At 59.8% G+C, this 137,079-nt stretch overlaps 9 protein-coding genes across 9 annotated transcripts in view; 3 read left to right on the top strand and 6 right to left on the bottom strand.

Annotated features, from left to right (window-relative positions):
• Window positions 1–14,800: 14,800 nt before the first annotated feature.
• ECE1 (endothelin converting enzyme 1) lies at window positions 14,801–23,263 on the bottom strand (the record flags this gene model as incomplete). Its single annotated transcript, XM_084274779.1, has 17 exons — window positions 14,801–15,178; window positions 15,398–15,493; window positions 15,586–15,776; window positions 15,857–15,924; window positions 16,055–16,165; window positions 16,364–16,467; window positions 16,840–16,917; window positions 17,013–17,111; window positions 17,350–17,460; window positions 17,892–18,006; window positions 18,110–18,252; window positions 18,788–18,979; window positions 19,064–19,276; window positions 19,689–19,813; window positions 21,225–21,437; window positions 22,057–22,198; window positions 23,177–23,263. The coding sequence occupies 17 exons, from the start codon at window positions 23,261–23,263 to the stop codon at window positions 15,002–15,004; spliced, it is 2,265 nt and encodes a 754-aa protein (XP_084130905.1). The 3' UTR covers window positions 14,801–15,001.
• Window positions 23,264–29,529: 6,266 nt separating this feature from the next.
• Window positions 29,530–35,416, top strand: ALPL (alkaline phosphatase, biomineralization associated). The gene is made up of 11 exons (XM_084274802.1): window positions 29,530–29,602; window positions 29,687–29,806; window positions 30,262–30,377; window positions 31,068–31,242; window positions 31,339–31,514; window positions 32,806–32,949; window positions 33,261–33,330; window positions 33,959–34,093; window positions 34,656–34,847; window positions 34,925–35,044; window positions 35,159–35,416. The coding sequence occupies exons 1-11, from the start codon at window positions 29,545–29,547 to the stop codon at window positions 35,407–35,409; spliced, it is 1,557 nt and encodes a 518-aa protein (XP_084130928.1). The 5' UTR covers window positions 29,530–29,544; the 3' UTR covers window positions 35,410–35,416.
• A 2,011-nt stretch (window positions 35,417–37,427) lies between these two features.
• RAP1GAP (RAP1 GTPase activating protein) lies at window positions 37,428–44,309 on the bottom strand (the record flags this gene model as incomplete). Its single annotated transcript, XM_084274624.1, has 20 exons — window positions 37,428–37,686; window positions 37,783–37,850; window positions 37,943–38,024; window positions 38,118–38,211; window positions 39,114–39,197; window positions 39,283–39,392; window positions 39,528–39,596; window positions 40,071–40,208; window positions 41,125–41,211; window positions 41,285–41,356; window positions 41,436–41,591; window positions 42,309–42,438; window positions 42,530–42,630; window positions 42,711–42,794; window positions 42,886–42,939; window positions 43,038–43,116; window positions 43,206–43,300; window positions 43,846–44,031; window positions 44,155–44,193; window positions 44,271–44,309. 20 exons carry the CDS (start codon window positions 44,307–44,309, stop codon window positions 37,678–37,680), a joined length of 1,776 nt encoding a protein of 591 aa, XP_084130750.1. The 3' UTR covers window positions 37,428–37,677.
• Window positions 44,310–48,719: 4,410 nt separating this feature from the next.
• USP48 (ubiquitin specific peptidase 48) lies at window positions 48,720–81,199 on the bottom strand. Its single transcript, XM_084274576.1, has 28 exons — window positions 81,052–81,199; window positions 79,819–79,939; window positions 79,462–79,618; window positions 78,268–78,395; window positions 77,193–77,317; window positions 76,249–76,357; window positions 74,761–74,894; window positions 74,416–74,498; window positions 73,928–74,107; window positions 70,805–70,930; window positions 68,903–69,052; window positions 65,904–66,104; window positions 64,138–64,252; window positions 63,838–63,968; window positions 62,382–62,453; window positions 59,245–59,369; window positions 58,958–59,080; window positions 56,957–57,018; window positions 56,294–56,404; window positions 55,540–55,670; window positions 55,228–55,334; window positions 52,775–52,879; window positions 52,167–52,322; window positions 51,222–51,347; window positions 50,704–50,752; window positions 50,488–50,514; window positions 50,138–50,361; window positions 48,720–48,769 (listed from the first exon to the last, which is right to left on the bottom strand). The coding sequence occupies exons 1-27, from the start codon at window positions 81,183–81,185 to the stop codon at window positions 50,339–50,341; spliced, it is 3,111 nt and encodes a 1,036-aa protein (XP_084130702.1). The 5' UTR covers window positions 81,186–81,199; the 3' UTR covers window positions 48,720–48,769; window positions 50,138–50,338.
• Window positions 81,200–82,445: 1,246 nt separating this feature from the next.
• HSPG2 (heparan sulfate proteoglycan 2) lies at window positions 82,446–121,606 on the bottom strand (the record flags this gene model as incomplete). Its single annotated transcript, XM_084274706.1, has 94 exons — window positions 82,446–82,912; window positions 83,660–83,763; window positions 83,843–83,926; window positions 84,014–84,084; window positions 84,203–84,281; window positions 84,404–84,479; window positions 84,608–84,661; window positions 85,389–85,511; window positions 85,751–85,919; window positions 86,046–86,278; window positions 86,971–87,192; window positions 87,856–87,954; window positions 88,039–88,147; window positions 88,242–88,351; window positions 88,512–88,611; window positions 88,701–88,845; window positions 88,945–89,029; window positions 89,245–89,361; window positions 89,458–89,605; window positions 89,706–89,818; window positions 89,906–90,172; window positions 90,675–90,772; window positions 90,861–91,056; window positions 91,152–91,412; window positions 92,652–92,831; window positions 92,924–93,116; window positions 93,197–93,378; window positions 93,947–94,081; window positions 94,158–94,301; window positions 94,392–94,530; window positions 94,636–94,787; window positions 94,867–95,008; window positions 95,097–95,248; window positions 95,350–95,488; window positions 95,576–95,727; window positions 95,818–95,956; window positions 96,055–96,206; window positions 96,292–96,430; window positions 96,607–96,764; window positions 96,958–97,096; window positions 97,254–97,405; window positions 97,520–97,658; window positions 97,801–97,955; window positions 98,043–98,181; window positions 98,266–98,411; window positions 98,510–98,645; window positions 98,740–98,882; window positions 99,435–99,575; window positions 99,682–99,804; window positions 100,028–100,087; window positions 100,654–100,834; window positions 101,192–101,292; window positions 101,384–101,494; window positions 101,608–101,834; window positions 102,576–102,662; window positions 102,733–102,860; window positions 102,951–103,064; window positions 103,200–103,430; window positions 103,517–103,597; window positions 103,687–103,779; window positions 104,144–104,335; window positions 104,415–104,555; window positions 104,630–104,718; window positions 104,812–104,861; window positions 104,954–105,040; window positions 105,127–105,254; window positions 105,337–105,450; window positions 105,535–105,646; window positions 105,733–105,851; window positions 105,945–106,124; window positions 106,218–106,391; window positions 107,187–107,327; window positions 107,870–107,937; window positions 108,024–108,082; window positions 108,170–108,256; window positions 108,336–108,463; window positions 108,573–108,720; window positions 108,792–108,988; window positions 109,093–109,269; window positions 109,344–109,507; window positions 109,586–109,732; window positions 110,039–110,187; window positions 110,934–111,078; window positions 111,200–111,331; window positions 112,162–112,281; window positions 112,369–112,614; window positions 113,433–113,558; window positions 113,755–113,915; window positions 114,374–114,432; window positions 114,524–114,633; window positions 114,874–114,939; window positions 115,071–115,154; window positions 115,888–116,011; window positions 121,547–121,606. 94 exons carry the CDS (start codon window positions 121,604–121,606, stop codon window positions 82,749–82,751), a joined length of 12,636 nt encoding a protein of 4,211 aa, XP_084130832.1. The 3' UTR covers window positions 82,446–82,748.
• A 2,565-nt stretch (window positions 121,607–124,171) lies between these two features.
• LOC311200291 (proproteinase E-like) lies at window positions 124,172–128,222 on the top strand (the record flags this gene model as incomplete). Its single annotated transcript, XM_084274492.1, has 9 exons — window positions 124,172–124,205; window positions 124,298–124,374; window positions 124,462–124,559; window positions 125,339–125,473; window positions 125,575–125,711; window positions 126,297–126,442; window positions 126,524–126,692; window positions 127,492–127,729; window positions 127,943–128,222. The coding sequence occupies 9 exons, from the start codon at window positions 124,172–124,174 to the stop codon at window positions 128,220–128,222; spliced, it is 1,314 nt and encodes a 437-aa protein (XP_084130618.1).
• A 127-nt stretch (window positions 128,223–128,349) lies between these two features.
• On the top strand, window positions 128,350–132,391 carry TMEM269 (transmembrane protein 269; the record flags this gene model as incomplete). Its single annotated transcript, XM_084274493.1, is given in 12 exon segments — window positions 128,350–128,374; window positions 130,110–130,214; window positions 130,217–130,268; window positions 130,790–130,827; window positions 130,830–130,886; window positions 130,977–131,003; window positions 131,006–131,046; window positions 131,048–131,120; window positions 131,214–131,222; window positions 131,225–131,287; window positions 131,290–131,415; window positions 131,521–132,391. Coding segments are annotated over 12 exon segments (726 nt in total). The 3' UTR covers window positions 131,631–132,391.
• A 439-nt stretch (window positions 132,392–132,830) lies between these two features.
• Window positions 132,831–133,965, bottom strand: SVBP (small vasohibin binding protein). The gene is made up of 3 exons (XM_084274572.1): window positions 133,926–133,965; window positions 133,179–133,300; window positions 132,831–133,049 (listed from the first exon to the last, which is right to left on the bottom strand). Exons 2-3 carry the CDS (start codon window positions 133,296–133,298, stop codon window positions 132,963–132,965), a joined length of 207 nt encoding a protein of 68 aa, XP_084130698.1. The 5' UTR covers window positions 133,299–133,300; window positions 133,926–133,965; the 3' UTR covers window positions 132,831–132,962.
• A 1,068-nt stretch (window positions 133,966–135,033) lies between these two features.
• Window positions 135,034–137,079, bottom strand: part of ERMAP (erythroblast membrane associated protein (Scianna blood group)) — a 3,997-nt gene continuing 1,951 nt past the window's right edge. Inside the window, exons 3-6 of the mRNA XM_084274521.1 lie at window positions 136,894–136,989; window positions 136,139–136,395; window positions 135,929–136,044; window positions 135,034–135,792 (exon numbers count right to left, since the gene is read on the bottom strand). Of these exons, the coding sequence (XP_084130647.1) occupies window positions 135,242–135,792; window positions 135,929–136,044; window positions 136,139–136,395; window positions 136,894–136,989 (1,020 nt within the window). The 3' untranslated portion in view covers window positions 135,034–135,241. The remainder of the gene's footprint in view (window positions 135,793–135,928; window positions 136,045–136,138; window positions 136,396–136,893; window positions 136,990–137,079) is intronic.

Below are 137,079 nucleotides of genomic sequence, written 5' to 3' on the forward strand. Positions count from 1 at the left end.
AGAAGATCCCATGGCAGTCCAAGGATGGAAGGACTAGAAGTCATTACTTAGTAGAAATACACTTTTTAAAATCTTTTTTTAACAGTTATGTCCTTCCTTCAGGATGCTGGGACCTTTTCAAAGACATCCCCTTGATGCTTTAGAGGAAGAGTGTCCTGCTTAGTCTGAAAAGACTAAAGACTTCTGTCATTATTGCTTTTCAGCAAAAGAACAAAATTAAACCAGAAAAATGCCAGTTCTGAGGCACAGTAACTTCTACAACTTCTTAATAACACACAAGAGGGAAATTTCTATTTCAGACCACCATTAGGGCAGCCACAGCATTAATTCAAATGGATTTTCAGAAGCCACCAGCAAGGCAGACATGTAAATCAGGCTATGCTTAGTAATCCAGTAACTCACACACAGTCACTCTCACATGTAAATCAAACTGAAACACAAACACACAGTCATCATCTGGAAACCCAAAAAGAGAGAATCGGTGCAGTTTTCATTAGTTCTCACCTCCCAAAGGCTTTCCAAACTCAGAAAAATCTCTGTTATTTCAGATCTTTAAGGGCATTAACTCTTCCTTGCTCAGTGTTTTCAAAACATCATGGGCAAACTCAAAAGATGGGCAGCAACATTGCTTTTCCTACCACGTGAAGTCCACTTCCCCATATAAGAGCAGGGATGATCTTCATGCTTATGACTTGTTCAAAGTTATTTCTGTGCAGATAGTCCAGAGCATGAAGAGTTTCGTTCCTGCCAGGTTCAACCACTTGGAAAGGAGCAGCTGCTCTGTGCATCTCGACAAGTCCTAACCCATTTCAACGCCTCACCGATGGGTTTGGAGAACGCTGCTGGTATCGGTTGAGGACTGGATGCATTTCTCTTACAAGATGCATGTTTTAGAAGCCACTTTGCTTTTGTTCAGGCATATTTAAAGCTCCAGAAATATTTTAACTCTCATCCAGATAAAGGTATTACAACCAAAAGCAGGAACATTATTTCTGGTAGCAGAACTGATTTCAATCTGCTGTCATCCCAGTGTGGGGTAACTCGGGGTTTTTTCTCACCACATCTGGTGACTACAGAGCAAACAAAGGTAAAAACAATTCCTATGGTACAACCAGAATAGGGAGCATGTCATTTTCCTTTCAGGAAAGCAAAAAAATAAAAGAGCTGTCCCATTAACCTAGTTGCATGCCCAGCAGCAATTTGACTCAAGTCCCATCAGCAACAGCACGCCATCACCTACCATGAGAAGGGAGAGCGCATTCTGGGACATCTTCCAAACATATATAATAAAACATAAGAATAACATGTACCAGAAAATTTCACTAGCCTAAAAGCTTCTCCTGCTTCCCCCCACCCGCCCCTTTGATCCTTTTCTTTTTTAAGAACCTATTCTATTTTCTTCTTCCAGCTGTTCCACATCATCGCTTCCCATTCGGGAGGCGAAACGACGTCCACAGTTTGGAAAGAAGAGCTGTACATGGGAGAAGTTCATGGGATTGCCACCAACTGCAGTACTATGAGCAGGCACATCGACCACATTCCCTCAAATAAAGAAAAAATTAGTTCCCCCAGTTCCTCCAGAACACACAGCTCCTCCACCCACATCTTCATGGCCTGTAACAAACACCAGTTTTCTCCTCCTTGGCAATTGCTAGGAGACATATTCAAGTCACAGATAAAGTTTCCTACTAAAGAAACACCTGTAAAACAGTGATACTACCCATCTATAATCCCCCAGAGTAAAAATACCAGCAACTCTAATCATATTAGCAGATTTACACACAACTAAACTTGACAGTTGACTGGCCCTGAAATTGCTGGATTAGGAGGAAAAAGAAAATACAGGTTACCTACGACTTCTAAAGGGAGATCTTCACTGCTAAATCTTACTGTGAAACAAAACCAGAGCAAACTCACCAGCTCAACACATCCCAGTATCTGCTAAGGACACGGAAGGGCCTTTCAGCCCTAAACTGGAGGGAAAACTCCTCATATACACAGATGAAAATCCTTCTATGACCCAACATGTATATGGGAAGTTGTTTGTTCCAAGTTTCTTATTACTCTCTCCCCGACTTCTAACCACACCACAGATAAAAACACAACCTCTGTTCCAAAATCCATACTGCACATCAAATACATACATATTGAAATGGATAAATTCACCTCCTCCTGCAGACTTCTGCCAGAGAACAGATACAGTCATATCCTCAGATAGGAGGAGAAAATAAGCTATTTCCAAAAATCCCATTTTTGGAAGACTGGTTTTCTCCCAAGACACTTCACTACAGAAATCTGACGAAGCTGGTAAAGTGACATATCTGTGCTATAACATGATTAGCTTTTGTCATTAAATAAATTAAAGCTATTTCTGCTTGAAAGAACGCAAAGATGTGCCAAGGCTGGGGAACATCAACAGGGGAGATGGCAGAGAGGTCTAGAAGCACTTAATTTTTTGGCAATAGACTCAGAAACCCGTGCCTGTTCCTCCCCTGCAGAAGAACCACCACCTCAAAGCCTGAGCCCTTTCAAAGCGTCTCTCCTGCCACATACCCTCCCAAGGAGTACGATCCCCACCACTTCAGAGGCACCTAACATGGAAACGCTTCTCAGGCTACACTGCTGCCCCTTCATCTGACCACAACTTCAGAGAGCTCACTCCTGAACTCAACCCAAAAAGAAAACCAACCCAAACTCACACCAGAGAGCAAGGAATACCTCTGAGCCTCTGATATCAATCCAGTTCCTCCTCTCACCACTCCTTCCCTTTCATGACCATAACTCTCTGAACACCCTTCGCTCCACTGGCATCTGGAAGAAGCCTTCCAACCACGCTCTGGTTTTACCTCCAGTTCAGTGTCAAAGCTGCCAAGAAGCCAGAGCTGATCCACCCGAGGCACAGGGATGCACAGTGCTTTACCCAAAACCCACCATCATGCTCTTCAAGCTGACTCCTACACCCAAGTAGCCTCCTAATCCCTGGGTCTTCATCGTCAAAGTCATCGATGGATAAAGCCCAGAGAGCACAGAGGATGCTGCATCACATACACTGGGGAAAAAAGCCCCTCAGAATGGAAGTAAGCAGTCAGGAAAGACAGTGTTGGCTCCAAACTCACAAGGGGTATCAGAGCAACCCAGAGACCCTGATCCTTCAGCTGCATGCTGAAGATGCTCTTCTCAGACACATTCTTAGGCACTTTCCCCTCCAGCTCAACTCTTTGCTCACTAAGAGAAGATAGAAACCCCACCACACCCAAATCCTCCTCAACAGTCTTAACTAGATTACCAACACGGGCCCACTCCAACAGCACACCCTGGCCCTCACCCAAACACCAGGGTTAAGTGTTGCTAGAACCTCCCCCTGACTTCATCCAGAGTCTCTTTCATTCCTGAAAGCAATCCTGTGTTTCTTGCCATCCTGGGCTTTTGGGAAGCCACTTGCAGGCAGAAGATGCCACCCCAACAGAGCAGGAAGCAGCACATCTCTTTCTGAAAGGAACTACAGCACAGTTGGCTGAAAACAACTCAGGAAAAACTAAAGGAGATGCTCAATGAGCAAGACAATGTTAGCAAAACCCAAGTGTCTGTGTACAGCAATGATATAGTTCACACAGGAATCCCCCCCAAAAGCTGACCCTTCCTCTCTGCTTCTCAGAAACGGAATTAAAGTGGGGGAAGAAAAGTTGAGGGGTTTTTTTACAGATGACCATTTGTTAGAACCCATCCTGAACCTGCCACGATTGCCCTGCTGCAACAACCTGAAAAACACCCATATCCAGAGATACACAATCCCATACTGAAACAGCCACAGTGATACATTAAGGTCAAGTTCACTGGTGCCTGCACACAGACCATCGACAACCAGGAAGCTGAACTCCCTCCAAATGCAAGGAAGTTCAGAAAAGAAAACAAAAACCTACCGACACCAGCCCAGGGCCCAAGATGGCTCTAATTTGGCTCTGAGAGACGCTGTTACATTAACCCTGAGGAGCCAGCAGACGTGCAACGTTACCAGAGTTCACCACAAATCAATCTGGTTGTCCTTCCCAGCGTAACATCTGGGCTGGGGCTGTGAAGAAACCAGTGACCTAATTATATTGATCCACAAAAAATTTATTCACAGCGTGGGGACTTTTCTAAAGAGCAGCTTATTATAACACACACAGAAAATACTCTCCTCTCCCTCCCAGTCCCACTCAAGAGCAGAGAAACACGGTGTAGCTCAGCACATAGCAGAGGTACCATCACGTTAAGAACACAGAGCTCCACAGTAAGTGAGCGTTACCTTCGTGAATTTACATCTTTTCTGGAAGAAATCTCACTACAGAACAATCAACTTCAGCTGGAATTTACTCCTGAGAAGCAGCCTGAAAGTCAAAGCAAAGGAGGGCCATGAGGATTTCTTTTTTATAACCTTCCTCTGCCTGTTGTTTCACAGTGACAGTTACACTCCGCCTCGTCCGCCTGTCCCCAAATAAAGGTCAGAATCACACTGGAGGATTTGTCCAAACTGACAACTTTTGAACACAATTTCTGCCTGAAGTCAGGTTTGATTGAATACCAGAGCCACAAAGTTATCCCAACTTACTTTTTACACAGAAAGTTTAACTTCTTGAAGCCCCCATGCTAAGGAAATTTCTCAAAGCTCTGTCCTGTCATCCCCTATTCAGCACATTAACAGAAAGAAACTCCCATCAAAACATTTCTATTCTTCATGTCCATCATTCCCCATTTTCCCCCTCAAGAAATTGTTTTTAAACCCCTTCTTCACCCTGTTATTTCTCCTGTCCCTCACTACTGCCTTTCCACAAGCACACATGCTCTTTTTCCCCACACAGTTCTCCCTCACCCACTTCTTCTTTCTTCAATTATACAGATAACCATTTAATTTCATGATGGATTAAGTACTAAAACCACACATATTTCCAAAGACACAAAGTTCACCACACAGAAGCTGTTCTAGTTTAAATAGCCCAAGTCAGAGCCTCAATCTACCTATTAACATCTAATAATCCTTCACATCAACAAATAAACCCTTGCAGTGCTGTAAGACAGAAACCTTGCAGCGCTCTGCTCCCTCCAAGCTGCTGGAAGAAACCTGCAACTCTATTTTATCTGCTGTAGGATAACACTGTCTCAATAGTTGTACCAAAACAGAAAGGAAGGGGGGGAAAAAAAAAAAAAAGAAACCAAACAGAGCTAAAAATAAAGACTGAACTCAGATGACCCTCTGCACTCCAGTAAATCACTGATGAACTCTGCTCCCCAAGCCTCACGTCTGCAGCAGCACGCAGAAAAGGTAACAGCTTTTGTTTACTACCTGGAAACACAGGCAGGTTTCAGCAGAGGGAAAAAGCAGCCAGGACACCTGAATAAAGTTCACCAAAAAAAAAAGGCAGCACCAACACGGTGTTTGCATCTATCACAGGAAGAGACCGTTAGTTTGAAAGTTAAGGAGAGGTATTGCCTCAAACACGATGTGTTTTCAAAACAGGCACAGCTACAAATGGAAAGCAGACTGTAGCATTCTAACCTTCCCACTTTCACAGCATCAGGTTGTCACATCCACTGAACGCGTCTCCCGCTCCTCGGTACCTCCTGCTCTGGGTGTCCGGCTGGGTCCCTGTGATGGGACCTCCCCGCTCCTTTAGGGTCTGGCCCACCCCATCCAAGTCTCTTCACTTTTTGGCTGCACACGGAGGTAAACCCAAACTTCACCCCTCTCCTGCGTGAGGCATTCCATGACAGCACTCACCAAAAGCAACAGTGTCCTCCCGTCTCAGCTACAACGGCTCGCACAGACCACCACCAAGCTCGCCCTCAACAACGCCAGAGGAGCACCCTCCATGGTGCTCCCAATGATTACCTGAAAATAAAGTGTTTTACAAAGCCCAGCACACTCCTCATCCCAAACCAAGGCAAACTTCAGCCCTTCAACCACCAAGCCTCATCGTTTCCTGTTCAAAAGTCCCTTTCCAGACACACCAGCACCTTGCTGGGGAGATCAGCCGAGCCCGGACTCCCTCCACACAGGCTGGCCAAGCATTCCCACACTTGGCACATCACTCAAAACCCAGCAGAATTTCCCCTGAGCAAGAGTTTTACTTACCACCACCCTGCTGACTTTGTAATGACAGCACCTTCACACTCTTCCAGTCCCCCCCCCTCCAAAACAAAGCACATGCTGGAGTTGCAGAACAACACAAGCTGGCCAAAAACACCCAGCAGAGCCAGAGGACCTCCCTCCCCAGAACTCTCTGAAACCTTCAGAGGGCTGGGGTTTTTTTTTCTTTCCCTTCACTTGACCCAAACAAATCCGTAACGTCAACAGTCTCATGATTTAAGCATCGTTATTTGTGGTCACAGCAAGAATGATTCTTGCCGGAAGCTCAAGAAAACAATAGACCTAAACTGATTATAAAAGGGCTCGGTTTTCCCACCTCAAAACAACAACAAAAAAAACAACAACAACAACACAAAAACCCAAGAAAGTGAGAGCAATAAAATGCTTATACAGAGGGAACACATTTCTTGAAGAGCACAGGCATCACCACACAGCTGAAACAAGCCTCAAGCCAAAAAAACCACCTTGCACTTCCCTGTTAAAACCTAAGTCACTGATAAATAGCCAAACACACTCCTGGACCGTCCCCCCTGGCCAGCACAGCACACTGACCCCAGGTAACACAGCCAGGAGATACTTCACCAAGTACATTCTTCACTTCACACTCCCAAAAACAACCCCCCAAGAACAACAACAAAAATAAAACCCCCCCACCAACCAAACCACCACAACTTCAAGGGGGAAGTGGAGATAAAAACCCAGTTGGGCAGGAGATGCTGTCCGAAGCTGGAAACAAAACCTCATCCGGGCAGGCCGGCTGGCCACCCCACTTTCCTGCTGATCCCTGCAGTATTTACCTCCTGACTTGGGGCCTAGTCGCAGGCAAGAGAACCAAAGACCTTTAAAAAACCCCATTTGCAGCAACGGCCCCGGCCTCTCTTTTGTAGCAGGGGGGTTGGTTTTGGGGGGTGGGTTGTATTTCTGGGGAGTGGGAACCTTCTCCGCTTCCCCAGCACGGGTGGTGAGAGGCCTGGCAGGGAGAGAGCTGTTGGGAAGAGAAATTCCACCTGAGATTTTTTTTTCTTCTATATCCACCAGCCAGGAAGGGGAAAACGTAAATAAATAAATAAAGAGGTGGAAATCAATCCCGTGAAAATCGGCCCCAGCTGGGGAAAAAAATAATATAAACCAACAACCTGGGGTTAAATTTCCTTGGGAAAAGAACAAAACCAAAGCACTTACCTGGGCAGGATCGGAGGTAAAACTGTTTGAGGAGGGGGGTTAGTAATTAAAAGTTTACCCTTGGGGGTCACCACTGCTTTAGGGGGTGTGGGAAGGGGGGGTGGGGGGGTAAGGAAAGGGGCTGGGGGACCTGCTGCTTTCCCCAGGCAAAGGGGGTGAACCCCCAAACCAACCCTTGAGTAAAGAGGGGGAGGGGGTGAGGCACCCCCTTTCCCCCCACACCGCCCCGGCAGGTGCAGCCCCCCCTTCGCACAGGGGGGGTTCACAAGCGCACACACACACACACACAAAAAGGAGTGGGGAGCCCCAAACCGCCACTCCCCGCCGGGCGCCCCCTCCCCACAACCCCCCTCCCCGGGACTGAGGGGTCCCCGCGGCCTCTCACACCCGCGCCTCCCCACCACCACCCTTCCCCCGGGCCCCGCTCGCTTTGGGGAAGGGGGGTGTCGCCCCCCCCGCTCCCCCGGGGCAAAGGATACTGCTGGGGCGGCTGGGGCGGCAAGGCCCTGATGTTGGGATGAGGCGCCGGCGCCGCCGCCGGGTGAGGGGGAGCCGGGGGGGGAGGCGGCCCCGCCGCCGCCGCCGCCGCTGCCGCCCCGCTCCCGGGGCCGGTCCCCGCCGCCGCCGCCGCGCCGGGTTTCAAAGCCGCCTTCTGCGGTAAACTCATCGCCAAGCGGAGCCACCACCCCCCGGCGGGGAGCGGGGCCGGGGCCGGGGGGGAGCCGGGGAGCGGGCCGGGGGCCGGTGCGGCGGCCGGGGCAGCGCGGCGGGCCGGCACCGGCGCCGGTCTCCGTGACAACGCGCCTCCCGGAGGGCTCGGCGCGGGGAGGGGACGGGAGAGGGGCCGGCGGGGAGGGGAGGGGGGGAGACGGCTCAGGCCGCGCTGCTCATGAGCCGCCGGCGGCGGGGGGTCTCGGTCCCCCTCCCCGGGGGCAGCGGAGCCCTTCGCGGTGGCGGCTCTCAAGCGATGCCGGCGGATTTTCCTCACTGAAGTAGCGGAGCATCAAACATGGCGCTGGGGCCGCCTCCAGCAGTCCGGCAGGACGGACGCTCGGGCGCCTTCGGGCCGCTCCGGAGCCGCTCGGCCCACCGGCGCTCGGCAACCTTCGGCTCTTTCCGGAGCCGCTCGCTGGCGAGCGGCGTTCGGGAAACCTCGGCTTCTTCCGGAGACCTTCGCGGGCGCACGCGTCCTCCTCGCCGTGTTCCCGCCCCCTTTCCCCTTCCCCTTCTCCCCGCCCTCCTCCCGGCTCGGGCCGGCACCTCCCGTGACCCCCACGCTCGGCAAACTTCGTCTCTTTCCGGAGAGGGGGGCCGTGAGGGAGTTCGGGAAGTTTCGGAAAGGCTCGGAGGAGTGATTCCCGCCCAGGCGGGAGGCGCTCGGGAGCGCCGAGGCCGCAGCTTCGGGCACTTTCGGCTCGGCCCGGAGAAACTTCGGCAGCGATCGACTGCGAGGGGATCGTTCATGTTCTTCCCCCGCCCAAAAAAACCCACCTCACCCCCCCTGGTCCTATCACCAGCCCTACGGCCCCCAGCCCCATCCCCGGGGCTGCAGCCAGGGGTGGCCCTGAGGGTGACATGGTGGCTGCGAAGTTGGCCTGGCAGCCCCCACAAGAGCCCAGCTCAGCCCCTGGCGCCAGGCCTTGGGCCTGCTCACCGCCACGCTGAGGCGAAGTTGGTTCTTGCAGCCTCCAGGAGGTTTAAAAACAGGACTTCCGAGCAGATCCAGCAGCTGCCGGGTTGTCCTGACTTGTCCCGTCCTGCTGCTGGCTCCTGAGGGCTCATTCCAAGCCCGTTAGCACCCAGGGATGTTCCTGCCGTGCTGCACGTCCCGGGGAACGTTACCAGCACCCATCGCAGGTAGTGCTGCCAGTGTCCCCCAGGAGAGTTTACCAGAGGTTATTTGCCTCCTGCCTGCTGCATTTTTCTGGGTAACTGTGAGCTCAGGAGGAAGATAATACTTCAATCACCAAGAAACTCTTAAAAATGGAAAGCTGCTCTTATTAACAGCTCTCTCAGTGGTATATTCAGGCACTGACTAACTAGAAGTTGACAGAAGTTAGGGGTATTACACGCTAAATAAAGGCCTCCCTGAAGGGTCACAGCTATCCCCATCCCTGCAGCAGCCCCGTTTGTAAGCAGAAGAGTAATTTTGAGTTTAAAAGACAAATCCAAAAGGAGAAAAATCTGGACTTGGAGTTGCTTGCCAGAGCACAACTCGGCACCAGTGGCCAAAAAATAGTAGAAGGGTCTTTAGTACATAGAATCATCAAATCACAGAATGGTCTGGGTTGGAAGGGACCCCAAGGATCACAGAGCTCCAACCCCCTGCCACAGGCAGGGCCACCAACCTCCAGGCCTGGAGCTACACAAGGTTGTCCAGGGCCCCATCCAACCTGGCCTTGAACACCCCCAGGGATGGGGCACCCAGCCCCTCTCTGGGCAGCCTGTTCCAGCCCCTCACCACTCTCTCGGTAAAGAATCTCCCCCTAATATCTCATTTAAACCTTCCTTCCTTTAGCTTTGATCCATTCCCTCTTGTCCTGCTATTATCTACCCCTTCGAGTGAGTGAATTATTTGAATTAGTAAACAATTTGGTTTAGGCCTGTCAGGTTCAGGACACATTGCTCACTCGTGCAAACACATGAGGACTGCAGCTTACCCAGGGCTCACCGACCTCCTGCAAGCTTCCACACCACTTAAGATGCAGTGCTAGCCTCCAGTGAGAGTAAGAAAGAAACTATTCCAGTTGCACAGCAACTCAGGTGTTATCTACAGGGTACAGCCACGCCAGACAAGTACCAGAAGTTATTAGTGGAGCTGGTGGCAGAAGGAAGATGACAAGCACGCTATTTAGTTCCCCTTTCTGTGCTGTTCATTGTGCGGTGGGGTGAGGGGATGAGGTGAGCTTGTACCCACCTCAAACTGCTTGTGGGAAATGGGGTGAAACGGAACACGATGAGATTTTTTGGGACGAAAAAACCCTGCTCAAACCTTGCCAGCCTGTACAGAAGTTCTGCATGGAGACTATTTCCAGCTACAGCCAGGAACAAGTAGGAGGGTCCAAGTATTTATTTTTTCCGAGCCAGTTTTCCTCTGCAGGCTACTGCCCACCCAGATACTGCTGATTCCCTACCAGAAGAACTAAGGACTGAAGAGAGAAACAACAGTGACCTCAAAGAAAAGCCAAATAACACCCTGCTCCCCAAAAAAGTGAGAACAAAGGAGGACCTTTTATCAGGGTAGGAGATTTGCCCAAGGACATCTCCAGCCATCCTGGAGAGCTGCTGCACTCACAGCACATCTCTCCTATCTGCAGCCTGCTGGAAAGACAGATCCACCTCCAACAGCTCCTAAAGACTTTGCTGTAATAATTTTGAGGGTGCAAATAATTTTGGGGGGGTGGGGTTGGTGGCAGGCACCGTTCTGCTGACTGCCTCCCAAACGTGGCACTTCTCCTGGTACACCCCCTCACGCGGAAGGAAATTCATACCAAAAGCAAATTGACATCTATGGCTCCCTCTGTTCTACAGAAATAGCTGCCTATAAACACAGCTGCAAAAGAGCCTCCTAGCTCCAGTATCTTTAGCTATATCACTTCTTCCTGCCCATTTAGAAAGAAAAGGGGGGAAAAAAAAGAAGAAAAAAGAAACAAACCGTGGTATTTTTACCACATTGTCTGCTGAAGCGTGCTAGCCATGCGAAGGAGCCAGGCTCCTGGCTCTGCCTTAAAGCTCTTCCAGAATCAATGCCTCCCCTTGCCCATCATTTTATCTTTTATTTTTAATTTCCTAAGAGGGGAAAGCAGACTGCTTTCTCTTCCATACTACTCCACATAGGACAATTTGGCCAATGAAACCTGTGGATTTGGCGAGCCCCGAGCGAGTGCCAGCTGGTTCCTACTGCCTCTGCTGCTTCTCCATTTTATTTTTCCTCCTATATTTTCCTCCTAGCTCTATTAGCACCTGAATACTGATCTACCACTGTGGAAGTCTTGACTTTACAGTGCCGAGCTCTTGTTTCAGAGGATCACCAGCCCTTTTGCCAGTCTCACTGGTCCCTCACGTACCTGGTACATCAGAGATGCTCACAAACCAAGTGGCGAAGAGCACGGGTTGCCTTAGGTAAAGAGGGCAAAGGATTGGGGTATCACAGGAAAAGGGCTGTTTTCCTACAGGAATTGTTTTGAGGAAGCTTTTGGCCTTAAAAAAATCTCACAGTCAAAGGCCAAGTAACACCCTGCTCCCCAAAAGTGACAGAACAAAGGAGAACCTTTTATCAGGGTAGGAGATTTACCCAAGGACATCTCCAGCCATCCTGGAGAGCTGCTGCACTCACAGCACATCTCTCCTGTCTGTAGCCTGTTGGGAAGACAGACCCCCCTCCACAGCTCCTAAAGACCCCAGCAATGCTGTGATGTGTCAGGAGTTAAATCCTGCTTGGAAGGGGCCAACGGGGAAGAGCAGCAGTTCGGAGGGTTGGGTTTAGCCCCTCACACCTGGAACGTGTGAACAACCACCCCTTCCAGCTCAGCACCCCAGCACAGCATGGCATCAGCACCTCCCCCCTCAGCTTCTCCTACTTTTCCCCTCACTGATCCCCTTCCAACACCCTCCAGGCAAAAACAACCGACCCAAAGCATTAAAAAAACCCCAAAACCCAGCCCAGTTTGGAGCTTCCCCAGTCCCTCCTCCTGCCCAAGCTTAGCCCTCAGCAAACGTCTCTGCCCTCCGGGCACACGTCTGAGCACAAAATGAAACGAATACCACCCAGGATCAGGCAAGCCCACACCAGGCACTGGCACAGGAGTGGGATGAGTCACCTCCTGCCTGCCCTGCCTACACCCACCAGCCTCCCCGGCAGGCAAACATCCACCCCTGGCTCTGAACCCGGCACCGGGAGCCTTGACCGTGGCGGCGTTCCCCTTCCACCGACGCAAGCTGCTGCTCGCCCTTGAAACCCTTCCTGTGCTGGGGCTGTCCTCTCCGTGGGGTGGCCTGGGTCCCTTCCCTATGAGTGAAAAAAACAAAAACCTTTTCCTTTTGGATGGTTAAACCACCCCTAACACCATCCCACCTCTCCCGTGCAACGGGCCCTGCTCCCCTCCCCGCTTCTCAGGGCTGGGAAAACATCCTTCCAAGCCCAGCCTTGCTTTCCTCACTTAACTCCTCTTTGCCTCACACCCACACCACTGCTCTCTCTTCCTAGGAACATTGGGATTTCACTGCATTTTAAACACACAGGGGCCAAATCCAAGCCAACAACCCCCATGGTGGCAGCATTGCTGCCTCCTGCCAGCCCGGGAGCGGAGAGCGCAGGCAGTGATTCTCTCGGCTCCACCGCCCTCTGTGGGTTTGCACCACCGTATCCAGCCGGATCCCAGGGAAAAACCAGCTGCCACGGCCGCCTCTCCCAGCTCTGCAGGAAACAGAACACCCTACGCTGCGTCGTGCGAGCAGAAAGCGAGGATGCTCAGGTTTCAACTCAAGCTGAGAGTGAAAAACAACGAAAGAACATCAAAAGAGAAACGTTACCACCTTATTTACATGGCACTTTACATGCCCAGCACAGTCTGTCTCATCCTGGCAGCAAAGGCATTCCTGCTTTCTGAAAGCTTCCTATGGATGGGGCAAACCCCAGCTGCTGGAGCCCAAATCCATCCTCTGCTAACTGGTGCTAAGTAGCAAAATGAGCACCCAAGGTGCTGCTTGTTTTGTGGCCATCGGGCCTCCTGGGTGCTCAGTACAGAGTCCATGGTCCAGATCCTGCACTGGATGCTTGGGCAAGCCCCACAAAGCCACGGAGCATCCGCTCAGAAGCGAAGGCTGGCCGGCATTCCCGAGCTGGCAGCATCCAGCCAGCATCACAGAGCTATAAATAAGGCTGTGTGGAGAGCAACCTGTGTGGGGCCTGCACTGCTGGAGCAGAGCACAGCCTGGCTGGCCAAAAACTCACCCAGAGAGGAAGGAAAAGCATCCGGGAAAGACCTCCCTGCCGAGGAGATGCGTGGGGCCATGCCATAGAAGTGGAAAGCAAACAACTACCCGCAGCAAGTGTGGGATTGGGGTACAAAAGCCTGGCTTTAGCCTCTGAGGGAGGTGGAAGATGCCAAGGGCGGGCTGGGAAAAGCCTCCTCAGCTCTGTTTCATCAGCACAGGATGGGCTCGGCCCCATGGACAGAGAAAAACACACATAAAGGGATGCAAAACTCTCCAGCTTTTAGGAAAAACAAGTCATGAGCAGCTCCAGACCCAGTAAAAAGTATTTATTATTTCAGTTGCGATAAGCCCCGCTTATAGGGTGAAAAAATAGTTACAAAACCCACCCCCCCCAACCCTTCCTTTTACATATAAATATTTCAAATCCCTCTATGTCCTTGCTTTCTGTCTAGAGCAAGAAGGTGCCCCACGAGACAAGACACAGTGCCTGTGCTACTGTCAGTGGTTTCCTCTAAAAAGAAAAAAATGCAAAAGGAATATTAAAAACCCTTAAGAAAGCCCCTCACCCCCATCCTGGTCAAATTGTGCACCGGTGGCCAAACCAGCCACGGAGGGATGAAGGCTCGAGGGCACATGGTGATTTCGGGACTTGCAGTTTTCCCAAGCACAGTGGTGAGTGAAGCAGCAGTAGGAAATGCCCACGCTTGTCTGGGGAAGCTTTTGGGCCAGGAACTCACAGCTGAGCTCCAGAGAGGACAAGGAGGAAGAACCAGGTGCTTCATCCACGCTGTCACCACCTTGGTTACATCTTTGGCACGTCAACGTTTTTTTCCCCTTTGCACTTGGGAAATTAAAGCTAATCCCAGGAGCTGTAGCAGCCTGGCAGAGCCTTTCTGTGACCCTCCAGCCCTGTCCCATGACCTGCTGTCCCCAATTTCCCCATTGGCATCCTCCAAAGACTGTCCCCTTCCAGAGAAACCCGGGATCTGAGGCCGGGTAGTTGCATTTACAGCCCACTGGCTTTGCAGTCCAGCTTCCCCAGCCAAGGGACTGTCACCACAGGGTGCTGCACCGACAGCTGCACCGAGTTTAAAAAAAAATATATATATAAAAAAATTAATAAATATACTAATCTTTTACTAAAAAAAAAAAAAAAGGCTTTTAAATGCATTTTCCCTGAAATTTTCCAGTGTATTCCACAATGCATGAAGTAATAAAAAAAATATATATTCCCCCCTCCCCCCCAAAAAATATATCTTAACCTATTTTCCATCCTCATGTGCGTATCTTTGGAGAGAGGAAGGTATGTCAGGGGTATTTAGACACGCAGCCAAACCCGCTGGCACTGCGGCGTTCCCTTTGTCGCCTCAAAAAAATAGTAATTAGAAATAAAACCCCAAATGATGTTTAAACAGGGGTGGTGGGTCAGAACGGGGCGCTGCGTGTGCTAATACCAGGGTAGCGCCCAGGGACACACGTGCCTCAACACATGGCCTGGTCATAGTGAGAAAGAAATGACACTCCCCACCCCCCCCCTCACAAAATCAAAGTCATTTCACAACCAAGTGAGGGGATGAGGAATGTTCACAGTGGATCGAACCTCAGACAACACCGGGGCCACGAGGCACCGCTCCGGTTGAGAACTGGGCAGTTCGTGACATGGAGAAGTGGTTGGAGCATCTCCAAAGTGCTGGGGAAACTCAGCCGTCGGTGGAGGACAAAGCAACCTGCAAGCTGGTTCCCTCGGCCACTCGCCCATCACCAGACTTCACACTTCTTGGGGGGGTTCATGGGAGAACCCAGGGGGCAGCCGAAATGCTCCGCAAAGTCCCGGGAGTTGGAGACGGTGCCGATGACGCGGAAGCGCGAGGGGCTGTGGGGATCGGTGATGAGCCCCTCGTGCGAGCTCTCCGGCGTGCGAACCGAACACCACACCTGCACGGGGAGCGGGAGCCACGTCAGCACCAGCATTCACCACCACAAGGCCCTGCTTGGTACCCAATCAGACCTGCCCTGCTTGCGTGACGGGCACCCACACAGATTCAGCCTTTTAACCAGAACCCACCTCAATCTGGTTCTCCAAGCAGCATCCCTGCAGACCTCAGTTTTGCCCTCCCAAAAAAATTCCGTGCATCCATCCTGCCTGCCACCTACCTGGGCAAAGCCAACGAAGAAGAGCTGGTGGTTGGTGAGGCCGAGGGTCGGCAGGGTTTCTTCATTCCCATTCTTTTTCAGCCAGTTTTGATATGCCTGGAGGCAACGGAGCACAACAGGCTCAGAGGACAACGCTGACCCCACCACACCGTGCCACCCACCGCATGTCCCCAGCTCCGTGGCCCTACCCGGTAGGCAGCTTTCAGGCCCCCGTTGTCAGCAATGTTCTCCCCAAGCGTGTGCTTGCCGTTGACAGCTTCCCCATTGATGGTGTAGTTGCCATACTGCTCCACCATGCACTCTGTCTGACGCTTGAAAGCCTCCACTGAGGAGTTCTTCCACCAGGGACGCAGGTTACCATCCTTGTCATACTCCCGGCCTGCCAAAAACACAGCGGGTCCTTCAACACCCCCACCACCCACCACTCCAGAAGCCCACCTACCCAAGCCCTGGCCGTACCTTGGTCATCGAAGGCGTGTGTTAACTCATGGCCCACCACCACACCAATCCCACCAAAATTCAGGGACCTGCAGGAGAGTGATGCTGAGAATTAAGAGAGCAGTCACTGCTCCCCACAGCCATCAAATGGAGCCTCAAAAATGTGGGATGGGAGAAGATTTGGGAATCCTACCCTCCCTGTTTTCCCCAGGCTCTTACTTGGGAGACGCACGGGTATAGAAAGGGGCCTGGAGAATGCCGGCAGGGAAGACGATCTCGTTCTTGGTGGGTGAGTAGTAAGCGTTGACTGTTGGGGGAGTCATGCTCCATCTGCAGGGACATGGACACAGCCAACGTGGCAGCTGATGTTTGCTCCAACACCTCTTATCACCCTCTTCTCACAGTGCAAAGCTGTCAGCACAAATTTAACTCCCCAAACCCAGCGTGGTATGGGGGACACCAAACCCCACCCCTCCAAGTACTGAGGTGTTCCCTGCTGAGTGCAACAGGGAGGTGGAAAGGACTTACTGGTCCCGGTTTGGTGGTTTCCGGAGCTGGTCAGCAGTGACCCTGGCTGAGAAGTTGTAGAACTGCATGACGTTCTCAAAGTAGAGGTCAGGCACAGCCTCATACTGCAAAAGAGCAAGGTGGGAGCAGTGTGGTCATCACCTGGCCTCGCTGCTCCCTCCACTGTCACATCCGAGCCCGTGGAGCAGCATGAGTTACAGCCTCTCATCTCTCCTCCTCTCCAACATCTGCTGAGCCTCAGGAGGACAATGAATCACTGTTACAGAAACCGGCTCCTCCTCTTCCAGAGCAGGAATCCCGGGAGCCCCAGCCCGCCCAGAACTGGCCCGGAGAACAGCCAAGGACATCAGTGAGACCCTTCTGGAGGATAACCTGGGGTTCAAGGCTGCCCCAAGGCCATGGCGATGGGCATGTGTCCTGAACACACTAGTGGAAGGGGAAAAAGGAGACCCAGGGGACATATTTGACCAACTCACGTCATTAAAGACTTTATCCAGCTCCTTGGGGTCCATGATGAACTTGGGGTAGCCAATCATGTTGTAGATAGCATCTGCCTGGAGAATGACAAGGACCAAAATGCTTTTGGTGCCAGGGATAGAAGGACAGCTGGGCTGGCCCCACCCCCCCCCACCATCACCCTTCTCCTCACCTTCTCTTTGGCCGATTTCCTCGTCTCTTCATCCATCCACTGCAGGGTCTCCAGGCTTTCCTCAAAGGCTGTTTTAATCTCTGCAATCATTTCCTCTGCCTAGACAAAACAAGGTGGCACAGTGTGAGTCCAGAGAGCTGGATTCTCACCCCGGAGACTTCAAAGACCCTTTGCACCCCAGGGGAGGAAGCGGCTGGGATGCTGAGATGCCACATGGAGCAGTGAAAACCCCATGGAACGGAGATGGACGGTGGAATGAGAGGTGGGCAGAGAAGCACTGGCTGCCCCAGCTGCCCACCATTGTGGTGGCTCACGCTCTGCTCGCTTGGGGACGTACCACCTGCTTGCTGTCCTCTGCAAAGGTGGCCTTGACAAACATGGCCCCCAGGGCAAAGCCCAGGTTGTTGTCTGTATCACTGATGCAAAACTTCCAGCGTGGAAGGCAGGTCTGCATGGAACAAGAGGTGGTCGTCACTGGTGGCATGGCCCAAGAGTCCCCTAACCTTCCTACCCCTTCCTTGCCCTACCAGAACACAGGGTTTGCATCCATCCTGGGCACCAGACCTGCACCCCATCCCTATTTTATGGGTGCAATGTGGTGGGGACACCCCCCCCATCCCTATTTTATGGGTGCAATGTGGTGTGGACACCCCCCCCATCCCTATTTTATGGGTGCAATGTGGTGTGGACACCCCCCCCATCCCTATTTTATGGGTGCAATGTGGTGGGGACAACCCCCCATCCCTATTTTATGGGTGCAATGTGGTGGGGACACCCCCCCCATCCCTATTTTATGGGTGCAATGTGGTGGGTACTTCACCTAAAAACCTCTTCCCATTTTAATGGTGATTTAGGGGCTTCAGGGACACCCCCCCTCACCTTCTTCGTCCCATACATCACTTCCATGAATTTCTCCTCAGCATCCTGGAAGCGCTGGTCGAGGAAGGGGCTGGTTTTCCGCACCAAATTCCAGATCATGTAGTTGTTGAGGAGACTGAAGCGAGAAGTGGTGAGCAAGCAGCAGGATGCACCCACCCACCCACCCCAGGCACCCCTCCACCCCACGCACCCCTCCGTACAGGCTGGGGGGGTCTCACCATTTATCAGTGGCCAGGATGAGGTCAGAGACCTGCTCCAGGTACTCCTTGGCGTAGACCACGACGGGCTCTGACTCGTTGAGCTCCACAGGGTAGAAGACCGTGGAGAGGAAGGGCATCCAGTCCACGGCTGGCGCCAGCTCCTGCAAAAGCCATCACACTGCTATGGACCCAAAAACTATCGGGGCAGGGGGGGACAGTGGGGGAACAGTAGCCCTTTGCAGAGCTGGAAGCCACCGCGTCAGCCCCAGTTTGAGGAGGCCAGTTCCCATAACAGCAGCGTCCTTGAAAGGTCGGAGGGGAGTAAACAACTTCCTCCCACAACGGAAAAGAAAGTGGGACGGGTGTCAAAAATGCTGACACGACCCATTAGAGCCCCTTTGGGGACACAGGGAGGTGACTGGGCTGACGTCTGCAGCCAGACCACAGGCAGCAGCACTGGGAGGGCGGCAGTGCTGTGGCAGGACAGCCGCCGGCCTTGGGGGTGGTCCAGAGGCTGGGAGGAGCAGGCCAGGGTGGGATTTCCCCAAGGATGTGAGCCAGGCTGTTGCACAAGAGCATCCCAGACGGTGTGAGCCAGGATCAGACTTCCTCAGGAGAGCTACGTCACCCTCCAGCCATCCAACCCTGCTTCCCAAACCACAACGGAGCAGAGATCTTCACCACCTCCATCCCTACCTTCAGGTCTCCAGCAGTCATTTTATGGTAGATGACTTCCTCATCCCGGTGCTTCTCCTGTGGGATGGTGATGTTGGCCAAGGCTGTCTCAAAATCCAAGATCTGCTGCATCTGCTGTCGCGTTGACTCCTCATCAGCGCCACCCAGGAACATCCCCAGCTGCACCATGTAGTTCAGGTAGCCGGTGAGAACCTACGCGGCAGAACAAGGAGGAGATGAGCGTGATGGGTACCAGCCACCTCCCCAACAAAGCCCCTTTTCCCACGTGGGCTTCACCTTCTCATTCTCAGTCTTGTTGAGGTAGTAATCCCGTGATGGCAGGCCCAACCCTGACTGATCCACCTGGATCACGTTGCTGTTGGAGTTCTTCGAGTCGGCGCTGACGTAGACGGAGAAGAAGGGCGAGATGCGGTAATGCGCCGTCACCTCCCGCAGCGTCGCGTTGAAGTTGTCACCGGCCCAGGGACCGGTGATGTTCCAGCCACCCAGCTGGGGAGAGACAACACCCAGATTTTGGGTAAGGAATCACAGAATCATAGAGGTTGGAAAGGACTTCAAGAGCTCATTGGGTCCAACCCCCCTGCCAGAGAAAGGTCCCTAGGACAGGTCGCACAGGTCAGCATCCAGAATGGTCTGGAATATCTCCAGAGAAGGAGACTCCACAACCCCCCTAGGCAGCCTGTTCCAGGAATGAGCACCTAGAGTTGCTTAAATATCCCCCCAGTACCCATCCTGAGGGGGAAGCATCTTGTAACAGGACTAAAAACCCCAGATCTGCCTATAAATCCTATAAATCCCTGCCCCAGGGGATGCTCTGCCCCAGAGAGCACTGGGAACGGGGATCTGGAGGGTGCTGGGGCTGCCCAAAAATAGACTTCCCACCCTGTGGACGGGGCCAAACCTTTTGGATGAGCTCCATGAGCGGTGCAGCCCGCAGCTCCTCGATCTTGCTCTCGTTCATGCAGGCCTGGTAATAGCGCTGGGCCTTGCGCTCCGCCTCGCTTGACACGTTGGCCGTGGTGTTTTCTGCAGAAGGTACCCAAGGGGGGCTTACAGGGGGTCCCCATCCCCCTGAGGGGGGAGTGGGAGGTGTGGGGGGGGGGCTGCTGACAGCATGCCAGAGCCCCCATCCTTCCCCCAGAGAAATATTCAGCCCCATTCCAGGCAAAGCCACGCTCCAGGAAGCCACCAAGATTAGCCCTGACAGTGCCCTCAGTGTCCCCAAGAGCATCCCACAGCCCCCAGCCCTTCCCACCCCCATCTCCTCCTCCACCCGCAGCGACTCCTCTACCTCTTTGGAGCAGAAAGATAAAGAAAGAACAAAACAAACCCCACATTTTCCCAGCAGTTCCCACGTTCCCAGCATCACCCAGCCCCCTGCGCTGCCCTTGCCCCCGTGCTGGTGCTCCCCAGCCCTATATTATTTATTCCTCCAAGAAGGAACAATAAACCCATTTTTCTCCTCTGCCTCCAAAAACCATCCTTTTTTTTGTTCTTTCCCTTTTGTTTTCCTTTTCCCTGTAAATTCTCCTTCCCCAGAGGTTTGGGGGGAGGTTTGTTTTGGGGTTTTGGGGGTTTTTTTTCCCCTTTTCCTCACGACACAGCTTGCACCTTTGGCTTCCCAGCTGTGTGGTTTTATTAACTAAAGATCCCTCAGCTCCAAGGAATTCAAGGAAATGCCGAACGCGACCGCTTGGCTGGAGGCCTGAGCCCTTCTCCTGGTTAAAAAAACCAGAGCCAGATTTCTGTGGGAAGAACCAGGGATGAAAGCAGCCTTCATGTGCCATCCCCCACCTCCTCCTTCCTTCTCCCAGTAGACAACCCTCTTCCCAAACCTTCTCCTTTCACATCCCCAGCCCCGGCGCAGTGGAAAGTGCTGATAAGGAGCCAGTTGTTTGCTCAAAGCTCGAACAAACCGTCCCTGCTCGTTGCCTGGATAAGCAGCCCTGATTTGGTGTTTGCTCACAGAGGCTGAGCTTTGGGATCCTCCCTCCGCCGGGGGAGTTCTGACCCCAAAGAAATGGCCAGATTGGCAGTCAGCTCCCCTCTTCTCCACAAAAAAAAGGCTGGGAGCTACAACAGGAGGAGAACCCCATATCCTTAGGGTGATAGTGGGGCGCTACAGCCTCTGGATGGAGTTTGGGGTATGAATCCTGAATGTCAGGGCTCCTGGGAATGCTGCCACAGGGTTTGCACAGCCAAAGCTGGGACCCTTTCCCTGCTTGGCACCAGAGTGCTGCAAAACCACAAGCAAAACTCCCAGGGGCATCCAGGAGAGCGAGCGCTGCCGGGATCCGCTTCCCGCTGTCCACAGGGCACACGTGTCACAGGCGGGTGGGACATTGGGGTTTGAGCCTGACCTGACATCCCTACGGACATGTTTTTGGGATGCCCTGGCCCTAAGGCACCACAGATCCCACCGTTCCCACGTACTCACCCAGCAGATGCTTCATGATGGCCTGGTTGTGCTCCCAGAGGTTGTTGAAGGTGCCCCAGCGTGAGTGGCCATCGGGGAGGGGGTTGGCCTTGATCCAGCCCCCACAAGCATAGCTGAAAAAATCCTCACAGGGATTCACTGCCCGGTCCAGCGAGCTGAGGATGGAGCTGGTGACCGAGATACAGGCTTCTGACAGGCACACAGCAGGTGACCCTGGGGGTGGGAGTGATGGGTTCAGCTCTTCCACCGCGATACGATGAGCTGCATCACCAAACATCCTGCCCCGCCAGGAAGGATGCAGGCACATATCCCACCTGGTACCTGAGCATCCCACCCCATACTCAGTGTTGGGCAACACAGACCAGCATCCCATCCCGTGCCCAAGCATCCTGTCCCGTGCCCAAGCATCCTGTCCCAGGGTGAGGGATGCAGGCCAGCATCTCACCCTACACCTGAGCATCCCACCCTGGGATCCCATCCTGTCCTGCATCTAGCTCCAGGGCAAAGGATGCAGATGAGGATCCCACAGAATCACAGAGCCATAAGAGTTGGAAGGGACCTCCAAAGCTCATCAAGTCCAACTCCCCTGCCAAAGCAGGGTCCCTAGGACAGGTCACACAGTTCGGCGGGTCCAGACAGGTCTGGAATATCTCCAGAGGAGACTCCACACCCCCTGGGCAGCCTGTCCCAGGGCTCATGTAAAAATATCTATTGATAGAGCGAGCTTTCCTTCCCAAACTCACCCCACACCTGAGCATCCCAACCCAGGAACCCTCCCAGCAACCCTCCCTGTTCGAAGGGGTAGGGATCCCCACGCAGCACGAGGACTTACGGGCTCTGTACTCCAAGACGAGCCCCAGCAGACACGCAGCCAGCAGAGCTGCCAGCACCACCACCGCCACCACCAGCTGCTTCTCCACGCGCGTCCGCTCAGCCCAGCACCCGGGGCTGCTCCTGGACCCACGGAAATTCACCTGTGGGAAAAGCAGCACCGTTTCCCCGCTCTTGGAAAAACCCACCCGTGGAAAAACCCACCCACTCACCCCTCATTTTCCTTCCTACCAACCATGGTGCAAACCTGGATCCCCGGCGAGGGATCCGGCACGGTTTGGGCTGGGAGAGGAGGCAGCTGCCTTCCAGAAACTGGCCAGGAAAGGCAGCACAATAGCAGGAAAGGGAGTGTGTGTGTGGGGGGGGGGAGTGTTTCGACAGGCTCACCTGCCACCCTGTGCCTCCCCAAACCCCTCCTCGAGCACAGCTGTAACCCCCCTGGGTGTCCCTGTGCCCAGTGCCGGCACTGGGACAGGGTGGGGACCGCAGCGGCGGGAAGTGCCTTAACAGGATACTCCCGCTCAGCCGAAAAACATCCCCAGGAAACATCCCGATGCGACAGGGGGAAAGCGAAAAACGCAGCGGAGACCCCATTTTTGGGGTCAAAAACACCATTCTGGGGAGAAAGCCACGGGGCTGGGAGCAGGGCCAGCACATAAGAGCATCGCTCAGGCCCAAAACCTTCCCGGGCGAGGCCGGGCGCTGGCAGCCGTGGGGCTTTTCTCTCGCCACCCGCAGCCTTTTTTAAGCTGCTTTCCCTCTGCTCGGGGAGGATTTAACTTAATCCCCTTTTGTACGGGGACGAAGCTCCCACCGCCACGGTAATTGTTTGCCCCACGGTAATTGCTTGTCCCAGCCAGGCTGGGAAGGGGCTCAGCAGGCAGGAAAAGTGGAGCCAGGGCAGGACAAACAGCCAAGCCAGGATCCAGCCTGTAGGATCCCCCACCGCTGGTTCCGGGTGCCAGGAAGGGAGCAAAGGGCACCTGGAGCCAACATGGTTCTGCCCACACTGGACTTTGCCCCATGCTCCAGAGCAGAAAACCCTCCTACAACCCCCCTGCTGCTTGCCAAGACCCTAAAAACCCCCTTTTTTCCCCTCAAAAACCCCACGTGGAGCCTACCTGGAAGCCATTGGGATACCCATCGCCTTCACTGATGGAGTCCAGGGGGTCTTCGTCGTCCAACGTCGCCCGCTTGTAGGTCGACATCTGCACGGGGAGACCGGCAAACAGAGGCGCTCAGCGGCTCGGGGGTGAGGAAGAGGAGGAGGAAAGAAGGCGAGGAAGGAGGAATACGCACCCTCTAAAGCCACCTCCTCCTCCTCCTCCGGGGAGCTAAATCCCGAATGGCTCCCGGGTAGTGAAGCGCTAAACAAGCGCCCGAGGAAGGTTATGGAAAGCCAGGCAGCCGGAGCCAAGCGCTGAGCGAAGCCGAACCCGCCTCGCTTTCCCCCAGGGCCGGGTTGTGCAACCTCCCCTTCAGCCTGGAATAAAGCCGGTTCCTCCTCCCGGTTCAGCTCCAGGCCCCGAATCGAGGTGAGGGAGCCCCCCTCCCCAGCACCCCCCCACCTCCCCGTACTGGGGCCCTGAGAAAGGCTGGTAAGCAGAGAAAATGGCTTTTCACCCCAAAACTACCATCCCGCTCGTGCTCCACGCCTCATCTGGGAACCACACGCAGCTCAAAACAGCTTATGGGGTCCCTCTGAGCACCCAAAGGAGACGGCACCTTGAATTCAGGCTCTCTCCCAGCTCCTGGTCCCCCGGGGCGTTACCGCATGTGCTGGTGCCTGGCTCTTATCTCATCTCCCCCCAGCAGCAAAACAAGGGAAAGCTCCGGGGTTGGCAGCCAGCCCTTATCGTGCCACTGCTTCCTTCCCCCCTGACACAGCCCTGCCAGCCAGCCAGTCAAAACAACCCTCCACCCACCCCTGAGGGGCTTAGCACCCCAAAAATCCCCTCCCCGACCCCCACAACCCACAGGCCGAGCAGCATCGGACACATCCCATCACCCCTTGATGCAGCACAGGGTGGGAGATGTCCCCTCACCCTGCTGCTCTCACCTTCAAAGGATCAAAGCCTGGCACAAAGCGTGCCTCAGTTCCCCCCCCCCCCCCCCCCCCCCCCCCGGTAGGAACGCGCATGCAACGAAAGCACCAGTTCTCAGCCCCGTTCCCAAACTTCCCCTTCCACAATGAGTAACAAATCACATCCTCTCCCCCCAGATCCCGATTCACAGCTTTGATTTTCAACAGCCTCAAAAACCCCACCTGGGGGAGGAAAAAAGGGTTAAAAGAAGAGAGCAGCCTCCCTCCTGGCTTGTGCAAAAAAATCTCCATTTCTAACCCCAAAATAAAACCTCCCCTGGGCCCCTGCAAACCTCTGAGGGAAAAGCTTTCACCACAAGGTTTTTATCGCTGGCAAAACCTGGTTTTCAATTCTATTTTTCAGCATCCTCTTTCACTTTCCCCCCTTTGCTTTTCCCAATTTGCTGCTGGGGGGGGGAACTCTCAGCTCTGGGTACAACTCCCCCCCACACACACACACCAGGGGGGGAGATACATCACAGACCCCCCCAAAAAACTGCTCCTAAGCCCCGAATTCCTGGAGTCCCAGCTTCCAGCCAAGGCTTTCACTCCATTTCCTGAGGAAATGGGGGGGGGGAGGTGGTGATCCCCCACCCCTCCTAGCCTGGAAACACCAAGAAAAAGGGAAAAAAGCCATAGAAAAAGGAAATAACCCCCCCCAAACCCTGACAACATGAGGGATGTGCTGGCTCAACGCTGTGTTAGACATCAGAGAATCCAAGCTCAGCTTACCCCCCCAAAAATAACCCACTCCAGGGGGGTGTGTGTACCTGGACACCCCCCCAGCATCTTTCATTCAGGAGAAATTTGGTCCAGGAATGTATTTTTTAGCACCTGTCCCCCCCCCCCTTTCCCCCACACTAGGGGCACAGGGACAAAGCAGCACCCATGGGTGCTCCCCACCCCTTGATGTTTCCTGCTTTGCAACCCCCCCAACCCATTTTTTTGGGGTTAAACAGGGTGGGGTTTGTTCACCACCCCCCGTTGTTTACTTGAAAATCACATTCCCCCCAGCTCCGGGGGGGGGGGGGGGAGGGGGGCACCCAGGGGTGCTGGGGGGGAGCCACCCACACTTTAACCCCCCCTCACAGCCAAAGGATTTGCACTTTATCACTCCCCAAACTCTCCACGGCCTCAAATCCCAGAGTTTCCCCCCAAAACTCACCCTTAAACAACACAAAAACCACCACCCCCACCCCAAACCCCAACAATGCCCCCGCGTGCTCCGAACCCCCCACCCCAGACACCCCCGAAAAGGCCCTGAGCAATGGCGGGTGGGGGGAAGGAGGAAGGAAGGGGTTAGGAAGGGAGGAAGGCCACACCGTACCCTCTCGGGGAGCCCCTCACCCCGGCATCGGGGCGCCCCCGAAGCCGCTACCGGCCGCTTTCAATTCCCGCCCGGGCGCCATTTCGGAACAGGCACCGCGATGGCGTTCCTCTCTCCTCCCCCCCACCCCCCACTCCATCCGCCTCCCCAGACACCCCCCTACACACTCCCCACCCTCCCCATCCACCCCAAATCGCCCCCCGCCCGCCCAAGCACCCATGGGTGCCCCCCCCCCCCCATGAAGTGAGCAGCCGGCAGGACTCAGCCTCTTAATGAGGATGCTGAGGGGGTAATTAGCAATGCGTGGGGGTAATGAGGGGCTCTGGTGTTAATTAGGGGTGCTGAGGGGGAGGGGGGCACCCAGTTTTGGGGGGGGGGAACCCCGGCTGTGGGTGAATAAAAAGAGGTTTAAATGGTGGAAAAAAGGTTAAAGCTTAAAAAAGGGCCCAGGAAAGGGGTGTGGGGGTGTGTGTGTGTGTGTGTGTGTGTGTCAGTTTGGGGTGTTTGCATACCCCCCCCCCCAAAAAAAGTGGGTGCTGCTCGGAGAGGGGGGCACCCCTGCCCCTCGCTGCTTGCAGAGTGAAACGGGGAGCAACCCCCGCGGCGTTGGGGCGGGGGATGGAGGGGTTTTGGGGGGGGTGGTACCCACCTCGGGGTCCCCACTGGCTGCAAAGCAATCCCGGCTGGGGAAGGGGAAGGGGGGGCACCCGGGGTGCAGGCGGGGTCTCTTGGGGGGTGCAGAGGAGGGTCCTTTGGGGATGTGGGGTGGGGGTCCTTTGGGGGGAGTGCAGGGGAGTCCCGCGGGGCCACACCGGGCACCCCACGGACCACGCACGGCCCGTCCCCGCGTCCCGGTTCGGCCGAGGGACCCGGACCCGCTCGCGTCCCGGCGCGGGGGAAGGAAGGGAGGGGATGGAGGGGGGGACTGGGGGTGGGGGGGGCTCAACTCACCATGACCGGCCACCCCGCTCCCGCCGGCCCCGGCCCCGCTGGGTCCCGGCCGAGCCCCGCGCAGCCCGTCCCGGTGCCGCGGCCTGCGGAGGAGGGTGACGGCGGGTGCCGAGCGAAGGATGTACCTGGGGTGGGAGAACCGATGGGGCCGACGGGAGGGACGGGCTTCCTCGCCCGGCTCCTTTAACTCTTTCGGGAGGGGGATGGGAGGGGGGGAAACCCCGCTGGGGGGGGGTCCCCGTGTCCCATCCCACGCGTGTCCGCGTCACACACACACACTGGGGGGGGGGGGTAAATCACTGCCGCCCACTCACCGGCGAAGGGATGCGTGTGTAAACGCGTGGCCAAGGTCACCCCCGTGTGCGAGGACACGGAGGACACGGGCACACGCAGTCGTGCAAGGGCCACGAGCCCACAGCCGTGCAGGGACGAGCTCATGCAAAGCACATGGGTTCCACCAACAGCCGCCCGTGGGGTTGTGCAAGGGACACACACACACACACACATACACGTGTGAGGCCACGCTCGGGCGAGCGTGCGAGCACAAGGGTGCACCATCGCGTGCAAGCCGCCTCGTGCAAAGCCCAGGAGCGCGTGACTGCACAAGCACCTGGCTGTGCAAGCGTGTGAAGTGTGCAAGCGTGTGAAGTGTGCAAGCGTGCCCAAGCGTGCTCCTCGGGCTGCCACATCACCCCCCCTCACACCTCCCCAGTTCCGTATTTAACAGCCCCCCAAGGGGTTTGGGGTCACAGCCAGACCGGGGTTGTGCATGTGGCCTGACACCAGGAGTTCCCCAGATCACGGCTCTCTGCATGCTAATGAGTTAAAAAGAACCCTAATGAGGTTTTTAATTAGCTTTTCATCGCCAGGAAGCACCCACAGCACATGTTGCATGTGGGGTGATGGGGAGAGGGGGGGACACACACGACACGGTGCCACCACCCAGCCCCCTGTACCGCACAGGCGGGCTGAGCACTGACACACTCATCTCATGCATGGGGCTGCAAAGCGCTTTGCTGGGCTGGGAAAGCACTTGGAGAGGATATGGGGGTGTATGGGTGTATGTGGGGGTGTAAAGGGCTGCGGGAGTTGGGGAAAGGGGGGCCGAGGGGGGATGCCAGAGGGATTTGGGGGTCTGCAGGAGCCGTGTCCATCCCCGTGGTGTCCGGGTGGTGTCGAGGTGCCCTTGGTGGCACCTCACAGCTCTTGGGGTGTGGATTTTTGGGTTGAGACCATGGTTTTTTTGGGAAGTCACCCATGGTCCCCAGGGACAGGGAGCCCCATAGCCCCCCCCTCCCCACCCCGATGGGGAAACTGAGGCAGGGGAGGGCATCACCCACCCGCCCTTGCCATGCAGCCCTGTTTACTGTAGGACCTACAGTAAAGCCGCTTCTCTCAGGGCGCACTGATGGGCTGCAGTGGGAGCCTGAGAGGGGAAAGTGAGGCTGTGAACTGAAACTGAAACCCCTTCCCCATCACACCCCCCACCCCCCGCTCGTGCCTCTGGTCCATTTTGGGTGAAAATAATCCAAGATCCGGCAAAATACCCACCAACCCCCCCCCGGGCATCCCCCACACCTTTCCCTACCCTGCGTGGGGAGGAGGTTGCTCAGCACCCGGATCCGCGCTGGGGTGCACCCCAGTCCTCCCAGTCCTCCCAGTAAAACCCGGCAGAGGGCACCAGTAAGCCCAGTTTGGTGCCTTTTCTATTCCCCCCCTCATCCCACCCCCCCCCCCTTCGCTGGCAGCGGGGGGAGGGTGGAGGAAAGGGAGGAGGAGGAGGAGGCGAAGGCCGGGTGCGGGGGGATTTAAGGGCTCGCTGTCCCCCCGGCCCGGCCTCCTCCCGCCGCCCAGGAGGGACGTGGGTGTCGGCACCCAAGTTTGTGCGGGTACGTGTGGGTGTCCCGGCGGTACGGACCCCCCCGGGGCCACTGCTGCCCCCCCCCCGGGGACAGGAGGGGGGCCCTGGGGTGCGGGGGGTGCGGGGTGGGGATGGGGGTGGGGGGAAACGGGGCTGGGGGGGGCGATGGGGTGTGATGGGGACATGAGATATGATGGGGACACGAGCGTGCAACAGGGACACGGGGGTGTGATGGGGACAGGGGGGTGTGATGGGGACGTGGGCATTTGGGGGTGTGATGGGGACATGGGGGTGCAACAGGGACATGGGGGTGCAATGGGGACACAGACGTGTGGTGGGGACACGGGGGTGTGATGGGGACATGGAGATGTGGTGGGGACACGAGTGTGCAACAGGGAGCAGGGACACGGGTGTGCACCAGGGACCGGGAATGCCACAGGGACACGGATGTGTGATGGGGATGTGGGGGGGACACGGACACGGGGTGGGGACACACACAGAGCAAGGAGAAGGATTTGTGATGGGGACATGGGTGTGCAACACGGAGGGATGGGCAGTGGGGACACGGGTGTGTGGTGGGGACATGTGTGCACTGGGGACATGGAGTGCACTGGGGACACTGGTACACACAGATGTGTGATGGGGACACGGGTGTGCGATGGAGACATGGACACATGATGGGGGCACAGACACAGGATGGGGACATGGGTGTGCGATGGGGATGGGGACACGGGATGGGGACACAGGATGAGGACACGGACATGGGAGAGGGACATGGACACGGGACAGGGACACGGGTGTGCAACAGGGATGGGGACACGGGATGGGGACACGGACATGGGAGAGGGACATGGGACTGGGACACGGGTGTGCAACAGGGATGGGGACACGGGATGGGGACACGGACATGGGAGGGGGACACCCGTGATGGGATACACGTATGTGGAGGGGGACACGGCTGAGTGATAGGGACACGGCTGAGCGATGGGGACCACACTGTGCCATGTGCCATGGGGGCCGTGCCACCATCTCCCAGCCCCGGGTTGGTGCCAGCGCGGTGACGCCCCGCGGGTCGGGGGAAGCTGGCGCATCCCCAGGGGTCACATCGGTGACCACGTGGGGAAAGGACATTTCCCTCCCATCCTCGCTTGGCTAAGCCCCGGGGACAAAGGTCTTGTTGGGGAAACTGAGGCACGGAGTAGGCGCAACCCCTCTCCCCCCGCAGCTCTCTCCTGTCCAGCATCCAACACCTCCTCAGCACCACAGGATGAAGGCTCTCCTCCTCCTCCTCCTCGCTCAGCTCTGTTCAGCATCCTTAGTCCCTGGTAGGTGAAGGTTTGGGGGCAGGGGGAGCCACACCCCTAAAAGTGGGTGCTCTTGGGTGCTATGGAGCCTGGTCCCCCCCCCAGAGAGGGAGAAGGACCCCGAGTACTGGCGCGGGCAGGCACAGGAAACTCTGCGGGACGCGCTGCGGCTCCAGCGCCTCAACCAGAACGTGGCCAAGAACCTCATCCTCTTCCTGGGGGACGGTGAGATGGGGCAAAGGGGTGGGGAGGGTTGAGGAGGGGGTGCTGCTGGGGTTGGGGGACACACACCAGGACGGGTGGGAGCTGCGGTAAAGTGGGTGCAATAAATGGGTGTAACAATATAGTGGGTGCTGAGGGAAATTGGGTTTGTAATGAATGGGGTGCTGGGGTAAGTGGGGCACTGTGAGGAATGGGGGGGGGGTGTGTGTGCAAAAATTGGGGGTGCAAAAAAATTGGGGGCTGAAAAAACTGGGGGTGCAAAAAGTTGGGGGTGCAAAAAAATTGGGGGTGGAATAAACCGGGTGCTGCAACCCCCTCGGACTGTGCTGAGTGGGGTGATACCCTGGGTTTGGGGTAAGTTGGGCACTGGGGTGAACTGGTTACCTGCTGGCGTCACACGGCACCCGTGTGGCGAGTTGGCCCGTCCTCAGCGGGGCTGCTGATGGGTGCCCTGGCAGGGATGGGTGTCTCCACTGTCACGGCCGCCCGCATCCTCAAAGGGCAGCTCCAAAACCGCAAAGGCGAGGAGAGCCTGCTGGAGATGGACAAGTTCCCCTACGTCGCCTTGGCCAAGGTGAGACCCTCCTCCCCCCCCCATACATCCCACATCCCACCCACCCCCCAGGGCAAAGGGGGCCCGATCCTGAACACCCCCAGGGGGCCGTGACACCCACCGCCAGGTCACAGGCGGGCGAGCGGCATCGACTGGGGAGCTGAAATTAGGTCAGGGGCGGGCGAAGGGAGCTGGCTCCGGTGCCCGTTGGCTGTGCCAGGGCCCAGCCCGTGGGAACGGGGAGAAAGGGGGGGGCAGGATGAGGCTGCCCGGCCGTGGGAAGCCACAGGGACCCCCCCCCCAGCTTCTCCCAGAGTCATTTTGCTGAACAAAAGGCTTTTTTTTATCATCATGAAATGAGAAGTCCCAGCGGCTGGGCGCTGCCTCCCTTCGCCCCGTGGGGACGCCTGTGGCTGCTGCTTCTCCCTCTGTGCCCAAAAATGGGTGAAAAAAGGCTGAAAGTGGCAAAATGCAGCCGGGGGGGGGGAAATGTGCGACTGCACTGGGCGGGGGGGGAACAGAGGGAAAGAGGGTGGGGATGGGGGGGCTGGTGTGGCCAAACAGCACGGGGCAGCAAGCTCCAGGGTGGCGGTGATGGGGAGGATGCTCGTGGTGATGAGGATGATGGTGGTGATGGTGAGGAGGATGCTGGTGGTGGTGAGGAGGATGGAGGATGCTGGTGATTGATTTATCCTCCCCCCTGCCCCGCAGACCTACAACACCAACGCGCAGGTGCCCGACAGCGCGGGCACAGCCACCGCGTACCTGTGCGGTGTCAAAGCCAACGAGGGCACGGTGGGCGTCAGCGCCGGCGTCACCCGTGACCGCTGCAACACCACCAAGGGCCAGGAGGTGACCTCCATCCTCCGCTGGGCTAAGGATGGAGGTGAGTGAGGGGCTGGGGGGCTGTGCCTGGGAAAAGAGATGAGAGAGACGGGGTTTTGGGATGATCCCACTCTCATGGCTGGTGCTCGTGGCGCAGGGAAGTCGGTGGGCATCGTCACCACCACGCGGGTGACCCACGCGACGCCCAGCGCTGCCTACGCCCACTCTGCCAACCGGGACTGGTACTCGGATGGGGAGATGCCCGCGGACGCACTGGAGGGCGGCTGCAAGGACATCGCCCGGCAGCTGGTGGAGAACATCCCCGACATCGAGGTAGGGACTGGGGCAACTGGAGAGGCTGGGATGGAGTCAGCAGGGATGTGGGGACATGTGGGGCCAGGACCTCCCATGGGGGCAGAGCTGGGACCTTCAATAGGCGTTGGGCTGGGACCACCGATGGGTGCAGCACTAGGACCCCATTAGATATGGGGACAGGAGCATCAGTGGGTGCAGGGACAGGACCCCTGGCAAATGTTGTGCTGGGAACCCAGTAGATACGGGGACAGGACCACCCATGGGTGCAGAGCCAGGACCCCTGGTAGATGTTGGGCATGGGACCACCCGTGGGGGCAGCACCACAGTAGCTACAGGGACAAAACTACCCATGGGTGGGGAGTCAAGACCCCCACTACACATCATACTGCAACCACACTCACATATAAACCCAACCCCCCCCCCCAAAACCTCACTCAACCCCCTTCCTCCCACACTCCCAGCCACCCTCTCCTCTCCTCTCCCATACATCCCAGACCCAAACCCCTCCATTTCCCCCCCAACTCTTCCCCTGGCTTCAGACTTACACAGAAAATCCAGCCCTGCAAATAAACACCCTCCTGTCCTCCAAAACAGCCCCAAAGCAAAACAGCCCAGGCTGTTATTTAGCTCTTTAATAGCCGCTTCTTCTGGGGCTTTTTTGTCCCTTTAATATAATTTTAACTCCATCCCAGGCTGGAAATAATTATAGAGTGGGGAAAAGCCTTTTTTTTTTTCCCTTAATAATTTTGGTAGCAGTGTTTTTACAGCTTTATAATTCACCTTCTGCACTGAGAAAAGCTGGGGAGGACGGAGGGAAGGGAAGCAAAATTTAAAAAAATATAAATATATATATATAAAAATCACTGTTTGGTTAAAAATAACAGAGGGCAAATAAATCAGGCTCCAAAGCAAACAGGGAGAGCTGCGGGATGGGGCTCCATCCCGGCGGGTTCATGTGGGGACCCCGATGTAGAGCATCCCTCCCAGGGCTGAAGGGGAAAAAAAATAAAGCTCTTTGAAACAAAGAAAAACCCCAAACCAAGCAGCTGAATTTGCTGCTGGAAATGCTTATTTTGGGCTTGGGTTTTAATTAATAGGAAGAGATTCAGGGTTATTTCGAGCGAGGTGAAATTCCTGGGGCGGTTTGTTGCGCAACGCCAGGGTTTTCCTGGACATCCCGCTGCGGCGCAGCCGGGTCTCCCCCCTCCTAAAGCCAAAGGGGGGTGGGTATTAAAATAAAGGGGGGGGGGGGGGGGGGATTAAATTAAAATAAGACTTTAAAATCGTTTTTTAAATGTGTTTTTTGTAGGTGATCTTGGGTGGAGGGAGGAAATACATGTTCCCCAAAAACGCCAGTGATGTGGAGTATCCGCAGGAGGAGAAGCACCGGGGCACCCGCCTGGACCGCAGGGACCTCGTCCAGGCCTGGCATGATGTCAAGCCCCCTGGCAAGGTGAGGGGGAGGGGGTTTTGGGGGTACACAGATGTCACCCCACTGTAACATTGAAGCCACTCTGGGAATATCCACCACCCAGAGAGGGGGTGGGTGCCCCATCCCTGAGGGTGTTCAAGGCCAGGATGGATGGGGCCCAGGGGAACCTTGTGGAGCTCCAGGCTTGGAGGTTGGTGGCCCTGCCTGTGGCCTTCGGGTCCCTTCCAACCCAGACCAGTCTGTGATTGTATGATTTTGGGGAGGGGGGTATGAAGCCATGGGGTTGGCAGAGGTGATGGGAAGGTGACAACCTGCTCATCCCCAACTCCCAGGTCGCCAAGTACGTGTGGCACCGGCGGGACCTGCTGGCGCTCAACCTCAGCCGTGTTGACTTCCTCCTGGGTGAGTCCTGGCACCCAAGGGTGCCCCAGCTTCAGCTGTGTGCTTTGGGGGACCCCTGACCTGCCCTGGGGTGGTAGGGCAGCTGAAGTGGCTGGTTATCCCCTAGGAATGCTGGTACCCCCTGGTGATGCTGCTACTCCTTAAGAATGCTGGCATCCCCCACCCTGGGATGCCACTATCCCCTGGGGATGCTGGTACCCTGAAGAGATGATGTTACCCCCCCCAAGGGATGCTGCTACCTGCCCTGGGGATGGCGGTGTCCCCCTAAGGGATGCTGCTACCTGCTCTGGGGATGCTGGTGTCCTCCCAAGGGGATGCTGGTACCTCCAAGAGATGCTGGGATCCCCCAAAGAGATGCAATTTCCACCCCCTGGGGACAATCTTTTTTCAGCCCATGCTGCAGCTCTCCAGCCCAGCCAGGCTGCAGGATTCAGCAGGGCAGGAGGAAGGAAGGGCTGGGAGCATCCCCATGGCTCCTATCTAATCACCCTGGATCCCGTGAGGGGTGAAATGCTTGAGCCAGCACAAGAAGCAGGCAGCAGTGCTGGATGATTTGGCTTCCCCCGCCTGCCCCTGCCTTTTTTTGTTGGTGGGGGAAGGATGTCCCCACCAGTGTCACTGTCCCCAGGCCTCTTCGAGCCCGGTGACATGGTGTACGAGCTGGATAGGAACAACCAGACGGATCCATCCCTCACCGAGATGGTCACTGTGGCCATCAAGATGCTCCAGAAAAACCCCCGGGGCTTCTTCCTCCTGGTTGAAGGTGGGAGGGGGAAGGAGGGAGGGGGAAGGGAAGGTTTGGGGGGATGCAAGAGGGTGATGTGGGGTGGTTGGGGTGTGTGGGGGGAAAGGAGGATGATGGGGGGTGAAAGAGGGGTGATAAAGAAGGTGATGGGGGGGATAAAGGAGGGCTGCAGAGGGGGAAAGAGCAGGGGGATGATAAAAGGTGGGGGGTAAAGGGTATGATGAGGGACAAAGAGGGTGATGGGGGGGACCAAGGGAAGATGGGGGGGGAGTGTGATGGGGGTGCAAAGCAGAGGAGGGGAAGGAGGGTGGTGGTGGGTTCCTGGGGGAGAAGAGGGGGGTGATGGGGAGCACTGAGCATGGTGGGTACACACAGGGGTGCCATGGGGATAAGGAGGAGCGATACCAAACGCTGTTGTGTACCACAGGGGTGCCATGGGGGTAGGGGGAGCAATGCCAAACGCTGTTGGGTACCACAGGGGTGCCATGGGGGTAGGGGGAGCGATGCCAAACGCTGTTGGGTACCACAGGGGTGCCATGGGGGTAGGGGGAGCGATGCCAAACGCTGTTGGGTACCACAGGGGGCCGCATCGACCACGGTCACCACGAGGGGAAGGCGAAGCAGGCGCTGCACGAGGCGGTGGAGCTGGACCGCGCCATCGGGATGGCCACCCACCTCACCTCCTCCCACGACACCCTCAGCGTCGTCACCGCCGACCACTCGCACGTCTTCACCTTCGGCGGCTACACCCCCCGGGGGAACCCCATTTTCGGTGAGCCCCCGTCACGGGGAAGGGGTGACGAGCCCCCTGGGGATGCCCCATCCCACTGACCGTGCCCCCACCCCCAGGTCTGGCCCCCATGCAGAGCGACGTGGACCGCAAGCCCTTCACCTCCATCCTCTACGGCAACGGCCCCGGCTATAAAATCGTGGCAGGGGAGAGGGAAAACGTCTCCGCTGTGGATTTTGGTGAGCAGGTTTTGGGGTGTAACCCCCCACCCCCACACCCCCCACCATGGCTGGGATCGCTGCTCCTTGAGCATCACTCTCATTCTGGGTGTTTCCTCCCCCGTTTCACCCCAGCACACGCCAACTACCAGGCTCAGTCGGCCGTGCCGCTGCGCCAGGAGACGCACGGCGGGGAGGACGTGGCCGTCTTCGCCCGCGGCCCCATGGCCCACCTCCTGCACGGGGTCCACGAGCAGAACTACATCCCCCACGCCATGGCTTACGCCGCCTGCATCGGCTCCAACCGAGCCCACTGCAGCGCCGCCGGCCGCCCCGGCGCCTCCATCCTCCTGCCCTTCCTCGCCCTCCTCTTCCTCCTCTGCTAAAACTCCTCTTGCCAACCATAGTGGGGGATGGGGGGGGGTGGGGGTGTATTTTTAACTCCTGTGTGTGTCCCCCCCCCTTTTTTTCCCCTTGGTTTGGATCGTGGCACCCGGGAAAGGAGAAGAAAAAGCCTCAGCGGAGCGGCCGCCTCTGTAAACACACGGTTCCTTCCCCTATAATTTAGCAGCGTTCCCAGCCCCATCCCAAACCCACCGCAGGATTTTGGGGTGGGAGCTGGAGCCTCAGTGGATAACACCCACCACCACCCCCCTCTTCTTTTCTGAAACACCATGGGGCTGGGTCCCAAAAATGCCTTCCACCCTGACCAGCTCCCTTGGGCTGAGGACAGACCCCGGCGCCCAACTCACCACACATGTGGGAGCCCAGAAACCACATGAAGATGGGAAGGGGGAGGGGAAAAGGGGGGGGGGGAAGAAAAAAAATTAACTCACCGGGTTAATTTGTGCCCAGAACTTCAGGGTTCAGCCTCCCAGGGCGTTTATTTTGCCTTAAAATCCTTCAGTTTAAGGCAATTTGCTGCCCTGGGGTGGGGGAGAAATGGAGGGGGGGGGAGGGGGGAAGCAGGGAGGGAATAGGGGGAGATGGAGGGAGGGACGTGGACTGGTGTCAGGGTTGGGCTAGAAGAGAGCAAAGGGCTGGCACCCCCTCTTATTAGGGAGGGTAATTAAGGGCTGGGGTAATTAAGGAGGGCAATGAGGGGCTGAGGTAATTAGGGGAGATAATTAGGGGCTGGGGTAATTAGAGGAGGGGGGTTGCAGCTTGTAAGCTGCTGGGGGGGTGGACTGAAGCAAGGCCCTGGGGGTGCAAACAGTGTTTTGGGGGGTGCAGCTGCTGTGTATGCACCAAGTGCTCCCCAAAACCCCCCTCACACGTGCCAACACCACCTCACCCCTGCAAATTCGGACACCCCCCCCCCCCAGCTGCAGTGCGGATTTGTAACAACCCCCCACCCCCCCATCTCTCCCTACCCCCCCCCCCCAAAATCCCCCTATTCCCCCCCATCCCTCCCCCCTTTTTATTTATTTACCAGCTTTATAAATAAATCTCTGCTCCAGTTTCTTATTAACTTCAGAGTGGGCAAAGGCAGCGACCCGAGAGGCACCAGATTTGGGGGGGTGGGGGGGTTGGAGTGGTGGTGGGTGGGCTGTGCCCCCCCCCACACACATCGCTTGGCACCCTTGGCACCCTTGGCACGGCCGGTGTCCCCAACCACAACCCATCCCTGGCGCTTGGGGCTTCCCAGAAACCAGGCAGGACAGAGCTGTGTTTAACCAGCCCCGGGGTGCCTCCTGGGGGGAGGTTTTTGGGGGGGGGGTGCTGGGGGGGGTGGGGAACCACTCTTTCTTGGCCAGGGGTTTGGCCTCAAGCCGGGGGCTGCCGGCCAAACGCCGCTCCCGACGCCGGGTTGGCTGGTGGGGCTGGAAAACAGGGGGGGGTTGCTGTGGTTTTGGGGGGGGAAGAAGCATCACCTGACATTGTGGGGTACCCACAGCACCCCAAAAATAGGGAGAAAAATCAAAGCAGGGCTTTGCTCAGCCTGGCTGCCCTGAAACTGGGGGAAATCACCCCAAAAATGGGGGGGATTTGGGGCGTATTGGAGACCATGGGGAGTGTTAAACTCTGCTGGGGGTTTTGGGGGACCCCCCCCCTCGCTGATGTTGGGGAACCCCCCCCCCACTCCAGCACCCCCCCAGTTGTAGCGATAAATAAACCTTTATTTTATACAGGACTCACAGGAAACACAAACACCATTTTGGGGGGGGGGGGGCTTGAAAAAATAATCTGCCCCCCCCATTTTTGCCCCCCCCCCTCCCTCCCCCAGCATCCAACCCGTTCTGGAGCTTTTTTCCCTTAAAATAAAAGGGGGGCACAGGGGGAACCCCACTTTGGGGAACCCCCACTTTGGGTTTGCCCTGGATTTGAGCCCCCCCCCCCCTCTATTTTTTTTTGGGGGGGGGTGGTGGATATGTTTGGGTTGGATCTGCTCTTCAGTTTGGGGGTGCCCCTCATGTGGTATTGGGGTCACAGTGGGTGGGGGGGAAGGGAGGGGGGGGCTCGTCGTGGTCTGTCACCCACCCCCAAGGGGTATCTGAGGTGACAGAGATTGTCTGGGGGGGACACACCCCCCCCACTTTTGGGGACGTCCCCCCATATCCTGCACAGGGGATGATGGCTTCGGCTCCTGGCACGGGGATGGCACATGGGGTGGGGGGGCGAAGCGGTGGCCCCCCCCGGGGATGTGGGGGTGACTATGAGCCCTGTGAGGAGGGACATCAGTGGGTGCACCCCCAATATTGGGGTATCCCCTTATTGGGGTGCACTGGGAAGCAGGGGTGGGGGGGGCACAGCCTCACCGGGTTATTGGGGGGTCGCTCCAGCTGGATTTTGATCTCGGGGCAGGGGGCGTCGAGGGGGCGGCAGCCTGAGGGGAAAGGGGGGGGGTGGGCTGTGAGCACCCCAAGAGGAGGGGGTCCCCCAGTCCCATGGTGGCCGAACGCCCCGGTGATGGGCTACCTGGGGGGGTACCGGGGGGGTCATCCGGCCAGGGGGTGTCGGTGAAGGTGTCGCGGTGGGTCCCCGAAGGCGAGCGGCTCTCCTATGGGTGCGGGGGGGGGGAGGGGGGGTGTCAAGTGGGTGCTGCTGCGCCCCCCCCCCCGCCCCCCAGCATCCCCCTTGTCCCCCCCAGTACCCTGCCCGGTTCGCTGGGCTCCTCGGCGGCGCTGCCGAAGCTGCTGGCGCTGGAGGAGGAGCGGGAGAAATTGGGGGGCTCCGGCTTCTCGGCCCTGCCAAGGGACAGTCCCCAGAGCCGGGGACAGGCTGGCACCGCGCTGCACCCCCCCGCCCCGGGATGGCCCCAGGGCACCCCGTCCCCACCCCATCCTGCCATGGCCCACCCTGTGCCACCCAGCCCCACGCTGTGCCACCCCCTCCATGTCCCCTGTCACCACACCACCCTGTCCCTGTGCCACCCTACCCAACCCCTGCACCCCCTGTCCCTGTGCTCTCCTGTCCCCACGCTGCCCCGGGCCAACCACCCTGGTGACACTCCATTGCGGTGACACCCTGTCTGCGTACCGCCCCATCCCAGTATCCCAGTGCACTCCAGTCCCCATGGCACCCCATCCCAGTGACTCCCCATCCCAGTGACACCCCCATCCCAGTGACACCCTGGCCTACTGCACTGGGGTGTCACCCTGTCTTGGTGACACCCTGTCCACATACCACCCCATCCCAGTGCCTTCCAGTGCTTGTGTCACCCCATCCCAGTGCCACCCTATCCTGGTGACACCCCATCCCAGTGTCACCCCATCCCAGTGACACCCTGTCCTGGTGACACCCCATCCCAGTGCTACCCCATCCCGGTGACACCTTGGCCCACTGCACTGGGGTGTCACCCTGTCTTGGTGACACCCTGTCCCCACACCACCCCATCCCAGTGCCCTCCAGTGCCCATGTCACCCCCATCCCGGTGTCACCCCATCCCAGTATCACCCCATCCCGTTGTCACCCCATCCCGGTGTCACCCTGCCCTTGTGCTGCCCCATCCCAGTGCCCCCCAGTGCCCATGTCACCCCATCCCAGTGACACCCCATCCCAGTGACACCCCATCCCAGTGACACCCCGCCCACGTACCACCCCCTCCCAGTGCCCCCCAGTCCCCGCGTCGCCCGTCCCGGTGCGGGACCTGTCGGGGTGCCGGCGGCTCTCGGGGGAGCTGTGTGCGGAGCAGGCGCCGTCGGGGGCGGCGGGGGCGGCGGCGGGGCCGTCCCTGGGGGCGGGGAGAGGCGACCGGGCAGTGAGGCGACACGGGGAGGGGACAGCGGGCGGTTCCGCCCCCCGGTACCGGCGCTCACCTGCCGGCCGGCGCCTCCTGGATGCTCTCGATGCCGATGGCGCTGGAGCGGCGGGAGCCCAGGGGGCCGGGCCGCCGCCGCGACGGGCTCTTCCCGGGCACCAGCAGCGCCTGCGGGTCGCCGTTAACCGGGGCCCGGGCGGGGGGCGGGGGTGGGGGGGGGACACACACCGGGGAGGGGGGACACACCGGGGCGGGGAGGGGGGGACACACACCGGGGGGGGTGTCCGTGCCGCGGGTACCCACCTCTTCCACCGAGCCCAGCCCGATGGCGCTGCCGCGGCGTCCCCGCCGGCTCCCGGGCACCAGCAGCGACTGGGGGCGGCACCGCGTCACCGGCCCCGGGGGGCGCCGGGGGCACCGGGAGGGGGGCGGGGCTTACGGGAGGGGCGGGGGGGGGTGTGTCGCTGTCACGTGGTTTTGGGGAGGGGGCGTGGCTCGTGAGGGCGGGGCCCAGCGCGCGGTGTGGCTACAGCGTGGGCGGGGCTTGGGGAGGGGGCGGGGTTAGAAGTTGGGTGGGCGTGGCCTGGTGCGGTGGGCGGGGGCTGTGTCTCCCTGGTGGGCGGGGCCAATGGGCGGGAGGGGCACCGGCGGGGGATGCGCGGGGGTGTCCAGGGGTCCCGGTGGGTCCCGGCCCCACGGGCTGCAAGGAGACCTCCCCCTTCCCCCCCATCGCCGGGCGGCCCCTACCCGGGGGGTGTGTTGGACGGGGGGGGAGTCGGGGGTGCGCGTTGTGCCCGGGCCCCCCCCCCCCGCCCCGGCCCCTCCGCTCCGCGCCCCGGGCCGCACCTTGAAGGACTCGAAGAATCCCGGGGCGGCGGCGCCGTTGTCGGGGCGCTCGTCGTCGGGGCCCAGCCCCAGCATGGCCTGGCTGCGCGCCTGCAGCTCCTCGTGCAGCGTCTCCAGCAGCGCCGCCCGCGTCCGCTCCTGCGCACCCGCAGCGTGCGGACACCCCCCCGCACCCCGCACCCCGCACACCCCCCGCTGCGGGGGGCAGCCGGCCCCGCACGGCGGCACCGCCGTGGGCGCAGCCCCGCGCCCGCAGCACCCGCAGCAGCCTCATCCACAGCACCCGTGATGTGCACAACCCCGCACCCGCAGGATGCGCGGCGCCCGCAGCGCCCACTGCACCCACTGCACCCGCTGCATCCGCACCCGCAGCACCCACAGCACCCGCAGCTCCCACTGCATCCGCATCCGCAGCATCCACAGCACCCACTGCACCCGCACCCATTGCACCCACAGCACCCGCAGCACCCATGACACGCACAACCCCACTGCACCCAAACCTGCAGCACTCACGGCACCCACTGCATCCACACCCACAGCACCCACAGGTCCCACTGCACCCATGACATGCACAAGCCCACTGCACCCAAACCTGCAGTGCCCACTGCACCCGCAGCACCCACACCCACTGCACCCACTGCACCCGCACCCACAGCACCCACACCCACAGCACCCACAGGTCCCACTGCACCCATGACATGCACAACCCCACACCCCCAGGCACAGCACCCAAACCTGCAGCGCCCGCAGCACCCACATGCACCTGCAGCCACTGCACCCATGATGTGCACAGCCCCACTGCACCCCAAACCTGCAGCACCCACTGCACCTGGCCCACCCACACCCCCTGCACCTGCACCCACTGCACCCAAACCCGCAGCACCCACACGCACATCACCCACTGCATCTCCTGCACCCATGATAGGCACAGCCCCACAGCACCCACCCCCCCCAGCACACACCCCTCCACCCCGTGCCCAGCACCCACGTGTCCCCCCCTCGCAGCCGCACCTCCCAGTACCCCCAGCCACCCAGCACCCACATTTGCACCCACCTCCAGCTTGGCGAACTTCTCAGCCTTGTAGCAGGCGTACTCGGCGTTGATGAGCTTCGTCAGCAGGAACTCCTGGAACTCGGGGCCCTGGGGGGGGGTACAAGGTGGGTGCCACCCAGGGACACTCCCCTCCAGCCCAGCAGCACCCATGGGTGCTCACCTTCCTGAAGACAGCCGGGTCAGGCAGCGGTGGGCCGAAGAAGGGCACATCATCGCGGGCGGTGACGGAGACCTGCGGGCAGGCGGGTGGGTGTGAGGGCACCCTGCTGCCCCCAGCGCCCTGTGGGGAAACTGAGGCACGGGGTGGGTACCTTGTAGAGGGTCCCTTGGGTGCCGCCCTGCTCCAGCTGCACCACCACGAAGGCGTGGAGGAAGTTGGAGGCGATCATGTCGGGGACGAAGGGGGTGTTCTCGTCCTGGAACACGATGGCCACGATGTCGTTGCCGATGTGACGCTTCCGCTGCAGCTGGGGGGGGACATGGGGAGGGGACACACAGGGGGGGATGTCACACAGGGGGGCAAAGGGGATGGCAGACACCCATGGGTGCCCCTGGAAGTTTTGTGCCCCATAGACACCCTCACAGGCACCCAGGGATGCTCTGACAGCCCCCCCCCCACCACCACCACCACATCCTATACATGTCCCCCAGCACCCATGGGTGTCCCTGGAGGTTTTGTGTCCCATAGACACCCCCCCAGCACCCAGGGATGCTCTGACAGCCCCCCACATCCTATATATGCCCCTCAGCACCCAAAGGTGCCCCTGGAGGTTTAGCACCCCCCCCAATACCCATAGGGTGTTGTGCCAGCCCTTGTGCCCCAGAGATTCCCACTAGCACCCAGGGGTGTCCCACCAGCCCCTGTGGGCCTTAGGAGCCCCCTCAGCACCCAAGGGTGCCCCTGGAGATTTGACATCCCATAGATATCCCCAGCACCCATGGGTGGTACTCCAGGAGCCCCTACACCCTACAGACACCTCCCACCACCCACGGGTGCCCCAGGAGCTCTTCAGACATCCCCCAGCACCCTGGGGTGCCCTGCTAACCCTCGCCCCCCATAGGGATGCCCCAGGACCCCCAACACCCCTCCCACCCCCAAGCACCCACTCGTTCCTTCCCAACCCTCACCCCTCCTGGTTCCCCCACGCCCCTCCCACCCCCCAGCACCCATGGGTGCCCCAGACCTGCTGGGCATCCCCCTCGGTGTAGGGCAGCTTGGTGGAGACGTGGAACATGATCTCCTTGTCGCGGAAGTGGCAGTAGACGGACTCGCTGCCCGTCTGCCCATGGGTCACGTCCAACCCCCCCCGAAACCTGGGTGGGGGGTAAGGAACAGGCACCCTGAACGTGGGGGGTGTCCATGTACCGCGCACCCCCCCCCCCACCCAGCACCCCCATCACTCACCCCTTGAAATCCCGCAGCTGCACCCGCTGCCCCAGCACGTCGAGGAACTCGGCGAACGCTGGGCTCTCCTCTGTGGTGCCGAAAAGCTCCTCCTCAGAGGTCTGTGGGGAGGGGTTGGGGGGGTGTCAGCACCCACCTGGGTGTCCCTCTCCCCACCCTATCCCTACCCCCCAGCCCATACCTGCCCCAGTTTTTGGTAGATGACCCCAAACTTGAAGTGGTTGCTGAGCACGTGCTCGTCGAAGGCGAGGATGAGGCGGGACGCCTGTGGGGAGGGGATGGGGAGCGGGTTGGGTTGAGGCACCCCCGGGCTGCCCCCCACCCATGGGTGCTCCTCCCCACACCGCCCTGTTCACCTTGGGGTAGAGCACAGGGTAGAAGCGGTCCACGTTGACATCCTCACACACCAGCTGTGGGAAGGATGGGTGATGTGATGGGTGGCCCAGGGTAGTGGTGGGGGAGAGGGTGGGGGAGCACCCATGGGTGCTGCCAAAAGTGTTGCACCCACCTTGGCCATCTGCACCACATTGGGGAACTCAGCCAGGCAGGAGATGGGCACCACGTCGTGCAGGGTGCGGGTGCGGGTGCTGCGGGGTGAGGTGGGGGTCAGGGTTGTCCCCTCCCCACCCCCACCCCCAAAACCAGCACCCATGGGTGTCCCCTGCACCCCGCTCACCGCAGCAGCAGGTGGAGGTGCTCCTGCTCGTCGTACTTGAGGGAGAAGACGAGGTGTCCCAGCGCCGGGTCCAGGGAGTAGTAGTTGAAGTGCTCCTGGGGGGGAGGGCGCCAAGCACCCGTGACGGCCCCAATGGGTGCTCATGGCACCCAAAACACAGGGCACCCATGCCATGGGGCACCCATCTTACCAACACCTGTTGGTTCCACATGCCCAAGGACACCCACATCCACAAGCACCCCTGCTATGGGGAACCCATGGCTCTGAGTACCCATCCCCATGGGGCACCCATGGCTCTGAGCACCCATCCCCATGGGGCACCCACAGACACCACCACCATGGAGCACCTATGCCCAAAGGTCACATACAATGAGACACCCACGTCCACAGGCACCCACACCATGGGTCCCCCAGCACCCATACCCACAGGGATCCCTACCTAAGGAGACCCCCACACCTGTGGGACACCCATATATGCCCATGAGCACCCACAGACACAACCTATGGCGCACCCAAGTCCATGAGCATCCCACCAGTGTCCCACGCCCATGGGTACCCACAGCCGTGCCCACGAGCACCCATGGCTATGGGGTCTCCATGCCCAAGCCCACCCGTGGCTGGAGCACCCATGGGTCCTCACCTTGCCCAGGAAGTGCTTGCGGTAGATCTTGGCCGTGTGGTTGCCCTCGAGCCTCGCCCGGGTGCCGGGGGCCGGGGTGGGGGGTGACTCGGGCGCCCCACTCAGTTGGTGGTTGGTGCCCTCGATCCAGTAACCCCCAAACTGCGGCAGGAGGATGAGGGGGAACGGCCCCTCCCGGCCCAGAACCTGCACCCAGAGCCAAGGTGGGTGCTCCAGCCATGCACCCATCACCTCCCACCCACCCACCCACCCCCCCCCAGCCGCTCGCCTGCCCTTGCACCCCTCTCTGGAGGGCAGTGGGTGCTCTACCTCGTGCACGCTGGGGTAGGGGATGTAGTCCTCCTCCGTCTGCAAGACAAAGGGGTGGGTGAAGGCGGCACCCATGGGTGCTGGTTGGCTGCCCCCAGCCCCAAGGTGGTGCCTACCTTGAGCGGTGGGGGCACAGCATGGTGCTGCTGGGCCATCCTGCTGCCCTGCGGGAGATGGGTGGGTGCTGTGGGTGGGTGCCCGCCGAGGATGGGCACCCTGTGGGTGGGGGGCAGCCCTGGGGGTTTACCGAGGGGTGGGGTGGCCGAGGGGGTGGCGGTGCCGGCTGGGGACACGTCTAGGCGGCTCGTGGGGGTCCGCTGGGGTCCATGGTGTTCCCTGAGGGGGAGGGCAGCTCCCCCACAGCTCTCCACAACACGGGGCCGCGCCGTTAACCCTGGAGCCTACTGACGGCAGGAGCCAAGAGCCACCTCGCTGCCTGCCCGGAGCCGGTGGACCAGGAGCAGGGAATGTCGGTGGGTTCTCGGCTGCTGAGGGGACCCCAAAACCCCCCCCCAGTCCCGTCCCCCCCCAAAAGGGTGCCCTCTGCGGGCGGGAGGCGATGCCGCGCGGGACAGCACCACGGACAGCGCCGGGACGGGGACACGGCGGCACCGGCCTCCTGCAACCGAACCCGGGGTGCAAAGGGAGGGGGGGGTCCCAACACCCCCCCACCCCCTGCAAACACCCCCCGGGAGCGTGCGGACCTCGTGCAAGAATGAACCCGGGTGTGAACAGCCCGGCGTGCAGGAGCATCCCGGGGGCAGGAGGGACTCTTGGGTGAAGCATCCATGGTGCAACCAGCGTGGTGATGGTGCAACACCCCCCCCCCCCCCCCCCCCGCGTGCAGATGGGCCCCATCCCCGTGCAAAAACACACCCCCCCCCCCCGAACCGGAGCACCCCCAAGTGCCAGAGGGACCCTGGTGCAAACACAACCTGTCCCCGTGCCCAGGAGTGTGTGAACGCGCCGGTGTCACGCGACCCCTCGTGTGAACACGGCCCCTCGTGCAAGCACAGCCCCTCCCCGTGCAAACGCGGCCCCAGATGGGGGTGACCCCTCCTCATACACCCCTGGGCCGCAGTGTGACCCTGCTGGGTGCTGGGGCTGTGCAGGGTGAGGGGGGGGTCCTGTCCCCCCTGCTCCCCATCGCCCTCCCTTCCTCTCCTCACCACTGGCACCCAAAGGGAGGGGGGTGCACCGTGGGGGGGGGGGCGTGACCCAGATGTGGGGTAAGGCTGGAGGGGGGTTGGGTTGGGGGTAACATGGGGGGGGGGGGGGGGCAGATTGTGGGCCTGGTCGAGGAGGGGGAATGGGGGGGGAAGAAGATGCTGGGGCCAGGATGGGAGGGGCAATATGGGGGAGCAGGTTTTGGGGGATCCAGAGGGGGATGTGCAGGTCTGGCAGGGCAGGCCGGGGGGGAATTAATTTGGGAGGTGGTGGGGGGGGGGGGGGGGCAGGTGTGGGGGGGGGTTCGAGGGGAGATAGTTGGGGGGGGGGCAGGTTGGGGGGGATACCTGGGGGGGCCGTTCCCTCCCCCACCCCCCCCGGACGCTGGGGTTCCCCCGCCCAGAGCCAGAGCATCCCCCCCTCTCCCCCCCCCCAGACCCGGAGCATCCCCTCCTCTCCCCCCCCCAGACCCGGAGCATCCCCCCCTCCCCCCCCAGCGCTGCCGGTACCGGCTGAAGGTCACCGGGTGACGGGCCCCCCCCCCCGGTGCTGCTCCGAGGAGGATGGGGGTGGGTGGGTGGGGGGTGTCTCCGGAGGGGCCCCGCATCCCGCTCCCCGCGGCGCGGCACTTACCGGAGGGGCGGCGGGGCCGGGGCCGGTACCGGAGCGGGGCCGGTACCGGAGCGGAGCGGAGCGGGGCCCCCGCCGCTCGCAGCCACCGCGCCGCGTCACGTGCGGCGGGGCGGGGCGGCCCCTCCGGGGGCGGCCGGCACCGGGAACCGGCACCGGAACCGGGAACCGGCACCGGGAGGAACCGGCGACCTTAGAAACGGGCACCGGAGCCGGGATCCCGGCGCTGGGAACGGCATCACCTGGGGCTGGGACCTCTCCCCAATCCCTCCTCCTCCCTTCCCCAGGACCACCCGGTGTCTCCACCCACCCGTCTTTTACCCCCTCTCCCAGCACCCAGATCCGCCCCCCCCGCCATCCCGCATCCCCGCGGCCGGGGGGTTACGCCCCCGCATCCCGCCCCGGGCACCGCCCCGCCCGCCCCCGGCGGTACCGGTACCGCTCTGCCCATCACCTGCATCCCCCATCCCCCCCCTTCCACCAGCGGGGAGGGGCCCTGGGTACCCCCCCCATCACCCCCAAACCCTGTCCCCCACCCAGCACCCCCCCAACACCCCCCTTTCCCCACCCCCGGGGCTCGTTTCGGTGGCAGAAGGGACACCCCAACCCTCGAGGAACGGCTGGCACCGGCTCCCCGCTGCCCGGTGCCAGGGCGGAAGGAGCCGGGGGCTGGCACCGAGCCCCGGCCACGCAGCCCGTTCGTGTGTGTCCCCCCCCAACCCCCCGGCGGGGAAGGGGGGGGGGGGAAGCTGCAGCCTGGGCGTCGCGCCAGCTCGGGGACCGGGTAGGGACGTGATGCGCCGGCGCGGGAACGGGGACACCGAAGTGTCCGTCACACAGCGGCCGCTGCGCCAAGTGCCGCACGGCAGCGCCAAGGCCAAGCCCCCGCTCCCGTGGGGGTCCCATCCCAGCCCTGAGGGTGTTTAAATGGGGTAGGGGCTTGAACAGGGGGTTGGTGGCTCCAAGGGCAATTTGCATCCCATAATTCCTGCAGAGGAACTGGGAGAAGGGGAGTGGGGCAGCAGGATGCAGGGATGGAGCTTGTGGGGACTGATGGAGCTTGAGGGGAGCGATGGAGCTCATGGGAAAGGATGGAGCTTGAGGGGAACGATGGAGCTCGTGGGGTACAATGGGGCTCGTGGGGAAGGATGGAGCTCGAGGGGAAGGAGCGCGAGGGGAAGGATGGAGCTCATGGGGAAGGATGGAGCTCATGGGGAAGGATGGAGCTCGTGGGGAAGGATGGAGCTCGAGGGGAAGGATGGAGCTTGAGGGGAAGGATGGAGCTTGAGGGGAAGGATGGAGCTCATGGGGAAGGATGGAGCTCATGGGGAAGGATGGAGCTCGTGGGGAAGGATGGAGCTCGAGGGGAAGGATGGAGCTCGAGGGGAAGGATGGAGCTCGAGGGGAAGGATGGAGCTTGAGGGGAAGGATGGAGCTCGAGGGGAACGTTGGAGCTCATGGGGAACGCTGGAGCTCGTGGGGAACGTCGTGGCTGCGGAGTTGAGGACTCGGCTGGGCAACGCAGTCAGCTCAAGGAGAGGTTTTATTATTGTAACGTTAAACAACAACAAAATGAACAGTAAATTAGAAAAAAAAAACAACAACAAAAAAAGGAAAAACCAAAGAAAAAAAAAAACCACCAGAAAAAGGAATTTCCAGGAACTATGTACACAGGGAGCGCTTGGCTCTGGGCAGAAGCTCCGGGCCGTTCCCGAAGGACGGAGCAGTTTCTGTGGTACCCAATTCCTGCCGCCATCTTTACCTTAGGAAAGAATTTGCGGGTCCAAATCGCTCCCAAACCCACCTTTTCAGGGCACTTTGCCCCAAATTTCCACCCCCCTTCCCCCCCCCCCCCCCCCCATCCACCCCCTGCCCAGGGATGGAGCTGAAATCCCTCGGATAAAATGGAGCTGGGAGGGGATGGGGGTGTGGGGTGTCCATCCACCCCCCCCTCAATAGCTCTTCTTGCAGCCCCAAAATTCTGCAATCTGTTAAAAAGAACTACACCCTAAGCTGGGGGGCAGCAAGGTGCATCTTGCCCCCCCCAAATTTGAAAGGATGAGGAAACATCTTAATGGGGTGATGGAGCCACCTTGGCATCACCCCACTCTGAGGGCTGGAAGGGGGATGCTGGTTCTGGCTACTCACAGGGATGCTCTTGGGGAAGGGGAGGGGGGCTACAGCTGTAAATCCCCCTCCCCTTCCCCCAAATAATTATCAGTGCATCCCTAAAAATGAGAATAGAAGAGAAATTGTCCCAAAGAGACTGGGATATGGGGAATGTGCCACCCATCCACACCCCCCCATCATCTTTGCCGTCTCCCAGCAGTCCCCAAGGAAAAGTTGACTAAAAGCTGTTAAACTATCCCAGGTTTCTTAAAAACAAAGGCAAATCAACCCAAATTTCGCAGCTAATGGGGGGGGGGGGGTGATGACATGACCCACAAACCAACCCCCCCCCACTGAGGATGAAAATAAACCATGGGAGTTTGGGAAGAGAAAGCGAGCGGCCGCGGAGCCGGGGTGGGAAGCTGGAGGTGTGGAGTGGGAAGAGGTTTGTGTTTGGTCCTTCCTCTCCCAACTGCTCCGTTACTCCTGGGCTGTATGGAAAGAGCAGGGGGGGCAGGATGATCCATAAGGGGGGGTAACGGGTTTGGCTTTAAGGGAGGGGAGCACAGGAAGCCATGGGGAGGCCTGGGCATCCCTCACCCCAGAACACCAGGCGCTCCCGCGGCCGCCACACCCTCCTCTGGCTTTATTCAACCTGAGGGTGGGTGTCCTGCAGTGCAAGGTGCTGTGAGTAAGGCATTCCGGGTGACTGGAAGAAGGGAGAAGCAACACCCATGTTTCAGGGAAGGTGGGAAGGAGGAAGGTGGGAATTCCCAGCCCGTCAGCCTCACCGCTGTGCCCGGGAAGATGGTGGGAGAAGATCCTTCTAGAAGCTCTGCTAAGGCACGCGGAGGGCGGGGAGGTGAGTGGAGGCAACGAGCAGGGCTTCACCAAGGGCAAGTCCTGCCTGACCAACTGACCCAGGGGCCTTCTACAAGGGGGGTGGACAAGGGAAGGGTAGTGGCTGTCATCTGGCTGGGCTTCTGCAAGGCTGGGGACACTGTCCCCCCACCCAACATCCTTCTCTCCAAGCTGAAGAAATACGGATCTGATGGGTGGACTGTCCGGTGGAGGGTTGGGAGGATGGTCACCTCCAGAGGGTGGATGTGGGCAACAGCTCTGTGTCCAGATGGAGAGGGCTGACAAGAGGTGTCCCTCAGGGATCCATACTGGGACCAGTCTGGCTTAACATCTTCATCAACAAGAGACAGTGAGATGGAGCACACCCTCAGCAAGTGTGCGGCTGACACCGAGCTGAGAGGTGGGTTGACAACGCCAGAGGGGTGGGATGTCATCCAGAAAGGCAGGGACCAGCTGGAGAGGTGGGTCTCTGCAAACCTCATGAAGTTCAATAAGGCCAAGCACAAGGTGCTGCCCTTGGGTCAGGACAATCCTCTGCCTGGGGATGGTGTGATGGGGAGCAGCCCTGTGGAGAAGGACTTGGGGTACTGATGGGTACAGAGCTGGACAGCAGCCAGTGATGGGCACTCACAGCCCAGAAGGCCAATGGCAGCCTGGGCTCATCACCAGAAGCATGGCCAGCAGATTGAGAGAGGGGATTGTCCCCCTCTGCTCTGCTTTGGGGAGACCCCCCTGCAGTGCTGCATCCAGCTCTGGAGCCCTCAGCACAGGAAGGACACGGACCTCTTGGTCCAGAGGAGACCACGAGGATGCTCCGAGGGCTGGAGCACCTCTGCTACCCTGACAGGCTGAGGGAGCTGGGCTGGTTCAGCCTGCAGAAGAGAAGGCTGTGGGGAGACCTCTGAGCCCCTCCCAGTCCCTGCAGGGACCCACAGGAAAGCTGGGCAGGGCTGTTTGTAAGGGCAGGGAGCCACAGGATGAGGGGTGATGGGTTAAACTAGAGCAGGGCAGGGTGAGATGGGACATGAGGAAGAAGTTCTTCCCTCTGAGGGTGGTGAGACCCTGGCACAGGTTGCCCAGAGATGTGGTGAAGACCCCATCCCTGGAGACCTTCAAGGTCAGGCTTGCTGGAGCTCTGAGCACCCTGCCCTAGTTCAAGGTGTCCCTGCTCACTGCAGAGGGTGGGATTAGAAGGTCTCTGAAGGTCCCTTCCTACCCAACGCATCCTGGGATTCCCTTGTTATCAGAGGGAGGGGGCCAGCCATTTCAGAGTGGGTTTCTGCCTTCTGGAAGAGTCAAAGAGTTCAGTCCTGTATCCACCTCTGGTTGGTTGGTTGGTTGGTTGTCTCTTTTAATGCCCTACCATAGAAAATCCTCTTCCCTTCCACTCGGTCTGTCACCAGCGTTGAGAAGAGCATCAGTGGCCCAGTAACCCAGTCCCTGCAGGGGGAAGACACCACCAAAAAAACAAACCAAAAACCAAAGATGATGACGCTTATGGGATGGAGAGGAAGTCAGAGTGAGCTTAAGTAAAACAGGGGAGGGGATAAACCAACTCAGACTCACCTTTAAAACCTTCTTCACGCATAGAAACTGGATGGGAAGAAAAGAGGGTGGGGTTAGAAGTGTCTGGACAGGATTTGGTTCCCCTCCTGAGTGGCAGGGATGAGGTTTTGTATCTCATCTCTACCCAAACCCAACATAATCCCTGACCACCAGTTAATTCTCCCCAAAACCAGAGCAGTGAAGTGCCTTCCCTGAGCCCCAAACCTTCCCACTCACCGTGCATAATGTTGTCCATCGCTGCGTAATCCGCGATGGGCTCATCAGCCTGGGAAAGAAAGAGGAGCAGGGGATTAACGAGCAACCAACCTCGTTAGGAAGTTCCCAATCTGAGTGGTGCTGCCCAAACACCACCCAGGAGGACTCACTCCCTAACCTGGTTGTGTTTTGGGGTGACAAGGGGACTCACTCCCTAATTTAGTCGTGTTTTGGGGTGACAAGGGGACTCGCTCCCTAATTTAGTCATGTTTTGGGGTGACAAGGGGACTTGCTCCCTAATTTAGTCGTGTTTTGGGGTGGCACACACAGAGTTCAGCTAATGAATGTTCTTTAAAACAAACCAAACCAGAAGAGAGATGTTTTTTAATGAAACAGGGAAAAAAAGTCATCATTAAACAAGGCCATGGAGCAGCTCAGGGTGGACACGTCCAGCTCATCATAACGAGTTTCCCTGCAGGTGGTATTAATTAAATAAACCAGGGAGTTGAGTTAGTTGAGTTCCCCCCACTTCCTGTTACCTTTAATAAAATGACAGACTCAGGGATGACTCCCAGACTGCCCAGTGTCGCCGTGTCGTCGCTCAGGATCTTCCCATTGAGTGACAGAGTCTGGTCGAAGGGAGCAACTGAAAATGCATGCATGATCTGTGCCAACACAATGAGACAGGCTGATTTTGTGTGGAGGGATTAAAAAAAACCCCCACCCCAAATAAACCCCCAAACACCCCCCCAAAAAACCCACCCACCCAACCCCATCCCCACCCCAGTTAGAGGAGCAACATGTGTGTGGGATTTCATCATACTCATTCCCTCCGTCCCCTCACATCTGCAGGCTCTGAATGTTGTGTTTTCTTATTCAAAACGACTCATTCATAGAATCATAGAGTCACAGACTGGTCTGGGTTGGAAGGATTAATCAGTTCCAACCCCCCTGCCACAGGCAGGGACACCAACCTCCAGGCCTGGAGCTACACATGGTTGCCCAGGGCCCCATCCAACCTGGCCTTGAACACCCCCAGGGATGGGGCACCCACCACCTCTCTGGGCAGCCTGTTCCAGTCCCTCACCACTCTGTAAAGAACTTCCCCCTAATATCTAACTTAAACCTTCTTTCCTTTAGCTTTAATCCATCCCCCTTCTGCCATTATCTGCCCTTTTAACAAGCTGATTCCCCTCCTGTTCCTCTGCTCCCTTCAGATACTGGAGGCTGCAGTGAGGTCCCCCCACAGCCTTCTCTTCTCCAGGCTGACCCAGCCCAGCTCCCTCAGCCTCTCTCCATAGGGGAGCTGCTCCAGCCCTCTGAGCATCTCCGTGGCTCCTCTGACCCCTCTCCACCAGCCCCACATCCTTCTTGTATTGGTGGCCCCAGCTCTGGACACAGGACTCCAGCTGGGGCCTCAGAAGGGCAGAGTACAGACCTTTCTTTTAAAGAAAGACCTTCCTCTCCTAGGAGAAAGGTCTCACCTGTATTTTCAGCTCCTTCAGTGTCTGATTAGCAGAGACAAGCAGGGCTTTCTCCCCCCTGACTTTCCGGTGCCGGGTGCTGCGCCTGATGCCTTGTTTTTGGTAAGTGATGTAGCTCTGGTGTGAGATCTTCCGGCGTTTCGTGCCACCACTGGCCTAGAAACAAGAGGGGAGAAAAAAAAAGAGAAGGAAAAAGAGAAGTTGGAAGTTTAAAATTTGAGATTGGTGGAAAAGAGGATCTCCCTGTATGCTGGATGGTGTTCCAGAGGAGTCGGGCATGGGAGGGAAGGTGGGAAGCGCTGAAAAGCTGCTTTGAAAGCCCAATTGCTGCGTGGAAATGGCAGGAGGACTGAAGGATTTGCCTTGGAAGCTCAGTTCCTGCTTCCAAAGTGGATCACCAGCCAAGGGCACGAGTCTCCAGCAATACTGGATCTCTCCAAAAACACAGCAACAGTGCGGTGCTGCCGCTTAAAAACCAGTAAAGGACAATTTTAGACCCTCTTGCTTTCACCTGCCAGGTGTAAAACAGAGAAGGGAGGGCTGTGCTGAAGTGCTGACAAGAGGATGATGCAAAACCCACAGATCCTGGCAGGGTTTTTGATCTCTACCTGGTTAAAATCTGGGTCTTGTTCCCCCTCTGGCTTGTTTTCCTCCCTTTCCTCTTCAGCTTCTGAGCTGCTCACGTTCAGCTCCGGAGCAGCGTCCTTCATTACCTGAAGTCATAAAAAAAATCATTCTCTGTAACTAACCTGACAGCACAGTGTGTGGAAAAACAGCTCACAGAGACCTCCAGGATGCCACCTCGATCCCACAAAGCGAGGCAGAGCAGGAATCACCCAGGGAATCTGCTCTGTGTGCTCAGCAGAGCCTTTTCCACCCCTTCCCAGCTGCATCGAACCATGGGGGGAATTGGCTCAGGAGAAGGAGCTTCTCCATCAAACTGCAGGTGCTTCCTGTGGCTCAGGACCTAAACCTCCTCTCTCTGCAAAGGGAAAGTCTCCCGGGGCCTGAGCTGATTTCTTTCCCATTAGCTGGCTGCTTCTCTGGCTCATCTGAGTGTATTCCAAAAGCCCTAATGCAGAGAAATGAGTATTATCTGTAAATTAGACGCTTCTCCATCCCTGCAGCAGGCTGGCAGAGGCACTCAGCACCATTATTTATGGGTCTGGAGGTTGTAAGTAAAAGAAATGTAAATAATTTACACACACACGTAAATAAAAAGGACTCTCAGCTCTGTGTAAATCCCTCCAGGAGGCAGGGATCTGGATTCACATCTATGCTTCACCTGGAGCTGGGGTTTGCAGGAGCCCTGGAGATTGGCAGGCTCTCCATCAGGAGAGCTCGCTTCTCCATCACTTAAGGATGCAATCCCAGCTCCCCAACACCCAGTGCCAACCGCTGCCTCCCCGGAGCGCTCCGGATTCCAGCGCTGCTGCCCTACATGGATTTAGGCAGGACAAGGGGGATGGATTAAAGCTGAAGGAGGGGAGGTTTAGATGAGATATTGGGGGGATGTTTTTTACAGAGAGAGTGGTGAGGGGCTGGAACAGGCTGCCCAGAGAGGGGGTGGGTGCCCCATCCCTGGGGGTGTCCAAGGCCAGGTTGGATGGGGCCCTGGGCAACCTTGTGTAGCTCCAGGCCTGGAGGTTGGTGTCCCTGCCTGTGGCAGGGGGGTTGGAGCTCTGTGACCCTTGGGGTCCCTTCCAACCCAGACCAGTCTGGGATTCTATGATTTAATATGATTATGGCTTCCCTGTCTTGCAGAGTCGGCCCGAGGAGCTAACAGGGGGTTTGTGGAGGAGCAAGGGGATGGGAAATGCTCCCTGATTTTGTAAATCAAACCCAGGAGGGATGGGAGCAGCAGCTTGGAGTGTCGCTGCTGGCAGGCGTTGCTGCCGCTCCGCATCCCGCCGGGCTGCCCTCTTAATGAGGGATTTGGGAGGCGAGCTCTCGCCCCCTCTCTGCAGCTCCAGCTGCTCGGCAAAGAATAGCTGCCTGTTCCCTGCCAGCCCCACGTGTGAGCACGGCCCTGTCCAGGAAAACAAAAATCCCAATGAAAAATAACACAAGCCCCAAAGCAAGCACCCTCCTCTGCACCAGAGCCAGCACACAGCTCGGGATCCAGCCCCAAGATGGGGTGAAATCCCGGAGCTGATGGCTCAAGGCCGTGCTGCCTGCTCAGCATCTCACAAGCAAGGTGGAAACCCACCCAGCCTCCAGCACCCGGGGCTTCTCCAGGCTCCAGCTCCTCCCCTAAACCAGCAGGGAGCTAGAAATCAAAGAGAGACAAAATCAACCCCTCCCCTAAAACCCGAACCCCACGCTACACAAACACAGGGAGCATCTTTACCTTGCCCACGAGCTTTGGTTCCCCCCTTAACGCATGAAACGAGCCCTGAGGAGGAGGAGGATTTGCTGCAACCAGCCTTTGGTAGCAGGAAAAGCAATTCTAGACCTGACACCGATCCCACTGGACACCAGTAAAGCAGAGACTGAATTCACAGGTCCACAGGGGATCCTGAAAAACCGTCTCCAAGCTCACCGCCCTCATCAGCGTGGAGGTGAGGAGCTTGTTACTACCTGGGAGTAAACGTCACTCGAGCAACCAGGAAAGGAAATGACAAATATCAGAGGGGGAGGAGAAGAGGGAGAGTCTGATAACACCATTAGGATGACAGACATCATGATGTTGCCTCTTATAAATCCCAGCTGGGAAGATCCATGGAGATACCTGATGATGCAAAAGGGTTCAGTTTGGGAAAAGGAAACCTGAAGGAGCCCAAACTTTCTGAGTGGCCCAGCCAGAATTTTCCCATTCTTTGGGATGGGATAGCTCCTACATGCAGCAGAGCAGCTGCCTTCTGCCTGGGGAAATAGGTCCTGCCCACAGCCACGGGCCACCCAGCGTCCCCACCAGCAGGGCCCAACCCTGCTGGGACACAGCAGGCTGCCACAACTGTCTCACTGCCACATTCAGAATGTTATTTGGGTAACTGGTGTTAATCCCACTTGAACGAAGTGGAGCCAGGATGAGGAAGGAGAGAGGGAGAGCGCCCTGTACCTTTTTATTATCCACCACTTTGTGGATGTAGATGGTGGCTTGGCTGTACTCACGCAAGTCCCGCTCCTGCTGGCATAAGAGCCCTTCCCTGCACTCAGTACAGAGCTCTGGGGAGGCAAGAAAAAAAGAGGAGAAATACATGTAATTGGCTTTGGTTCCTCAGAGACACCAACCTGGGGCGAATCACATCACCAGGGGCATCTCCCAAGCTTGGGATCCCCTTAGATCAGAGCCTTTAGCACCCAAAAAAAAGGGTTGTTTCCCAAAGACTCAGCACCAGTTAATGCAGGAGGCAGCAGGAGAGTCACTCACGGGGCTCAGAGGAGTAGAGCATGCTCTCAGGCTCGTCCCCAGCCACTTGTGTCCGGGTGATTTTGATGACGTGATCCACGATGAAGAGATTCTGAATCCTCTCCCACTCGTTGGGCCATATTAGAGCTATACTGTACAAAGGAAGAAGAAGGTGCTTTATGAGGTGGAGAAGCCAAAGCCTGAGCTCTCAGCCTTCCCCCCTTTTTTTTTCTTATTTAATCCATAAATGAAAGAAAAGCTGCAAAAATCAACCCCAAAACTCCAGCTGCACGGCGGGGCCTGTGCACCCGAGATAACAGGGAAACGGTGTGATTAGTGACGCTGCTCTGCTCCAGTCATGCCTGAGGGGTGGAGGAGGAGGAGGAGGAGAAGAAGGAGGAGAAGATCTGCTACTTTTAGTTCTGCATCATTGCAGAAGCAACGCTACAGAGCATGAACTCCAGCCCAGCGTCGAGCGCCCCGGGGCAAGTCTCACGGAAGGCAAATCGTAAGGAAGCCGGATGTTTCTAGGTCCTGGTCAGATTCAGGGTGGTTTATTGTTAGGGACTAGAGGAGCTGAAGCAAGCTGTCTTTATTTTTTCCTTCCTGACCCAGCAGCCTTTGAGAGTTCATTCAGGTCTTTGCCTTGCACAGAGGCTAAGGTGGGCCGAGTTAATTATGTGCCAGGGAAAGCATTAGCTCTCTGCTCCCCTTGAGGCTTGTTAAGAGATGAAAGCACCCAGCAAAGGGAGACACGTGAAGGGAAGAAACTCACAGTTTGGAGTCATCTTTGGTCATGGAAGAGTAGGTGAACATGAGACCCCCGTGGGGGCAGAGCAGAGCGCTGTTTCCTACCGAGGACACGGGGCTGCATCGCGTCGGCCTCCTGCATGGGCAAAGGAAAGAGGTTTTGCAAAGCTTGGTTGGGTTATTTCCCAACTCTTCCCCCCCCAAAAAAAAACCCTCTGTAGGCAGCTGAGAAGAAATTACAGGGTGACTGTTTGCAGAAGGCATTCCAACAGGGAATAGCAAACTACTACCCAGGAGGAAATCAGATCCACGCTCCTGCGCGTTGCAGAATCACTGCCCTGCCTGTCTAGGAGGACTCACTACCTCCTAAGCACCAGCAGCCCGTGGAAACGGGACCGAGCGGTGACCTTTGCCTAGGACACAGCTCCCAGACAGAGGCAAACACTAATCAGGTTACTATCTAATCCCACCATCTGGTAAAGACATGGTAAACAAGGAAATTCGGCTTCTTGCAGCGCGTTACAACTGGTAGGAGTCCCACGAAGCTCAGCTTCCTCGTCTGCACAAAGGCAAAGCCAAGGGGAACTACACACCAGGGGCTTCAGGAGCAAAATCGTTACCTACAGCCACCCCTCATCCCCCCCAAAAACAGGGAATAAACACCACCAGAGCCCTCAAGTCGAGTTACCTGACAAATTTCCTCCATTCTTCTACAAAGAACTGGGAAACGATGTACAGCTCATCTGTCTCCTGGAGGTGAAGAGTGGAAAGGAAGGAGGGGGGGGGGGGGGAAAGGATCTTTTTTAATTAATCCAGCAAGAGAAGCGATGACTGTTCAGCTTTTTCCCTGCAGTGCTCAGTCTCCCTGAGACCTCAGTGTTTTTACCATGACAACTCCATCCAAGCGCGCTGGGGAAGCCAAGTTAAATAATTTGGGATCAAGTACTAAGCACTTCCAGCCCTAATCTTGTGTTTATTACAAAGTTAATTTAGCTTTAGATCCAATTACCTTTAATTCACAGCAGGAAACGGGCATTTACCCTGCAGCAGCTAAGACTCCCCAGTGCTGTGTTTTCCCTTGCTGGGTACTGGGGGTTTGAAGCAGATGCATCTTTGCATCCTCCTTCACTTCACTCATCAAAATCCAGAAGTTTCTCCTTCTGGCAACAGCCTGGATTCCAAACCATGGCTGCACACTCTCACAAGCATGGGGGTTTAGGATAAAAAAGGGTGATTCTCTGTCCTGGTGGGTTCTGCTCCTGGACAAGAAACCAGCTAGATTCTAAGAGCTGGGTGACAAAAAGCATTTCCATGCTCACCTATCCTCCCTGCTTTCCCTAACGTGGATTGAAGGGCTGACTCCAGCTTTCTGTGGGAAAATTCAGGAATAGATTGCTAATTTTCAGGCTCCCTTCACCTCCTCTAGATGAAACCACTCTGCTTCTTTACTTCCCCTCTTTTGGAACAGGAAAACTCAAAAAGCTGGAGGGAAAAGATCTTCATCTCTTTTTTTTTTCTTAAATCAGGCTCCCTTGGGAAATTCAAAGGGAGATGAGGATGGAGCCTCACTGCCTGGAGACATCCTCCTATTTCAAGCTGATCCATGGTGATGGGCTCCAGCTTTCCATCACCCACCCCAGCTACATATCCAACCTGCCCCCAATACTACCCTGAAACACCACCCTTAGGACCTGGTATCTCTCCAGCTCAGCACAGACCCCCCCCTCATTTCCCATTTAAATACTTATTCACCACTGGAGAAGGCACCCAAGGGTGACAGGGTGCCCTCACACGTAGGAGCAACCGAGGCAGACGCCAGCCAAAGCAGCTTGGCATGATCCAAGAGTCAATCATTAATCAGCTCCAGGAGATGTCCAGCAGCCAAGGCATGGAGCCAAGAGCTTGTGCCATTTCTTTTGAGCCTCCTTGAAGCCCCAGAAAGATCCTGGAGAGCCACACGCTTGTATCGCGGAGAAATCACTACGAGGGCTCTCGTACAACCACTGCTGGATTTGGGGGGAGGCTTCAGCCTTTAGGGAAGCTCTCAGGATGTAGGAGGGTGCAAGAGAACATGTATTTTATCTGATAAAGAGCAAAAACTTGGCTGGCATGAGAAGGCAGGCGAAAAAGCCGCCTCTAGCAGCACGGCTGCACCGTTTTGGTCCTTCCAGGGGCGGATATAACCACAGCAACAATATTGTCGCTGCTTATCTGGCTGACTCGGGGCCAACGACAGCTATGTTGGCACATGAGCCCTTCTCATGTGTCTTTAGCAGGGCTTCAGGCCAGCACAGCTAATCAGGGGAAATCACACCTCGGCACAACGCACGTGGAAGCCGCGCTGGCACGGGCTTCCCAGCCCAGGCACCGTCTCGCTCGGGCCAAGTGAGGGATTATCCAGCATGTCTCTCTCTCTCTCTCTCACAAGCACAAGATTTCTTAGGAGAGAGGTGGTGGGTGCCCCATCCCTGGGGGTGTTCAAGGCCAGGTTGGATGGGGCCCTGGGCAACCTTGTGTAGCTCCAGGCCTGGAGGTTGGTGTCCCTGCCTGTGGCAGGGGGGTTGGAGCTCTGTGATCCTTGGGGTCCCTCCCAACTCAGACCAGTCTGGGATTCTATGATTCTATGAGAGGGATTAAAAAACAACACCTTCCCCCTGAGCCCCACCGTGTTTCACCCGCCTTCCCGTACCTCGGGCCAGCTGCCCAGGCAAGGTCTGCATTTATCATGAAAGAGATTCTGGAGAGAAGTCTTCTGTTCGTTGGCCATCATCTTATGGAGAGCTTGGTTCTGCTGCCCTTCCCGTTCCAACACCTGCATCAAACAGTGAATGAGATGACAGAGTCAGTTCTCAGCCACCGCTGAGGGGTGACTCAACTTCCCTCCGCTGCACCGGGTCACGGTGTTCAAAAGAGAGGTGAAACAGGGCTGTGTCTTCACAGTCAACAAGGGGGTCACGTTGTTTGGCATTCCAATACCTTGCACTGGGAACAGCACTCTCTGTTATTTGGGAATTCAGGGGCCTTTGGAAAATATTGCTTGAGTTTCTCCCAGGCTTCCTTGGAAACCACCCTCCGCTCGTTCTTGGATATGCACAGGTCACCTGCAAGGGAGAGAGGCAAGAGAAGGGCTTTGCTCCTGAGTGGCTCAGTGCTGCAGTGCAGCCCTAACCAGATTGAGGAGATTAGGGGGTATCAACGATGGGGATGACATTCACGCGCTGATCGGCCAACGCCGCGTCAGCAAAAACCCCAGCACAAACAAACCAAGTCACCTTCAACTTCTGTACTGCTTCCTTCTTAGGATGGGGGTGGGATATAAACCTCCTGACTTTGAATCCTCTGGATTTCGAAGCTCATGAACCCAAACTGCTGATTGTGGTAAAGAGATGCTTGGAAAACCAAGGAGAAGCCAAAGAGGGCCCAGGGCTACTGTGTTCTGGTCCTGGCTACCCATAGCTACTCGTGTACAGTGATTCCACCTCCCAAACTGCAGCCTAACCCTGTGCCCCATGAAACAGGAGCCAGGTGCTTTCTGCACCTCTGAACAAACAAAACCAGCGCTGTATCATCTCAGGAGGCTTTGTGTGCCCCTATCCAAGCACCTCCAAATCTGGACAGGACAGATTGGTGTACCCTATCACAGAATCCCCAGGTTGGAAAAGACCTTTACGATCATCAAGTGCAACCCTAGATCTGCTCTAGGGAATAACTGGGGTGTGAAGACATGGAACAAGATTGAGCAGCTATCCCCCAGGCAACCTGCCTGCTGTATTCTTCATCCTGATGCTCAAGTGGCTCAGGGTTAAAGAAACCAACCCAAAACAACCCCAAAGAAGGGTTTAGCACGAGTTATTCATCATTTTAGCAACAGCCGTAGCAGAAATGTCCAGCTCAGACATTCAGACACCATGTGTGTGCACAACACCCATTCCAATGGACAAACAGGGCTTGGGAGAACCCAGGGCTGAGGGCTCAGGGATCCAAACTGCTGCCACACAATTGCTGAGGGGAAATCACAACCTGGGAAGTCCAGGCATGAGAAATAAAGAGGATGAGTTGTTGCTGCACTGAGATGCAAAGCAGAGCTGGAGATGGTGTGGGAATATTCATGCCTCAATCAGTCAGCAAGAGGGGTGCAAAAAGGCAACTGCAAAGGACGTGATACCTCGTTGCCTGAAGAGCTACAGAAAGAAGACAGGGAGAAAAGGCTGCCTTTCCCCTCTGCTAGCTCTTTAACATTACAAGCAACTCCTCAAGCTCACGGACCCGTCGGCTTTCCTGGCTCCAGCCAAGGCTGGATTCCTGCCAGCCCCCAAGGGAAAAAAAAGGAAATAAATAAAACAAAAAGAAGCAATGCTCTCCTCCTGTTTTTCCTCTAATAAACAAAGGTCGGGCTGGACCGCTTCGATGCGGCATTTGGCCGCTTGTTCATCATCAAACAGGACCAAGCGGCGCAGCTTTGGCATCTGAGGAGGCAGGACCAGGCTGCTTTCCAAAGCCAGTGAGGATGGGGAAAAGAAAAACCCAAGAACCACAAAACCCCAACAAAGGAGCTTGTATAAATATGTGTCCTGACACCACGGGATTAATGAAAACAGATTAATAAGCTGTTGAGTGAAAAAGGTGGAAAAATCAGGTCGAGGTATGTGGGGAACAAGTGTTTTGCCATCTGGAAGATGAGGATTCCTCACCACTGATGACCCTCCCACAGCCCAGGGACACGTTTTGGGCAGGGACATCTAAAGAAATCTTAACTTGGTGTGTGGAAAAAACGATTCTCTGGGGTCAGGCAGCTAGCAGAGAGCGAGAAACTGCTGTGAAGATGCAAAGAGGCTTCTTCAGAGAAGGGCCGGATGGCATTTCTGGAGGCCAGCCAGACCTCACAGACGAGCGCTGGCTTTTCCAGAGCCTGCCATCGAGGCAGGAGCTTCCTCCCCTGCAAGATTAAGGCTGCAGCTTTCACTGATCTGCTCCAGAGGGAAATTTTAAAGGTGGAAAGGGTGTTTTCCCCAGGAGCAAATCGGAAGTCAGCTCAAGATGCTGAGGTCTGACCCCCACGTTTAATATGATTTATTCTCCATGACCAAAAGTCACAGATCAACCAGCGATTTCCCAGCCTCATATTTTCAAATAAGCCTCTTTGACCTATTTTTATCATGTCTGGCTGCATTAAATGTTTCATCACCACGCTGCATGCTCTTATTTAACAGCAGCAGCCTGGCAGCGATGGGAAATAACAGCATTAAAGGCTCTGAATCGCAGCTAACACCACCACAAAGTGCTTAAACACTCGAGGCTTTAGCAAGCCATTACTCTACATCCTTGATTAGCCTTGACGACACCAGGCGTGAGGCTAATTTATGGCACGGTTCTTTCCTACGAGGAACAAACAGGAGCAGAGTTTGGCCTGGGAATGACACCCAGGCTGGGGGAAAAAAGGTGAGATTTAAACAACAGGGTAGTCAAGGAGGTAGGTAATGAACCATCCCTTCACAAACCAGCTAACATCGGGTCAAAACCTTGTGTAAACAGACACTGAAGCACAGCAGGTGGGTAAATCGATATCCTTAGCGGTCCCAGCCACTGGCAGAGAAACCCAGGTAGCCAGTTAGCTAAGTGCTCCTGTTTTCAGGAAAACAAAGGAAGAATCCCAGCTTCCACTTGGAATATCCCAGCTCCCACCTTGGAGTATCCCAGCTCCCACCCCGGAGTATCCCAGCTCCCACCCTGGAGTATCCCAGCTCCCACCCTGACCAATTTACACTTATTTTTCTCCTACTACTTCCAAGAGCTTCCAAAGAACTGCAGATCCTGGGTGCTGCCCATCACTTGGTAAGCCAAAGGAAGAGATGCTTCCACAGCCCAGTGCTCCCTGCAGCCTTCACAGCCCTCTCACTGCCTTGCAAAATTGGGGATGGCAACGTGACAGCACTCACAAACTCAAAGTCCGAGTGTTGGGGTACACCAGGCAAATGAAAACAAAGAGCATTTTCTCAGTGACCACTGAGAAACCATCTTGTTTTGGCCTTAGATGGAGCAAAGGCTACAAGGTTAATGTCTTGAGCAGTGGGCAACAAGAGAGATATTCAGCTCCATCCCCCGTAGAGACTTACCATGTGGGCAAACGATGTCTTTATTAAAATTTAACTCCTCTTCCTCCTCTCTCTTATCTTCATTTGATTCATCTAATTAAAACAAAACAAAACAAAAACCACAACACAACCCAAACCCCAAGATCTCACAGAGTTCCCCTCCCAAGGAAAGGACAAAAATCTTTTGATGGGGGGTGGGAGGGAAGGAGCACTGCCACCTTTCAAATTGCACTAAAACCCTTAACCCAAGGGAGACTTTGGAAGCAAATTTGTAATTCTGAAAAGCCTTGGGCTCTGGGCAGGCTGCATTACAGCCTACAGGCCTCGTAGGAGTGCTTTGAAGTGCAGGGAGCACAAGCCAGTCCTTTGTGAGATTACAAAGGAGGCATTTGTTCCGGCTAAACCTCCACAGGGGTCTGCTGCTCCCAAAGATCTCGGGATTAAACCCAAACACAAGTCTAGGTATGAGAGCAGGGAGCAGGAAACCTTCCTGGTGAAATATTCCTCAGCTTTTTTTGCCTTGAGGATACTGATCTAAACCAGATGCTGCCTGCCAAACGAAGGGGGAGCCTGCCAGGGGTCTGAGAAGCCCCACCTTAACGTAGAAATTATGGGACAGAAGTGTTGGCCACTGAACTGGAGCAGGATTAACATGGTAATATGTGAGGAAGTGACAGTAATATGTTAGGAAGCATCGCTAACGACCTGCCTAATGAGCAGGCTGGCTTGTGAGTAGTTCTTGTGAGCACTACTGGGAGTTGCAACCTGTTGTGAAACCAAAGGTGGGAAATGGAGGAAGAGGAGCAGTAACTATGGGGAGAAGGAGCCTTTCCTCCCTCCGGGGATGGCTGTCATTAGCTGGTCATCTCTACTTCCAGCCAAAGAAACTTCTCTCCCCTCAGTTCCAAAAGGAAAGAGCTCAACAAAATACCCAGTTTCTAAAGGTTTAAAAGAGCAGAGGGCAAATAAAAACCCACCCATCTATTCCTATGGACTCCTGACGTGGGTGTGGCTGAGCTGAACTCATGATTTATTAGGGTTGGGTTTTTTTTCTCTGTAGGCTGCGTTTTCCCTGTGTCACTTATCATCCATAGACCTTTGCAATAAACATATTCATCCCTTCCCCAAGGTAACTGTCATGGTTTTTCCTCCCCCCCTCCTTCCCCTGCGCTCTCTCATTCAGATAAAAGCAAATGAAAAGATCATGTGGCTGGGGAGGTAATTTTACACAGCTTTGAAAAACTACTTATTACCTCATCATCTTCTCCCAGTACAAAGATCACCCAGTAGTTTTGAAGCTTATCAAATAATAATAATAAAAAAAACCTCCTTAAATGAAGGAGCTTTTTATTTATCATCCTTTCCTCCCTACTCATCCAAGGGATGGAAAACAAGCTACAGGAACACCTGACGCGTGTCTTTTGTTAGGAGGGATCAGTCAGAGCTGGTGGGTCTCTCTCTCTCTCTCTCTCTCTACCTTTGTTTGGTGCATTTCCATTCATTTTTCCATTACTGGGCTCCGTGTCTTCATCTTGCTCATTTAATTGCTCCAGAGCCAACTGACGCCAGCCCCTCAAGGACGCTTTTCCAACCCAAAACCCGTCGTTGCTGCAGAGAGAGAACAGCGTCGGCAACGCGAATCACAACTCTGCTTCTCCTTCCGAGCCCAAGCAGTAACATCTTGAGGGGGAAAAAAATATTGAAGCCCTTCTAAAACAGTAAAATATTAAACCAGGGAAAGCTCTGAGAGTGGCTGAAAGCATCAGGACTTACATACCCCTTGACTGTTATCTTCAGCAAGTCCATAACAGTTTTGTAGTCTTTGTTTAACTGGTTTTTCAGCCTCAGGATTCGACACCTTTCTACCACGCAGTCCTTGCAAAGTGCTTTGACTGGAGGGAGGGGGAAAGAAACACAGTTTATTGCAGCTTCTCACTGGTTTGAACGTGCTCAGGCAGGTACAGACCGGCTCTCCTGCCTCTAGATGGGAGATTTTGCACGGGGAGGAGGAGATCCCTGGGGTTATGGCCAGATCAGGCCATAAAAAGGGTTCAGATGAGGCGTGATCTGTTCAGCCAGCTTCACAACTCAGTGTCAACAGTTTGCCATCCCTACCGCCAAGTTACACTGACACAGCATCACTGGAGTCAAAAGGCAGGATGCTTTAGGCATATACAAGGGGATAAAAAACCCATTTCTATCATATTTTACCAGTTAAACCCTCATAAACAACCCCACACCCTCCTGCAAAGCTCCACTGGACAGGCAGCAGCGGAAACCCTACAGCTTGGGGGGTGGGTGGGGGTCTAACCGCCAAGTTACATGGACACAGTGCCATGGGAGTCAAAAGGCAGGATGCTTTAGGCACATACAAGGGGATAAAACCCCCATTTCTATCATATTTTACCAGTTAAACCCTCATAAACAACCCCACACCCTCCTGCAAAGCTCCACTGGACAGGCAGCAGCGGAAACCCTACAGCTTGGGGGGGGTGTGGGGTGTCTGTTTTCATCATGGTCCCATCCAGGGAAGTGGAGTCGGAGAAAGTAGCACATCCCACCCATCCCTCCCCTCATCCCACCCACCTCTCCCCACAATCCAACCCAGCCCTCAATGAAAAAAACCTGCAGGCAATCTTCCAGTTGACTAATAAACGTTGGCCTGGTTTTTCACCCCCCTCCTTACAAAGGCTGCCTGCGTCACAGCACTTTCTTCCCTATAAGCTCCTAGCAGGAGCTGAGCTAATTTGGTCTTGGTGGGAGTTATCGAGCTCCTTTATAAAAGAAACTTAAGCCTGGGGCTTGACTAAGGGATGCCCAAAGACCACAGAGGCTGGGCTGACCCCAAAAAAGGAAAACACACGACTGATGCCTGCAAGATGAGGGTGTAAGCCCACAGGTACGTGCACCCCTCAGATCCTGCAGCTCAGGACAGGTTGGAGGTGAAAGAAAGGGAATGAATTTCTTAGCCACATTGCTCTGGAGCGCAGGTTGCTGGCAAGAGGCAGCACAGACCCGCCTGGTCCCCAAAATGCTGCCCACACAAGATGTGTAGGTGCTGTGGGCATGGGAAAAAATCATTTTTAAGAGTCTAGGGGGGTAGGTTTTGCATGTGGAATTTTGTTATTTTCTAGAATCAGCTTCAGTTATTACATTTTCTAACCTAAACACACCTTTGCTTTCTCTGAAATACCCCCACGTGCAGCTCTTCCCAGAGTGTAGAGCTCAGGTCTGAACCAGAGCCTGAGCTCAGACTAACTGCATTTTGTGGGATGCTAATATAATTAAGCAGTATTGATAAAAACACAACCAACAAATCACCTGGAAATACCAGCACAGCACAAAAACTGTGTGTAGAAACAGAATCACAGAATTGTAGAGGTTGGAAGGGACCTCAAGAGATCATTGGGTCCAACCCCTCCAAATTGATGATGATAAAGGACAGCTGAAAATGGGGTTGGGACTGGAACAAGGCTCCAAATGCCATTCAGCACACGAGAACATGATTTGAGAGGGTGTTTCTACCCACTGCCATCCCCTTACCGTTCAGCCGGGGCCCTCCTCCGTACGTCCTGTAGAAGAAATCAGCCACGTATTCCGATATCCTCTTCATGAAGGAGATTTTATCAGGGTGGAGTTTGCCATGTGAGCACAGGCAGGCTGTGTTATCAATAGGTTTAGGAGGGGTGGACTCATCCAGCCATTTCTGCAGCCATTCGAGAGAGATGAAGTCGTATGGAGAACCTGGAATGGGGGGGGGAGAGAGAAACAAGCCCAACTGTGTCAGCTAAACCATGGCACAGCAGATGGTACTTTATAATAACTCCATTATTCAATGGTACTTTTAAAATTGAAGAGGTTATCACTGGTGATGACATCCTTGTGGTACATCTGGTACAGCTTCCCTCATGCAATTCTCATCCCCTGGTTTAGAAGAGAGGAGCACGGCGGAACGAAGATAAGAATGGTGAAGGGGCTGGAGGGCAAATCCTCTGAGGAGCAGCTGAGGGAGCTGGGGGTGTTCAGCCTGGAGAAGAGGAGGCTGAGGGGAGACCTTATCACCCTGACAGGAGGGTGCAGAGACGTGGGTGATGGTCTCTTCAGCCAGGGGACAGGAGACGGGACAAGGGGAAATAGCCTCAAGCTGCCCCAGAGCAGGGTCAGAGCAGATGGGAGGGAAAAGTTCTTCACTGAAAATGTTGTGGGGATGTGGAACAGGCTGCCCAGGGAAGGGGTTGAGTCATCATCCCTGGATATGTTTAAAAAAAGTGTAGATGAGGTGCTCAGGGATCTGGTTTAGCACAGGACAGGAACAGTTGGACTCTATGATCTTAAAGGTCTTTTCCAACCTTGTGATTCTGTGAATTCAAGCCCTCGATACGAAAGAGTGGAGAGTTCCAAGTAGGAATCCTTTCGGACCACTAAGCCTTTAGGGGTTTATTGGAGGGCAGCTGAGGGAGGCTGAAAGGATTTCCTATCATCCATCAAGGGAGAAATAGAATATTTAAATTGCAGTCATTTTTGAACAGCTCTTTCCACAACAGAGCAAGTTCATCGGGGTGAAGTGAAGAATAAATGGCAAGAGCAGCAAAGAGACGAGGTCAGCATCCGCCTCATCCCTTCAACGCCAACATTTGGGTGTTATTCTGGGCTGCTCTTCCAACTCTGAGTGAGAAACATTCCCAGAGTTTAAGATTTACAGCACAAACAAAAGCTTGCCCAATATTTTTAGTGTCAGAGTGATTTTTTTTGACACCAAGTAGCGGGCTCGCCCTCGCTTGCTGAAGGGGAAACACCTTGTACAACACCAAGGCTGAGGAAGGGGTCAGGATCTGTCCAAGCAGGGAAATAGCTCTGGGTGAAAGCCTTGTATTTCGATACCCAGAGCCAGGATTGATGGGGAAACCCTTCCACAAGACAACTGGGAAATGAGGAGGAAATTAAACCTGTTTGTTTTGACAATGCAAGGGAGTGCGGCTCTGAAACAGAGCAGAAACTTAACCATGAAAACATATCAAATAAACACAAATCCTTAGAGTTTCATACAAAGAAACATCAGAGATGTTACAGGACAATACTTTGCCTTCCAGCCTGCACTGATCTCAGCCAAGCCAGGCTTCAAACCCTCTCTCCTCCAGCAGCATCTTCCTCTTACGCAACGCCGTCGGCTGTGACTTGCAGAGAATCGCAGCGCTGTCAGAAATGCTTTGCTAGTTTGGGATGAAAGCTGCCTCCCCTGGAACATACAGGGTTGTTTTGGTGGGTGGTTTGGGGTTTTTTATCCCTCCTGGAGCTACACAAAGCTGGCAGAAAAAACAGTGTCTGCACAGCTGCAGAGTCCCCAGCTCCATTGGGATCAGACCCAGAGAGGCTCTGGGATGATGCTGCCTCCAGCTGCGCTAGCTGGGATGCATGTGGTACCCTCAGGGCAGCACTTGAGGTCCTGTCATCTTCAAATGAGGGCAGAGGAGCTTTACCCACATCACTCTGAGAGGAATCTATTCCGTTTCTGCTGAGGGGGGAGAAAAAAACCCCACCCTGGAGTTACGCTTGCTGCTCCTTTCTAACAGTGAGTCACAGCAGATTCATCCCTCCACCCCAACTTTGATTTAATGCTGACATTTAGACACCGCTCAGACTCGTGGGGAACCAGCACGATGAGCTGTGACACCCTCCTGTCACTGCCTGCAAAGCCAGGTCTGTAAACAGAGGAGGCAGATATTTACAGGAGCAGAGGAGCTCACTGTCCAGGCTGCTCACATCTCACTGCTGGTTCTGAGCGTTGAGCAACCAGTATTAAAACATAAGAGGTGAGATTTTCTTGCAGGCCACACGATAAAATGGATTTTCAAGGTTTTAATTACAAACTTCCCAGAGTTTTCAGGAGAGGCAAACAGCAGAGAGAGGCTCCCCAACACTGGATGGGCAGAGCAAGTGCTCCCACGTGTGTTATTGTGGGAAATGGGAGAGGAAAAAACAAGGAGGGGAGGGATAAAAGCTCTCGTAAGGCAACAAGATACAAGGAGGAGTAGGGAAGGATTAACCTGTCACCCATTGGACTACAGAGGTTAGACACGGTGCTTCAAAGTACCATGGGGATGAATCAAACCCTTTTCTGCTGGAGGCCAGGCTCTCTCACACCCCGTTACCCGCTGATTAATTCGGATCAACAGCTCCCCAACTCGCCGCGAGCCGGCGATTTGAGAGCAGCTGGTTATTCTGCCTGGATGCTCCTAACCGCTGCGGAGACAAGCTGCTCACCGGGCAGAAGACAAGAGTCACGACGCATGCAAGAGCCCAGGAGACTGATGGATGGGGAAGGAATGAGAAGGAATTAGCCAGAGGCCATGAGAATGAGAGAAAAAAGGAGAAAAATAGGTTAAGACAGAAAAAAGGGGAGAGGGAAAAAGGCAGCGATCCCCCAGCTAAAGGCTTCCAGCGAAGCGTTTCAGGCCACAGAAGCGAGTTGTGGGTTAATTAATGGAACGTTATGAATCTGAATAGGGGTCTGAGAGAAAACACAGCCAGGATATCTGACATACCAGCTTCAGCAGGTAACCTTTTGTAGAGCTCCTTCACCTCTTCATGTTTGATCTTGCCCCTGGCCACGCTCTGTTTGCGCATCTCGGCCATTTCGTTGCACCACTCCTCAAACTTGCAGTTATCGCGCTCGACCAGCTCCTGCAGGAAAGCTGTGAGGAAAGAGAGAAAGAAAGAAAACCCCAAAAGCCCAGTTATTTCAAGGAAAAACGCCAATTATGTTAAATTATCTCTGCCATGGGTTATCTGGGGATAACACTTAAGGCTCAAAATTCCCCCACGCAGCCTCCGACATGCACGTTCTTTCCCTAAGCCGAGTGCACCGACCTCGTTCCCTCCAATATTTAGGGTTTGGACGTGATTAAATGCCACCACCTGAGCTTTTCACCCTACACAAAGCCTGTCCTGACATGCAGCCCCTACAGCCAAGCGTGACCCCAAGGAGAGGGATCAAGCCACAGTGGAAACCCAAGGGCAAAAAGCCTCCAGGAGATGGGAGATAAGCTGGGGAAGATCCCGGTGTCTTGATGGAAAGATGAGAGAACTGGGAATTTTTGCTGTCGCTGATGGAAAAAAAATCCTAACCCAACCCAACCTAAACAAATCAAACCTCAGCAGGGGAAAAGAAAAAAAAAAAAACCCAAGAAGATAAAAACACTTCCCCCTGCTTATCTGAAGCCTTTTCCTATTTTAAAGTGTTTTGAAGAGCCAAAATATTCCCGAAAGGTTAACGCTTGTGCAGCCAGGGAGCACAAAGATCCAGCTTGGGAGAACACAGTGTATTAAAAACCAACCAGCTTGACCTCCTTCAGGTCAGAGCCAAGTTACTTCTCTCCAGCGTCCCAGAAAAGCCACTTTTAACAGCATCAAAGGGAAAATGCCTCAAATTTACAGTTGCATGAAACCTCCCCGCAACCGCACGGCTCCGACTGCTGCCCTTCGCTCCCTGTTCCCTGGCAGGCTTCCACGGGAAACAAAGGCAACCGCCGGGCTGTGCAGGAATTTGGAGCTGGGTGGAGAGGCTTTCGCTGAGTTATTGTTTTAGGCAGAGGGGTAGGAGGAAAAGGAGCAGGAGAGAACATAGGAAACAGACTGAAAATGGAGATCTGAGGCAGGAATTAACATTAATCCTCCCCGAAAACGGGGGGTTTTAGTGACCGTGGGGCTGGGGAAAGGGTTGGCACTGGTATTGGGGAAGGGGGTTTAACCCCTCTGCTTCTAGATAACCCAAACTAACAGTAGAGGCTCAAAGGGGACATACCACCTCTGCTGTCCCTGCTTCACAGGAGAGGGAAGAAGGTGGAACACAGCACCAGGGGCCTCGTTAATATTTCTAATTGAGTAGCAGGCAAACGTGAAGCATCATTAAATCCACAGGCCAAACCCACAGGGATTTCTGCCACCCCCAGTAATTCTAAAGCAAGACACGAGCAGGCTGGTGCAGAGCTCTGGTTAAGGGCTTCCATCCTCTGGTTTTCACACCGTTTACTCTCAGCACAGCAAAGATTCAGCAGAACCTTGATGCCTGTCAGGATTATTCACCTCCAGCGCAGCACGTGCGCCGCTGGTGACATTTAACCACTGGTGACACTTAACCACCCTGTTCGCCTTCAGGCACCTGAGCAGATCCTGAGGGATCCAGGTTGTGAATCCCAACGTCTGCTGTGGCTCCCAGTGGGATAATCTCCTCCTAACCACATCTTGTCTTGCTGCTTCAGACAGAGAGGTCTGAGCGGGCACAGGGGTGGGATTATCAGGCTAATATTGATGATAAGCGCTGGGAAAGCTCCGGAGGGTGAGGGACAACACTCACAAAAGGGGCTTTGAGGACAAACTTGACCCGTGTCTGGCCTGGAGCATCATGAGATGAGATGAAAAGGCCAAGAGAGCCAAAGCTCACTCACCTGGTACTTCGATTGTCAGGGATTTCTCTTGGGTTTGCAGCCTGTACACCAGCATGTAAGCGCTGCGCGAGCAGTGAGTCCCTTTCCTGCACTTGGGTTTGCGAGTCTGGGATTTAGAGGGTTCAGCTGTGGTACAGAAGGGAAATGAAGACACAATTAACACACAAGCTCGTTTACTGGTTCTCTCTTAACGGGATGAGTTTGCCACCTAGCTGGGCTCCCCGCACCCCGCCGCGCTCTGCCAGGCCTCTGCTTTGCCAAGCGTTGGGTTTGGCACGAGCCAGAAATCGGAGCCCAAAAGGCAACCCCAAATCCCTCTGGCATTTCTGGAGGCAGGGTAATTCAAAGGGACTAAAATTAGGAGCCTGTTCTGAGCCACCCTTCTTGCCAGAGCCTTTCTTCTCTCCCCAGTTCAACCTCACCGAGCCAAAAAGCAGCTCTTACAATAACATCCTTTATCTCCCCTCTGCCTCTTGTCCTGGTGTCCTGACACCAAATCTAGGGGAGGAAAAGTCTCATTTACAGGTTATGGGGTATATGAGGAGAGACCCTGCACCTTTTTGTTGGGTAACAAAGTTTTTAAGGAGCAAAGAGCCACAAAAACCACTTCAGAGCAGCTCCTGGAGTGATGTAAACTCCTGTTCCCAGACAGATTGCCAGGCAAGGAAAAAAAAAAACACTTACTTACAGCTGCAGCTTCAAAAAGGAAAATAAAACTCAACCCAGAAGAACCCTCCATAGCTCCAACGCTACGTGGGACACCGAAATAGCAAGAAAAGCCTCTTGTCTTTGCAGAATTTGGGAAAAATTCACGTGCTTCTCCCAACACACTATCCAGGGGAAGTTCCTCAACCCTCTTTATTTGCATTTTTTCCAAATATTTTCTAAATTGTTCCCATCTGCACAGTCAGGCAGCAGGATTCTCCCCACAGCAGCCCTCTGCTTTACCTAACCGACCTTCTCCTGCTGCCATGTGGCTTTGTAGCCTCAGTTATGCTCAGGGTAGGCAAAAAACCCATCAACACTCAATAAATATACACAACCTCCCAGCCTAGAAAGGCTCCTACAAGCTCTTTACTTATATTCTTAAGGCAGCTTTGTATTTCAGCCCTTGTGGTTAAACAGAAACCTTTACAAGACTGAGGCCACAGCAGTTTATTTTGCTATGCTGGGTAACTCAGGAGGTTAAAAAGAAAAGCTGTGGTGCTTTTTTTTTCCCCCTTTTCTGGGCTTATTTTTCACTCTTACGCCACTAGATGTCTAGCCAGCTCCACAATGGAGCTGGAAACAAGCAGCAGTCAAACATTAACAGGATGAGAAAGCTGCTCCAGTGGCAAGGCAGCGTTTAGGGACCTTGTGATGAAATACAAGGGGTTTACTAGCAAGAGAGCCAAAGAGAAAGCGGCGTCGCGGGCGGATGGAAGCTGGAGAGGCAGGAGAACACCCCATGGCTGCTCCAGGGAGCACTCGGGCTTTAGGACAAGGTGAGGGAGTAAATACACAGGAGGGCACCTTCCAATTAAGTTGTAATTAAAGGTGTTCTAAAGAAAGATGATGTTTTGTAAAATCCAAGTGCAGCCAAGCACGAGTGGCCTGGTGGGGTGGTGTTTTTGGGGATAGGCAGATGAAATCATAGAATCCCAGACTGGTCTGGGTTGGAAGGGACCCCAAGGGTCACAGAGCTCCAACCCCCCTGCCACAGGCAGGGACACCAACCTCCAGGCCTGGAGCTACACAAGGTTGCCCAGGGCCCCATCCAACCTGGCCCTGAACACCCCCAGGGACGGGGCATCCACCACCTCTCTGGGCAGCCTGTTCCAGTCCCTCACCACTCCCTCTGTAACGAACTTCCCCCTAATATCTCATCTAAACCTTCCTTCCTTCAGCTTTAATCCACCCCCCTTGTCCTGCCATTGTCTGCCCTTTTATAAAGTTGATTCCTGAAATCTTTCAGCATTAACTTCCCTGTTTTCCCAATACCACAAAGGTTGGGAACAGCAAGCAACTGCAAATCCCAGCACTCTGAACTGCTGTTTGAATGCTGAACAGGTCCTGCATATCAACTCCAGCCTCAGCCTGAGCTCTCCAAGAAATCAAGAGCCTGTCCCCGCCCAGGGGACGCAGCACAAGACACACCAACACCAGAAGAGCACAAGGGAGGAGAAAGAATCACAAAGTGAAGCCAAAATTTGGGAACTAAAATCATTTGGATGGAGATTTTCTTTTTTTGTCCTTAATGGAGACTGTTTATCACCTCCAAGTGAAACACCTCAGTGGAAATGAAAACACAACACGTTGAGGAAACCGAAAGTCATCTCCTTATCTGCTCCCAGGCCTCCTGCACGCCGGCCAAGGAAGCGGCCACTTGCATGTTTCATCCTGATAGGCAACCTCTGCCCGAGTTATCAAGGCCTTATCTGCCACCCAGCAGGCAAGAGGAACCGCTCATGAGGTGTGTGTAGTGGGGTGAAGTTTAACAAGGTAGAGTGTAGAGTGCTGCACATGGGATATCACAACCCCAGGCAGCTCTACGGGCTGGGGGAGACTGGCTGGAGAGCTGTCAGAAAGAGAAGGATCTGGGGGTGTTGGGTGACTGTAGGCTGAGTATGAGCCAGCAGTGTGCCCAGGTGGCCAGGAAAGCCAATAGCATCCTGGCTTGTGTCAGAAATAGTGTGGCCAGTAGGTCTGGGGAGGGGATTGTGCCCCTGTAGTGGGCATTGGTGAGGCTGCATCTTGAGTGCTGGGTCCAGTTCTGGGCTACCCACCATAAGAAGGACATTGAGGTCCTGGAGTGAGTCCAGAGAAGGGCAACCAGGCTGGGGAAGGGGCTGGAGGGCAAATCCTATGAGGAGCAGCTGGGGGTGTTGAGCCTGGAGAAGAGGAGGCTGAGGGGAGACCTTATCACTACCTACAGCTACCTGAAGGGAGGGTGCAGAGAGGTGGGTGATGGTCTCTTCAGCCAGGGGACAGGAGATGGGACAAGGGGGAATGGGGTCAAGGCGTGATGGCACGCGTAGGAGCGCTTTTGGCACGAGGGCCCCCACGCATTCAGCCTCGTGGTTTTGGTGGGGGGAAAAAAAAAAGAGTTATTTTAAAAGGGCACTCACAACTTAAAGGTTTTACCTAGATCTTCATCAATCCCCAACTGGAGTTTCTTCCCTTCCATCTTCTCTATCTCTTCATCGTTGAACTTGTACCACTCGCCCGTCTGCGGGTCCTTCACCTGGGCGATGTAGTGCCCCGAGTAGGCGCTCATGCCTCGGTGGATGAGGACAGCGCTGAGTTCGTACATGTAGACACCATCTGGAAGGGAAGGAGAGGTTACATGGTGCTGGAGGAAGCAGAGTGGATCTTCCCTGTCCTAGAGCTTGGTGTTTTCACAAGGCAGCCCACTGCACTGGAACTTGGATCTCCCCAAGACCTCGCTAAGTAGGTTCCTTGGAGTTCCTTGGCGTTGCCAAGGTGCTTAGTGAGGCAGTGACTCAAACCAACAGGCTGTGAACAGCTCTTGGCATCATTTTCCATCACAAAATGAGGACTCAGAGGAGATCTCCTCTCATCTGTCGAGGGGCAGTGGGCAAAGTTAACGACACACAGCGTGCCAGACTCACTTTTTTGTTCCATGTAAGGCTCCATGTCGAGCAGCTCGGAGAAGCTGATGTAGGTGTTGAGTTTTTTCTTAAGGCCAGTTTGCCTGTGAGGAGGCAAAGCTTCAGTTCAGGGCACAGCACAAACAGCTCACACCTCAAAATAACCCCCCTACCCTCACTCTGAAACAGCTCACACCTCAAAATAACCCCCCCACCCTCACCCTGAAACCCACCGAGCATCCCTAGGGAAGCTCATGCATATGCTCAATCCCTCAACTCAATGCAAGAGAAGCAGAGAAGATGACTTCCCAAACCACCTCCACACAAACCCCAGGGAGCTCTTGGCTTTTACAGCAAGAGGTTTACCTGTCAAACAAGAAACGCATCAGCTGCAGGTTGAGTGTGCAGGGAAGACTCAACAGCCTGATCTTCCTCGTGGCATTCTGCTTGCTCTGACAAGTTTCACAGAAGTAACGATTGTCCCCTTCTAGTTTTTCTTCCTGAGAAGGGGAAATGGGACAGAAAGAAACACCTGAAGAATGAGTTTATCACTCAGCATCAACCAGCTCGAGTTATTCAGCGGCTGGAGAGCGAAAGGTCGGAAGGACCTGGGCTCCCCACCATGAAAAGGTCCTGGAGTGACTCCAGAGAAGGGCAACCAGGCTGGGGAAGGGGCTGGAGGGCAAATCCTCTGAGGAGCAGCTGAGGGAGCTGGGGGTGTTCAGCCTGGAGAAGAGGAGGCTGAGGGGAGACCTTATCACCACCTACAACTACCTGAAGGGAGGGTGCAGAGAGGTGGGCGATGGTCTCTTCAGCCAGGGGACAGGAGAGGTGACAAGGGGAAATGGCATGAAGCTGTGCCAGGGCAGGGTTAGATTGGATATTAGAAAAAAATTTGTTACTGAAAGAGTTGTCAGGGCCTGGAACAGGCTGCCCAGGGAGGGGGCTGAGTCACCTTCCCTGGATGTGTTTAAAAAAAGGGGTGATGAGGTACTTAGGGATCTGGTTTAGCACAGGATGGGAATGGTTGGGACTTGATGATCTTCAAAGGTCTCTTCCAACCTTGTGATTCTGTGATTGGGCCACACTGCCCTAAATGAGGTCATGGGGTTGTTTGGTTTGAAGGAGGAGTGGATAAACATGAAATTCACCGTTTTGGGGTGTTCCTGTGCGTACACAAACCGGTCTTTTCTCATAGCAGAGCTTCAGCAAGCAGAGAGACCGGTTTGCCAAGCACATCAGCACCAGCAGCTCCAGTGCAGAGTCACAGTTCAGGTTAGTTCTGCCCTGAATGTGTCTCAGTTGCGTCCCCACCTCGAGCCTTTAACGTGCTGGATCTTAATTTAAGCTCTAGGCAAGTCTTCAAGGAGAAGGAAGAAGGAGGAAGGAAGGAGAAGGAAGAGCAGCTGCTGGTATTCCCTGTCCTCTCTAGTATTTTTGAGAGCACATTTTAGAGGGGGGAATGTCTCCTGTCGCCCTGTGTGGATATGGGAAACACAAAAAGCAGCCACTCTCCAGGTTCTGTCCCTGACAAAGCACTCAGGAGGCTCTTCCCAGCTTTGCTGGGAAAGCATTGAGACCAAACATGTGACTTTCAAGTGCCTTCTAAAGCTGTAACACACAGGGTGCTACAGTCCAGAGCTACTCCGTGCTTCCCACCTTCCCACAGGTGTGACTGAAGCTTTATTTCCCTGTGGATCCAGAAAAACCCACCCCAAACCAACATTTCCTTTAGCATGCAGCTCACTGAGGCAGCTTGGCTACTTTGCTCCCACCCCAACCTCAAAGGGAGGAATTAAAACACCACACTGAGAATAGCAGGATTCAAAAAAACCCCAAACCCCAAGCTCATACCTTAAGAAATTCTGTTATACAGTCTGTCAACTGGTTGTGCCCTTGGATGTTTAACTCCAGCTCGTAAAATTTAGACATGAGTTTGGACTCCCTGCCACACTGGTTGCAGCTAGGATTAAAAAAAACATCCAACAAAACAAATGAACAACAGGAAAAAAAGACAAAAAATCATGAGGTCAGTTCACCAATTCATGTGTCTGAGTTCCCCAGCCCCAAGCAAGCTACTCCTTGAGCTACAGAAACCAGGAGGAAACAAATAGTTAAGTCAGAGTTAACTGGGTTTGCACCTCTGCACCCCAAAAGCTCAGCAAAAAGGTGCTGACAGGATAATAATATTTATCAGGAAAACTGAGAGTGCCTGCTTGTCACAGAATCATAGACTGGTCTGGGTTGGGAGGGACCCCAAGGATCACAGAGCTCCAAGCTACACAAGGTTGCCCAGAGCCCCATCCAACCTGGCCTTGAACACCCTCAGGGATGGGGCACCCACCCCCTCTCTGGGCAGCCTGTTCCAGCCCCTCACCACTCTCTCTGGAAAGAACTTCCCCCTAATCTATCTAATTTAACCCTTCCTTATGACTCCATACACCACTCTGTACCAGTTTTGAGGTGAAACCCACTGCTCAGAGAACACAGGGATGAAAACACCACCCCAGAGCGCACTCTTTTTAAGTTTTCCAGCTGCAGGATTTCCTGTCTCATTCACTCCCTCAAGGGTTTAATTGGTAAATTCTCATTAAGGGCTGAAAAGCAGCCAGAGAACTGCAACCCCACCGCGTGCACAGCACCAGGAAACCTAAAAGCTACAAACTTCTCCCCCCCAAAAAAAACCCCCATTTTGGCAGAAGTTCACCCGCCTGGGAGGAGGGATCAGCATTCCCCTCCCCTCCAAGACCTTCTAAAACCTTTAAATATTTACAGAAAGGTTCTTCCCAAATACTTACACTGTGACATAGGCGTATTTTCCACAGAACTGCTTTTGCACTATGTTTTGAACAGCTGGGTTTTTTTCTTTGGATAAAGTATCTTCCAACAGTGACATGAACAACTTGGAAAACTCCTGGGCATCCTAGAAGAGAAAGCCAAGTTTGTTAACAATACACCACAGCATAATGGCAAATCACAAACCTTGCTGTTAATTTACTGCTAATTACCCAGAGCCTTACACACAGGCTGCTCTGGAGTGAACTGAATAGGGAAAGAAAGAAAAAGACCAGTTGGAAAAAGAAGGGGAAAATGAAAAAGAAAGAGGAATTTGTTTAAAAGGAGCGTGAGGCCCCCAGTGTGAGTTGAACTGGCTCCTGGCCAGCCACTCCGGGTGGTTTGACTTCTGTCCTGCTCCTCACAGGGCTCTGGAAGAAGAAGAAGGAAAAAAAAAAAACCCAACCCAGTAAAATAAAATAAAACCTCCCTGTGGAGTTTTCTGTCCTGTTGACTCTCAGCTTTCAAAGCTCAGCACACAATTGAAGCTGTCCCTGCTTGTGTTACAGGTGAGGAGGAAAATAAACACCCCCCCCTCAAAAAAATGCTGCCCTGTGAATTCAGCCCCTCCTGTGAAGCTGGAGTTTCCCCATGCTGGTTTTGGGGTGTTCCTCTCCCAGCCTGGCTCTCCTCTTCCAACACCAAACAGGCTCTGGCCTCTCCCAGCTGTCCTTCAGCGTCACCGGTCAGCAGCCACCGCTTCCTTCCCCTCCCGACAACAGACTCACACTCTTCCTCCAAACAACCTCCCTCTTACTCCTCCAAGAGGATTTCCAAGCTGTGTCCTTCTCCTGAGCTCTCTTCAGCTGCAGCAACAGCCTTACAGGACTCTCCCACAGCCCCTTCCCCCCTCTAACCACCCTTTCTCTGCTCCCATCAAACCTTCGCCCTCCCAAAACACCTTCTCACCCCGTGAGACCCCTTGAAACCCCTCTCAACTACCCACCACCAAGCATTTCCCAGCCCTGGGATGAGCAGCCCAGAAAAACAACCACAAAAGGACCCTAAAATCAAGGGTTTTGACCCCCTCAGACCTACCTGCTGCTGCCCTGTGTCCAAGCCCAGCGCCTTGACGAACCCGGAGGGATCGATGTAGCGCCGTTTGCTGTTCTGCAGCAGGGCAAACAAGTACTGGAGGTGTTCACAGATGGTCCGAGGCTCATAGTCTGTGAAAACAAGATGCCACATGAGTGACAGTGAATCATCTGAGGCAAGGGAGAGAGTTTTTCCAAGCAGTTTCTTTGTTCTGTCTTTGCACAGGTAAATGTAATGACTGGAAACGGCACGGGGGCTTTTTAAAAGCTCCTTTTAAATTATCATGAGAACCAGAGGGGTTCATGTCAGTGAAGTCAAATATCACAGAAGCATTTCAGGCTGGAAAAGACCCTTCAGATCATTGGGCCCAAGCAGAGGTGCCCCACAGTGCCCAGCAGGAGCCATGAGTGACCAGTTTAAGCAACATGTGCCAACTACTCCGTTGTGACAGCTTCATATGCATAGAATCATAGAATCCCAGACTGGTCTGGGTTGGAAGGGACCCCAAGGGTCACAGAGCTCCAACCCCCTGCCACAGGCAGGGACACCAACCTCCAGGCCTGGAGCTACACAAGGTTGCCCAGGGCCCCATCCAACCTGGCCATGAACACCCCCAGGGATGGGGCACCCACCCCCTCTCTGGGCAGCCTGTTCCAGCCCCTCACCACTCTCTGTAAAAAACTTCCACCTAATATCTAATTTAAACCTCCTTCCTTCAGCTTTAATCCATCCCCCTTGTCCTGCCATTGTCTACCCTTTTAAAAAGTTGAACCCCCTCCTGTTTCTCTGCTCCCTTCAGGGACTGGAAGGCTGCAGTGAGGTCCCCCCTAGGGTTTTCACCCTAAACAGCACAACACTGTTGAAAAGGACCCTAAGGACAGGAATGGAAGAGATCAGGTGGCTGCCCTGACTCAGAGAACACCTCTGGGACCACACCCTCAGGAAAGGCACGGCACTTTGAGGCCATTGTGTCCACTCTGTGGGCAAACTGGGAGCCTCAGTCCTACTGGGGAGCTACATTTTCACCCTCCTGTGTCCCTCCAGTAGTGCAGAGATCAGATGAGCAGTTGTAGCATCACCCATCGATTCTCTGGATCAACATTATCCCAAACCCAAGGCCAGGGAGTCAAATTTTAGGAGAAAATGAGCAAAAAACCCACCCCCCCAACCCAACTCCTGTTCACAGCTTTCACCCACCTTTGTCTTTGGGGATGCCCTTTCCAGCTGCGTACTCAGTGCTGGTGCTGGGACACATGTACAGGGCTTGTCTGAGCTCCAAGTTCAGAAACCACATCTGCAGGAAGGTGTTGACATAGCACGTTGCACCAAGGTTTGTTAAGCCCACAAACGTGTCCTGCCAGGAGAGAAAGAAAGCAACATCCATCACTCACCCCTGGAAACCCAGCCACTGGGAAAACACCGCCCCAGCATCACAGAAACAGCCACATCCCAAACCACCCAGCTACAGGGGTCACCTCCCTTGTCCCTCTCTTCCCTCAGGGACTGGGAAGGAGGGGGATAGTTGGTTTTTGGGGTAGGGGGGAAGGGGTCTACCTTCTTGCGGCGCTCGCAGTTGGGGTCGTCGATGTTGTGGAAGCTGTTCTCATCGATCTCGCCCAGCCAGACGTGCTCCCCGATGCCCACCAGGCAGTTGGGGTTACCCCGGCAGTTCCTCCTGCAGAAGCAGCACCCACCCCGACTTGTCACCCTTGGGAAGGGGTGCTGTAGTGTCCCCACCCCACCCCGGGGGTGAGGGCAGCAAGGGAGACCCCCACAGCGCTGCTTAGAGGTGGGAAAAGGGACTCCCCCCTCCCAAATAAATGGTGGTTAAGGAAGGATGAGGAGACATCCCCCCGCCCCAAGGGATTGGGAATTAGAGGTGGGGAAAAGGGGGGACCTGAAGGATGTGTGCCAGACCCATGGAGGTCCCTACATCTGGGGAGACAAGCAGGGAGAGGGGTCTCCCACAACCCCATAGGGTTCCCCTATATCTGGGGAACCAAGGAGGGAGAGACAAACCCCCCAACCCCAGGGAATGAGGGTCACAGAACCATTAAATCGTTAAGGTTGGAGATGACCTCCAAGATCATCCCGTCCCACTGCCTGCCCAACACCACCCTGCCAGGTAACCCCTGTCCCACAGTGCCACAGCTCCAGGTGTCCCCATGGTGAGGAAACGTTTCCCCATCTCCAACCTAAACCTCCCCTGACACAACTTGAGGCCGTTCCCTCTCACCCCATCGCTAATTACTGGGGGGAAAGGGATCAACCCATCGCTATTCCTCCTTGCAGGGAGCCATCAGGTCTCCCCTCAGGCTCTTTGCCGCCAGATCAACCCCAGCTGCTCCCATCACGCTGGTGCTCCAGCCCCTTCCCTCTCCGGACCCACTCCAGCCCCACTATGTGCCCAACCCCGGGCCCAGCACTCGAGGGGTCCAGCAGCGGGGTTGGTCCCTACCCAGATCCCATAGAGGGGGGCTGTTCCCCATCCCGAGGGAGCCAGGAGAGGCGAGGTGCCGCCCAACCTCACCGCAGGGAGGACGAACGGGTCGGGGGGGGGGGATGTTCCCCCAGCCCCAGGGGCGAGAAGGGCCCGGCGGAGCCCCCAGACCCGCCTCACGAGGGGCAGGCGGCGGTTGAGGGGCCCGGCAGCCCCGGGGGACCAGGCCAGGGCGGGAGGGGAGGAAGACAGAGGCCGCCCCGGGAGGGGAGCGGGCTGGGGCCGGGGGTCGGGGGGGAAGGAAACGCGACCCGCGGGGTGATGGGGGGGGGAGGCCCGGTCGGTACCGGCAGGCGCCGTGCTGGCAGGGCTCCAGCCCGACGCGGTAGGCCGCTTCGATGTGCTCCTGCGCCACCGCCTCGGGCGGCACCGTCTCGGTCCAGCGCCACGCCGCCTTCTCCAGCTGCAGCCGCGGCGCCATCGCCGCTCGGCTCCGGTTCCTTTGCCCGGCCCCCGGCCCCCGCTCCACCGCCGCCGCCGCCCGGCTGCCGGTCCCGGTCCCTCCCGCCGTTAGCGCCGCTTACGCCACGCGCGCGCGACACGCTCCGGGGCGCGAAGCGCTGACGGCGACGGGATGCGACGCGCGACGCGCGCGGGAGGGAGGGGGGGAGGGAGGGGGGGGGTAGAGAGAGGGGGCGGGGCCTGCGCGCGCCGAGGGAGGCGCGGGGCCGCCCCCGGCGCGAGACCTGAGGCCGTAACGGCGCAACCCGCAGCCCCCCCCCGAGCCCCCAGTGCCCCCCACACCAACCCGCAGCCCCCAGAGCAGCCACCCAGTGCCCCCCAGTGCCCCCACACCAACCCCTAACCCCCCAGAGCAGCCCCCGAGTGCCCCCCAGGGCCCCCAGACCAACCCATAACCCCCCAGAGCAGCCCCCCAGTGCCCCCACACCAACCCGTAACCCCCCAGACCAACCCCCCAGAGCCCCCACACCAACCCGCAGCCCCCCCCAGAGCCCCCAGTGCCCCCCCACCAGCCCGTAACCCCCAGAGCAGCCACCCAGTGCGCCCCAGAGCCCCCAGACCAACCCGCAGCCCCCCAGAGCAGCCCCCCAGTGCCCCCACACCAACCCGTAACCCCCCAGAGCAACCCCCCAGAGCCCCCACACCAACCCGCAGCCCCCCCCAGAGCCCCCAGTGCCCCCCACACCAGCCCGCAGCCCCCAGAGCAGCCCCCCAGAGCCCCCACACCAGCCCGCAGCCCCCAGAGCAGCCCCCCAGAGCCCCCACACCAGCCCGCAGCTCCCAGAGCAGCCCCCCAATGCCCTCTGTACACCCAGAGCAGCGCCCAATACCCACCGTGCCACCACACCGGACAAGACTCCCCCATACCTCTCCCGCCCCCATACCATGGCCCCCCAATACCATCACCCCCAGACCCCCGTCCCATACCACAATCTCCCCTACACTCCACCCCCAGACCACATACCCCCCCCAGTACCATACCATACCCCCACAGCCCCCCATATCACACCCCCCCAGTACCTCCCCACAACCCTCCATACCAACCCCCCAGTACCCTCACACAATACCCCCAACACCCCCCAACCGCCAGACCACCCCACACCCCCCTATACTCACCCCCCATCACATATTTCCCCCCCCATACCCTCCCATTCCTACCCCTCACCACCACCCCCCACCCCCGGCGCAGCGCCCCCCAAACACAGACCCCACGCTGGTTCTCTCTCCTTTAATAGCTGTCTGCACAGGGGGGGGTCCCCCCAGCACCCCGATTGTCCCTCGCGCCCCCACCCCGCTGCCACTCCGGGGGGCACCCAGGCGGCCCGGCCGCCCCAGCACAGGTTGTTTTTTGGGGGGGAGGGGGGCGGTCCGGTGGGGGAGGGTGTAAACATTTTTGGGGGTCCCGGCCCCCCCCTCCCCGGGTCGCCCCGGGGCAGCGAAGCACCGTGTCCTCCTGGCTTTGTGGTTTTTGGAATAGAATAAAATTGGCCAAATTCCTCCCCCCCCCTACATCCGGGGGGGGTTAGGAGGGGCAGGGGGGCACGGGGGAGCCCCCCACCGCGCCGTGCCGCAGGTCGATGGGGTGCCGGGGGGCCCCGGCGGATGCCAGCACCAGCCCCCGCAGGCACCCGGCGATGCCCGAGGAGAACTTGCCGGCCGTCAGGCTGCGGGGGTCCGGGGCGCCGCCTGCGCGGGGATGGGGGCGATGGGGGACGTGGGTGGGGGGGCAGATGCTGGGCTCGCCCGCTGGCCTGCCCCGTGTGCCCAGCCCGTGTCCATCCGTGTCCCAGCCCGTGTCCATCCGTGTCCCATGGGGTGTCACCACCCTGTGTCCACTCCCTCCCTGTCCACCCCATACCCAGCCGTGTCCCACCTTTGTTCCCATCCCATGGCCATCCATGTCCCATCCCGTGTCCATCCCCTGTCCCATGGGGTGTCACCACCCTGTGTCCACTCCCTCCCTGTCCACCCCATACCCAGCCGTGTCCCACCTTGGGTCCCATCCCATGGCCATCCATGTCAATCCCATATTCCATCCTGCATCCATCCCATGTCCCATGGGGTGTCACCGCCCTGTGTCCACTCCCTGCCCACCCCACACCCAGCCCACATCCCACCCTATGTCCACCCTGTGTTCCACCCCACGTTCTACCTCATGTCCCACCCCATGGCCATCCCATGTCCCACCCCACGTCCATCCCATGTCCTGCCCCATGTCCACCCCGTGCCCTGCCCCACCACATGCCCCTTTCCCGTGTCCCATCCTATGACAGTCCTGTGCCCTTTTCTGTATCCCAGCCTGTGTCCATCCCATGTCCCACCCCATGTCCCTCCCATGCCCCACCCCACAACTGTTCCACATCCATCCCACATCCCCCCTTGCCCGTCCCATGTCCCGTCCCCATCCCATCCCCTCCGGAGGTGCCACCGTACCCACGAAGATGCTGCCCTGGGTGTTGGCCATCACGTTGGTTCCTGGCGACTCCCCGACCACCGGCTCCTCCCCGTCCACCTGCAGCCACCCGCGCCGGCCCTCCCTGCACAGCACTGTCAGCACCTGCACCGGCACACCCCCCTCCAGCCCCCACCCTGACCCCCACCCCGACCCCCACCCACCTCATCACCGTCACCCGGTGCCACTCGCCGTCGTTGACGGGGTCTTCAGAAAGGATGGAGGCCTCGCCGCTGCCCAGCTGGTAGCTGCAGGGGTGGGGTGGGCTCAGCGCTGGGGACACCCCGGGGTGGCATGGGGACACCCTGGGGTGTCACCGCGTCCCCCTCGCTCACCTGAACTCCAGCTGCCCGCCCTTCAAGCCGAGGCTGATGAAGTCTTTGGCTTTGCCACCCTGGCCAGGCTCCTGCAGGCGCAGCAGGGTGGTGAGTGGGGCAGGGAGGGGAGGGGGCCACTCTGCCCCCCACCCAAAGGGTGCTCAGCACCCCAGTCCCCTCCCCAGCAGTGCCCCCTGCCCCGCTCACCGCCCCGTGCCACAGCAGCAGCCCGTCGGCGCTGTCTGTCCGCAGCTCCAGCTCGATGGTCTCTGGCGACTCAGGGGGGCTGCAAGGAGAGGGGGGATGGGTGGGCACAGCACCCAGCAAAGGGAGCTACGGGTCACGGGTGCAAGGCAGGGTGCAGCACCTTGTTTAGGGGGTGCCCCATCCCCAACACCCATCACTCACCCGCGGGGAAAGAGGTGACCAGGCAGGGCCAGGTAGGAGCCGTCCTGGAACGCGGCGCTGAACTGGCCGGGGGCATCTGTGGGGAGAGGAGTTGGGGAGGGGACACATAACACACACCCCCAGTGAGGGGGCTGCACCCGGCTGCCACACCCCACAGCGTGGGTTTTGGGTGCAAAGCGTGGGGAAATGGGTGCAGGGACCTACCACCACCCCCGCTGCCCTCCTGCCAGTCCTGCTCCAGCTCCGCCAGCGCCGAGCCTGCGGGGAGAGGGTGTGGGGATGGGGGGCACGTGTCCCCCCTGTGACCCCCATGTCCCCCGTCTCCCCATGTTCCTGTATCCCCTGTGTCTCCCCGTATCCCCCTATGACCCCTGTGTCCCCCATGACCCCTCTATACCCCCATCTCCCTGTGTTCCCCGTGTCCCTCCATGACCCCCGTATCTCCCTGTCCCCCTGTGTCTTCCCATGTCCCCCATGTCTCTCCATGTCCCCCATCCCCCAAGTCTCCCCCTGACCTGTGTGACACCCGTGTACCCCATGACCCCTGTATCCCGTGTCTCTCATGTCCCCCATGCCCCTGTGTCCCCCCCATGACCCCTATGTCCCCCATAACCCCTGTATCCCATGTCTCTCATGTCGCCCATGCCCCTGTGTCCCCCCCATGACCCCTGTATTCCATGTCTCTCATGTCCCCCATGCTCCTGTGTCCCCCCCATGACCCCTATGTCCCCCATGTCCCCTGTATCCCCTGTGTTTCCCATGCCCCCCATGCCCCTGTGTCCCCCCATGACCCCCATGTCCCACCATGACCCCTGTATCCCCCCATGACCCCCATGTCCCCCCATGTCCCTTGTGTCTCTCCACGTCCCCTGTGTCCCCCATGACCCCCGACACCCCTGTGTCTCTCCATGTCCCCCATGCCCCCCACATCCCCCTGTGTCTCCCACACCCCCCGTGCCCCCCCATGATCCCCCCCCTCTCTCACTGTGCTGGCAGTAGACCCCAGTATAACCCTGCGGGCAGATACAGGCGCTGCCCTTGCAGGTGCCACCATGCAGGCAGGGGTTGTGGTGCAGGCAGCGATCCTCCTCCCGCTCACAGCGTGGCCCTGGTGACACACAAGGGTGACAACACCAGGATGAGGTGGGTGGCCCTTACCCCCACCTACAGCCCTGGGGAGGGGGAGGGTTCCAATGTGCCACGTGTGTCCACGTGCTTTGCACGCGTGTGCCCCTGTCGCGTGGACCACGCGACAGGGGCACACGCGTGCAAAGCACGTGGACACACGTGCAAACCACCCCCCACACACACATCTCATGTCACCCCCACACGTGTGTGTGAGCTCACCACTGAAGCCAGGCGGGCAGAGGCAGCGGTAGGCAGTGGGTAGGGGTACGCAGCGACCCCCGTGTAGGCAAGAAGCCCCCAAGCAGGGTGAGCTCTGCCCACACTGCCCCACGCTCCGGCTGCGGAGGAAGCTGTAGGATAAATCCACCTTCTTCCCATTGATGGACACCTTGGGGAGGGGGGAAAAAAGGGAGTGGGAGATGAGGGTCAACTGCTTGGCACCCTTTCCCCCCGCACTGAGGTGACCCATGGGGATGAGGATGGGATGGGGAGGGGGGTTTGGGGGGGGTCTCACCTCTCCAATGCATCCCCGGAAGGATGCGTTGGTTGGGGGGCGCAGAGGGGGTTCGGTGCCCCCCAAGTACAGGGGGGAGTGGAGGTTGAGTCCTTGGCTTTTGCCAGGTGACGAGCGTTTCACCGGGGCGGCGTCATCCACCACCAGCGTCCCGTCCTTGTTCACCCGCTCGGCTGTCACCCGGTGCCAGTGGCCCAGCGTCACTGGCTCGGCGCTCCGCAGCACCGCCGGACCTGTGGGGATGGGATGATGCTGTCACAGGGTGGGGGGACACCAAGGGGGTGCTTGGGGACCAGGGTGATGCTGCGGTGGCCCAGGGGTGACAGGGGACTGTGGTGACATCAGGGGATCCCAGTGATGCCCCAGGGTCCTGGCAGCATCTGGGGATCATGGTGACACCAGGGGACCCTGGTGCTGTGATGGTGATGCTCAGGGACACCGGTCTGGGGATCTGGGATGTGGCAGGGGGCTGCAGTGACACCAAGAGACCTCAGTGATGTGATGCCTGGGGACCCCAGGGGAAAGGTGGTGATGTCAGACGGGGACCCCAATGATGCCAAGGGACCCCCAGTGATGCTCGGGGAAGCTGCGGACCAGGGGACCCCAGACAGCGATGCCTGGGGACACTGGCAGTGCCTGGGGTTACAGGGGTGGCAGGGGACCCCAGGGATGGGACACCAGTGACACCTCACTGATGCCTGGTGACCCCAGGGGTGCCAGTGGATCCCAGTGACACTCGGGGACCCCAGTGATGCCGGGGGACAAGAATGATGCCAAGGGACCCTGGTAACACTCGGGGACCCCTGTGATGCCAGCAGACCCCAGTAACACCAGGTCACCCCGCTTCTACTCAGGGTCCCTGGTGCCACCAACCCTCCCACCCCCCAGCAAGTGCCACCAGGTCCCCATCACCGTGCCAGCTGACCTGAGCCCAGCTCGTAGCGGAACTCCAGGTGGCCGCCAGCCATGGCCAAGGCGACAAAGTCCTCGACGGGGGCGGCTTTGCCGGCGCTGAAGAGCAGGAGCCCGTCGGGTGCCAGCGGCAGGAACTCGGCCTCCACCCGCAGCTCGTGGTGGACGTTGGTGAGGGGTGGGTAGGAGACGAAGGCGCCCGCCTCGGCGAAGGACGGCACGCTCACCGCCTCCCCTGTGCCACCCCAAATCAGTACCCAGCTGGTGGGAGCCCCCCCTCCCTCCATCCCTCTGGTGTGCATCTCCCTAGGGTTGGACCCAGCCCCGTGCCCACCTCCCCTGGGTGGTCCCCAATCCCCATCCCATGGTTCCTGTCTCCCAGCATGGTTCCTGTGCCACCAATATGGGATGGCACAACCATATCCGTGACGCCCATCACCCCAGATGGTGCCTGATGTACCATTGTGCCAGTGACCTTGGGGTGGTCCCAGCCCCATGCCATCTCCCCAGGGTGGTCCCAGCCCCATATCCATGTCCCTGGGGTGGTCCCAGACCTATATCCACGTCCCAGGGGTGGTCCCAGACCCATATCCACATCCCCAGGGTGGTTCCAGCTACATCCCCATCTCCCCAGGGTGGTCCCTAGCCCCACATCCGTGTCCCCAGGGTGGTCCTAGCTCCATACTCATGTTCCAGGGCTGGTTCACACCCTGTTCCCATGTCCCCAGCGTGGTCCCAGCCCCATGCCCACATCCCCAAGTTGGTCTCCAGCCCCACATGCACATCCCCGGGGTGATCCCAGCCCCACACCCACATCCTCCAGCCGGTCCCCACCCTATACCCATGTCCCCAGGTGGGTGCCAGCCCCATCCCCACCCCGTCCCTTGGCCACGCTCACCCTCAGTGCATCTGTCCCCAGCCTTGCCCAGGTGGCAGCGGCAGGTGTAGCCCTGCCCGTCCGGCCGGTTGACACAGGTGGCATCAGCCCCACACGCCTCTGCCAAGCGACAAGCCGTGATGAGCACCCATCACCCAGGGACACGGGGGTGACAACCCCCTCCCCACGGGGTGAGTGCCTCACCTGGGTGACAGTGCAGAGCCTGTGAGTACTCGCAGTTGCTGCCGGTGAAGCCGTGGGGACAGCGACAGACGTAGGTGCCACTCTCGGCGTCCTGGCACACGCCACCGTTCTGGGGTGGGGGGAGAGGAGGAGGAGGAGGGGGTGTGTGACATGGGTGTCAGTGAGGATGGGTGGGCATCACCTCCCTTTCCTCCCAGCCTCACCTGGCACGGCCGGTCCTGGCAGGTGGGACAATTGGTGACGCCGTGTGCCTGTAGGTCCATGTCCCCAAAAGCCACCTCCTCCCCTTGGATGCGGAGCTGGCGCACGCAGCCTGCGGAGGGATGGAGATGGAGGGGGGGGGGAAGGTGGTGTGAGGGGGATGGTGAGGTGTGGAGAAGGTGTGAGTGGGATGGTGGGAAGGCGTGAAGGGGGGGGGGGTGTGACCCAATTCTCACCCCCACCCAAGTGCCACACAAAACCCCACCACTCACCCACAAACCCATGGCTGAGCCCCGTCTTCTCCACGGCTCCGAAATCGGGGTACCCCCCCAGGTACAGCTCCTCGTTCAGATCCAACCCTTGAAACTTCCCCTGCGGAGCACAACCAGGTGGGCACCACCTCCAGTAATCTGACTCCCCCCCACCCAAAACCACAGCCCACCCCTCCTAAGGAAGGTTACCTGTGAGGTCCCGTTGACAGGGGGGTGCCCATCCAGCGCCAGCGAGCCGCGGGTGAGGTTCCGGAGCAGACGCACGGTGTGGTACTCCCCCAGCCGCAGCGGCGTCGGGTGCCGGATGGTGGCCATGCCCGAACCCGCATCAAACCTTAATTATGGGGAGGGGGGGTTATGATGAGTGTAGGACAGTGCTGGCACCCATTTCCCACCTCATCCCTCTCCATAGCACCCGCTTATAGGGGCTCACCTAAATTCGGGGCGCCCACCCACCAAACCAAAGGAGACGAAGTCGGCGCCGCTGGTTTTCCGCTGCCCGTTGTAGAGGAGAAGCCCTGGTGGGGTTTGAGGGGGGTGTGTGGGGGGGTGTCAGGCAGGATGGCACCCACCCCAGGGTGGGGGGACACATACATCCCCAAGGAACCCAAAAAATCCCCCAGGATGGAGGAGAACACCCCCCTGATGAGGTGTGTAGGGTGAGCAGAGGATGGGAGATAAAGGAGTGGGACATGGGGTGGGGAGGGCACGGGGGGGTCCCCTCTGTGCTCACCATCAGCAGCGTCGGGTCGGAAGGTGATGAGGATCTCAAACCTCTTGTAGGCATCCTTGATGGTGGGCAGGGGCAGGAAGGAGCGGGGGCTCTGCCCGAAGTAGGGGACGAGGCGCTCTGTGGGGACAGGGGGTGGGTCAGGAGAGGTTGGGGGGGTAGGGGGGGGGCACATCACCTCCTGCTCCCCCCGTCCATCCATCTGTCTGTCCTCACCTCGCACCCTGAGGACGTAGTAAGCCGTCTCCTGGCCGCGGGCGTTGGTGGCGGCGCAGGCGTAGACGCCGGCGTCTTCGTGGCGCACGGTTGGCAGCGTCAGGACGTTCCCCTCCACCCTGGCACCCGCTGGCAGCTCCCCTTCCAGCTACAGCAGAGGTTATGCGGGGAGGGGGGCTCAGCACCCATAGGGTGCCCCCCAACTCTGTTCCCCCCCCCCTCGCCATCCCATCATCCCTCCATCTCACCTTGCTCCAGGTGATCTCCGGCACCGGGAAGCCAGATGCCAAACAGGGTAAAACAGCCGCCGAGCCCACCGAGACCTCCTTCACCTCTGGCTGCCCGGCGATGTGGGGGGTGGCTGGAGAGGCACAGAGGTGTCACCACCCCGTGGTGACACCGTATGTGTCCCATCTCCTCCCCCCCAGCCCCACCTCCACATCCTCACCTTGCACGTGGAGGATGACGTGGGACTGGACGGTGCCCACGGCGTTGGTCGCGGTGCAGCGGTACTGCCCAGCGTCCGCCCTCTCCACCCGCTCAATGGTGAGGGTGCCGGCACGCACCAGCACCCCGGGTCGGATACGACCCCCCACTTTGCTCCAGGTGACGTGGGGACGGGGTTCCCCCAAACCCAGGCACTCCAGCTCCACCGTTGTCCCCGCCAGCACCGTCTGCACCGCCGTCCGGATGTTGATCAGGGCCCTGGGGAGAGCTGGGAGGGGATAGGGGGTGGGGGTGGAATTTGGGGGTGTCCCATTTGGGGAGGTGTCAGGCTTCAGGGTGTCAACTGGGGAAGTGAAGGATGGGGAGAAGCAGGGTGCTCAGGGTTGTGGGGAGACTGAGGGTGTCGGGGTGCTCGTGGGTGTGGGAATAAACAGAGGGGAGTTGGGGTACTGGTGGGCATGGGGAGAAATAGGGGGTGCTGGGGAGAATAGGGGGATGTTGGTAGAAATAGGGGTACTGGGGAGAAATAGGGGGTGCTGGGAGAAATAGGGGGTGTTGGGGAGAAATGGGGGATGTTGGGGAGAAATAGGGGGTGCTGGGGTGCTCGTGGGTCCAGGGAGAGATTGGGGGGTCCATGGAGAGATGGGGTGGCCCAGGGGGTCCATGGGCAAGAAGGAAGCAGGGGTACTGGGGTGCCCATGACAGCAGAGGTTGGGTCAGGGGGTGCCCATGCCCCCCCACCCCCACCCCACCGTGGGTGCTGCTCCTACCCTGGATGGTGAGGGTGGCCCTGTCCTCCGCCTGCCTGCCCGGGGCACTGGCCCGGCACACGTACACCCCCTGCGCCCCCCACGTCAGCTCCGGCATCCTGCGGGGACACGGCCACGGTGTGGGACCCCATGGAGGAGCAAGCAGGGGGGTCCCCACCACTCTGTACCCCCCCCCCCAATCCTTACCTCAGCACCCCATCCCGCACGCTGTGGGCGGGGGGCAGCTCCCCACCGTCCTTCAGCCACTCCAGACGCACCCGCGGGTCCCCAGTGACGGCGCAGGCGAATTCGGCGGTGCTGCCCACCCCCTTGGTGAGGCTCCCCGGTGTCACCCGCACGGTCAAGGGACCACCTCCGGCATCCCCACCATCACCAGCATCACCTGGGTGGGATGCAAAGCCCTGATGGTACCCGGTGACGCAGACAGCCCCGGCACACACAGCATCCCCCTGGGGTGGGGTGGGGGGGGTTCCTCACCGTGGACAACCACGCGGGCGAAGGTCTCGGCGGTGCCGACGCGGTTGGTGACGAGGCAGCGGTAGGTGCCGGCGTCAGCGGGCAGCACGGGGCTGATGCGGAGGAGGCCGGCGCGGTGGATGACGCGCGGTGAGAGGCTCCCGTTGACCTTGTCCCAGGCGTAGAGCAGCGGTGGTGTGCCGTGGGCCAGGCACTGCACCTGCAGCGCGTCGCCGGCGCGCACCGCCGTGTCCTCCGGAAGGCTGGTGGCGTATGGTGGCACTGCGGGGACAGTGGGTACCGTCAGCGCCCGGACGCAGCCAGGATGGGGCAATGAAGGGGCAAGGGGGCACCGAGGGTGTTGGTAGGGAGGGTTGGGGTGGAGATGGAGGTGGGAGTGTGCTGGCGTGGACCAGAGATGGGGATCCATGAGGAACCAGAGATGGGGGATCCATGAGGGACCAGAGATGGGGATCCATGAGGGATCAGAGATGGGGGATCCATGAGGGATCAGAGATGGGGGATCCATGAGGGACCAGAGATGGGGGATCCATGAGGGATCAGAGATGGGGGATCCATGAGGGATCAGAGATGGGGATCCATGGGGAAGGGATGGATGGAGAGGTGCAAAGGGAGATGAAAACGAATGTGAAGATGGACAAATGATGGATGGATTCATGAGGAAGTGATGGATGGAGGAGTTAGGAGATGGAGGGATGAGCATGTGCTGGGATGGACCAGAAATGGGATGGAAGGGATGGATGGAGGAGTCTGAGAGGAAGTGAAGAGATGGAGGTGAGCTGGGATGGCTGAGTGATAGATGAATCGAGCCGGCCGGCTGGTGAGTTTGGGAGGAGATGGAGATGAGTGTGCTGGGATGGATGAATCCACAAGGAAAAGCTGGATGGAGGGGTGTGAGCAGAGATGGAGATGGGTGTGAGCTGGCATGGTTAAAAGTCCATGAGTCCACCAGGAAGGGGTGGATAGAGGGGTGTGAGAGATGGGTGTGAGCTGGGATGGACAAGAGATGGATGAATCTACAAAGAAGGGGTGGGTGGAGAAGTCTGAGAAGGGATGGAGAGGTGGGATGGGTGAAGTGGGATGGGTAAGGTGGCTGGATCCATGAGGAAGAGATTGCTGGAGGGGTGTGGGAGGAGGTGGAGAGGTGGGTGTGAGGTGGGATGGGTGTGTGACACACAGATGGGTGAGCAGGGGATGGATGGATGAGAGAGCAGAAGTGGAGATGGACACGCACAGGGTGGGACAAGAGCATCCACAGCAGGGGCTGGGTGACAGCTGGAGGGGAGATGGAGAAGAGGATAAGCACTGTGACAGAGCGAGGATGGATCCATGAGGAATCATGATGGGAGCCTGGGAGTGGCCATGGAGACAGCCACGCGCAGCAGGATGTCGAGGAGGAGCCCATGACGGGTGACGGCAACAGCAGGGGGTGAAGGAGAGGGTAGAGACAGCAGGAGGGACCCAGGGGCACCCCAATTCCCCCCCACCCCACCCTCTTACTCTCCACGTCGAGGGTGATGAAGGCCTCCGCGGAGCCGGCGGGGCTGCTGGCGTTGCAGATGTACTGCCCTGAGTCCTGCTGCGCGGCGCGGGGGATGACCAAGGTGCCGTTCACCACCTGGTGCTGCCAGGGCAGGGGTGCCCGCAGCTTGGACCACTCAATCCGGGGTGCTGGCTCACCTACAGACACCAGCGCCCATCACCGCGGCGTCACCCCGCCTCATCCCTCCTCCAACACCACCCACCCCTTCCATCCTCCCCCCCATCCACACCTCGGGCGGTGCAGTGCAGCGTGGCGGTGTCCCCAGCCACCACGGTGACAGAGGGTGGCGCGGTGACCTCGGGGGCACCGGGGTGACGCTGTCCTGTCTCCACATGGACGTCCACCCGGGCTTGTGCCGAGCCCAGGGCGCTGTGCGCCGTGCAGACGTAGGTCCCCGCGTGCTCTGGCTTGGCTGGTGAGAACTGGTGGAAGGAAGACAAGGGTGAGGGGTGAGCAATGGCACCCACCAGCACCCTGCAGCACCCTGGGGTGCCACGCTCACCTGAAGGATGGCCTGGCTGTCCATGTGCAGCAGCGTCTGGTGCTCCACCTTCTGCAGAGAGCCCGGCCGGCTCCAGCGCACCAGCGGCCGCGGTTCGCCCTGGCCAAGGCACTCCACGCTGAGGGATTTGCCTTCCCTTACTGTCACGGGGCCTGGTGGCATCACTGACACTGTGGGGGCACCTGGAGTAAAGGGGGGAGGACGTCAGCGCTGGGATGGGGACACCACAGCTAAGGGTGTGGGCGTGGGGATGGGGCACCATCAACCCAGGAGCACGGGGAAGACATCGGCATGGGATGGGGACAGGGTCATCACCGCCCCAAGAGCATAAGGATGGGGATACCACCACCCCCAAAGTATCTGGAGCACGTGGAGGATGTGAGGGTGGGGATACCACCACCCCAGGAGCAGGGGGATGGGGACACCGACACTTTGGGAGCACCTGGAGGGGATGTGGATGGGGAGACTGCTACATGGAGGGGACCTGGAGCACGTAGGGGATGTCATGACATGTCCCCACCACCATCCCAGGGACCCTGTAGCACTCAGAGGACATGGTGATGGGGAGACCACAACACGGAGGGGACCTTGAGCGCATGGGGGATGTCAGCATTGGGGTGGTGGTAGTCCCACCACCATCACCGGGGACCCCAGAGGACACATAGGACATAGGGATGGGGACACCCCACTACCCCAAGAGCATCTGGAGCACATGGGGACAGGGACAGGGCAACCCTGGCCACCCTTCACCTTGCACCAGGAGGCTGACGACGCTGCTGGCCACGCCGAAGCGGTTGGATGCCACGCAATGGTAGGCGCCCTGGTTGCCCGCGTGGGCGCCAGTGATGGAGATGACCGAGCCATTGCTGCTGATCTTCACATTGTCTGGGCAAGGAGGAGCCATCAACACCAAATGCCACCCCCGGGGACCGCACCGGGGCCACCCTGGGGACCACCATACCTTGGAGATGTTGGCCAGGTCCCATCCGCCACGTGATGTTGACGGGTCGGGCGCCGTCGTGGACGCGGCACTTGAAGGTGGCATCCTCGCCCGGTGCCACCGCCATGCTGTGTGGGTCAATGGAGATGATGGGGCTCTGCAGGCCTGTGGGGACACAAAGGGACAGGGAAGCCACTGAGGTCACCTGTGTGTCCCCTCCCCCAGCATCCTCCCTCGCCCCGGGGCCGCACTCACGGTAGCTGGAGCTGTCACGGGAGGTGACGGTGACGGTGATGGTGGCCTCGCGGAACACGCTGCCCGTGTCTGCCCGGCACACGTACTCCCCCGAATCGGCCACCGAGAGCTGTGACAGCCGCAGGCGGGACCCCGAAACCTGGGGATCGGGTGTCAGGGCGCGGTGACATCAACCAGCCACCACACACAGCCACACACAGGCACACAGAGCCATCGTCCCCACGCCATCGCTGTCCCCACCTACCTGGTGCTTGGCTGGGAGGGCCCCCCCGCGCTTGTACCAGGTGATGGTGGCTTGTCCCTGCCCAGCCACCACGCAGTCCAGGTCCAGGGTCTGTCCCTCGGTGACAGTGGACGCCGAGGACTCGATGCGGACGGGCGGCGTGACGCCGGACACTGCGTGGGCAGAGCCACCAGTCAATGTCCCACGTCCCTGGGAGCGGTGGGGATCCGTGACCCCAAGGGTGGCACTCACCATGGGATGGGTTGGCTCCATCATCATCAATGGTGACAACAAGGGACGTCTCCCGTGTGATGCCCCCTGATGTCACCCGGCACACGTACTCCCCTGAATCGGCTGCTGTCACCTGAGGGATGCGCAGACGGGTGCCCAACACCTGGAAGGGACAACGTGGGGGGACACATCAGTGCTGGAGAGCAGGGGACAGGGCAGAATTTGGGGTGACACCTCTCCTTACGCCGTACCTGGTGGCCAGCGGGCAGGGAGCCACCGCGCTTGTACCACGTCACCGTGGTGGGGCCAGATCCTGCCACCACGCAGTTGAGGTCCAGGGTCTGTCCCTCAGCGATGGCCGAGGACGAGGACTCGATGCGGAGGGGCTGGGAGACACTGGAGGCTGTGGGAGAAGAGTGGGGGGGGGGACAGGGGAAGGGGTTGTTTGTCCACGAGGTGGCACCCATTTGTCCCCGTGTGTGTCACCCACTTGCTCACACTCACGGTAATGGGTGCCGGCACCACCGGGCACGGTGACGATGACAGATGCCTCCTGGGTGACAGTGCCCAGCGTCACCCGGCACACGTACTCGCCCGAATCGGCCGCCGACACTTGGACGAGGCGCAGGCGGGTGCCCAAGACCTGGGGGAGGTGACAAGTTGGGGACACCTCTGCACCCGCTGCGGGGCTGCGCCCTGGCGCCGTTATGTCACCTCCCCGGCGTCCTACCTGGCTGTTGGGGGGCAGAGCCCCACCACGCCGGTACCAGGTGACATGGGGGTGACCCTGTCCTGCCACCATACAGTTGAGGTCCAGGGTCTGTCCCTCAGTGACAGCGGCAGACGAGGTCTCAATCCTCACTGGTGGTGTGACGCCAACGGCTGGGGGGTGGCAATAGGGTCAGTGTGGGCTGGGGGGCAGCCATTGTGTCACCATCACGTCCCCGTGTCACCCCGACCCATCCCCCGCACCGTAGGAGGAGCCAGCGCCGGTCTGGATGGTGACGATGAGGGACGTCTCGTGCGTGACACCGCCGGATGTCACCCGGCACACGTACTCCCCTGAATCGGCTGACGTCACCTGGGGGATGCGCAGGCGGGTGCCTGACACCTGTGGAGAGGGTGACACAGGTGAGGAGGGGTCACAAACCTCTTGGAACTCCCCAAAGTGCCCTTTTCTGACCCAAAACACCACTCTGCATCCCCTACCTGGTGCTTGGCCGGGAGGGACCCCCCACGCTTGTACCAGGTGACGGTGGCCTGTCCCTGCCCGGTCACCATGCAGTTGAGGTCCAGGCTCTGTCCCTCGGCCACCGAGGAGGACGAGGACTCGATGCGCAGTGGGGGGGTGACACTAATGGCTGGGGACAGACGTGGGGAGGTCACGCCAAGGAGACCACGGTGCCGGGTCCCACAGTCCCCTGTCCTCCCCCTGGCCCCACTCACGATAGCCGCCGGCCCCACGGGGCTGGATTGTCACCATGACAGAGGTTTCCTTGCTGGTGGCACCGCTGGTCACCCGGCACACGTACTCGCCCGAGTCGGCTGCTGTCACCTGCAGCAGCCGCAGCCGGGAGCCAGACACCTGTGGGGAGGGGACACGGGGTCACTGGAGCCACCTGGGCTGGCATGGGGCCACCTGGCTGGGTATGGTGCCACCTGGCTGGGTATGGGGTCACTTGGGTGGGCATGGGGCCACCTGGGCTACTTGGTCTTGCACAACCACCCCCCCTCAGTGACATCCCCCTCCGTGTCCCCTACCTGGTGCTTGGCTGGGAGGGACCCCCCGCGCTTGTACCAGGTGACGGTGGCCTGAGCGGGGCTGGCGATGACACAGTTGAGGTCCAGGGTCTGTCCCTCAGCCACGGGTGATGACAAGGATGAGGACTCGATGCGCAGGGGGGTCGTGCTGCTCGGGGCTGGGGAACAAGACGGGTTAGGGACCATGGTCACCATCAGGTGTGACCCTCCACCCAGGGGACACCGGGAAGCCGGGATGGGCACACACACAGCTTGGCTTCCCCAGGGAGCAATTTGTCCCAGGCCTGGGGACACTGCAGGGCAGTGCCACCTGTTGTGGGTGATAGCCCCTGTCCCCCCATCCCCACTCACAGTGGGCACTGGCACTGCTGGGCTGGATTGTCACCATGACAGAGGTTTCCTTGCTGGTGGCACCGCTGGTCACCCGGCACACGTACTCGCCTGAGTCGGCCGCTGTCACCTGCAGCAGCCGCAGCCGGGAGCCAGACACCTGCAGGGAGGGGACACAGGGGCCATCAGGGCTTCCATGGGGCTGCTGGAGCTTCCATGGGGCCACCAAAACTTCCATGGGGCCACCTGGACTCGCATGGGGACATGGGAGAACCCCAACCACTCCCCTTAGGGACATCCCCCTCCGTGTCCCCTACCTGGTGCTTGGCTGGGAGGGACCCCCCTCGCTTGTACCAGGTGACAGTGGCCTGAGCAGGGCTGGCGATGACACAGTTGAGGTCCAGGGTCTGTCCCTCAGCCACGGCAGAGGATGGGGACTCGATGCGCAGGGGGGTTGTGGTGCCCGGGTCTGGGGACCGAGACAAGTCAGTGACAGCAGTGACCATGGTAGAGCTTTGCTGGCCCACACACATGACCCAGAGCCATGGCACGTGGGCACTGTCACCCCCCTGTCCCCACTCACGATGGCTGCTGGCCCCGCTGGGCTGGATTGTCACCATGACAGCAGTTTCCTTGCTGGTGGCACCGCTGGTCACCCGACACACGTACTCGCCCGAGTCAGCCGCTGTCACCTGCAGCAGCCGCAGCCGGGAGCCAGACATCTGTGGGAGGGGACACGGGTGTCATACGGGCTTGCATGGGGCCACTTGGGCTTGTATGGGGCCACCAAAGCTTGCATGGGGTCACTTGGGTTTGCATGGGTCAGCCAACCCCCTTAGGGATGTCCCCATCCATGTCCCCTACCTGGTGCTTGGCCGGGAGGGACCCCCCACGCTTGTACCAGGTGACAGTGGCCTGTCCCTGCCCAGCCACCACGCAGTTGAGGTCCAGGCTCTGTCCCTCAGCCACGGAGGATGAAGATGCCTCGATCCGGACGGGGACACCTGAGGTTGGTGGCCCTGGGGAGGGGGGATGAGGGAGCTGTGACCACCCACCAGGCACCACTACGTGTGTGTGTCCCCAAGTGCCACCAAGCCCGGTCTCACCATAGGACGAGCCCGACCCCGCCACGACGGTGACAATGACAGATGCCTCCCGGACGCTGCTCCCCCAGTTCGCCCGGCACACGTACTCCCCAGAATCAGCTGCCGTGACGTGGGGCACACGGAGCCGGGATCCCGACACCTGGGGGTTGGGGACACATATCAGTGTCACATAGCAGGGGGCAGGGTGGGATTTGGGGTGCCACCTGCCCTGCCTGTGCCCTACCTGGTGGCCAGCGGGCAGGGAGCCCCCGCGCTTGTACCACGTCACTGTGGCGGGGCTGGACCCTGCCACCACACAGTCGAGGTCCAGGGTCTGTCCCTCGGGGACAGCTGGTGACGAGGACTCGATGCGGACGGGCGGCGCCATCCCTGCAGGGTGGAAAAGGGGACAGGGAACAGGATTTAGGGGGGCTGTACCCCCACCCCCCCCCCAAAACCCCATCCCTGAACCCTGCTGGCATCCTCACCTGGCACCACTGCCACCTCGATGGCGGCGCGGGCCGTGCCAGCGGCGCTGGTGCCCACGCAGAGGTAGACGCCACCATCAGCTGCCGTCACGGAGGGGATGACCAGCGTGGCGATGTCACCGTGCTCGGCGCGGGACTGCGGCACCAAGAGCCAGGGGGTGAGCAGCACCCATGGTGTGCCTGTAACCAGCCCCCCCAGCAGCACCCAAAGGTGCCGGCGCCTGGCTCACCTGTGGTGGCAGGGTGCCCCCCTGCTTCTCCCAGGTGATGGTGGCAGTGGGTGACCCCGAAACACGGCAGTAGAGCCGGACTGTGGAGCCCTCCTGCACCTCTGTCCGCTCCGGGCTCACCTGCACCCGTGGCGCATCCGCATCTGGGGGAAGAAGGGGGGGACACGGGGACAGGTGGGGATGGATGATGGGGACAACAGATGACGGGGACGATGTGGATGACAGCGGCGATGGGGATGATGGCAGCAGTGGGGATGATGGGGATGTGGGGGGCAATAGGGACGGGGGGATGACGGGGCAGTGGGGTGATGGGGATGGGTGGTGGGGGATGCAGGGGATGGTGGAGAGGAGGGGGTGACAGGTATGATGGGGGTGATGGGGACCATGGAGGCAACAGGGGCTCACAGCAGCAATGGGATGATGGGAGCAGTGGGGACCATGGGGATGACAGGGATGAGGGGGGCAACGGGGATGTGGGGGTGACAGGGGCAGTGGGGTGAACAGGATGGGAGGTGGCGGATGCAGGGGATGAAGGAGAGGAGGGGGTGACGGGGATGATGGGGGTGATAGGGACGATGGAGGCGATGAGGATGATGGAAGTGGATGGTGGGGACCATGGGGATGGTGGGGACCATGGGGATGAGGGGGACAATTGGGATGAGGGGGACAATGGGGATGATGAGGATGCCACTCACCTTGCACGTGGAGGAAGGCGCGTGCGGTGTGCTGCCCGGCGCTGCTGCGCGCCCGGCATGCGTAGTGCCCCTCGTCAGCGGGCTCCACAGCGCCGATACGCAGCGTCCCGCCATGGACCACGGCCCGCGGCGGCAGCGCACCTGCAGGGACGTCACCCAGCATCACACCCCAGTCACTGTGTCCCCAAAGCCCCAGTATGCTGGTGTGTGCCCCCCACCCTCACCCCCATCCCCGGTGGGCACCTACCGAGCCACTCGAGAGTGGGTGGGGGGCTGCCGGTGCCCACGCAGCGGAACTCGGCCGGCTGCCCCGGTGCCACGCTCAGCTGCGCTGGCTCCACGGCGGCGGTGGGAGCGGCGGCGGTGCTGGCTGCGGTGAGACCCCAGGTGGGGAGGTGGTGGTGGGAGGGGGCTCAGGGCTGGCTCCCCGTGATGCTGGCCCCAGGCAGTGGGGGCAGTGGGATGCGGGGATGGGCTGGGGGGCAGCGTGGCACAGCCGGTGGCGGGTGCGTGGCAGAGCCCCAGCATGCGGTGGGTGCAGGGAGCACAAGGACCCCCCCCCCCTCCAGGGGTGTTCCCCTGCGGTGACTTACCCGGTCTGTGCCCCTCCATAAACTCGATGGGGCCATAAAACATTTGAGTCTTCGAGGGGGCTGCAAAGAGGCCACGGGGGTCAGGACAGTGTGTCCATCACCCCAGTGTCTGGGCACCAAGTAAGCCCATCACCCAGGCATCTGGGCAGTGAGTGTGCCCATCACATGCCCATCACCCTGGCATCTGGGCACCAAGTAAGCCCATCAGCCCAGTGTCTGAGGAGTGTGCCCATCGCATGCCCATCACCCTGGCATCTGGGCAGTGAGTGTACCCATCGCATGCCCATCACCCTGGCATCTGGGCACCAAGTAAGCCCATCAGCCCAGTGTCTGAGGAGTGTGCCCATCACATGCCCATCACCCTGGCATCTGGGCATCAAGTAAGCCCATCACCCTGGCATCTGAGCAGTGACTGTGACCATCACACGCCCACGTCCCTGCCATCTGGGCAGCAAGCAAGCCCATCAGCCCAGTGTCTGAGGAGTGTGCCCATCACATGCCCATCACCCTGGCATCTGGGTGCCGAGTATATCCATCACCCCAACACCTGAACAGCGTGTGTGCCCATCACCCCAGTGCCTGGGTGCTGAGCGTGCCCGTCATCCTGGCCCCTGGCCATGGCTCACCCTGGACGTAGAGCGTGGCCGTGCCCTCGTCCATGTCCAGCATGTTGGAGCCAGTGCAGACGTAGACGCCGGCGTCCTCGGGCCGCACGCTGCGCAGGGTGAGGATGCCGTTGAAGTCCACGGCGCCAGGCGGCAGCGTGCCGTGGTTCTGCCGCGTCCACACCAGGGTGTAGGCAGGAGACTGGTGGGGAGAGAGGGGCAGGCCTGAGGCCACAGGGATGGGCAGGAGGCATGGGATGGTGCACCCACGGGGGACAGGTGGGCACCCAGGGGTGTTGGTGTATCCTGTAGAGTCGTGGAGGCACCCAAGGGTGTTTTGCGGGGGGGGTCTGTATGGCTTGATGGGCACCCAAGGGTGTTCCTGTGCTCTGCATGACCTCATGGATACCCACACGTCCCAGCTGTCCCCATGGACACCCAGGGGTGTCCCTCTGCCCTGCGTGACCCCGTGGACACCCATGGGTGCCTGCATGCCTTGAGAGGCCATGTGGGCACCTGGGGGGGGTCCCTCTGCCCTGCCCATCCCCCCCCAGCTCACCTTGCTCTTGGCGGTGCAGACGAAGGTGACGTCAGCGCCGGGCTTCACCCGCTGCACCCGCTTCTCCTCCACGGTGACAGTGATGGGTTTGCCAGGGGTCTCTGCACCAAGACAGGAGAAGTGAGACCCACTCCCCCTCCACGTGTGTGACCCCTTTCACCTCCTCCCCCCCCCGAGGTGACAGTGCCATACCAGTGACGATGACCTCAGCACGGCTGGCGTTGCTGTGCCGTAGGTTGCGGCAGGAGCAGACGTAGACGCCGGCTTCCGAGGGCTGGATGCTGGCGAAGTGCAGCTCCTCGCCTTTGGGGGGGACACACACAGGTGACACCCCATGTCCCTCCTCCTTGGGGACACTCCGATATCCATGTCCTGTCCCCCCTCCCCACTCCCCACCTCTCTGAGCCACCCAATACCTTGTCGCCGGCTCTGGGCGCCCTCGGGGAGGGGTCTCCCATCTTCTCGTGACCAGTGGTAATAGAAGGGGGGGTCCCCGCTGGCCTGGCACCGCAGGGTCACCGCGCTGCCCTGCGCCACTGCCGTGCGCGGCGGGTGGACACGGACAGCCAGGGGCAGCGGGGAGCCCACCGGGACACACGCCTGACCGCGGGCCGTGGGGTCACCCACGTAGCCAGGGGCGCAGCTGCGGGGTAAAGAGGGGGTGAGTGTGTATTGGGGAGGGGGTATGGGGGGTATAGTGGGGTGCATGAAGCAAGGTGAGCCCCTTGGGGTGGGACTATTGGGGAGGTAGGGCTCAGGGGTGTGTGGGGGGGGAGCATATTGGGGTGAGCCCCTTGGGTTGGGTGTATTGGGGTGGATATGGTGGGGTGAGCCAGCTGGGGTGGGTGTATTGGGGTGAGCACATTGGGGTGGGTATACTGGGGTGAGCTCATCTGGTGGGTATATTGGGGTAGGTATATCAAGGTGGGTATATGGGTTGAGCCGATCAGGGTGGGTATATTGGGGTGAATATACTGGGTTGAGTACTTCAGGGTGAGTATATTGGGGTGAGCTCAGTGGGGTGGGTATGCTGGGGTGCGTATGTTGGGGTGAGCCTGTCAGGGTGGGTATATTGGGGTGGGTATATTGGGGTGAGCCTGTCAGGGTGGGTATATTGGGGTGAGGTCATGAGGGTGACTGCACTGGGATGGGTATATCAGAGGGAGCATATGGGGGTGAGCACTCTGGGGTGGGTAGATTGGGGTGAGCTCATGGGGGTGGGTGCACTGAGGTGGCATATCGGGGAGGGGGTGAGGATGAACACATCACGGTGGGTATATCGGGGTGAACACACTAAGCTGAGTAATTCAGGGTGGGTATGGGGGGGGGGTGTGCTCATGGGGGTGGGCACATGGGGGTGCTGGCCGCCCCCCCTGACTCTCACCGCTCACAGTACTGCCCAGCATAGCCCGGCTCACAGGCGGTGCAGCGGTACCCGCTGCCTCCCAAACTCTCACAGGTCCTGGAGAACCTGTGGGCACAGGGTGAGGTGGGGACACGTCTCTTCCCACAGCATCCCCCAGCCCAGCCCCAGCACTCACTGGTTCTCGGGGTACGGGAGGGGGCAGGCGCAGGGCTGGCAGTCCTCAGGGGTACCAGCAGTAGCATCCCCGTAGAAACCAGGGGCACATTGGTCACAAAAATCCCCTGCTGTGTTGTGCAGGCAGCCCTGGGAGGAAGGGGGGGCACAAGTGTTTGGGGGTACACAGCTGGGATGAGCCCCCAGACCCCCCGAAACCCATCAGGGACCCCAACTTACGGAGCAGACGCCGCTCTCAGGGTGGCAGGTATCCGAATGCCCGTTGCACTCGCAGAGCTCGCAGTGCCCCAGGTACAACCCCCCCCCAGTACGGGTGTAACCAGGGGCACAATCCTGCAGGGAAGTTGGGAAGTGGGGGGAAAGGTGGGGAGGGTCAGTGCTGTCACCACACCTCCCCCAAAACACCCCTGGGAATGGGGGTGGGGGATGATGATGGGGGGGCTGATGGGAGGGATGCTGAGGGCTCACCTGGCAGGACAGCCCGTGGTACCCAGGGGGGCAGCGACACTCCTCCACCTCGGGGGCTGGGGGGAGGCCAGGCTGGGGGGGCACGATGGTGTCCATGGTGATGTCAGCGATGCTGGATGCAGCTGTGCTCGTGGAGTAGGTGGCACGGATGAGGATCTCATCCAGGTCAGCCAAAGCCATCAGGAGATGCTCCCGCGTCGCTGGCTGCCCATCCGGCCGCTGCCAGTATTGCTGGGAGGGGGGGAGCGGGGGGGTGTCAAGGGTGGGGGGCCATCCACTTGGCACGTCCTGGGGATGGGGTGAAAGTCCCCTCCTACCTCCCGAAAAATGATCTCGAAGGTCTGAGTGGTCCTTGGGGGTAGGTCGGGCTGGTACGCCACCAGCGTGATGTCATTGCCCTGCAGATATAGGGTGGGGGGGGGGATCAGGGGGGTCCTGGGTGCCACCCTCTGTGTGCTCCCCCCTTTCCTGCCAAGCACCCCCATACCGTGATCTGGATGTCGGCGTCAGGCAGGGGGGCTCCCTGCCCCCCCGGGGTGTAGGTCAGGGTGTAGCGGAGACGCCCGCCGTAGGAGCCCACCTGCATGGGGAGATGGGGAGGGGGATTGGGGGGGCAGGGAGGGAGAGGGTGGGGATGGGGAAGTGAAAGGGAAGGGGGGGGAGAATGGGATAGGGATTGGGATGGGGAAAGTGGGAAGGGGATGGGGAAGGGGAGGGGGATGGGGAAGGGGATGGGGATGGAAAAGGGGATGGGAAGGGGGAGAGGGAAGAGGATGAAGGAAAAGGGGGAAATAGAGGAAAAAGGAGAAGGCAGGAGCCAGGGGTCTGCCCCCCAAGCCCTGGGGCAAGCACCCAGGGGTGCCCACAGGGAGCAGGTGCAGGTTCCAGCAGGCTGGGTGCTCCCTCGGGCACCCCTGTCCCCAGGGCAGGAGTCACCCCATTACCTTGTCCCCCTGGTAGGGTGGTGGCAGCTGCCAGTAGTAGGAGTCGGGGGGCAGCTCCCCAAAACGGCTGTAGGTCAGGCGGGGCTGGGGGGTGCCCGGCTCCACCGTGAAGCCGCTGCCCACCCTGGTGCTGCGCTGCCGGTTCACCAGGGCGAATCCCTGGGCATCACCGGGACCGAAAGGCGTCCGGACCTGTAGGGTGGGTGGGGGGGGGAGTTAGGGGCTGAGCAGGGACAGGGACACCCTGGGGACACCCTGGGGACACACTCACGGTGCCGCGGGCGGCGGCGGTGCTGGCGCAGTGCTGGACGATGCCCATGCAGAAGCAGGGCAGGCAGCCGGCCGGCTCGCTGGCACTCAGGTGGAAGTGGTGGGGACGGCAGGTGGCACAGTGGGGACCCTCCACGTTGGCCTGGAGCGAGGGGACAGGGGTGGGTGATGTCCTGTCAGCCCCCCACACTCCGGTTTGGGGACACAGGGACTCACCTTGCAGCGGCACTGCCCGTTGGCGTCGCAGCCCTCGCCGAGGCTGCCGCGCGGGTCGCATTGGCACTGCCCACCTGAGATGCCCGGCTCTGGAAGGAGGGATGGAGGGAGAGCGGTGTGGCACAGCCCCCCCAGTGCCCCCCCTGGGGGATACCCCCTTGCCCCCTCCCCACGGAGCTCACCTCGGCACGGTTCTCCCCGCAGCGGGTCTCCCACATACCCGGGCGAGCACCTATGGGTGGGGGTGAGGGGGGGTTACCAAAACATGCCGAGGAAAAGGAGGGTAGGGTGCACCCCTAAGCCCACCCCAAGTTCCCTTGGCACCTCTCACAGAGGCGCCCGCTGTGTCCTGGGGCGCAGGCGCTGCAGGTGGGCTGCCCGTCCGTGTCCTCAAAGCAGCTCTTAGTCACCCTGTGGAGGGGACACAGGGCTGGGTGAGTCCCCCAAAGGCATCCACTGGGACATGGAGGTCCTGGGGGAATGGCGGTAGCACCTACTGGGTGTCACCATGGGGTCCATGGCAGGGACAGGGCTGGCAATCACCCGGGGTGCCACGGGTGGCATCACCGTAGTAGCCAGGTTGGCACTTGTCACACTGGGGACCCTCGGTGTGATCCCGGCAGCCCTGCGAAGGAGGAAGGGGGTGATGGCGGCAGTGGCAGCACCACAGGGGTCCTTAGGGTGTCCCCTCACTGTCCCCAGCTCACCTGGCAGACGCCGGTCTCGGGGTGGCACTGCCCAGCGTGGCCATGGCACTGGCACGGCTCACAGGTGCCCAGGTAGAGCCCGGCGGTGCTGCGCGTGTAGCCAACGTCGCAGTCCTACGGCGGGGACACGGGGACGGTGGGGTGAGCCAGCGCTTGGGGACCCCAGCACCGTGGTGAGGGGACACCCCAGGGCCTCACCTGGCAGGAGGGGCCACGGTAACCGGCCGGGCAGGCGCAATCCTCGACCTCCAGTGCCGGTGGGCGGCCAGTGGCGTGTGGCACTGCCACGTCCAGGCTGACATCAGCCAGCCTGCGGGGGAGAGGGGATGTCACTATCACCCACCACCCTGCCACACGTGTCCCCACGTCCCTGGGGTGACGTGTGACCCCTGGTACCTGCTCTCCTCTGGGTGATCTGAGTAGGACGCCCGGATCATGAAGAGATCCACATCAGCCAAAGCCATCAGGAGATGCTCGCGGGTGGCATCGCGCCCGTCCGCCCGGCGCCAGGCACGCTGCAGGCACAGCCGGGGGGTGACCGCCACGTCCCCAACCCCATCCCACTATAGGGGGCTAAGGGGGGGACACAGCCACCCGCCAGTGCTCACCTCACGGAAGGGCACGGTGATGGTGGTGGGGATGCCAGCAGCAGGGGTGGCATCGGAGAAGTGTTCCAGCAGGATGCCGTTACCCTGCAGCAGGACGTCGGGCTGGCGCAGCAATGGTTGGGCACCCACCGCCGCTCGGTGCGTCACCGTGTACCGCAGCTCACCACCATACGAGGTCACCTGAGGGGAGGGACACAGTGAGGCTCAGCTCAGAGACACATGCTTCTCATGTGTGTGTGCGTTCCCCCTCCAGCTGGCCCCCGGCGCTGGCACCTTGTCCCCAGTGAAGGGCGCGGGCAGCACCCAGTAGTAGACGTCGGGGGTCAGGTCGCGGAAGGTGTCGAAGAGCAGCTCCCGTGGGGAGGAGAACCGGGCGCCGTCGCGCGTCTCCGTGCCAGCCAGGTTGGACAGGGGCAGAGGTGGCGTGTCCTCGGAGCTGAGGGTGACCTGGAGGGAGCACAAAGGGGCACTGGGGGTGGCACGGCCTGGCATGGTATGGCACAGCACAGTGCAGCTTAGCAGGGCATGACATGGCACCACGCAGCACGGAATGGTGCCACACGGCACAGCCTGCCACGATGCAGCACGCGACGGCACGGTGGCAGCTGGTATGACATGGCACAGCTCACTGTGCCGTGTGATGTTATAGCATGACATGACATGGCACAGCATGGGATGGCCTGGTGCCACATGGCACAGCATGGGAAGACACAGCACGGCATCATGTGGCAAGACATGGCATGGCATAGCACTACAGGGCATGGTAAAGCACGGTATGGCAGTGCGTGGCATGACTCATCACTACAGGCAGTGGCATGTCACAGCATGGCACAACACAGCGTGACACAGCATGACGCAGCACAACACGGTGCAATGTGGCACAGCATGGCACAATGTGGCACAACACGGCACGACACAGCAGGACATGGCACAACACGGCACGATGTGGCACTGCATGGCATGACACAGCAGGACATGGCACAACACGGCATGACATGGCACAGCCTGGCATGACACAGCATGACATGACACAGCATGACATGGCACAACACGGCATGATGTGGCACTGCATGGCATGACACAGCAGGACATGGCACAACACAGCACAACATGGCACAGCATGGCACGGCACAGCATGACATGGCACAACACGGCACGACGTGGCACAACACAGCATGGCAGTACTTGGGACGACACGGCATGACAGGTCTGGCTGGGCATGACACCGCGTGCCACGGGTACCTGGTGGCGGCTCCAGGCGGAGCTGGCGCACTGCCGCGAGACGCCCATGCAGAAGCACTGCAGGCAGCCCTCGGGGTTGGCCGCGCTCAGGTGGAAGGTGCCGGCGGCGCAGGCGTCACACAGCCGGCCCCGCACGTTGGGCTGCGGGACAGGGGTGCCGTGGGTGGGGGTGCCGGGGAGGAGGGGGTCAGACCAACTGGGTGCTTGGGGACTGGGAAGTGGGGTGCTGGGGTGGTGAGTGGGATGGGGATGGGGCATGGAAATGGGAGGTGTGATGCCATGGGGGTGTGGAACAGGCGCTATGGGGGATCCCACTGGGTGCCATGGAGGGGGGATCACACTGCATGTCTTGGGGGAGGGAAGCATAGGTGCCATGGTGGGGGAGCATGGTGGGTGTTGGGGGTGGGGGGGTGGTGAGAATAGGTGTCATGGGGGGAGTCAGGCTGGGTATTATGAGGGGGGAGGGGGGGGGGTCCAGAACAGGTGCTATGGGGGTCAGGTTGGGTGTCCTGGAGGGTCAGAAAGGCACCATGGGGGAGTCACGCTGGGTACCGTGGGCGGGGGGGTCCAAGAACAGGTACCATTGGGGTCAGACTGGGTGCCCCAGGGATCCCACTAGGTGCCCCAGGGGTTCAGACTGGGCACAGTGGGGGATGTGAACCCCCCCCACGCCCTGCCCACACCTTGCAGTGACACGTGCCGCCAGCCACGTCCTTGCCCCCGCGCACGTCGCACTTGACAAGCTCCTGGCCTGCAGACAGCGAGGGTGAGGGGGGGGACAACACCCCCAGGGAGGGGCTTGAGTGGGCCACCCACCCACCAGCACCCCCCACTCACCGACTGGGGTGCACTTGCCGCCTGGCTGGATGGGGTCTCCCTCGTAGCCCGGGGCACACCTATGGGGATGGGTGGGTGATGGGTGGGGTTCTCAGGTGGAAGTGGGGGGGTCACAGGGACCTTTCTGCCCCCCCTGCCCTCCTCACCTCTCGCAGCGGCGGCCGGCGTAACCAGGGGCACAGGCATCACAGGTGGCTTGTCCATCCGTGTCCAAAAAGCAGGACTCTGAAAACCTGCAGGTGACAGTGACGGTGACGCTGGGGTGGTGACACTTTGGGGTGTTGAAGGGGGTCTCCTGGGGTCGGCACCCACCTGCGAGCTGTCTCGGTGTAGGGACAGGGACAAGGGTGACAGGCGGTGGCTGTGCCCTTGGTGGCATCGCCGAAGAAGCCGGGTTTGCACTTCTCACACTGGGGACCCTCCGTGTTGTGCTGACAGTTCTGGGGGGGCACAGGACATGTGGGACACGTGGGACACGTGGGACATGGGGAGGGCGGTGGCACTGTGCCACGTCCCCATCCTGTCACCACAGCCACCCCCCCTCCTTACCAGGCAGTGCCCAAAAACGGGGTCACAGGTGCTGGAGTGGCCATGGCAGCCGCAACCGGAGCAGGTCCCCAAGTAGGGTCCCCTCGTCACCCGCTCGAAGCGGGTGGCACATCGCTGGCACGACAACCCGGTGTAGCCCACGGGACACCTGGGGACACAGTGGTGTGACGGTGCCATCACGGTGGCACCGAGCCCGTGATCCTGCTACCCAACACTCACCTGCACTCCTCCACGTCCCCAGCTGGTCCCAAGCCAGTGTCACCAGGGCTGGTGACATCCATGGCCACGTCGCTGAGCCCCACGCTGGCCATGCGCCCGTCATAGACCGCCCGGATGAAGATGCCCTCCAGCCCCTGCAGCACCAGCAGCAGCAGCTCCCGGCTCACGGGGGCACCCTCCTCATCCTCCCAGTGCTCCTGCCAGGACAGTGACATGGAAAGTCACACCAGGGTACCACCGACATTGGTGTCACCTACCCCTTGGTGCCACCATCCCCGGGACAGCCACCAGCATCACCCACCTCTGTGAAGGGCACGTGCCGCCGGTTGAGGACGTCAGGTCGGGTGGCCCCAGCCCGTGCCCGCAGCTGCCGCCCGTGGCCCCGCAGCACCACGTCGGGGTGGGTGGTGGGCTCAGCAGGACCCCGGCCCAGCCGGTACCGCACCCCATAACTCAGCGCTCCCCCGTAGGCATCCACCTGGCAACGCAGGCAGGGTGTCACAGCAGCTGTACTACCGGTGTCCCCAACCCTCTACCCACCCCTGCTGTCACCTTGTCCCCAAGGAAAGCATCTGGCAGCGCCCAGAAGGCATCGAGGGCCAAGAACCGTCGGGACAGATCCAGGAGCTGGAATTCCTCAGCACCCACATCCACGTGGAGCTGAGTGGCCGAGAGCACCGGCGAGGATGGTGCCGCCGGCACCGTCACGTTGACGCCTGCGGGGAGATGCTCAGCCCCTGGCGAGTCCCTGGTCCCCCCCTCCCCAACCCTGTCCCCTTGTACCCATCACTCACCCTTGAAGTCGTCGGGGCGGTCGAAGCGCAGGCGGAGGCGGTGCCGGTGCCGGGCGGTGGCGCGGCAGGAGGTGGTGATGCCGAAGCAAAAGCAGGGGCGGCAGCGGGATGTCCCTGTCACCTGGAAGTGGCCCTCAGGGCATGGCCCTGCAAGGGTGATGGGTGATGGTGACAGTGCCATGGTGGGGAGGATATATGGGGGAACAAGGGGGGATATGGGGGGGATATGAGGAGAGGAGGGGGGATGTGGGGGGATACAGGGGGAGGAGGGGGGATGTGGGGGGATACAGGGGGAGGAAGGGGGAATGTGGGGGGATACAGGGGGAGGAAGGGGGAATGTGGGGGGATACAGGGGGAGGAAGGGGGAATGTGGGGGGATACAGGGGGAGGAAGGGGGAATGTGGGGGATACAAGGGGAGGAGGGGGGATGTGGGAGGAGTGCAGGGCACTCACCGGGGCGGGTGACAGTGAGGATGCTGTCCGGGATGCCGAAGACCATGCCCAGGGTGTTGATGGCCTCGCAGGTGTAGGCGCCCTGGTCAGCCTCCTTCACGTCGCGGATGGTCAGCGTGCCCTGTCCCGCCTCGCTCGTGATCGACACCCTGCGGGGCTCGTTGGCACCGGGACATGTGTGGCCCCCCACGCCCACAGGCCCCGCCCCACACAACAAGACCCGCCCCCCTTCAAAGCCCCTCCCCAATTTGAGCCCAGCCCCATGCAAACCCCTCCCCAATTCAAGCCCTTTCCCATGCCTCTCCCGCTCAAGCCACGCCCCCATTCAAACCACGCACCCCCATCCAAGCCCCTCCCCATCCAGGCCCCCCACCTCCATTTAACCCCCACCGAAGCCCCTCCCCATTCAAGCCCCTCCCCTGCTCAACCCCCATTCAAGCCCCTCCTTATTCAAGCCACGCCCCATTCAAGCCCCTCCCCACTCAAGCCACGCCGATTCAAGCCCCTCCCCATTCACACCCCGTCCCCATTCAAACCCTTCACATCCCCCGCCCCAGCACAAGCCCCTCCCCATTCACACCCCGTCCCCATTCACACCCCATCCCCATTCAAACCCTTCACATCTCCCTCCCCAGCACAAGCCCCTCCCCATTCACACCCCGTCCCCATTCACACCCCGTCCCCATTCACACCCCGTCCCCATTCACATCCCCCGCCCCCGCACAAGCCCCTCCCCATTCACACCCCATCCCCATTCACCACCACGCCAGCACAAGCCCCGCCCCTTCGCGCCCCGCCCCAATCACGCCCCCGCCCCAGCACAAGCCCCGCCCCCCTCTCTCCATCACAGCCAATCCCTTGGTCTCCCCCGCGCCACGCCCTCGGCCCCGCCCACCTGTGGCTGCTGGGCGTGTGCCCCCAGTTGAGGCGCCAGGTGATGATGGGGGTGGGGACACCGGTGGCCACGCAGGTGAAGGTGACGGTCTGTCCGGGCACCGCACGCACCGACTCCCGCGGCAGCGTCACCACCTGCGGGGGCACTGCCCAATACCCCCCCCCGGCCTGTCACCTCCTGTGGGTCACTGCCCGACTCCCCCTGGCCCGTCGCCGCCCGCTCCTGGCACGCGGTGTCTCCCCACCGCCCGCCGTGACGTCACTCACCGCAGCCGACCTCATCGGAGCGGTCGGGGCAGTCGGGCTCGCGGTCGCACTGGTAGCTGGCGCGGATGCAGCTCCCGCTCGTCACACACCGGAACTCCGCCGGGCCGCAGGCAGCACCGGGGGCCTTGGTGGCTGTAAGCGGGGATGGGGACGGGCATCAAGCGTCAGCGCATCACCACGTCACTGTGTGACCACGTCACCGCGTCACCACATCAGCACGTCACTGCGTCACCACGTCACCGCGTCACCACATCACCACGTCACTGTGTCACCACATCACCACGTGACTGCATCACTGCGTCACCACATCACCACGTGACTGCATCACTGCGTCACCACATCGCCACGTCACTGTGTCACCGCATCACCATGTCACTGTGTCACCGCATCACCGCGTCACCACATCACCACGTCACTGCACCACCACATCATCACATTGCCATGTCGTGTCACCACATCACTGCATCACAACATCACCACGTCACTGTCACCACATCACCATGTCACCACGTGACTGCATCACCGTGTCACCATATCGCCACATCACTGCATCACCACATCACTGTGTCGCATCACCGCATCACTGCATCACCACCTCACTGCGTCACTGCGTCACCACTTCACCGCATCACCACATCACCATGTCACCACCTCACCGCGTCACCGCGTCACCACCTCACCGCGTCACCACATCACTGCATCACATCACCACCGCACCGCGTCACCATGTCACCACATCACCACACCACTGTGCTACTGCATCACCATGCCACCATGTCACTGTGTCACCGCATCACCGCGTCACCGCATCACCACGTCACCGCGTCACCACATCACCATATCACCACGTCACCACATCACCACTTCACCACATCACCACATCACCACGTCACCACGTCACCACATCACCGTGTCACATCACTGTGTCACAAGCCACCACTTCACGGTGTCACCGCACTCACGACAATCGTCCTCATCCGACCCGTCTCCGCAGTCGTTCTCGCCGTCGCAGCGCCAGAGCTTCAGGGCGCAGTGCCCGTTGCGGCACTTGAACTCGTTGGGTTCACACGGCGACGGGGTGCCTGTGGTGAGGATGAGGGGGGTGGGTGTCAGCACCCACCAGGTCCCCCCCCAACCCGTGTGTGTGTGTCCCCTCGCCACCAGCTCACCGCAAGCCTCCTCGTCGCTGCCGTCGGCGCAGTCGCGCTCGCCGTCGCAGAGGTAGTCGCGGGGGACGCAGCGCCCGTCGGCGCAGGCGGCTTCGCCCGCTTGGCACCCGCCCGCCCCCGGCTTGTGGGGCCGTGGGGTGAGCGGGCGGCGCAGCGGCGGCGTGGCGGTGACGGTGGCGGCCGTGGTCAGCGGGCGGGTGGTGGCCGGGCGGGGGGTGGTGGGAGGAGGAGGCGGCGGCGGGAGGTCTGTGGGGATGGGGTATGAGGGCGATGGGGGGGAATGGGGGGTCGTGGGGGGGAGTAGGGGGGCAATGGGGGTTATGGGGGAGAAATGGGGGAGCAATGGGAGTTTGGGGGCCAATGGAGGGGAATGGGGGGCAATGAGGGGGAATGGGGGGCAATGGGGGGGAATGGGGGGCAATGGGGGAAATGGGGGGCAATGAGGGGGAATGAGGGGGCAATGGGGGTTATGAGGGTCATGGGGTAATGGGGGGAATGGGGGGAAATAGGAGGAATGGGGGAAATGGGGGGGCAGTGAGGGGGCAATTGGGGGGAATGGGAATGGGAGAGAACAGGGTGTCATGGGGGGAATAGGGGGGCAATGAGGGTTATAGGGGAGCAATGGGGGTTTGGGGGCCAATGGAGGGGAATGGGGGGCAATGAGGGGAAATGGGGGGTAATGAGGGGCAATGGGGGGGCAATGGGGGTTATGAGGGTCATGGGGGTAATGGGGGGAAATAGGAGGAATGGGGGAAATGGGGGGGCAGTGAGGAGGCAAAGGGGGAAATGGGGGTTTTTTGGGGGAAATGGGGGTTATGGGGGAAATGGGATGGAATGTGGGAATGGGGGGACAACGGGGGGAATGGGGGGGTCAATGAGGGGAATGGGGGTATGGGGTTATGGGGGGGAAATAGGTGCACAGGGGGGTTATGGGGGTTAATGGGGGAAATGGGGTGAAGTGGTGGGGATTACAAGGAGATTATGGGGGGGAAATGGGGGTACTGGGGGTGGCTTATGTGGGAAATCTGGGGGGGGGGGGGCAGTGTTTTCTGGGGGTGCCTCACCACAGCCGTCCTCATCGGAGGCGTCGCGGCAGTCGGGCCGGCGGTCGCAGCGGTACTCGCCCGCGACGCATTCGCCGCTGCCACAGGCGAACTCCAGGGGGGTGCAGGTGCGTGGGTGGGGGGTCACTGGGCGGGGGTAGAGATTTGGGGTGAGGGTGGGTCAAGACACACCATGAAACCACAGGATGTGATGGCCTGTGGGTTAATATGGGGTGGTCTGAGCCCCCCCCAAACTGTAACTCCCCCAGGCTCCTTCACAGCCCCCCCAGACCCTCCCGGACCCCCCACCCCCCCTGCCCTGAGACCCCTCCCAGGTGCTCACCGGCCCCCAGGCGCCGGAACTGGAAGCCGTGGGGGGAGGTGTGGTAGGAGGCGATGGAGCCGGCGGCCAGCAGGTCCCGCAGGACCCCCCCCAGCTGCTCCTCATCCCCGTTCCCCTCCGAGCCCACGTCCAGCTCCACGAAGACGTCACCTTCCAGCTCCCTGTGGGCGCAAGTCAGCACCCCAAAACCCACCCCGCACCCCAAAACCTCCCCTGCGCCCCCCCCAAACCCTCCCCATCACCCCTAACCTCCCTAAAGACCCCCCACCAAACCTCCCCATCCCCTCCCAGACACCCTGCAACCCCAAAACCTCCCCCCATCACCCCTAACCCCTCCCACAGACCCCCCAAAACCTCCCCATCATCCTTAAACCCCCCAACCCTTCCAGTGACCCCCAAACCTCCCCCACACCCCAAACCCCTAACCTCCACCACCCCTCTGCACCCCAACACCTTCCCATCATTTCAACCTCCCCAATACCCCCACAAACCTCCTCACCCCCCAATTCCTCTTGCCCTCCCAAGCACCCCAAGCCCCCCCCCAACCCCCCAAGCCCCCTGAGCCCCCCCCCAACCCCCCGAATTCCCCCTGAGCCCCCCCCAAACTCCCCCTGCTCACTTGATGAAGACCACGCTGACGACCTGCTCCCCGGGCACCTTGTAATACTCTGACTCCAGCTGATATTTGGGGGAGGGGGACAGAGAAACAGGGGGGTCAGGGCGCTCCATGGGGTGCCCCCCAAGCACCCCCCCGTGCCCCCATCCTCACCGTATCCACCACGGCCTCGGAAATCTCCCGGAACTCCTCGGACTCGGGGTCCTCCAGCTGTGGGCTGTAGTCGATGCTGCGGGTGAAGTTCACCAGTGCCCGGAAATAAACTGGGGAGGGGGGGGTAAAAAGTGTGTGTGTGGGGTGGGTGACACCTGCACCCCAAAAATAGACATACACAACCCCCACCCCCCCCAGGATCACCCACCCATCCATCCAGCTGTGACACCCCCCCTCAGCTGTGCCCCCCCCCCCGCCCCCAGCCCCTTCCCCAATATGCAGCATCAGGAGAGAAAAGTGGGGGGTGCAGCAAGAGGGGGGGGGGTGTCCCCCCAAAATGTGTCACTTACTCAGCGGGGGGTCGTCCTCGGGCTCAGCCACCACCATGCCCGCCGGCGCGGGAGGGGGGCCGGGGGCTGCCCGCCGAGGAGGAGGAGGAGGATGAGGAGGAAGAGAAGACAGAGGAGGATGAAGAGGAGACAGAGCTTGAGAGCGGTGGCGCGGTGACAGCCGGGGGGACGGGTGACACCCCGTGGTGTCCCCTTACCGGTGGGTGCCAGCCCGATGCTGGGTGCATGGGTGGTGCTCGCCGGTGACCAGGTGACGCCGCTGCCGTCCTCCCCGCTGCCATCTGCCGTGGGGGATGTCAGGGGTGGCACCCGGCGTGGTGACACCCCCACCCACCCTGTGTCACCTTAGCGCTGCACGCCACCTGGTCCCTCACCATCAGGCATGGGGACAGCACGGGTGGCACTCGCCCAGCGTGACACCCACCCACGGTGCCACCCATCCCTGGTGACACCCACCCAGCCTGTGCCACCGTAGTGCTGGATGCCACCAGGTCCCACAGCCATCTGCCATGGGACAGCACAGGTGGCACCCACCTACGGTGACACCCAACCCCGGTGACACCCTGCCACCCTGTGCCACCTTACTGCTGGATGCCACCAGGTCCCATTGCCACCAGCCATGGGGACAGCATGGGTGGCACCCTCCCAGTCTGTGCCACTGTAATTATGGATGCCACCAGGTCCCACAGCCATCTGCCATGGGACAGCACAGGTGGCACCCACCTATGGTGACACCCTGCCACCCTGTGCCACCTTACTGCTGGATGCCACCAGGTCCCATTGCCACCAGCCATCCCTAGTGACACCCACCCACGGTGACACCTCCCCAGACCAGCACCCAGCCATGGTGACACTCACCCATGACGACACCCATCCAACCCCATGCCACCTCACTCCTGGACGCCACCGGGTCCCATTGCCACCCGCCATGGGGACAGAATGAGCGCCACTCACCCAGGGTGCCACACCACCCACGGTGCCACCCCCCACGGTGCCACCCCGTGCCACCTTTACCTCCAGATGCCACCAGGTCCTCATCATCGGAGAGCTGCGCGTAGTACCGGCGTCCCCGCGTGCCCCCGACCCGGTCGGCCACCGTGTCCTCAGGGAAGGAGGTCTCAGCCAAGCCCCGGGTGACCTGGGGAGGGGGACACAGGCGTCACCCCCCCGCCATGCCATGCGCCAGGCCGCGGTGCTGGCACTGGGGGGGGGGGGACGGACACCCACGCGGGTGGGTGCTGGCAGGGCCGGGGCCGCATAGCTGCGCGGTGCTGTCACGGCCGGCGCGGGGAGGGGGGGGACACGATGAGCTCATCACCCCCTCACCGCATTCCTGCGCCGCCACCGCACCGCCACGGCAGCGGGCACACGCGTGTGCGGGCACACGGGGAGCTGGGGGTGGGCTGGGGTGGGGGGTGAGGGGAGCACGGGGGGTGCACATGGGTTTGCACACGTGTGTGAGCCCAGACATGGGTTTGCACACGCGTGTGAGCCCATATGGCCATGTGTGCTGCTGTGAGCATGCGGGGCACACGCGTGTGCGGGCACACGGGGAGCTGGGGGTGGGCTGGGGTGGGGGGAGCACGGGGGGTGCACATGGGTTTGCATACGTGTGTGAGCCCAGACATGGGTTTGCACACGCGTGTGAGCCCATATGGCCATGTGTGCTGCTGTGAGCATGCGGGGCACACACGTGTGCGGGCACACGGGGAGCTGGGGGTGGGCTGGGGTGGGGGGTGAGGGGAGCACGGGGGATGCACATGGGTTTGCACACGTGTGTGAGCCCATACATGGGTTTGCACATGTGTGTGAGCTCATACATGGGTTTGCACACATGTGAGCCCATATATGGATTTGCACACGTGTGTGAGCCCACACACGGGTTTGCACACATGTGTGAGCCCACGTAGCCATATGTGCTGCTGTGAGCATGCAGGGCACACGTGTGTGCGGGCACACAGGGAGCAGGGAGTGGGCTGGGGGGGGGATGAGGGGAGCACAGGAGGTTCACATGGGTTTGCACACGTGTGTGAGCCCACACACACATTTGCACACACATGTGAGCTGTGAGCACGCAGCCACCACACGTGTCCACACAGGCGATGCGGGATGCGTGTGCACGCTACACGCATGTGGTGACACTGGGGGACACACACACACCCCGTGCACACCCGGCTGCACCACCACCTGTGCACACTGACACGGGGATTCCCCCCATGCACACGCGTGTGCTCACCCAGACACACAGCGCAGTGCACAGCTGCCCTTGCACCACCACCACATGTGCACACCCACACGTGTGCACACCCACCACACGTGACAGTGCACACGCATTTGCACGCCCGGTGCCAGCAGCGGCGGGGGCCCCCCGGCCTCCCCCCCCCTCCCCAAACCTTCCCCCCCCCCCCCCGGCACCCGCCGTGGCGTGGAATCCGTCGGGGCAGCACTTTGCTGTGCAAACAAGCGCCAGGGGATTAAGCGGGCGCTGGGATGGGGGGGGGAGAATAAGGGGGGGACGTGCCCGCTCGCCTGCATGGGAGGGGGCACCCAGCACCCCAAAGGAGTCCGGGTTGGGATGGGGGGGGTGGCACCCTGTGGGTGCCAGCCGGGTCCTGGATGCTTGAGGGGAGGGAGGTGGGTGGGGGTGCAGAGGGGAAACTGAGGCACGGGGAGCCCAGGCGGGCAGTGAGCAGGGGAGTGCTCTGCTGCTGCCCCTCCCCACACACACACACACATGCACCGAGTGTGTACGTGCTCTGCCATCATCCTCCCACGCACACATGCACCGAGTGTGTACGTGCTCTGCTGCTGCCCCCCAACACATGCACCGAGCGCAAGGGGTTCCTTGGTACTGCCCTCCCCCCGTACACACGTGCACTGAGTGTGTATGGGCTCTGCCGCTGCCCCCCACACTCACACCGAGTGTGGGGGTTCTCTACCACTGCTCCCCAACACATGCACCGAGTGTGGGGGTTCTCTGCTGCTGCACACACACACACACACCCCCCCCCTCACCAAGTGAGCGGGTCCTCTGCTACTGCCCCCCACACATGCAACGAGCGCAGGGGTTCTCTGCCACTGCCCCCCAACACATGAACTGAGTATGGGGGTTCTCTGCTACAGCTCCCTATATGTGCACCGAGTGTGGGGGTTCTCTGCCGCTGCTTCTCTGCTGCTGCCCCCCACACATGCACCGAGTGTGGGGGTTCTCTGCCGCTGTGCCCCCCCCCCCACACACACACACACACACTCGCCAAGTGAGGGGGTTCTCTGCTGCTTCCCCCCACACATGCACCGAGTGTGGGGGGTCCTCTGCTACTGTGCTCCCACACACACACCAAGCGAGGGGGTTCTCTGCCACTGGCCCCCACACATGCACCGAGTGTGGAGGTTCTCTGCTACAGCTCCCCACACATGCACCGAGTGGGGGGGTTCTCTGCCACTGGCCCCCACACATGCACCGAGTGGGGGGGTTCTCTGCTACAGCTCCCCACACATGCACCGAGTGGGGGGGTTCTCTGCCACTGGCCCCCACACATGTACCGAGTGTGGGGGTTCTCTGCTACAGCTCCCCACACATGCACTGAGTGTGGGGGTTCTCTGCCTCTTCCCCCCCCCCCCCCCAACACACATGCACCAAGCTGGGGGGGTTCTCTGCCGCTGCCCCACAGGCAGCAGGGCCCCTGCAGCCAGGCGGAAGGGCAGCTTGCCTGTCCCGGCAGCCGTGGCCGGGGTGGGGGCCGGTCACCCCTCTCCTGTTACCGGAAGCCCCCCCCCCCACCCCCCCCTCCCCGTAGTCCGGCCCCGCACCCGGACGCCTGGGTTCCCGGGGCCGGGGCACCGCGCCCGGCCGGACGCCGCCGCCGCTCACATTTTCCACTCTCCGAACCAGATTCTGCCCCGCACCCTGGGGAAAGGGGGGGCGGGATGGATGTGAGGGGGGGGGGGGGGCGGGGGGTGCGAGGAAGAGGAGGGTGAGGAAGCACCACCCTGCCCCTACGTGTGGCTTCTCCCCAGGAATCTCACGCCCCAGATTTGGGAGGGGAGGGGGGATCTCAACACCTCCCCCCCCCCCTCCTCCTCAAACTGGCTTCCTCATTGCAATCTGGATGTGCCCCCCCCCCAAAAAAATCCCCCCCCTAGATGGCCTCCCCAATAATCTGGACGTGCCCCCCCCCCCCCTTACTTCATCCGGCTGAGGAAGAGGAGGTGACGCACGGCAGGAATAATAACCGGGGGGGTTATTAATAGCAGCCCCCCCCCCCCCAGTCTTATTGTTCCCCCAAGGTCGCAGCTACGAGGTGTTGCCCCCCCCCCCCCCCGAAAAAACAACCAGCCCTTCCTCTTCCTTTGGGGGGTCCCTCGGGATTTAGGGGACCCCGCTGCAGAGCTGAGCCCCCCCCCCCGGCTTTTTGGGGGGGGGGAGTGTGGACCCTACTGCCTGGGTTTAGGGGGGGGGGGGGGGCACAGACTCCCCAGCCTTGGGGTGGGGGGGGGGAGCTGCCAGCACAGCTGGCGGGATGCTGCTCCCTTGGGGGGGATGGGGGGGTACAGGCAGCTGCTTAACCCCCCCTCCCCCCAGCCCCCGGTGATTTGGGGTGAAAACAGCTGCGGGGTCAAAGTGACTCCGGGGTGGGGGTGGGGGGGGGCGCACACACACACACAAGGTGGGGGGGGGGGGCCCGAAATATGTGTGACCCCCCCCCCGCTGCATTCCTCCCCGCTGGCATTGCCTAATTTATCCCAAAAGAGCCGGGTTGGGCTTTTTTTAGGGGGGGGGGGGGACGGGAACGCCCCGAGGGCGCCGGGTTGGGCCGCCTTCCCCCCCCCCGCCTCTCTCTCTCTCTCTCTCTCTCTCCCCCCCCCCCCCCGCCATCCCCCCCCCCCGGCCGGGCCATCTTTGGCGATGGGAAAGAACCGAAGCGCCGGGAGCGGCCGGGCCACGTGCACGGGGGGCCTGAAGGGAGGGGGGGGGGGCATCCCCAAATCTCCTACTGGGTCTCCATGGGGAACACTAACAACCCCCCCCCCAACACCCCCCCTATCCACTTCCAACGCCCCCCCCCCCCCCCTCCAGGCGTGGGGGCGAGCGGGCACACGAGCGTGCAAGAGCGCGCAGGGAGGTCTGAGCAGCCCGGGGGGGTGTGGGGTGTGTGTGCACACGCGTGTGCGTGGCCCCCCCCCACCCCTTTCCCCACCCCTTCCCCCCCCCCAGGCCTGGCGATCTTATCGCACATTCCTGCTGCGCCCTCACCCCCCCCCCCTTAACCCTTCATAGCCCGGGGGGGGGATGGGGGTCACCCCATCATCACCCCACCCCCCTCCCGTGGAGTGGGTGGACCCCCCCCAATTGGTTTTTTGGGGGGATACACCCCCCCAGCATCCCAGAAGGGGGATATTGGGGTGACCCCCCCCATCAGGGTGTCCCCAAATCCCCCCCTTGTCCCACAGCAGAATGGGGCGGGGGGGTGTGTGTGGGATGCTGGGGGGAGCAAAGTGGGGGGCACCCCCTTGTCCCCACCCTGCCCCCTCTTTTCCCCGCCGGGACGTGGGTGGGAGCCCCACGGCGGGGGGGGGGGCAGCCCTGCCAGCATGGCCCCGAGCAACAAGGCCCCCTCTGTTCTCTGCCCCGGGCATCGTCCCAGCCCCAAACCACCCCCCCTGGTGTGTCCCCCCCCACCCCGGTACGAGGGGGGTGCCCCCCACATCACTACCAGCCCCTCCCCCATACTCCTGCTTGAGGGTCTCCCCATCAATTAGGGGGTGTCCTGCCCCCCAGGGGGCAAACCCACCTCGCCCCCGCCCTGGGGGGACACAGGGGTGTGTCTGCCCCCCCCCTTCCCCTCCCGCACCCCAACTGGGTGTGACACCCCCCCCCCCCAAGGGGGACGCACCCCCCGGGGGGGTATTTTGGGAGAGTTATTTTTAGGGTGCCCGGCGCCACCCGTCACCCTTTAAATTTAGCTGGGGTGGGAGAGGGGCGCGGCGGGGGGGGGCAGCACCCCAAAAGCGGGACGTACCCCCCCATACGCGACTCCCACCCGGGGCGGGGGGACACACAGTGGGGTACCGGGGGGCACAACACGACCCCCAGGGTTACAGACACTTTACGGATGATGGGGGAACCCCCCGGGGGGACCCCGATTCCCCGGGGGCTGGGGGGGGTGTCCTCATGCGCCCCCGTTCCCCAGGGGACCCCGAGTCTGCTCGGGGATGGGCGTGGGGGGTGGGGACACCACGCGCCCCGGGGGACCCCCCCCCAACCCCGGCCGGGACGGGGGATGGAGGTTGGGGAACCCCCCTCACCTCGGAGCCCGGGGAGACCCCAATTCCCAGGGCAGCATCGGGGGGGGGAAGGGGGTCTCCGCATCCCCCCGGCACACAGAGCGGGGGGGGGGGGTTGGACACACCCCAATTCCCTCCGGCGACACCACGACCCCTCCAACTCAGGACACCCCGCGGGGGGGTCCCACCTCCCTGAGGAGACCCCCGAACTCCTTCAGCAGCTCCAAACCCCAACGTGGAGGGGGGTACAACCAGAGGGAAGCCCCAAAAACCCTTCTAGGGGACCCCAACTCCTTCGGGGACACCCCCCGCCCACTCACACTGCCCGGGGGGGACCCCAACCCCGAGGGGAAGGCGGGGGGGGGGGGGACACGGGGGACACACTCACTCCGAGGAGGGCTCCGAGCAGCAGGAGGGCGCCCAGCGCCGCCGTCCCCCGCGGCCCCATCGCCCGCTCCGGCCCCGCCGTCCCGGCCCGTCCCGCTCCGTCCCGCTCCGCTCCGCGCCGCCGCCCGCCCCGCCAGCAACGCGCCGCCCCGCGCGGGGCGGGGCACGGGGGCGCGCACAAGGCGGAGGGGGGGGTGGGTGGGGGGGGAGCGGGAGCGCGCGCGGGACGGGGCGGGACGGGACGGGACGGGTTGTGGGGGGGGGGGGAACTGTGGGAAGTTGGAAGGGGACACGGGACACGGGGGGACACGGGAGGGACATGGGGGGACACGGGGGGGACACGGCTGGGTGTAGCGCGGGGACATGGGGACCCCGTGGGGACCCGTCCAGGGAGTTGGAAGGGGACACGGGACACGGGGGGACACGGGAGGGACACGGGGGGGACACGGGAGGGACACGGGGGGACACGGCCGGGTGTAGCGCGGGGACACGGTGGGGTGGGGACACCGTGGGGACACCGTGGGGACCCGTCCAGGGAGTTGGAAGGGGACACGGGACACGGGGGGACACGGGAGGGACACGGGGGGACATGGGGGACACGGCCAGGTGTAGCGTGGGGACACAGTGGGGTGGGGACACATCCAGGGAGTTGGAAGGAGACACGGGACACGGGAGGGACACGGGAGGGACACGGGGGGGACACGGGGGGACATGGGGGGACACGGCTGGGTGTAGCGCGGGGACACAGGGACCCCGTGGGGACCCGTCCAGGGAGTTGGAAGGGGACCCGGGACACGGGAGGGACACGGGGGGGACACGGGGGGACACGGCCGGGTGTAGCATGGGGACACGGCGGGGTGGGGACACCGTGGGGACACCGTGGGGACCTGTCCAGGGAGTTGGAATGGGACACGGAGGGGGTTCACGGTGGGGACACCTCTGGGAAACTCTGGGGACACCTTGGGGACGCTTCTGGGGAGTCAGAAGGTGACACAGGGTGTGGGGGACACAGTGGGACACCTCCAGGAACTTGCATGGGGACACGGGGGGACATGGGAGGGACACAGGGGGACACACGGGAGGGACACGGGGGGACACGTCCAGGATATCATACGGGGACACGGAGTGCAGGGGACACCGTGGGGACACCGTAGGGACACCTCCAGGGAGCTGGAAGGGGACACGGGGGATGACACCATGGGGACACGGGGGGGACACCTCTGGGAAACCTTGAGGACACCTTGGGGATGCTTCTGGGGAGTCGGAAGGGGACACGGGGTGTGGGGGACACCTCCAGGAACGTGCACGGGGACACAGGGGGGACATGGGGGACACCCATCCGGGGTGTAGCATGGGGACACGAGGTGTGGGGGACACCGTGGGGACACTTCTGGGGAGTCGGAAGGGGACACGGGGTGTGGGGGACACCGTGGGGACACTTCTGGGGAGTCGGAAGGGGACACGAAGGGCATGGGGACACAGGGGGACGCCTCTGGGACACCTATGGGGTGTAGCATGCGGACACAGAGTGCAGGGGGACACCATGGGGATACCTCTGGGACACCAGCAGAGAGTCAGAAGAGGACACAGGGTGCACGGGGACACTGTGGGGACACTGTGGGGACACCTCTGGGACACCAACAGGGAGTTGGAAGGGGACATGGGGGGACCCCTCCAGAAAGTTTAATGGGGATATGGGGGGAGTGTGGGGACACCATGGGGACATGGTGGGGACAGGGGGGAGCCCCCACCATGAACTCCCACAGAGACACGGGGGTGGGGGGGGGGTGTGGGGGCCCCTGAGGTCCCCTCTGGGAGCTTCATGGGAAGACAGTTGTGCCTGGGGACACAGGGGCACAGGGGACACAAGGGGCACGTGGACACAGGTGCGGGGGTGTGGGGACATGGGGGGACCCCCTGTGCACACCCAGGGGACACAGAGCAGGGGTGTGGGGACACCAGCAGCTGGGGACACAGATGCTCATGGGGACACGGCTGTGGAACGGGGGGCACTGGGGAGCATGGAGCATACTGGGGGGCAGAGGGGCCATGGTTGGGGGGGGGGTATAGGGGCTATGGGGGTACCAGGACATGAGCATATGGGGGGGCAGAAGGACTGGGGGGGGGGCCACCAGGTGCCTGGGGGGAGTTAGGGACTATTGGGGTCACACTGGGGCTCTGTGGGGCACTGGGACCATAGGGTCCATGGTGTGAACCATATGGGGGGGGTTATGGGGGGCACTGGGCTGTGGGGGACACCAGGGGCTGCGAGGACATGGGGCTATGGGGGCACTGAGGACATGGGGCTGTGGATGCACAGAGCTGGGGGGGACACTGGGCTATGGGGTCTGGGGGGGGCATGTTGGGCACCAAGTCCCTGGGGGACGTGGAGCAGCACGGGAGCCACAGGGGTTTGTGGGGTCCCCACGGGGTGCAGCTGGCTGGTCACTGGGTGCCACATCCAGCCAAGGCCAAAGTTAATGGTTAAACCCCCCCGATATCCCCCCCCAGCACCCAGGTGGGTGCCGGGTGCCCATTCCCAGGGGTGCCCTTGGGTGCCCCGATAACCACGAGGGATTTAAGGCCGGTGGCCACCCCTGTGCGCCCCGACCGAGCCAGGACCACGATGCTGAGCCTCCTCCTGCTGCTGGTGGCCGGCGGTAAGGTGTCACCGACCCCCCAACCCATGTCCCCAACCTCAGGGGGGGGTGCTGGGTGTCAGGTGGGTGACGGTGCCGTGTCCCACACACAGGCAGCCGCGCCGCGGTGCTGCCAGACTCACGGGTGGTCAACGGAGAGGATGCAGAACCCTACAGCTGGCCCTGGCAGGTGTGTGAGGAGATTTTGGGGGGGGGGGAGGAATTGGGGAGGTGGCACCCAGGGGTGCTGTGACACCCACCAGTGTCCCCCCCCCAGATCTCGCTGCAGTATGAGCGGGATGGCACCTTCCGGCACACGTGTGGGGGGACCCTCATCGCGCCCAACTGGGTGATGACGGCCGCACACTGCATCTCGTGAGGGACCCCCAGGGATGGGAGGGGGGGTGCAGGGGGTGTAAGAGGGGTGCAGTGGGGGTGGTGTATGGGGTGTGTGTGTGGGTTGTATAGGGGGTGCATGGGGGGGGGTGTATGGGGGTGCTGGAGGGTGCTGAGGGGCTGGAAGAGGGTGCTGGGGGGTGCAGGGATGGGTGTAACAGGGGTGCTGGGAGGGTGCAAAGGGGTGCTGGGTGCACGGAGACTGTGCAAGGTGCAGGGAGGGGTGTATGGGGGGGACGCAGGGTGCGGGAGCAGAGGGAGAACAGGGGGGAGTGGGGATGGGTGCGTGGGGCTGCGGGGGGGTAAGGGGGTGTGGGTGGGTGCAGGGTGCCAAATGGGTACGGGGGGGGTGCAAGGAGAGGGGTGCTGGGTGCACAGTGGATGCAGGGATGAAGTATGGTATAGGGGGGCAGGGAGGGTGCAGGGTGCGTGGGGAGGGGTACAGGGTGCATGGGGGGGTGCAGGGTGAGTTGGGGGAGTGCAGGGGGGCAGGGAGGGTGCAGGGTGCGTGGGGAGGGGTACAGGGTGCATGGGGGGTGCAGGGTGAGTTGGGGGAGTGCAGGGGGGCAGGGAGGGTGCAGGGTGCGTGGGGAGGGGTACAGGGTGCATGGGGGAGTGCAGGGTATGTGTGGGGTGCACAGTGCATGGGGAGGGAGCAGGGTGCATGGAGGGGGGCAGGGAGGGATGCAGGGTGCATGGGGGGTGCAGGGAGGCCACCACTATCCCCTGCTGCCCCCCAACACCCCTGTCACCCCCAGCTCCACACTCACCTACGAGGTGGTGCTGGGCGAGTACGACATGGGGGTGGGCGAGGGTCCGGAGCAGCGCATCCCCGTCGCCTCCGACGACATCTTCGTCCATCCCAAATGGAGAAGCTCCTGCGTGGCCTGCGGGTGAGCTGGGGAGGAGAGGGGGTGCCTGGGAGGGACAGGACGGAGCTGGGGACCTGGTGTGTGTCCCCCACCCTTCCGTGACCCGTGTCCCTGTGTGGCAGCAACGACATCGCCCTGATGAAGCTGCAGCACGCGGCCGTGCTCAGTTCGGAGGTGCAGACGGGGCAGCTGCCCGCCCCCGACACCGTCCTGCCCGATGGGTACCCCTGCTACCTGAGCGGCTGGGGGCGGCTCTCCAGTGCGTGGGGCACGGGGGGGTGAGGGGGGGGGTCGTGAAGGTGGGGGGAGGGAAGGAGGGAGAGAGGGATGGAGGGAGGGAGGGAAGGATGGAGGCGTGGGGGGGTGGATGGATGGATGGACAGATGGACGGGTGGGTGGATGCGGATTGGACTCATGGAGGGATGAGGGAGAGCTGAATGGATCAGGAATGATTGGATGAAGGATGGATGGACGGGGAACGATGAGTGGATGAGGAAGGGAGGGATGGACAAGGGATAGATGGACGGATGGACAAGGGGTAGATGGAAGGAGGGATGAGGGATGGACAGATGGATGGACAAGGGATGGGTGGATGGATGGATGGATGGATGGATGGATGGATGGATGGATGGATGGATGGATGGATGGATGGATGGATGAGGGACAGATGGATGACAGATGGATCAGGGAGGGAGGGAGGGATGATAGACAACGGACACAAGTGATGATCAGTGATTGGTCCATGGTGATGGGTGGCTGATGGGTGGGTGTCCGGCCTGGGCTGTCAGTGCCCACAGGCGGGGGGACACCACGAGTGTCACCCCCTCCTAACACCCGTGTGCAGCGGGGGGGCCGCTCCCTGAGCGGCTGCAGCAGGCGCTGATGCCCGTGGTGGGCTTCGACCGCTGCACCCAGCCCGACTGGTGGGGCGCCCTCGCCATCCGCCAAACCATGATCTGCGCCGGCGGCGAGGAGAAGGCCGGCTGCAACGTGAGTGCCACGGGGAGGGGGGGATGCGGCCGCGTGTCCCATCCCCTGCCGTGCTGACACCCCCCCCTCTCCCATACCCAGGGCGACTCGGGGGGTCCCCTGAACTGCCAGGCGGAAGACGGGCACTGGGAGGTGCACGGCATCGCCAGCTTCGTCTCGGGGCTGGGCTGCGACACGCCCAAGAAGCCCACGGTCTTCACCCGCGTCTCCGCCTTCGAGGACTGGATCAGCGAGGTGGGGCTGGAGGGAGGTGGGATTTGGGGTGGGGGGTCGGGATGGTGTGGCAGTGGGATGCCAGGGTTCCATGGCACCTGGGAGCACAGTGCTGGGGAGTCAGGGTGTCAAAGCACCGGTGTACCAGGGCATGGGGGTACTGGACACAGGGGTACCGGAGTGTGGGGTGTCCTGGTGGTGGGGTCCCGGGGTGTCCTGGTGGTGGGGTGCTGGGGTGCTGTCCCCGCCTCCCTGAGCAGCTTCTCCCCCACAGACCATGAGCCAGCACTGAGCACGGAGACGGCGACCTCCTGGTGTGACAGCGGGCAAATAAAACCACAGCTCTGGCACCCACGTGTCCCTGTGCTGCAAGGGGGGAGGGCGGGCAGCTGGCGCCCAGAGCCCACAGGGGTGGGCACCCAGAGACACCCACATACACGGGGGACACCCCCCCTTCCCCTTCCCCCACTAAGGTGCCATGAGGTCACGGGGATCGCCACCCACAATCCCCCTCAGCGTGCCCCGATACCGTGGTGATGGCCACCCAGTGACTATGGGGGGACCGTCCTCCCCCGCGAGGTGCGCTGAGGCCCCAGGGATGGCCCCCTCCGGGTGCCCCATGGCCGGACAGCCACGGTTGTGGCTCTCTCCCATCGCTGTCGCTTCGCAACTGCCGTCGCCAGCGCGTGACCAGCGAACAAAGAGCCCTTTCAGTGGTGCCCGTGCTGCGGCCAGCACCCCTAGGACCCCTGGCTGGGGCACCCCATGTCCCCCCAACCCCACTCACGCACCCCATGGGGATGGGTGCTACACAAATCCCCCCCGATTCCCCCAAGGATCCGGGTGGAAAATTCCTGCGGCGGGGCGCCGGGGCTGTATAAGTTTTATTGGCCCCTCGTCACCGTGTCCCGGGGGACCTTTGCTCTCCCCGCGCCGACCCGGCATCGCCCCCGGTGTCGGCCAGAGCCGCCCCAGCACGCCACGGCCCCACGGCTATCACAGGCCCTTTGCTCGAGGCGGGGGGCTGAGGCCTCCCCAACTCATGACACCCTTGCACAAGCGCGTGTCGCCCCGGTTTGGGGGGGGACAGGGGTCACCTCACCCACCGGCGCCCACCTGAGCCAGCACGGAGAGGAGGGGGCACTAGCTGTGCCTTCCCAGACACTGGTACCGATAGAGCCCCGGCACCCAGTGCTGTGCCCAGGGATACGGCAGTGGGCGCGGGGAGCGCGGTGATGCCGCGGCAGCGTGGGTGCCACGTGCGCGGTGTGGGTGCCGTGAGCACAGCGTGGGCGCCGCGTGCGCGTGGGACAGGGTGATCCACGCCTGGAGCGGGCGCTACGAGCCCGGCGAGGGTGGGTACCACGAGGCCGGGGCTGGCATCGGTGCCCATCAACCTGGCACGGGTGCCGCGGGGCTGGCACGGCCGCCTGGGCCCCCCCCCCCCTCCCCGGGGGGCAGCTCCTCCCTCGCCGGCAGTGCCAGGCGCCTCCGAAAGCCCCCGTGTCCTCTGGCCGGACCCACCCCCGGCGCGGTGACTCAGCCGGTGAAGCCTTTCCTTATATAACGCCTCACACCGGGGCGAGCGCCCGCCGAAGCCTCCCTGCCTCAGTTTCCCCTCGCCGGGGCATCATCCCCATCACCAATCATCAACCATCAATCACCGTCTCTGCGTCGTTGCCAGCGCCGCAGCCATGTGGATGGTGTCACCACCCGTCGGTAAGTGCCAGCTTGACACCCCAATGCCACCCAGCCCCTTCTCAAGGTGTCTTTACCCTCCCCTCCCCCCCCAAATCCTGATGCACCCCGAAAATCGCCGCGTCGGGGGGTCCAGCGGGGAAGTTTGGGTCAGGGGCTGAGTGCCGCTTGCTCAGCCCTGCAAATTGGGGCAGAAAAGCATCTAAACAGCAAAGCAGCCTCAAAAACTGGATTAATTCCACACCTCTTCTGGCCAACCCCCTTTTTCCCCTCGTCTTTAGGGGAGCGACACCCCCTGGGGGGGTCAGAAGCCTCCCCCCCATTGCGCAGATGGAATTACCTGCTGAGAACCAAACCCACCGGTTTTTAGCCCCAAAAAATAGCAGTGAAAGGCAGGGGCAGGGGCATGGGGTGGGGAAATCACCTCCCAGCCCAGCCTTTTGTTTGTGGGGCTGGAAACAGGCACCGTGGTGATGCCCAGGGATTGTGATGCTCACCGGCTCCCGGTGGAACAGCAGCACCGGTAACTCTCCCTTGGGGCCTGATCCTGCCCGGTGCTGGGGAGGGTGGGGATGGTTCTATCTGGCTCCGCCATCACCCGGGGTTTTGCCCCTTTGGCATTCAAGGATCCCCAAAACCCTATTGGATTCACCCCGAAAGAGGTTAAGAAAGAGGCCACGGTGACTGGCATGAGCTCAACCCCCCCTAAAACCCACCGGATCTGGTAAAATCCACACAGCCAGAGCCCCAGCCCCGGCAGAACCAGGGGGGATTTTCCATCCCCACCAGCCCGGCTCAGCCCGTACCGGTAGCTCGGGGCGCGGTGTCCAAAGGTCAGCGGCGGTGGCCGCATCCATCCCACCGCCGGCACGCTGAGCCACCCACCCGGGCTGTAGGATTCCCCAAGCCAGGAATACATTTGAATTCCTCACAAATTAGGGGTTTAGGGGTTGGTTTGGTGGTTTTTTTTGAGGGGGAGAGGGGGTTGTTGTTATTTTTTCACGCCCCAGGAGCCGTTTTTGGGCGGCGTTTGGACAAGGAATCGGCCCCAGGCTCAGGCAGGAGCGGGTATAACAGGGGGGGTGTGGGGAGGGGAGGGGGGTGGTTTTTGTTTTGCTCTGACGTGCTGTTTTCTTTCAGATGAAGGATCTCACCAGCTTGCCTGGCTTTGGGACCACGGCACAGGCAGGGTGCAAAGCCCACTAGTAGGACATGACCCTTAAACCCTCTCTCTAAAGCTTAGCTTTATAGGTATATAAGATCAACAGAGCTTAAAACCGGGGTTGCATTTTAGTCTAAAGCTGGGGTTTGAGTTTCTTTTTTCTTTTTTCTTTTATTTTTGGGGTTTTTTTGGGTTTTTTGACAGTTCTTTTATTGGTTGGTTTGGTTTTATCATGGCAATGATAAGAGGCAGGGCTTGCAAAACAACCGACCAACCAACAAGCCTTTAAGACACCCCCCCACAATCCCTGCTCAGGGGATTCACTTTGAGGAGGGGGAACAACCAGCAAGGCAGATAGACCCCCCCCCACCCTCTTATCTGTTGCCTTCCCACCCCAAAAATCTCCTCCAGCCCCTTCCCAGCACTGGAAGAGGCCAGGGAGGGGGGTGTGGAGGGGCTGGGGGGTTTTGCATTCCCCAGAACAACTCGTTAACCTCGTTGGGGAGGGGTGTGTTTAAATCCCCCCTCACACCCCTTGGTTAGGAACTGGGTGTGGGGTTCTGCTGCTCACCCAAAGCCTCGGCGGGGCTGCAGGTATTTTCCAGTCTACGAAGAAGCTGTTCCTGAGCGAGCGAGCGGGCCGGGGCCGGACGCTGGAGTTCATCCGGAGGAACGCTGCCAACGGGCTCTCCGTGGCCAACCTGTTGCGGGGCTCGCCTCCATCCTCTGCAGCCTCACAGGTAGGGAGAGAGGGTAGAAGGAGAAGGGGGGTAAAGTCAAGGGGTTCTGAGGAAGGGGGGGATTCACCCCTTGGAGCAGCCTCCCCTATGGAGAGAGGCTGAGGGAGCTGGGCTGGGTCAGCCTGGAGAAGAGAAGGCTGTGGGGGGACCTCATTGCAGCCTCCAGTCCCTGAAGGGAGCAGAGGAACAGGAGGGAATGGGCTTGTTAAAGGGCAGAGACTGGCAGGACAAGGGGGATGGATTAAAGCTAAAGGAGGGGAGGTTTAAATTAGATATTAGGGGGGACTTCTTTCCAGAGAGAGTGGTGAGGGGCTGGAACGGCTGCTCAGAGAGGGGGTGGGTGCCCCATCCCTGGGGTGTTCAGGGCCAGGTTGGATGGGCCCTGGGCAAACTTGTGTAGCTCCAGGCCTGGAGGTTGGTGTCCCTGCCTGTGGCAGGGGGTTGGAGCTCTGGGACCCTTGGGGTCCCTTCCAACCCAGACCAGTCTGGGATTCTATGATTCTGTGATTTTTGCCCCTCTCTCCCCCCTCCCAGGCAGTACCACTACTCATGCTGGCTGCTGCTGGTGGGGTTCTACTGGATCTGGCTGACGGTGCCGTTGCCCGCCGGCTCGATGCCTGCTCGGCCTTGGGTGAGTCTGTCCCACCGGCCTGGTAAACTCATCACCCCGGTTTATCCCTCTCCATACCAATCCAGTAAGGGGCCGGTTTGCTGCCTGTAGGTGCCAAACTGGATGATTTTGCTGACTTCACACCTTCGGGCTGGCTACGGCGCTGCTGCTGCAGCCACGTGGGTGTCCTGGATGGGCTGCTGGCCATCGCCTACGTGATGGCTGTGTTTGCTCGCCTCTGCTTCTTCTCCAGCGGTGAGATGGCACCTGGGGGGAGAGAGGAAGGTTTTAGGGTGGGTTTTAGGGTGGGTTCCCCCCTGTTCTTCAGGCTGAACGTCTTGCACCCAGCAGGGATCCCCTCACCTACCGAGGGCTGCCCTGTCCCTACGCCTCCTCGCTGCTGGTGGGCACCTTCCTGCTGACAGGGGGAACATCACCCTGCTCTGCATCACCGCCACCATCATGATCCTCTTCATGGTCGATCAGGGTTTCTACCCCCACGACAAAGTGCTGGAGTCCCAGCTCTGGAAGAAAGTGGTTTATGCCGGAGGTAAGGACAGGGACATTAATTAAAGCGTGGTGGGGGGGTGTTAATTAAAGGCATGCAGGCGGTAGAGGAAGGGGTGGGTGCCAAAAAGCTCTTCCCCATCCGCAGGGGTGGCGACTGTTCTGTTCTCACCGGCGACGGTGGCTTCCCGTCTATGCCTCGCCTGGTCGACGTCCTACATCATCTTCCCCTTCGCCGTCTGGAGCTGCAAAGCCTGAGCCTAGTAAAGCCTTCCTCTTCCTCCTCTCCCTCCTCGCTCTCCGCGCCGCCTCCTCTGCGGCACCGTCTCCTTGGCTCTCCTCACCGACCCCGACCTGCGGCGGAGCCTGGTTAGAGAAAGGGGAATGATTGACCTTGGCTTTGGGGAGCCCCCAAAATACCCTCCCCCAAATACCCTCCTCAAGTACCCTCCTCAAAGTACCCTCCTCAAAGTACCCGCCTCAAAGTACCCTCCTCAAAATACCCTCCTCAAAATACCCTCCTCAAAATACCCTCCCCAAAGTACCCTCCCCAAAGTACCCTCCCCAAAGTACCCCTCCCCAAAGTACCCTCCCCAAAGTACCCTCCCCAAAGTACCCTCCCCAAAGTACCCTCCCCAAAATACCCTCCCCAAAATACCCTCCCCAAAGTACCCTCCCCAAAGTACCCTCCCCAAAGTACCCTCCCTGCACCCCGTCCCTCGTCGAGGGGGGTAGATGAGCGAACCCCTTTCCCCTGCTACAAGAACAACAGCTCCACTCCGGAGACCCCCAACCCCTTCACGTGACATTTAGGGCTCACCACCACCACTGCACGTTAATTTATTAAGAGGGGGAGGTTCACACCCCAAAAATGAGGACGCCCCCTCCCTGGGGTTGGGGGGGAAGCCGCTGAACAAATCTCCAGAGGGTTTGACACCCGCTTCACCCGCAGAGTTTCGGTATTTATTGTGTTCCCTGTGGCTGTAAGGAAAGAATCTCTCTAAAGTGTTTTATTTCCCACTCTCCCCCGCCCCCACCTTTGTCATGTCCACTCGCTGGGGCTGCAGGAGGGAGGTGGAAGGGGTAAAAAGGGGATCAGAACTCTCTGGAAAGCTGGAGCACGCCGGACGGGAGTGCAGTGGCTGGACAGCCCAGGGCGTGTGGGTGGAGGAAGGAAACGAAGGTCAAACCTTGCGCCGAGTTGAGAAGAGAAACACTTGAGGGTCCCCAGGGAAGCTCCTGAGGCGCCAGCAGCTGCAAGAGCTGGATGAAGCCGAGTCCAGGCACCGGTGGGGCAGGACCTTGGCAGGGAACGGGTGGGCTGAAGGCCGGAGCTGGCAGCCGGTGGCCGCAGCTGCTCTGGCCCCCGGCCCTGATCCAGCCACCCCCACGCCATTCCCACCCGGCACCGGGGTGGGATGGAGACACCGGCGCTACTCAGGGACCAGGAGCCAGAGAAACGTGGAATTGCCACAAGTTTTATTTAAAAAAACCCCAGAGTTTTATGGTAATAAATAACAAAAGGGTTAAAAAAAGTGGTGGGGGGGGAGCAGCAGATGGGAGGGTCCAGAGTCGTTTTGGGGGGCTGCCTCACTCGCCAGAGGCCTGCATCTGCTTGCAGAAGGAGTCGAACTGCTGCTGCTCCAGCTCTGTCATCACTCGGTTGAGGGCATAGATCTGGGGGAAGGGGGGAGAAGAGGTGATGGGGGTGGGGATTCAGCCCCAGCCTTGCTGCCCGACCCCCTCCCGCATCCTGCTGTGAACCTCCCCCCCCCCCCCCCCCCCCCCCCCCGCCAGGTCACTCACCTCCGCCCTCTGCCTCTGCTTCAGCTCCTGCTGGGCCGATTTCTGCTTGGCCTTCTCCAGCCGGGCTGCTGGCTCCCGGGGCCTCGGCCTCTCCTTCCGCCCGGCCCCGCTCGGCTCCATGGCTGAGGCGGCAGGGGGAGGGAGACAGTCACCGAGGGGCCCTCACCTTTCCGGTCAGCCCAGGGCCCTACGTTGTCCCCCGCCCTCTCAGCCCTCCATGTCCTCCTCTACCTCCTCAGACAGCACCTCCCCAGTAGCCCCCCCCACCCCATATCCTCCCCTACCCCCTCAGGCCCCCAGGTAAGCCCCCCATGTCTTCTCCTGCCCACTCAGGCCCCCCCGAAGTAGCACCTCATGTCCTCCCCTGCCCCCTCAGGCCCCCAGGTAAGCCCCCCATGTCCTCCCTTACCCCCTCAGGCCCCCCAGACTGCCCCCATGTCCTCCCCTGCCCCCTCAGGCCCCCCAGACTGCCCCCCATGTCCTCCCCTGCCCCCTCAGGCCCCCCAGGCAGCCCCCCCATGCCCTCCCCTGCCCCCTCAGGCCCACAGGCAGCCCCCCCATGTCCTCCCAACGCTCCCCGCCCCCTCAGGCAGCCCTCCCCCCCGTCCCCTCAGCTCCCCCATTTCCTCCCAGGCTCCCTCCGCCCCCCGGGCCTGCAGCTCGGGCCCTGGCCCGCGGCCTGTGACCCCCTCCCAGCCGACTTGGAACCCCCTTGAGCACCCCCACACCCCCCCCCAGCCCCGGTACCGGCGGGGCCCTGCCCGGGGCAAGATGGCGGCCAAGCCCCGCCCGCTCGGGCTGCGGCGCAGGCGCAGAGTGCCTCAGGGGCAGCGGGGGTGCCCCCCCCTCACCGCGCATGCGCAGGCAGCTGCCGCCGCAAGCCCAAGCGGAGCCTGCGAAGGCGCTGGGAGTTGAACGGTGCCACCTGGCGGCCGGGCGGACAGTGACCGCGGTGCGGTCCCAGTGTCCCCAGTACGGTCCCAGTATGACCCCAGTACGATCCCAGTGCCCCCAGTTATGTCCCTGGTATGATCCCAGTGCCCCAGTACGGTCCCAGTATGACCCCAGTACTATCCCAGTGCCCCCAGTATGTCCCTGGTATGATCCCAGTGTCCCAGTATGGTCCCAGTATGACCCCAGTACGATCCCAGTGCCCCCAGTTATGTCCCTGGTATGATCCCAGTGCCCCAGCACAGCGCCAGTGACCCTGGTACAATCCCAGTGACCCCGGTATGATCGCAGTAACCCCAGTACAATTCCAGTACGACCCCAGTACGACCCCAGCACAATCCCAGTAACCCCAGCGTTATCCCACTGCCCTCACAAGCCCAACCCCACACACCGCTTACCTCCCACTCCACAGCCCATCCCCCCATCCACACGCAGCCCTGGGACAGGGCCCAGACAGGTACAGGATGGCCGCCACATCCCTCCCACAGCCCCCTGCCCAGGAGCTGCCCCCACCCAGCAGCACCCCCAGGACCGTGCCAGTATGACACACATCACCCTGTGGGGCACAGTGTGTCACAACACCCCATGGCACCGTGACCCAGGCTCAGCCCCGAGCAGTACGTACATCACGAGGGGCCACTGGGCGCCATGGGACATACACCATGGAACAGTGAGGTGGCACAACACGGTGTGTGGCAGCATGGGTGGCACTGTGCTACATGTACAGCGTGACACGGTACAGCACGGCCTACCCCAGCACAGCACAGCCCCGGCGCGGCCCCAACACCTACGGCACGCTGCGGTGCCCACGGCACGGTGCAACACAGCACACTGCGTAGCCACAGGGCCCAGCCCGGCGCGGCCCCGCGCGGGGGGTCTCCACCACCCAGCCCCTTTTCTCCAAATCCTTTTATTGCAGCAGCCCGGACCCCCACCCTGCACCACCGGGGACCCTCCTGGCAGCACAGGATGGGGTGAGGGGGGATAATGGCAAGGCCGGATCCTGCCCAGCGCCCTGGATCCCGCCGATCAGCCCAAACCTCCCCGGGATTAAAACCCCCAGGGATGAGGCAACACCCAAGGTGTGCCAGGGAGGGCCCCAAGCAGCCCCGTCAGATGCGAACGGTGTTGATGCGGAGGGGTTGGACATTCTTCCCGTTGGCGTGACTCTGCCCGGGGCTGAAGTAGGAGCAGAGCTTCCCAGGAAACCTCTCCCGGAAGGTGTAGAGCCAGGACATGTCGTCGGCGTTGTAGAAGATGAGAAGCCCCTTGTCATAGTCCAGGAAGACCCCCACCTTCTCCAGCTTGCTCTTGACGTTGAGCCGCGTCCAGGGCTCGGTGCAGGCGCTGTACTGGTTCCCGTCGTGCATGACGATGCAGTAAAAGCCTCGGCTGGGTTGGATTTGGATGCTGCCCTTGCGGGTTACGGCTTCGTGGGCCAAACCGATCATCCACTGGGTCTTCTCAGAGACCACCACCTCCCAGTAGTGCACCCCGCCGCCGAACGCCTCCGAGCCCAGGACCGAGACCTCCACGTCGAAGCGTTTAGGGGAGTCCTGGAGGGGTTGGGGGTGCAGGTTGCCATAGGCCACGATGGTGCAGTCGTCGGAGAGGATGAGGCGATGGTGAGCCGTGCCGGGGTCCAGCGTCAGCGCCGCCGGCACTGGGGGGTTGGGACACACAGATACAGGGGACAAAGAGGATAAACACCCACACAACCTCACACGACACCACTGCTGTGTCCCCATCCCAGTGTGTTCCCATCCCCCAGCAGGGACACCCCCGCCACCGTCGCTCACCGGGATGAATATCCTGGAAAAGGGATTTCCAGATGGTGTACTGCAGCGGGCCCGTGTACTTGGAGGTGGGGAAGTCCTCGTAGGTCAGGTTGGTCTCGTGGATTTTCCCCTTCAGCCTGCCAAGGAGAGATGACGGACAAGAGGGGACGCGACGCCGGGAAGCGGGGAGGGCGGTGGGGGACACCCCGCCGTCACCTCGGCGTCACCCACCTCTCGGAAAGGGAAGCGACTCCGGCTAAGAAGACGTGTTTATCGGCTTCGGCCAAGCGCTCCTGGAGGATCTGGCTGCCCTCCTGCACCTTGCGGAGCTGCTGGCTGTACCGCTGGATCTTCTGCTCGATGTCGGTCAGCGTCCGCGCCGTGTCGGCCTCCAGCTCCTCCAGCATCGCCTTCTGCCGCTCCCGCAGCAGCCGGTGCAACCGCTCGAAAGCCTCCCCGATTGTCACCCGCAGGCTCTTGGCTGAGGACTTTTGGGGTGTCAGGACAAGCCCTCCTGCCCCCCCTTCATTCCAAAAGAAACCCCAAAACCTGTCCTGACCCTTCCGTGAATCCCTTAGTTCCCCAAAGAAACCCCTCCAAGCACTGTTAGCCCAAGTGATGCCATGGATGGATATCCAAGGATGGATATCCAAGGATGGATATTGCATCCTGCACCCCTACAGAAAACCTAAACAAGAAAATACCCCCCCACACCTCCTCATCACCCCTGGGGATGGAGAGGAAAACCAAACCTCGCCGAAAGGCAAAGCCTGGCACAAGGAGGCAGTAAATGTAACCCCCACCTCATTTAACTGATAAATAAAGAAGGAGGAACAACTTGACGGGGGGTTTTGGGGTACCAGGGATGGGAAAAATGCAGCACATCTGTCAATGTGAGGGGGTCTGGGGTCTTTGAGGTCCCAAAACCCGGTCGGCGAGGGTCAGGGTGTTTTGGGGAGGGGGTACAGCCATGTCCCTGCTCCTACCTTGGTCTCAGCCAGCTGCCGTTTGAGGAGGTGCAGGGCTTCGGTGTGGCCGCGCTCGCTCTCCTGCAGCCCCTGGAGCTGCTCCTTCAGCTCCCGCTGGGGAGAAACCAGGGAAAACCAGGGATTCAGGGGAAAAACCCAATCAAGGATCCCAGAGGGCAGGTTTCCTGCCAAAACCTGGGGTGA

Source organism: Gallinula chloropus (genome assembly GCF_964237585.1).
Source record: "Gallinula chloropus genome assembly, chromosome: 23".
In the NCBI taxonomy this organism is placed as follows: domain Eukaryota; kingdom Metazoa; phylum Chordata; class Aves; order Gruiformes; family Rallidae; genus Gallinula; species Gallinula chloropus.

Excerpts from the sequence above, each read along its gene's own strand:
- ALPL (XM_084274802.1), top strand. The coding sequence starts at position 29,545 with ATGAAGGCTCTCCTCCTCCTCCTCCTCGCTCAGCTCTGTTCAGCATCC. Across the intron at positions 31,243-31,338 it reads CCGCTGGGCTAAGGATGGAG|GGAAGTCGGTGGGCATCGTC; the intron begins GTGAGTGAGGGG and ends CTCGTGGCGCAG. Across the intron at positions 34,848-34,924 it reads CCGGGGGAACCCCATTTTCG|GTCTGGCCCCCATGCAGAGC; the intron begins GTGAGCCCCCGT and ends CCCCACCCCCAG.
- USP48 (XM_084274576.1), bottom strand. The coding sequence starts at position 81,185 with ATGGCGCCGCGGCTGCAGCTGGAGAAGGCGGCGTGGCGCTGGACCGAG. Across the intron at positions 57,019-58,957 it reads GCCTGGGCAGCTGGCCCGAG|GAGACAGATGAGCTGTACAT; the intron begins GTACGGGAAGGC and ends CTTCACCTCCAG. Across the intron at positions 51,348-52,166 it reads TGAAGGAGCTGAAAATACAG|ATCATGCATGCATTTTCAGT; the intron begins GTGAGACCTTTC and ends GTGTTGGCACAG.
- SVBP (XM_084274572.1), bottom strand. The coding sequence starts at position 133,298 with ATGGAGCCGAGCGGGGCCGGGCGGAAGGAGAGGCCGAGGCCCCGGGAG. Across the intron at positions 133,050-133,178 it reads AGCAGAGGCAGAGGGCGGAG|ATCTATGCCCTCAACCGAGT; the intron begins GTGAGTGACCTG and ends CCCTTCCCCCAG.